This window comes from Stegostoma tigrinum, chromosome 6, assembly GCF_030684315.1.
Source record: "Stegostoma tigrinum isolate sSteTig4 chromosome 6, sSteTig4.hap1, whole genome shotgun sequence".
NCBI classification, from domain to species: domain Eukaryota; kingdom Metazoa; phylum Chordata; class Chondrichthyes; order Orectolobiformes; family Stegostomatidae; genus Stegostoma; species Stegostoma tigrinum.
This window is the reverse complement of record NC_081359.1, coordinates 87946527-88068422: the sequence shown is the minus strand read 5'-3', so window position 1 is coordinate 88068422 and position 121896 is coordinate 87946527. Positions and strand designations below refer to the sequence as shown.

The window sequence follows — 121896 nt, the reverse complement described above, 5'->3', positions numbered from 1 at the left end:
GCGGACTTTGATGAGCTCCGCCTCATCAACCTAACTTGAATTAGGAGGTGGGGGGCGGGGGGAGCCAGTGTTTGAGGCGGGGGAGAGGAAAGAAGGGGGCGGGAAGGTTCCAGGGTCTCCTGGAATTCCATTGGCCAGTGGCCCCCGGCTTGCGATGTCGATTGGATCACCCAGCCGCCCGTCAGGCTGTCTCCGCCCTCTCCCTTTGTCACGCAGAGCCATCAGGTTAGGCGGCTCGGCCCGGAGTACAATACAGCGCTTGTCTGTACAGAGAGAGGAAAGTAGGACAAATGGTACGACAGGGTCAGGAAGGTCTATGAGCGTTATTATTGTTATTAGTGTTTTGTCAACGTGTAGTAGCAAATAGATCGTTTTGTGCTTGTTTTCTGTGTGGCTTCTTTTCTGTTGTTGGAAATCGGTCTTTTTTAGAGTTTTTTTTGTCAGGAGGGACATTATATTTTTCTTGCTGCCCCAAGCGACGAAGTAACTTTTTTTTCAGAAGGAAAAGTTTTTTTTTACTCCTCGCGTGTTGTGTTTAAAGCTGAGAGAGAAAGGTGGGGTGGGGGGGGAATAGAGACAGACAGACATTTAGAGAGAGACAGAGGGAGGAAAACAAACTTCAAAACTTCAGTCATGGCCGAGGCACCGCCGCTGCAACAGGTCGTAGAGATCGACCCCGATTTCGAGCCGCAATCCCGGCCCCGTTCCTGCACCTGGCCCTTACCCCGGCCGGATTTCAGCTGCGCGTCGTCCCCGGCTTCGGTGAAGCAAGAAGGGCAGAGCGAGTTCAACCTGACCCCGGAAGGGGCCGGCCGGGCGAGCGCTTCGGTATCGCCGGCTCTGGTGCTGGAGGAGCAGGACGAGGACTATGAGCAGAAGCCCGCCGTTCTCGGACTGGATTGCTGCGGTGACTTCCAGTGTCAGCATCAACAACATCAGGATGGCTGTCACCATCAACATCAGCACCAGCACCACCACCAGCACCAGCAGCAGCAGCAGCAGCAGCAGCAAGTCCCCTCGGCCGGGGCCGCTTCGGCAGCCCAGAGAAAGAGCAGTTCATCTCGGAGAAACGCTTGGGGGAACCTATCATATGCCGACCTCATCACCAAAGCTATCGAGAGCTCCCCGGAGAAGAGGCTCACCTTATCCCAAATCTATGACTGGATGGTCAGGAGCGTCCCCTACTTCAAGGATAAAGGAGACAGTAACAGCTCTGCTGGGTGGAAGGTGGGTGCAAAATAGTATTTGGTTTAAAATCTTTTAAACTTTGTAACATACGTATATACACGTTAAATAAAACCAGTTCAGTTTTTGTTTAGGAACACAAGTTTTGGTTGAATCGATATTGTAAGGTTATTCTATTTCCCAAATCCACTTAGCGCCGGTTGTTGTCCAGCAGGAAGGAAGTCTGATGGGAATGATAGGAATGACTCTCAAAGATCTGAGACTGTTTAAATATTCCGCTTTCAGGACTGCAAAATACAGCTGTTTTTAAAAAAAGCTGAACCTTTTAAATGATTTACTGCTAATCATAGATTGTGCAGCCCGCAGAGATGAAGGTCGCCAATTTTATCATATTTTATCACCTGTTTTGGAGAGTGGGATAATATTGTGTTCAGTGGAAAATCGCACGTGTGATCAAAACAGTTCTAGTGGGTCTACTTAGTTACCAAGGAATTGCCGATTAGGTAAGCGGCTGCTCTCTCTCAAACACTGATCGCTTCACGGTGGATTTCCAACATGAAAGTTGAGAAAGAAAACGGATAGCATCTTCCACAACAAATCAGGGTTAGAAAGTCAGGAAATTCTGCCCTGATGAACACGCACTGTCTTTTATTTTTAATTTTTCATTATTGTCACAACATGTATAGCCTTGGCCGAGTGACGTGTAAATAAATCAATACTGTCTGACGTACGTTCCCAGTTTCCCAAACCAAATAGAACAGTTTTGTGCCATTATATAGGTTCATGGTAGATTTCTGTATGGCCAGCAATTAATTTCTCTTTCGAAGGGGTGGGGGCGGAAGATACTAACGACGGACTAGTGAGGAAGAGAATGTCAGAAATATTCGGAATAAATGTTAACTGTTGAGCAGCTCTCGGTTTTCCCATGAGCTGCATTATTAATTCAACCCAGACCATTATGGCGATTTAGTATATACAGGACTCGATGCAAGAGGTAGCATTGCTTGAACAATCATGAATCTGTCGTATTTGAAATTGCTAGTAAGACAGGGGATAGCCAGCATTTTTGAAGAGCAAGACAAGGTAATGGAAATCTGTAGCGTGATACCCTTTTTTAAAATGCGCTAAGGAAGTCCGAGATTAGTTGCGCACATGTTTAAACCAAAGACTTAAAAATGTTGCCAAAATACCGTACTGTATATATCCGGTTCAAAAAGTTTAATTGGTTGACTTGCATTTAAATGACCACCCCGGGCCCCATGTTCACATTGAAGTCTGTGGTGTGGTTTGGTTTGCACCTCTCGAATGCACTTTAACTTGTATGTCCATGGCCTCTGAATCTTGGGGCGGACATTAGTTTGGAGTGCATCGCAATATCCAAACGGCGCATCATTTCTTTTCTCGTTTTTTAAAGTTTTTAAGTGGAAACAGTCTTGCAGCCCTGATTTTTGTCTGACCTGATATGGAGCCTTTCTTTCTCCCTCGCTCTGTGTGTTAGTCATTTTGTCATGTCGGTACAATAGGAATCATAGTTGTTGGATGAATCACGCATGCAGTCGGCCGGTCGCATCTGCCAGTTTGTCCCTGAATGTTGTTGTTTCAATCAGGATCGCACGCGTCCGTCACTCACATCCGCATCCTAACCTGCTGCCCTTGCTTGGTCCCGCCCTTGCCCTGACGTGATTGGACTAACAGTGTCACCGCGTGGGGCTTGCAAGGGCATTTGCGGCTCCGGTTGGGTAGAGCCCTCTGCCGATCGTTCGGGGAAGGCAAGCTTGACGTTTCGCGGAGCGATGTATCAGTCCAGTGACAGGCGGCGGTGGCGGGGGGGAGGAGGAGAGAGACTGACTCATTGACAGAAACCAAAGTTACGCAAAGATCTCGACGAATTGTAATTCTAACCTCCTCCCGCTTTCCTCCACCATCCTCTCCTTCCCTTTTGTCGGGAAACTAGGCTCACGTTGGTTATGTATTTTTCCACATTTTTGGAGAAGGGGCAATCGTAGTTTTGGGGACAAAAAGGAAAACGGCTCAGATAAATAAGAAAAACTTCGAGTCAGATTGTGAGCTGTTCCTTTGTCGGCTTTCCGCTTTCTTTCGTGACTGGCACCAACTTGGAACAGTTTCATGTGTTTTTGTAGCTGTATTTTCTATGTTTTGTGGCGCAGACTTGTTTTTGATATCAGAATGGAAATGGATTTGACGTTTCTGTCAAATGAATTGTGCTATACTCTTTGTTGAGCGAAAAAAACAGCACCAGCTAGCGGAACGGTTCGTTATTTTTACATCTTCCGGCAAAACAGCCACAATAAGCAGTGATGCATTTCCTTATAGATTGGAAAATAACACATTTTTCAGAATTGACTCATTTGAACCCATTTGAACTGTTCAATGTTTACGTTACTACCAGCTTGGAATATAAATTAAGTCATTAGGTGGGAATTACCTGTCCTGTAAACTCTAATAATGACGGACCTTTTGAGGCATGGAACTTCTTTTATATAATAGAAAATACCCTTCTTAGTCATTTGTTTTGGAGCCTGGCAGGTGCAGACGTTGGGTGGCTCCAGCTCAAATTACAATTGCACCGGTGAATATCGCTTATTAAAATGTCTTAATATTTTAAATATGGTGGAATAAAATATTGATTCCATTCAGTAACCATTGCAGTGACTTTGAAGTCATCAGACCAAATGCATCAATGTCAAATGTATTAGTACTCAATGACATGTTCATAGAGGTGCTGAAGATGACAGATCTGTGGTTCACATTCTGGTACAATGAGATTTTTTTTTACTTCTGCCTTCTTTTTGGCACTGGAGCCATGTTCTAAGTCCTGACTCTGTTCTACGGGGGTGCATACCATACAAAAAAAAAACAAGCAAAGGGTCTAGGCCCGAAACGTCAGCTTTTGTGCTCCTGAGATGCTGCTGGGCCTGCTGTGTTCATCCAGCCTCACATTTTATTATCTTGGATTCTCCAGCATCTGCAGTTCCCATTATCACTGATAGAGTTTAGGAATATTGGGTTTAGGGGCAAGATTAGGCCTTTCGGCCCTGCCAGCCAGATCCACAATATTATGACTAAACTGGTTTTCAATCCCACTTTATTAACCTTACCTCCAACACCATAGCCCATGACTCATTTCTTGACAAACCTGACTGCTGATTGAGTGGCAAATGAGTGAGGGGAATTGACTTTCGAATAGTGACTAATTGTAAAATATACAGTTTACTTTTTTTCAAAAGTTACATATACTTTTGTACTTTCCCATTATTTTCAGGAGATTCATGAGAATGATATAGCTGTAAAACAGAGCAAATGGAAACTGCCAACTGAAAGCAGCTATGTTCCAGCACATTATTTAAGCATAAATAGAGTTTGAGTCAAAATACTCATAAATATAAGCTGCATTATAGCAGCAGTACTATACAAGTGGAACTGTCTGACTTCTGCCATAACATGAACAGCTGCCAACTTTTCCCCCTTCTTTTGTAAGTAGCACTTGACTAGTCAACTCTGCTTGGAAAAGGATTCATATGTTGATCACCCACTTATTATTTAAGCAAGTAGTTCAGATCTCCATGGCCTCTCTCCTTTTACTCAACTCTTTTTGTCTGCCTGTGATTTAAGTTATGAAATAGAGTGCTCCATTATTGGACATATTTCTAATTGTATAATTGTTGGATACTCTTTTGTGGAGAAGCATTTACACACAAATATAAATTGCCCTGTTACTCCTGATTTTTGAGTTGAGAAAACTTCCTAGACTTATTTTCAAAGTAGGAATTTATTTGAAGTTTCACTCGAAATATTTGAAGGTATACCTGTTCAGAAAACTGCAGCTTATCTTTTAATGGTTAATTGATGACAATTTGAATACTATCTTATTGGATAGTAATTATAGATAGGAAAAAGAACCTGCAGTAAGTAAGTGTTAGATTTTATGGTGAGTCTGAAATTCAAATCCTTTTGATACCTAAATGAAAAGTTGAAATTATTTTTAATTACTTGCAATCCGGTTTCAAGTTTCCAACGTTTTTAATATTTATAAAAAGCAAAGGAACTGCAGATACTGTAAATCAAGAACAAAAACAGAAGCTGCTGGAAAAACTCAGCATGTCTGGCAGCATCTGCAAAGAAAAAAGATCATTTCAGGTCCAGTGACCTTCCCTCAGTTCTGAGGTAACTGGACCCAAAATGTTAACTCTGATTTTTTTTTCTTCGCAGGTGCTGCCAGACCTGCTGAGCTTTTCCAGCAGCTTCTGTTTATGCTTAAATATTTATACTTCAGGTTTTTTATTACATTTTTTTCATGAAGTAATGCAATTAAATGGTGGAAACTTGGATTGAAGTGTTAGCATACCCATTAGCTAATATGTGTTAAATATGTGCTGACAAAGGATTTTAATGTTTAGGTATTAACAGTTGAGGGTAAATGTCTATTTTTTAACTGATGGAAGTATGTTGATCCAGTTTTGAATATCACCCTTGGAAACTGTATCTTTGCTTTTTGCAATCAAGTGTTGTGTGTTCAAATATGGTCTTATGACTGAATTTTACTCTATCTAAAATAGTTTGTTTGTGGCACCTGCATCTGTTTAAGTCTAGTAATAGTGTTACCTACTGATAAATCCAGGAAGAGTAAACTACTTAAAGAATTATTTGTGTGTTGGTAAGATAACGTAAGTCAGCACGCCTACTTTTGTTTGTATCTGGCAATGGTATCATAGAACTGAATGATGTCACTGGTAGCAATGTTGAGTCGATTGGCCATTAGAAGTTTTTTATTAAGGATTTATCTCACAGTACGTTAAAGTTGGTGATATTTCAGTTCTGCTAGAGTGTGCTTAGTGACATTAACAATTTAATCAGTTGTAATATACAGGATTAATAAAAGTGCAGTAAGGGAATACTGAATAAAAGGGCTAGATGATCCAACATTTCTTTCCTGCATGAAATTATTAGACTTTACAATTACTATGTATTAAAGTTCAGTAAACTCTGCCAAATATATAGAGATGGAGAGAAAAAAAATCCGAATTCATTATGTTGTGGCAATCGTGGTGGAAAGACTTTTTTTTTAATCTTAGCAATAGTCGTGAAGGCAGGAGGAAGAGTGTTAACTGCAATGACTCATTGTATCGACATATTTCAGTTTCAGTGGTTTAAATGAGCATGAAAGTATCTTGTCTCACCCAAATTGATTGAACAATAGTTCAGTTACTCAAGTAATCTTGGTTTTAGTCTTATTCTGATTTTTAACCGTTTAGTGTTATGAGATAGAACACTTTGCTTCTCAGCATGGCCTTCAGTGAATTTGCCTGAATCCTACAGTTGTATTATCTTCAGACAGGAATAGCTGGCCCGTCCAGGACCATAATGCTACATCTTTTGTTGATTTGAGGACTTGAATCATTTGTGGCAAAACTGGTTTTTCTCTTCTGCAAATTATTTTTCCTTTATTCTTTTTATTCCTCCCTTCATAACTTGGACAAATTCTTTCCTTCTCCTGGGGATATTAAAGTACAGTACCAATTAGGAAATTATAAATGTGGCTAAAGATAGCAAACATTTTTCAGGCTGTGGTTTAAGTGGAAAGTAATCACTTGCTACTTCTAATTGCTTTGACAACACAAAAACTGGTTAACAAATATAGTGATAGCAGTCTAGAGTCTGACAGCTCCTTGTGGTTCTGGATGAGCCAAAGTCCACACAGTTGACAGCTATAATTGGAATTAAGTGGCGATATACATGCTGCTAATTCAGTGACTGTTCAGGTTGTAGGCTTGGGTTGCAAAAGCATGTTGAATAAATTGCATTTTAATGATAGATTTTTAACATTGTGACCTAATATGTGTTATTATCACATTATTTGTAATCCAAATCTTTCAACTTGGACACTTATTCCAACTAGGTTTAACTCGAAAGTGATTAAGTTGGCTTTACTTGTTCAAAATTTGGAACTTTAGAATTAATGCTAGTTTCAAACCTGTTTTTTTTTGCCCTTAACCAGGTGAGGTTATCTGATTTGAGACAGTTCCACCCACTCAAACTCAGCAAAGTACTGTACTTACTCACCAGCAATTGGCTCATCTTTTTACAGCCATCACAGGCATGGGAGGTTAATTAATTCAAATCATACTTTCAGTTCTTGTGTTCACATGATAAAGATCTGAATACTTCCCACGTTCCAACTGTAGCTTTTATGAGCTTCTGTTTCAACTCTACAGTCCTCATTGCTCACTACCAGCCTTGATTTAGATTATTGTGATCAACATAATTAGGTTAATGTGGGATAACTGCCTTATAATCTGTGTGAAGGAAAATGCTTAGATTCCAAAAGACTATGAAAAGAGATACATATGAGCTTCATCACTTGTAGGTTACGTGGAACAATCCCTCTTCCGTACCTACACTGGCCCTAAACCCCACATCTTCCTCCATTACATTGACTGTATTCTCGCTGCCTCATGCTCCCACGAGGAGCTTGAACAGTTCATCCACTTCACCAACACCTTCCACCCCAACCTCAAGTTCACCTGGACCATCTCCAATACATCCCTTGCCTTCCTGGACCCCTCTGTCTCCATCTCAGACAACCACCTGGAAACCAATATCCATTTCAAGCCCACCGACTCCCACAGCTACCTAGAATACACCTCCCACCCACCTTCCCGCAAAAATTCTATCCCCTATCCCCAATTCCTTCGCCTCCACTGAATCTGCTCCCAGGATGAGGTGTTCCACTCCCGTACATCTCAGATGTCCTCGTTTTTCAAGGACTGCAACTCTTCACCACCACCCCCCCCATGCCAACCTGCCCCAGTGGTTGAGAACGCCCTCGCTCATGTCTCCTGCATTTCCTGCAACTCATACCTCACACCACGTCCCCACAATAACCACCAAAAGAGAATCCTCCTCATCCTCACATACCATCCCACCAACCTCCGGATCCAACGCATCATCCTCTGACACTTCCGCTATCTGCAATCCGACCCCAACACCAAAGACATTTTCCCCTCCCCACCCTTGTCTGCTTTCCGGAGGAAGTGCTACACCTGCTCCCACACTTCCTCCCTCACCTCCATCCCAGGCCCCAAGAAGAATTTCCATATCAAGAAGATGTTCACCTGCACATCTGCTAATGTGGTATACCGCATCTGCTGTACCCGTTGTGGCCTCCTCTACATTGGGAAAACCAAGCAGAGGCCTGGGGACTGCTTTGGAGAACACCTACGCTCAGTTCTCAATAAACCTCTGCACCTCCCAGTCGTGAACCATTTCAACTGTCCCTCCCATTCCTTAGACGACATGGCCATCCTGGGCCTCCTGAAGTGCCACAATGATTCCACCCAAAGGTTGCAGAAACAGCAACTCATATTCCGCTTTGGAACCCTGCAGCCCAATGATACCAATGTGGATTTCACAAGCTTCAAAATCTCCCCTCGCCTTACTGCATCCCAAAACCAGCCCAGCTTGCCCCCGCCTCCCTAACTTGCTCTTCTTCTCACTTATCCCCTTCTCCCACCTTAAGCCGCACCTCTATTTCCTTCCTACGAACCTCATCCCACCCCCTTGACCTGTCCAACCTCCCTGGACTGACCTATCCCCTCCCTACCTCCCCACCTACACTCACCTCTACTGGCTCCATCCCCACCTCTTTAACTTGTCTGTCTCCTCTCCACCTATCTTCTCCTCTATCCATCTTCGATCCACCTCCCCCTCTCTCCCTATTTATTTCAGAACCCTCTCCCCCTCCCCTTTTCTAATGTAGGGTCTAGGCCCGAAACGTCAGCTTTTGTGCTGCTAAGATGCTGCTGGGCCTGCTGTGTTCATCCAGCTTCACACTTTATTATCTTGGATTCTCCAGCATCTGCAGTTCCCATTATCTCTGATACACTTTTATTAACTTTGGCTCAGTGCTCAAACTAGTACAGAAATTTTCTTTATTCACTAATGGGATGTGAACTTTATTGTCTTTCTCTAATTGGCATTGAGAAGATAGTGGCAAGCTGCCTTTTTGAACTATTGTAGTTCGTGGTAAAGGTACACCTGCAGTGCTGTTAATGAGGGAGTTCCAAGTTTTTGACCTAGCGAAAGTTCCAAGTGCACATGGTATGTGGTTTAGAGGGAAACTTGCAGTTAGTGTCATTTCTGTGTATCTGCTACCATTCTTTCCTAGGTGATAGAGATCATGGGCTTGGCAGGTGCTGTCTAAAGAGCCTTATTGATGGTAAACACTGCTGTTACTCTCCGTTGCTGGTAGAAGGAGTGAATGGCATTCCATCAGAAAGCCTTCACCAATTAATCAGGATGCTTTGTCCTGGATGTGTCAAGCATGTTGTGTTGTTGAAGCTGCACTCATCTATTGAGTATTCCATCAGACACATAACATGCCTACTCAATGGTTGCCAGGTTTTAAGGAGTCAGGAGGTGAGTTACTCCCTATGGAATTCTCAGTGTCTGACCTGCTATTAAAGCTACAGCATTTATGTGGCTGCATCAGTTCAGCTTCTGGTCAGTGGTGACCCTCAGGGTGTTGATAGTGGAGGAATCAACACTGGTATAGAAAGGGAATGATTGGATTCTGTCTTGTTGGAAATGATCCATTGCCTTTCACTTGTGTGACATGAATGTCAAAGCCCAAGTCTAGAAGTTGTCCAGGGGTGCCTTTGGGCATAGACTGGTTTAGTATCTGAAAAGTTGTGAATGGTGCTGAATGTTGTGTAACCATCAGTGAACACAAGCATCTCTGACCTTCTGATGAAAGGCAGATCATTGATGCAAAATGTTCCCTCTGAGCTACGTGTTTGTCCTAAAATTCCAATCATGGTGGTCTGCAAGCTCCCACAGATTACAGCATTGCCTTCCAGTTCTGGAAGCCACTGTCACGCCTGGACCTCTGATCTCCCTGAAAAAGAAAGGGAATTAGAGGGAGTGCAGTTAATGAAGTAGCTGATGAAGATGGCCGAACCTAGGGTGGTACCCTGAGGCACTCCTGTAGTCATAGCCTCCTATAGCTGAGCTTATTTGCCTCCAACACTCAAACTATTTTCCTTTTGTGAGGTATGACTCCAGTCAGCAGAGAGTTTTCCTTTTGGTTTTGATTTGACCCCAGTTTTACCAGTGGATCTTGATGATAAACTGGTTTAGATGCTGCCTTCTTATAGGCTCAATATCCACTGATAAACTAGTTTGATATTTTGGGTGCGTTGCATTACCAGAGATTCTGTCAGTCAGATAAGTGGCCTTTTTACCCCCTTACAAGTATATGTAAAAGATTCTGTGACATTGTTTGTAGAAGAGAATAGATGTGTCCTGTTTTTCTGGCCAGCATTGATCCTTCAATTAGTATGTCTAAAACAATTATCTGGTTATTTATCTCCTTCTTCTTTGGACTTTGGGTAATTGACTTCCAGGCTTTTTTCTTACCACAGAAGTGACAATGATTCAAAATATTTAAATTGTTGGTAGGCATTTTTGGCACATCCTTTTAAGTTGTGAAAGATTTTATACAAATAGAAAGAAGATAAGGTTGGAGAGGAGAAGCAAGCTAAGGAAGCATGCGTGTGGAATCTTAAAGCTGAAGTTTGGCACAGAGCAGTTAGTTCAAGGGCATTTATGGATTTTTCTGTTAAGATTTGTCGAGTAGAAGTACTGATGATTTCTTTTTCTAAAAAAAAGAGGAGCTGAGATCACAACGTATCGTGAACCTGCATGCTGTGATGTACTGGAAGCATGCCAACGTTGTGCTGGCCACTGATTTTGAATGCTTGTTTTGTGTAGCCGGGACTATCTGTGAACTTTGTTGCTTACACAAATCATCAGGAGACGCAAATTCCAATCTTGCTAGCACCAGTTAAAGCTAACCAGCGCCACTAAAACAGGAGGTATATTGTAGCTGGAACAGGTGCTGGCAGTTGCACAGGAAGTTAATCCAACTATGAATGAAGAAGGGAATGACAAGGAAGGGAGCCATCTCCAAATCTTTTGGACACTGCTGTGTGGACCTTGGTGGAAGAGAGGTATTCTGCACCTGCAAGAGACCAAGAAGTACTCTGGAAATACACCCCAAATGACAGTGGGAACTGATGGCTTTGAAGGTCACTGTTAGAGGTTGAAACTCAACTATTTACATGCAGTACTAAAATGTTTGGTGATCTCACTGGATTGGCAAGTATGGTGAATGCATCTTCAAATATCAATCATTACGAACTTACACGAGGCACTGCTCAAATCATCTCGCACCCACCTCCTCAATCAGGACAATCGATCAAGGCAGCTAGCTATCCATGTGATAAAATTCATCCTCCTACTTTAATGTTGCTGCATTTCACAACCTAATCATACTGCTTACTGTTTAACCATGACGATCACATGCAAGAAGAGTTGTTCACTCAACAGAACAATTTCCCATCTGTTTGGGTTGGCAGCCACCATGAGCTTACTAGAAGCTTCCTTGTTTGCCCTTTATCCCACAGTAAGGCGACTAAAATTGATCACTAAAATTATCACTGGAACGTCTATTGCTGAGAATGTAGCAAGAGGTGGTTTTGACACCTTTGTGAAGATGAAAAGAACAGCCACCAGCAGATGTCTCCCAACAGTTCCCTCTTTCTTTCCTCCCCTTCTATCCTGCTGGTTGGTGGAGATCCCCTCCGGCTAATGCTATGTTTCTTGACGGCTATTCTGCGCCCATTGAGTCACTTCCTGAGAGACCATTGGCAAACCCAGCGAATCTTTCAAAGATACATGAAAGCTTTCAATCCCCATCTTAATCCCTGACTGACAACTGCAAATGGCTCAGAGACAATGGGTGTCAGTTGGCTTGTTAATGAGTGAAATTGACATCGCACTGCCAGCAACAGGTAATTCTGCGTTTGCTCCTTTCACCCACCCACTTAATTGGGAGATGCTTAGCTGCTGCCAGGTGACTAAATTGGACCTCTCCCTTTTATAGACTGTGTACAACTGTCATGTTTTGCTCCATGATGGGCTGAAATAAACCCAGCCCATTTTATTTCTCATCAACACCCTTTGAACTTTGCCCTTGCATCGTCGCTTGCTGTGAACCCTTGTTCTTCCCCTCCCTCATATCAGCTTGCCCTGTTCAATATTGCCTCTGCGCATGGTTTTCTTGAGCCCTATTTTAAGGGAATGCTTATTAACGCGAGGGAGTAATAGCTTGTGTAGAAGCCATAGAAACAGCAAAAGGCCCTTACCACCTGCCATTCAATTCTTTATTGTCTTTTACAATTTGCCACAACTTGTATACACTAAATATATGTAGAACCATTGCAATAGAAATCACCCTGCAATTTATCCTTAGATAGTTGATTCTTGACTGGTGTTAGATCTTGTCTCCTAGTGAATGCATTTGACTAAGTTGAGAGACAGAGTAAGCTGGAGTGATGACACAAGTGATGTAATTTTAAAGTTCAAAGTAGTATTTTGCACTGATTGACATCAGAATCCATCTGCTCTGTATACATTGGGCAAAGATTCAGTTTGCACACTAACCCCTTCCAAATATTGGAGACCCAGGTGATTTTCCCTATAGTTAAGTGTGCAGCCCATTGTGAATAGTGCCATGCAATTCAAAGCTGTCACCTTATAACTTGGAATCTTAATACCTGACTGCAAGTTTTCTGTTGCAAAAGTGAATAGCTGAGAGTTTTCCTTGACTTTTGCCAATTTTTTTAATAGCTAAACCTAATGAGCCCAATTAAACATTTTTACATATTCCATTATTGCAATCATTGCCTTTTTGTTTTGTGCCCGAGATGGTCTCTGAGAAGCAACAACATAAAATGTCAAGACAGAGTGCTCCATTGCTTTTTAGAATTTGACAGTAGAGCAAGCAAAGGTGGAGTGATTTGTCCTGTTATCCTGAGAGCAAACTCCTCTGTTTTATTCCTCTTCAGAAAGCACAAACAGTATGTATTGTTGCGTATTAAATGTCATCAATTGCACGATGTTTCTGTGGTCAGACTACTGCTAAGTATTGGTTGAATACACACTCTTTCAAGCCATGTAGACCATGTGTTTGGGAGGAACTCAAGTTCATTTGGCTGCCATTTTCAGTGATTTATCGTTGAGGGAATCCTACCATCTGAAAGTTTTGCACTCTGCCCAGCTGATGCCTCCTTGTCATAGGGGACAGTGTTGAAGTTGCAAACATTGTGTTTTTCATTTGGTAACATGTGCACTGTAAATTGCCAGATGATGCAGCTGTTGCCTGCAATAGCTTGAAAAGAATCCATACACGCTGCATGATACAGTTGCCTTGACTTGTACATGAAGTTTCACCCTTATTCTGAAGTGGAGACATTGAAGGCTATTCTTCAGACATGTTCAGATATAGAAAGGAAGTGCCTATAAAGGTGGGTTCCAGGTGCGGGTTGGATACATTTTTGCCTTTCCTTTTTTTTTGTGTTTCTTTTTCCCTAAATTTTCTTATCTAAATTGTATTTTGTGTTATAACGCAATGTCTTTGGCGCCCCTTTTTTTTCAGTCTCTAAAACAGTAAAAGTTTGGACATGGAATTCTACTGAAATGCAGCATAGTAAATGTCAATATCATTTCTCCATCCACCAATGCAGCTCACTTTTTGGAATAAGAGACACATGTAACTCTAGCATCATTGAAGTTAGGAAGAGGTAGGTCCACATACAAATGTGTCATAGAACCAAGTTGAACAGTTTCCAAACAGGACCAAATTTTCATTGTTATTTGAGGAGCACTGGTTGCATTCCTAAACTTTTCTTTGCTGATTTGATCGTCTTGTTCAATTTACTGTACTTCTTTTTGATGAATTTGGGAATAGCCCACTACCATGAAATATGGACTGATAACTTTTAAGTCATGATCTTTAAGAGTAGTTTTAGTAAATTTACTTTGGTATTAATTTTGTAATTGGGCCTTGCAATTCTGTTGTATCCCTTGGTGGTGTCCCATTGGATTTTCCCATTTATGACTACTTCCAAATTCCAAATAGATACCTGTGCATTTAGTATTATAAATGGACTGGGGAAAATTCACTCTGGTCTTTCTGTATGCACCATATTGAGTGGTCATGTATAGGAATTATAAATTCTCTTGTGATTTGACTAAACCATTCATGTTTTACATGCGTGATCCAAATGTACTTTTCAATTAAAATTAATTTTGGAAAATGATTAACTTTGCAATTATTATTTTATGGAAGCTATTTAAATGGGTTAAGTGAGTAACAGAATTCGCATTTGTATACCTCTTTTCATGACCATTGTCATATTGCTTTACAACTAGTGATGCATTTTTAAAGTGTAGTGACCGTTGCAATGTGGGTAGTGTGGTAAGTAGTTTGTGCGTAATAAATACAAGCAGCATTGTGCTAATGACCAGATAATCTTTTTCTGTGGTGATGATTGGGCAATAAATATAGGTCAAAGCAAAATAGTGCTGCAGCGTCTTTTGCTCCCTTTGAGAGAACTGAAAGGACATTGGTTTTATGTCTCCTCTGGAAGACAGCATCTATGGCAATGCAGCAACCTCTCAGTACTACATTGGAGTGTCAGCCTAGATTTTGTCTCAAATTCTGAAGTGAGACTTGACCCACCTCTTTCTGACTTAGAGGCAGGACATCTAACTTGGCCACAGCTGGCCACAAATGGCATATGCATTTATTACTTGATTAGAACAACAACACAGTGATCTCTTACAACTATTGGCATACCACAGGAATTTTCTAAGATGATTTTCATAAATATTAGTGCCATAAATATTCAATGGAGATTACCATGGCTATAATTACTCTTAGGCTTGGGGTAAACATTGTGGTTTAGCTGTATTAATCACTTATGGGCCATGTTGAATGCCCAAGTCCTTATATCAGAGCTTTTCCTATCTAACTGATAGTGTCAGTGGAATCCTCTGCTTCACCCCTCTAAAAGGAAAAATGAGCTTGCACTATAAATGAAATATCTTATTTATAATCTGGAACTAGTCTTTGGAGACAGCATGTTCCTACTGTGGTTCTGGTAGTTGATAAGATGTCACAAACAGCTTATGTTATGTAAGATGTTGTGTGGATAATTTCATAGTCAAGCGGGAGGCAGTCTACCACTGCAATCAACTGTTGTAAAGGAGCTGATGTTTCTCGAGTCCTGTGCCAAGGTTACTTCAAGTGGACACTGGTGAAAAGCAACCTTGATCTCCTCCTTTTTCTTGTGAGAATCTGAAAATGATGGTTGTGATACTCAGTATTATCTGTCACACAGCTTGGTCATTTTGCCAGAAGGTGGAATTTTAGCTAAATTAATTTTTTAAGGGCAAGTATTTCTCAGCCTTCTAAAATGTAAGGGTTAACAAACTGCATCGGAATGTAAAATTCCTCAAGTCTCTGGAAAGGCTCAAAAGTCTTTTGACCGAGAAGTATTGCTGAAGGCCTAGTTACAGAAATGTATTCTAAAATGGGATTTGTACTATTTTTAAATAACGGTATCCTGTGAACACTATCTTATTCAACTCCACTGGCAGTGCAATGGTAGTATTTCTACCTTTGGCCAGAAGGTCCAGGCTCAAGTCCCTCCTGTCTTGGAGGTATATCATGTCTGAATAGGTTAATTTTTAAAAAAACTAGAGCTTCACGGAGCAGCTGGCATTTTGGTCTTGAGATATGATTCTTGCTTTGGAATATTTAGACTTATATGTGAGAAATCCTAGGTTCACACATGGATGGTCCCTGATATTTTGTCACATCTTAGGACCTTGTAGAGTGTTAATTTTCCCCCAACCTTAGCATCGTGGCTCAGTGGTTAGCACTGTTGCTTCACAGCGCCAGGGACTCTGGTTCAATTCCACCATCGGATGATTGTGTGGAATTTGTACGTTCTCCCTGTGTCTGAGTGCTCCAGTTTCCTCCCACAGTCTAAAGATGTGCAGGTTAGGTGGATTGGCCATGCTAAATTTCCCATAGTGTTCAGAGATGTGCAGGCTAAGTGGGTTAGGCAAGGAAAATGCAGGGTTTCAGGGATAGTGTGAGCCTGGGCGGAATGCTGTTTGGATGATTGATGTGGCCTGAATGGCCTGCTTCCACATAGTAGGGATTTTATGATTTCCCCTGAGCCAGAAGGTCCAGGTTTGCACCTCATCTACTCCAGTGCGATATCGTAGCATGTCCAAAATAACTAAAATCAACTTTTTACTGTTGGTAAGTCTTGGAGGGTGGGTAGTTTTACTGTGTATAGTTGGGAAAATTAAATTTCAAGAAAACGATCAATCTCCTTTTTAGTGCACGGAATAGTTCATTTATTTGACTGTGTGCTTTTCTTTTTCAAAATTAGACTACAAAGGGAATTACACTTTTCCATTCTCAATTCTTCCCTCCTTCTTTAAGGTATTGACTTTTACTGGAATATATTCCATGCATATTGACAGGCTAACCAGTATCTTGTTCAATTATCTGCTCTTTATTTGGAGCCTGAATAGTAAATGATTTGGGAGTTGTATTTTGTTAGTAATAACAGCTAATTCTTTTCCATCCCTATTTGACACCTTAAAGAATGAGAGTTGTATATCTGCTCTACCATAGCCTTGAAAAGTTTGAAACCTAGTACAAGAGACTTCATTACTGAGCTGGAACCCATGCATGATGAACTGCGTTCAGCCTTTTGATTTCTTGGTGTATGTAATTCAGTATTGCATCATTTGTATAATATGGAACGCCTTTTGGGGGGAGGGACAAGTTTAAGTGGAGGAGAAGCAAGGTTATTTGAAATGAAATCTATATATTACAAAACGTAGATAATGAATCCTGCATGTAAACATAGAAATGAAGATAGGAGCAGGAAGAGTCCAATTCAGTAATCTAATCCTGCTTTCTCCATAATCTTTAATCCTATTTGCCCCAAGTGCTGTGTCTGGATGGAACTTGTGGATTTTTAGGTTAAAGAGAAATCATTTAAACTATAAATGAAATGCATATGTAAAGAGATTTATGCTGTGAACAAAAGAGGCCTGTTAAGAGGTATAGGGGCTTGTAAATATTTGTTGGATCTTTTACAGATAATATTTGAAACTGTTACGTCTAATGTTTCAGATTAATGATCTTGTACGCAAGTACCTTGCAGTATTGGTTATCTAGCCACATGGCTTCAGAATTTAGGCTCTGCCATTTTTGACCTTGTTGCCACTCTTTCAGGCATTTAAAGTTCTAAAGTAGCCAGTGAGGCAAAATGTGATTGCGGAGATGAAGGCGGGTGTAGGCTATCTAATGTTCAACTGAATTAGATAACTTGTTTAGATATTAGGGTTTGGTGATTTATGTCAACATGCCCATAGGGACTATTTTACACTGTTTTTGTTTCAGTTCTCCTTTTAATTTCGCCAATCACATTTTGCTTTCGTGTAGACCTTTTGCTTGCCCAATACTAAAAAGGAAGTATAAGAGTTACAAGATAAACACATATTCAGGAAAGTTTTTCGTAAAGTTGCACAAATTCTTTACACTCTGGTCATTTTAAGTTGTCTGCTTTGATTCAATGGTAGCACTTTTCTAATCTGTACGCTATTGCGCTACATCAATCTCACATCTACACCAGGGGCTGACAGTGTCCTGGCAAACACACTGCAAGTATTTCAATCAAATGACCATGTCTCAAAATCTAAAGGGAGTAATCCTGAATCTGGTGAAGGTCAGGACATTAAGTCAAGGCCATCACCTGATCACACTACAGGGTTGGACGTGGTCATTAGGGTGCTTGGGGCAGTCAGGGTCAGAGGGTCTGTATCACTGCAGTCTAGTCTATTGATTAGAGCAGCACAATGGTTAGCATGACAAAGCTAAAGGGTAAGGACTTAGAGTAATGTTACGAGATGAAGCCATAATTCATGTGGGAATGTTTAAAAGCTCAGTAGTGATTGGTTCAATGGGGAGCATGAAAAAGAAAGAAATACGGAAGTTTGGATCTTTGACCACCAGGCTGAGCCTGGGAATCTTTTCCACCAAGTGTGACCTGCATTGCTTTCTATTCTCATGCGAACCATAAATACACATTAGAAATGGTAAGTGGCTGCCACCGCACCTGAAAGTGGGCAGAGTTCTGTCTGAGCAGATGTGCTCTACTTCTCAAAGATGTAAGACTCTTCCAGGGGCAGTTGCCTTTTTGAGATACTTACATTGTAGAGCTTGAAGTTAATTGTAATCGTAATGCCCAGCATGTGAAATGTATCCAACAACGTGGAATACAAATCCTGGTTACCAAGCAATGTGATTCTTGCTGACATCTTGGGTGATATCGGGGATGGCAGGGGGAGGAAGTGGGAGACGTGTTATCAGTAAACACACTGTACTTAGTAGACTATAGTCCGATACTCCTATTATATTTGTTCGACCTATGATCTGTGCTTCAATCATCTGAATATGGTTCCAGTGTCAAAGGTCCATGTAGAGCGTATGATGGCTCTGCTTGTCAGACCTCTAGTCCTTCTTGTCCTACTCTGTGGGGAAGTATGCTAAACCGTCAAGGACCAGATGCCTGACAAGAATGGTGATGAAGAAAACCAAGGCTGGTGACTCTGTTACACAATCCCATGACTGAAGCTGAGGATATGCCAAATCTTTGACTGTGACTGTGGGTCTGTTGGAGATGAGGTTCCAAAACTTGAATCGGTCAGGGCTTGCACTTATAGTATGCTCCACTTCAAAGTATGCATGCTATGTTGTACACAACTGGAAGAGGAAAAGAGAAGAGGTGATGGGTACTTAAGAGCTGGGAACCAGAGCAGTCTATACTTTCAGCATGACAGAATGTTTCAGTGTCTGGCACAACAAGCCAGACTGGGCTTAGTTGACATCCAGTTCCGATAGATGTGAGCTGAGTGCAGTGATTATTCTCTTGACTGTTTTGTAGTTGCTTGAAACTCCAGTAGACCCTCTTTGCTCCAGAAAGAAATGCAGCTTTTCTCTTTTTGATTTTGTTGCTGAATTTGAAAATGTTTTCAACTATTTGAAGGCATTCCAGTATGTGATGGCCCTACGTTAGGTAATGAACAAATAGGAGATATTGGGCTACATGTAGCTTTTGGAAAGCGTGGCACTTCCTTAGACAGGGTTTTGAGGTGGGATGTCACTCAGTTAACCTATATACCTTGGTTCTTAAACAGCGATTTATATTTACAAATGTTCACTTGTATTTGCAATGGTGTGTTAATGCCCCCTGTGTGTGCCCTGAGAAGTGTTGCTTTTTGGTTACCCTGCCACTACATGCAGGGTGAAGGGAAACTCCTAGCAATGCTTGACCAGGCTTGAGGCTGGCCTCGAATAATGGTATTCATTGGGAATCCTGAGGCGTCCTGTCAGTGGTGAGTACTTCTGCTTCTGAAGAGAAAGAATATAGTGTTTACTGGGTGGCATAGAGGCACTGTGCATAACTAGTGAGGGTGGTTTGTAAAAGTAAAGAGAAAGCTTGCTAGGGCTCATGGGGCGAAACCTATTCCTGACAAAATTTTAGCCCATTGATTCACTTGCACCTGCAGAACCTTTTATTATTGGGTCTTACTGAAATTATTTAATTGAAATGGAATGGTCAGTGCTGCTTCATAAAATCTTTGATTATTTGGTTGAGTTTAGCAGGTGTGATCAACCTTGCTAAAGATGTTAGGCAGTAGCTCAGAACAATGGTTGTGAAGGTGAAGATGTGCTGTCAGCAGTCAAGAATTTCCCTGCCTGTGACAAACTCTGTATTTTGTGATATCTTTAAAAAGGGAGTCCAGTACAGAAATTTGTATAGGATTGTGGTGTCCGAAATATGCACTTTCTCTCTCTCTCTCTCATGTTGTTGGGAAGTGACCTCCTGTCAGTCAGTGTGATTTTTAGCTTGCTGCTTGGGCACAAAAGAAGTTCTAAATCAGATGTTGATCACAGCCTGATTGAAGTCAATAGAAGCAAAAATGAGGCTGTTTGTATAGTGGCTGGGTAAACTGCAATCTTTGCTTTGAGTCCCTACTATTCATCAGCTGTCCCAAGTTCTTACTGTCATCTTTTTCTGAATAGGATGTAAATAATTCAGAATTTTCTCAGTTGCAAGCACTGAGGTGCTGAATATAACAGTGTAACTTAACTGCATAATGTCTTCCATTCCTCAAAAAGAAACTCCTAATTCTGTCTGTTTAAAAGGATTTTTCTTTTTGTAGCATATAGTTGAACTTATTCTTTCCTATTTAAATATTGTTCTCGCTCCATGTTGAAACAGTTCTCCCTAACACTTATCAGGCCTTAGATTATACAAAGAACAAAGAAAATTACAGCACAGGAACAGGCCCTTCAGCCCTCCAAGCCTGTGCTGACCCAGGTCCTCTATCTAAACCTGTCACCTATTTTCCATGGTTCTGTATCCCTCTGCTCCCTGCTCATTCGTGTATCTGTCTAGCTACTTCTTAAATGACGCTATTGTGCCTGCCTCTACCACCTTCACTGGCAACGCGTTCCAGGCACCCACCGCCTTCTGTGTAAAGAACTTTCCATGCATATCTCCCCTAAACTTTTCCCCTCTCTCGTTGAAGTTGTGACCCCTTGTAACTGAGTCTCCCACTCTGGGGGGGAGAAAGCTTGTTGCTATCCACCCTGTTTATACCTCTTATGAATTTTGTAGACGTCAATCAGACCCCCCTTCAACCTCCATCTTTCTAAAGTAAACAATCCTAATCTATTCAACCTGTCTTCATAGCTAGCACTCTCCATACCAGGCAACATTCTGGTGAACCTCCTCTGCCCCTCTCCAAAGCATCCACATCGTTTTGGTAATGTGGCGACCAGAACTGTATGCAGTGTTCCAAATGTGGTCAAGCCAAAGTCCTATACAACTGTAACATGACTTACCAACTCTTGGACTCAATACCCCGTCAAATGAATGAGAGCCTGCCGTATGCTTCCTTGACCATTCTATCGACCTGCGTTGCCACCTTCAGAGTACAATGGACCTGAACACCCAGATCTCTCTGTGCATCAGTTTTCCCCAGGGCTTTTCCATTTACCGTATAGTTCGCTCTTGAATTGGATCTTCCAAAATGCATCACCTCTCATTTGCCCGGATTGAATTTTATCAGCCATTTCTCCGCCCAACTCTCTATCTATATTCTGCTGCATTCTGACAGTCCCCTTCCGATCTACTACTCCACTGATCTTAGTGTCATCTGCAAATGTGTTAATCAGACCATCTATACCTTCCTCCAGATCATTTCTGTGTATCACAAAACACAGTGGTCCCAACATGGATCCCTGTGCCAGAGTTCTCCATTTTGAGAAGATTTGTCATAATGCATTCCTTGCCTTTAATAATAATAAAGCCAAACATTCTAAATGCTCCTTTAATTTTTGAAATAGCATAATTTTCCCTGAAACCTTCAAAGATTTAGGTATGTGATCCCATTTCTCAACCGTGCCCCCCCATCCCACCCTACACCACGCTTCCTTGCTCCTACAGTCCCTTTTAAAATGTTTGTATTTAATCTTCACCTATAATTTACACATTCATTTTTCATTGGCTGAATGGCAGTTTGGCAGACCAAATACTTTCTCTTCATTTATTTCATATAGGAGAACACTCTTCCTTTCTTTCATTGTTGACTGTAACTGCTTGAAATGAGGTGAACGTCAATGTTTTTAGTGGTAATGAGAAATCTGTAGCAGCTGCTATTACTTGTTTAAAATGTCAAAGCTCAAATGAAGAGTCATTTGATTGAAAATACAAGTTGCAAAATAGAGGAAATTCCAATGTCCCATATCTCAGCTTCGAAAGCAAACCGTTCATACATGCGTATTAATACATATTTAATATTGCCTGCTGGCCTGCCTGTTTGAAATCTCTTATTCAACCTTTTGTCACAGAAAAGAGTTTCTTATTTAATTTGCATGTGAACTAGCTTAATTTGAGTCAGTCAGAGAGACCTTAGGCTAAGATAGAGTTTTTTTGGCTATTTGTACTTTATTAGCTACATAGTCCTGTGATCCAATCATTAAGGCATCTTCAAAGCTGCTGTTGATGAATACCATAAAGAGCTAGCTTAAAAGACTTTATTGTTTTAAGTTTTTACTTTTCTTTCTTTTCTTGTTCTGTTTTTCTCTCCGCACAAAAGAGTTCTCGCATTCCTTCTCCTCACATGCAGCATTCTTCTCTCACTTCATCAAATGCATGACAGCATGCACCCTCCTATTTATTTGAAATCTACTCTTTTGCTATCTTTTACTTTCTTCTCCTTCTTCATTTTAAAACAATTCCCTTTCCCACCTTCTTATGCATTTTTAATTTTTTCTCTCTTTCGTACTCTTTTCTTTGCATATCTCTCTTAGTCCATTTTTTTAATTGTCTCCCTTACAAGCCATAAAGTTGAAAAGTAGGTTTCTGTTGAAAAACTGGCCATTGTCTTTTTGGAAGGCACTGGCATTTATTGGATTACATTGTTCTATGTACAAATTATAGTATAGTTAAACGTTAAAGATCTTTTACCTAGATTGTGATTGAAGCAGATCTTTCAGTTTTCACTGGAAAGCATGATCACGATGAAACTGAATGAAATTGGCAATTTTATTTTGTTTTTAGCTGTCTGTGACTTTGTAACTGGATTGAATATTACAATTTTGAAAAATAATCTAACATAAGGAGCATGCCACCTGGTTATATTGGGCATTTGAAATGTAAGAGTATTCATTATTATTGTGTTTTATATTTGGTGTAGGGCTTTAATGCTTAAATTTAATGAAGGTTTCATGTTTGATCTCTGGTTTATGTTGAATTTGTTGATTTTTGTTTTGACTGTGGTTAAGGGGGTGAGGTGATAAGGTTGGACCCCCTGGTCCTTGACCACCATATGAAAGGAAAAAGAGTTACTGTCCCTCACGGTTCTCCATCAGCCATTATAGAAACACCCTTGTAAAGGATTTGGACAATCTTTTAAAAAAAGCACAATTTGGCTGTGAATCCTGGTCTTTTGAATAACTCCAGACACTGATTCCCTATTCTACCCTGTGGACCATGGCCAGTGGTTGATGCCCTAGAGAGCCAAGGCCAACAGAAGATGGAGAGAAGTATAATAGATTTTGCTCGATTAGAGGATTGGTTTATCATGGCATACAAAATGACTTGTGTAATTATTTTTATAATGAAAAGATCTTAAACTTGTTTATAGTATATGCTGGCTAATTTTACAAGATACGCGATGGGATTTCATGGCTTACGGAAAATGAAACCACCAGTGAGTTGATTCTGTATAATGCACTTAGCCAAAGTTAACCAGCGGCATTAGTATTTTTTCCATCAAGGATAGTCCCATTGTGATCCCTCTGTGTATCAGTTATAATTATTTTAACTGCCTTGGCATAGTGTAGACATGTGTATATACAAGCACTGTCCTAAATTCTTATATCCTATTTAGGAAAAGACGGTAGTAAATAAGTCGAATTTTCACAGTTTCAAGGACTGAAGTGCTGAATATAATACTGTAACTTGACTGCATAATGTCTTCCATTTCTCTCAAAGTAACTCCCATACTGTTAAGTGACTTTTTAAAATTTCATTGGGCATGTATTGCATTTACATTGGCTATGAACACTGGGTTCACCTTGTCAGAATTGTGCTCAAAACTGATGCATGGCTTTAACAACTGCTGACATCATTTGATTGGACTGTGCTAATACATAATCCATGGTAGAAATATTGCAAAAATGATTTGTATATTGAATCAAAACAGTGTAGAACTGAAGGAACACAGCAGGAAGGCCCTGACCTGAAACGTCAACTTTCCTGTTCCTCTAATGCTGCCTGATCTCCTGTGTTCCTCCAGGTCCACACTGTATTGATGCTGACTTCCAGCACCTGCAGTTCTTCTTTTCTCCTGGTTATATATTGAGCTGTATTTCAAAATGTTCTTAGTGTTGAAGGTAAGAAATGAAGATCGACTGTAATTCCATTGGATATTTTAGTTTCCGATCAAGAAATAGTTACTTTTGTCTTGAATAACCGTGGCCATCAAACTGTTCCCAATTTTGGGTTCTGGTGTGCTTGCAGATGCCTGACAACTGAACAATAACATTGCAGCCTTCCTTTCTCCGATATGGAGCTGAATTGAAGTTAACCTTTTTAATGGTACATTGCTCTTTGCAAAAGAAAAAATGTTTATTTTTGACAAATATGAATAGTAGAGGAGGTTTCTCAGTAAGTACTGTTACAATTTTGATTTCATTTCACTCAGTGCTGAAGTTGACGGTGTTAACGCCATTCACCGCTTCCTTTCGGGGACTTGTAGAGGGCTGTGTAAAATGTTTTATTAGCCTTCATTGCCTAAGGAATTGACAGTTATTGGTACAAACTCTAGAAAACTGTACAAATCAACACTTTGGAGGGACTTAATTGTATTTAATTGTTAAATTCCTTTTGTAATATACTTCTTGATTGCTCCACGAAAAGACAATTTATCAGATAAAATCCCTCAAAAGATGTCTTTGGATGACGTAGCACTGCAGGTTGTAACGTTGTGTTTTTGTTTGGTTAATTTCTGGACAGTTACAGTATTTTGCCTCACCACATATTTTGCTTTAAGTTGCTGTGGGTACTTTTCTTAAAAAAAAATTATGCCATGATGCTCATCATGCAAGTGTTCAAAGTGGTTGGTTGTGTTTTTTTTCATATACACCCACCGCAAAAGATTTTGTGTCAACTGCATGCTGTTTGGAGATTTCTGTTTTGTTTTTAGAAAAAACTATTTTTTTATTATCTTAAGTAGATTTTGGGTTGTGAATTGTGTAATTTAAAAAAAAAATTCTTTCCTTTACCTCCTTGGAACTTGTATCTTGCATCATTCTACTGGGAAGTCTATTCTGCGTGTTACCATTTTGAGAAGACATGACATTTTGTATCGTAACATCTATTGGGCATGATGGTTTGCCGGTGTGTATTGCCAGTTTAGTGCTAATATACATTCAAAGTCATGTTGTATTGGCACAACCTAAATGTAGCTAAATGCCCATGGGGTGATCTTCCGGCTACGACTTGTGCCTGGGGGATCAAAAGAAATGAGTGGGCACAGGATACTGAGTTGGCTGATCAGCCCTGATCATATTGAACAGTGGACCAGGCTCAAAGGACCAAGTGCTCCTATATTCTTTGTTTCTCTTGAAGACCCCAATGTTTCAGTTCTGAATTTAAACAGCAGAAAGGTATGTACTGAAATAGATAACTTTGACCAAGTGTGAAATCATCACCCACTGACAATAGTTGCATAAAAATGTTAATGTCTTAGTTATCAACATGTTCATTTTGTCTCTAAGTCTTAAACATTACATCAAAGTTTAAATTGTGACAAAATACTTTTGTTTACTGTGTTATGAACTTAAAATGTGTGCAAGTGATTGACAGAAGTAGCTTTAAATAGCGACTGACTTCATACAGCAGAGGCTGAACCGTCCCTTATTAACTTGCTGTAATCCAACGTTCCTTTTTAAAAATGTTTTTGTTCAAATGAAAGTTAGAAAACATTTCATGATCCCTGCCATACAGTTGCGTTGAATCAGAATATGTAAGTTCTTTTGAAATTGTTTGAAGAAACGTAAGACTAAACTAGGTGAGCGATAGTAGGAACTGCTGATGCTGGAGAATCTGAGATAACAAGGTGTGAAGCTGGATGAACGCAGCAGGCCAAGCAGCATCAAAGGAGCAGGAAAGTTGACATTTTGGGTTGAGACCCTTCTTCGGAAATAACTACTAAACTAGGGGAGTCTTATTGTGTTTAGGTGAAAGGAAATACAGATGGAGCCTTGATAGAACAGATGTATTTTTGTAATTAAAATAAGGTACACAGAAGCTTTCAAACTGAAATTGAAGTTCATAATTGAAAAGCATGGGGTGCTGTAGAGTGGAGCTATACAGGCCGAAAAAGTTAAAGCTGTGTTGCCATTTCTCCACTGTGCTAGGGTCTGGTCAGAGATGTGGAAAGTAATTAACAGAACTATGTATTAAGATAGCTAGAACTGCAGATGTCGGAGTCAGAGATAACAGCAAAGTGTGGAGCTAGAAGAACGCAGTAGGCCAGGCAGTATCAGAAGACAAGCCCTCCAGACAAGGCAGCATCCTGGTAAACCTCCTTTGCACCCTCTCCAAAACCTCCACATCTTTCCTATAATAGGGCGACCAGAACTGGACACAATATTCCAAGTGTGGTCTCACCAGGGTTTTGTAGAGCTGCAGCAAAACCTCGTGGCTCTTAAACTCGATCCCCCTGTTAATGAAAGCCAAAACACCATATGCTTTCTTAACAACGTTGACTGAGCTTGGACTTTTCTCTCTGGAGAGAAGGAGGAAGAGTGGTGACCTGATCGAGGTGTATAAGGTAATGAGAGGCACGGATAGAGTCCATAGCCAGAGACTTTTCCCCAGGGCAGGATTGACTGCCACGAGGGGTCATAGTTTTAAGGTGTTAGGAGGAAGGTATAGAGGAGACGTCAGAGGGAGGTTCTTCACCCAGAGAGTTGTGAGCACATGCAATAGTTTGCCAGTGGTAGTCGTGGAAGCAGTAGTGACATTTAAGCGACTGCTGGACATGCACATGGACAGCAGTGAATTGAGGGGAATGTAGGTTAGGTTATTTTATATTTGGATTAGGATTATTCCACAACACAACATTGTGGGCCGAAGGGCCTGCACTGTGCTGTACTTTTCTATGTTGTATGTTCTAAATGGGAGAGCTAATGTTTCCGGTCAGGGCCCTTCTTATTTGGGCCCGACCTGAAACGACAGCTTTCCTGTTTCTCCAATGTTACCTGGCCTGATGTGTTCCTCCAACTCCACACTTTTGTTAACAATGTACTATTAGCTGTTTTCAGTTTTAGATGAATTATACTCAACAGCTTTGGATTTTTTTGGGTTATCAAGAGCAAGGTCTATATCAGTTATGTAGACATTGTTGTGGAGCAGTGAATGACCATTATGCGATGATTATTTTTACACATTTATTGAAGAATAAGTTCTTATTTCCCGAGGATGGTCAGCAGCAGTGGTTTGTACAACACAACATCAGGGCTGCAGATATGATTGTAGTTCATATGTTTCAATTCATGTTTTTATTTAAACAAAGGTGGGTGGAGCCTAAATACAACTAGTTGCATGTGAAACACTGAAAAACATGTGTTCTGAAGAGGAATGTGTCATAAAAATTTATGGTCATATGTTCATCAAATATGGTGAAAACGCAATTACAGCTCATACTGTGGACAATTATTTGTGTATTTTATGTAATAAACAACACAACAATTTAGCCCCTCGGTGATCCCTGGCCTGTATTCAAATGTTCCCCATTCTGCGCTTCTGCATGCCCTTACCCTATGTGATTGCCAGTCTTCAACATACCTCTCCCTCCTACCTACAGACCTCTTGGAAAAATTTCTTGGAATTTGTTGTCAGCCAAACAATTAACAATTCCTGTGAGCGCACTCATACCTTTATGGCAGTCTGGCCCCTTGTATTTTACTGCTGCCCAGCCCATGTTCTATCTTCCTTGCTCTGCCATCTTGAGTCAAAAATACTGCATTGATTAGAGGACTTCTTTACGCTCCTGATGTCTCTTGCTAGCACCCCAGTTAGCAGGCAAACTTCTTAACACTTCATCAGAAATCCACCTGACAGGACTGAGCCCCATGAGTGCATTAAAAAGAATCAGTTTCAGTTTAAGATTCTGTCTGGGAGGTGGGCCTGATCAGCATTTTGAAAAGTAGATAAACATCGGGAAGTGTATGTGTGCATAGTGCTCAAGCAGCTCTTTATTGGCACAACAAGTTGGTACAATAATAGTGATCAAAGAAAGCATTGCATTAACCAAGGTTGAATATCACCTATACCAGTCACCCTTTGACTGCATTCTCTTTTTTTTTGTACCCATGTCTCATTGACAGCATCTAAAGTCAGAGAGAAAGTGGGATCTGCAGTCCCAGTTTCTCCACCTCTGTTGTATCTGTTCTGATGAAACCAGCTTCTACAAGGGATCCTCCAAAATATCCACCATCTTCGTCAACCGAGGATTCACCACTAGCTTGGTTGACAGGGCCCTCAGCCATGTCCGACCTATCTCTGCACTTCTGCACTCACCCCTTCTCTTCAGTTCCCCCTCACAGCACAGCAATAGGGTTTCTCTGGTCCTCACCACCCCACCTGCACCCCCTTCGAAAGGATCATTAGCCATCATTTCTGTCGCCTCCAGCGGGATGCTATCACCTGGCACACATTCCTCTCCCCTCACTGGTCAGCTGACTGAAGTTACAGTTCCTTCCAAGAAACTTCCTACATTCCCAACCCCTCCTCACGTTTCCACGGCACCTTCGCCTGCAATCCCAGGAGGTTGAGTACCTGCCTGTTTACCTCCTGTATCCGTATGATCCAAGGCCCAGACACACTTTCCAGGTGAAACAATGGTTTACTTGCACTTCACTCAATCTAGTCTGCTGTATTTGCTGCTCACAATGTGATCTCCCTCTGCACAGTCTGGATGCTGCTTTGCAAAACACCAACTGTCTGTCTGCAAAAATGACCCCAAGCTTCCAGTTGCCTACCACTTCAACGCACCACCATATTCCCTGGTGAATGTCTCTGTCCCAGGCCTTCAGCAGTGCTCCAGTGTAGCTCAGCTCAAGTTGGAAGAACAGCATCTCATTTTCTGCTTAGGGACTCAGTAGCCTTCAGGACTCCAATATTGAGTTCAATAATTTGAGAGCTTGAACACCTTGCCCCATGTCTTTACCCTAGCCCCGCACACACATCCTTATCATATGGGCTGCACCTACAGACAACCCGCTGTCAACCACTAATGGTCCCAATTAGCAGCTATTCATTCTCCTAGGCTGTCCTTTGCCTCTCTAGCTGTTGTTTAGTCTCTCTGGACTCCACCTCCACCTGCCACTTACATGCGCATGCACGGGCGCACACATGCTGTCCCCCACACATCCGCCTCCCGCCAACCCACCTTCAGCACATCCACCAAGCTTTCAAATCAGCTGTGGAGAAGGGTCACTGGACCCAAAATGTTAATTTTGCATTCTCTGCTGGGGATGCTGCCAGACCTGAGTTTTTGAAGCAATTTCTGTTTGATTTTTCGCCTTCAGTGAAATAGTGTAAATGATCAAAGGCTGAGCGGTCAGAGGGCAAAAGGGATGGAGAATTGGAGGTGACAAACAAGAGTTTGCCTTCACATGTGGGACCTTTCTATTTACTATTTTCATTGAATTCTGTATTGAACATTTCTTCCATGCTGCCTGTTTTATACTTAGGCACATGAGTAGAAAATCTGCACCCATATTTAAATTAGTATTGAAATGAAAATTAAAATATCTCCAAGTACAAATAAATTATAAATTAAAAGTAAGCTCATAAAAAATAAAAGAAGTTGAGGTGCCTCATTTTCATCTTTTTCTTAATGTACCAACAGTATTCTCTGCATGGTGGCCAACACTATGCCTCATTGCCTGTTACTACTCAGTATTTCCATTTCATTATTAGTGCTAAACTAGAATAATTTTGTTTCTGTTAGACACAGTGTAGTTTGAATGCCGAAAAAATGGGGAGAATTAAATCTACAAAATGTTTTTTTTCTTGGAACTTGTAGGAGCTTAATACTATATTAAGTAGGAGCAGCCTTAGAGATGGAGATGACCTTTTGGGTATATATGTGGATATAAGGAATGTGAAACACTGTGTAGTGCTGTCTAATCAGAATGTGGGTGGTGTCTGACTCAGTAAATGACTGACAAATACGGCATAGGCATGAAGCCAGCAAATACTGGAGTTGCAGGTAATTCCCAGTCGGATGAGTAATGTTATGTAACTTGGCATTTTGTTCATAAGTATCTCCAATTTCAAAGACACCAGTTGTAGGAGGAGAATGGAAAAGGGAAAGATTGTGTTAAAGGACTGTTTTTAGAGGGCTGAATTTCATGAGAGTTGGTTTTCCACACAACAAGAAAATGAATGCATTCCTTAATGGATGAACAATGCTGAAATTAGAAATGGAGCCTTCAATGCACACATCTGGAAAAAGCAAGGGCGATTCTTAATTCAAATATTTGATAACTGTTCCTGTGGTTGAGTAACTTTTCTGAGCCAATTGAATGCAGAGAAACAGGGCCTGAAGCAACCTCCCATTTGTGCCCAACATTTCAGTTTTATGGGAAAAATTCTTTTAAAAACTGCTTGGGTTTTTAGTGGCTTTTGTAGTTATATGGGAGGGTAGTTGTGGTTTATCCAAATGGAGTTTGCTGTTTATTTCCTCTTCAACTTTTAATTATTGTTGAGCCGACTGTAATTTAGACTGACTTTGATGTTTTATATATTGTAAACACTTGCATTTTGTTGCGTGCATTAACACTGAGGTTTGTCCATTTAGTTGTATTAACTCCTCTAAGGGAGGAACGCTTTGGTTTTTTAGTGATCAGTGAGAATCCATTCTAAAGTCACATTTTTCTGCCAGATAGAATTCCTGTATCTGTGCCTTTAAGGGCAGAATGCTGCTTCCAATTGTCCACCTGTTGGGTTGTTGAACTCATCTGTGCTATGGTAACGCAGCAGCAGTGGAGCTCAAAAATAACTGTGTGGAGAGTTCCCAGGATGGCTGTTAAGTGCTTCATGCTGGTTGTTAGAGAGGCATGATGTGCACTCACTCACTCACTCACACTATGCTGTCCTCTGATCTCTTTTTCTTCATCGTTGTTTCAGGAGGGCTGGTAACTGTACTGGTACTGTCTCCCAAGACAACTCAACATGTCAGCTAGTTAGCTAATAAGTTGAAATTGTCCTTAAATTCTTTATTTGATTTGTCAATGATTATTTTGTATTTGCACTCACCCACAAGTCCCCACTTGCCCCACAAAACCACTGTGCCACAAGAGCCTAAATAGTGCTGAGTTAAAACTTAGCTTCATTTGTAGATTATTTTTATATTGCTTGTTCAGACATGCTCTTGTGCAGGTAGGAATTGAATCCAGATACTATCACTATACCTCAAATGTCATAGTTCTTCAGGGTAGGTAGTTTTAATCAACCTGTTTGGAGGTGTTATAACACACCTTTTGGAGCAGGTGGTGCTTGAACCTGAGCCTTCTGGCTCGGAGGTAGGAACATTATCACTGCACCACAAGATCCATAGTTCCTCAGGGCATTGCCATAGGCCCTACCATCTTCAGATACTTTGTCAATGTGATTTCTTTCATTAAGGTCAAAAGTAGGGATGCTCACTGATTGCCTTGGTTGCGCAACATTCCCAGACAACATTTCAGTTTTGTGCAGGTAACTGGCAATAAAACAGTCACATCACACAATTTCCAAGCAATCATCATCTCCAAGTAGAGAGAATATCACCATCTTCCCTTGACATCATTAGTCATTTTTCACCTTTCCAACATCAAACATCTTTACAGTCCAGTTGTTCTTTGCACCTCTTTTGCATTATCATTACTGAAACTCCACTATCAACATCCTGCAGATTTGTATTGACCAGAAACTGAACTGTACCAGCAATATTAATACTATAGCTATGAAATCTGGTCAGAGGCTAGGAAGTTTGATGTGAGTAATTACTATCTGACTCCCTAAGGTCTGTTCTTCTAAAAGGCACATATGATGAATGTGAAGCCTGGAATCATTTCGCTCCACAGCTCAAGAAGCTTAACACCATTCAGAACAAAACAGTTGACTTGATCAGCACCCCATCCCTCCACATGAATTATTCACTGAGCCCATCAGTCACCTATGTGTTTACAAATGCTTGTTTGACAGCATCTTTCAAACTCCCAACCTGTACCATCGAGAAGGTGAAGGGCAGCAGATACGTTGGAACTCCAATGCCTGCAAGACGCCCTCCCATGCCACACCATTATCCTGAGTTGGAGCTCGATCACTCTTCCTTCATTGTTGCTAATTCGGAATCTTGGTACACCTATGCTAACAGCACTGTAGATGTAACTACACAAGCTAGCTTCAAGCTAGAAGCCCATCATCATCCTCTCAAGACAGTTAGAAGTGGGCAAAAAAATGCAGGCCTTGTCAGTGATGGCTACACCCCCCCAAAAAAACTAAGAAAAAACCGAACTGCATAAGAAATGCTCTTTTTTTTTAGATCATCGCTAAGACAAGATGGAAGCATGTGGTAAAATCAAAATAAAGAAAAAATGCAGTAAACTCCCCAACAAAAACAAGTGGAACCTTGAACACTAAATTATAATGTTAATATCAATATCTAGAATACATTTTCTGCCTTTTTGTTGTGCGACTGGTTGTCAAAAAGACATCAACATGTAGACATTGCATGCTCTATCTCCAGCGTAAACTGGGAAATTGAAGATGCTGAAGAGATATACAGACAGTGAGACTGACTGCACCACTATGGGCATTGCCCTTTCTAGACCTGACTAAATGCTTTTGGATTTGGGAAACCAATGAAATAACAAGTGGTGGGATATTAGAGGAGTGGGACTTGGGCTAGGATAGCATGTGCTCAGCAGTGTTCTGAATGAGCTGCTGTTTCGACGCGTAGAAATTGAGAAGCAGGTGATTTAAAGCCTGGAATAATTGAGCCCAAATGTCCTATAAGTGTGAATAAGGGTTGAATGTGGGACTGATACAATGTAGTGAACCAATTTTGCATCACTGCTAATTTTTTTTTCATTAGGTAATAGAACTGGTGCAACAAAAGAGCGCTGAATGGCCTTCTCTACACTGTAACAATTCGGTGACACCATGCAGCAAAAGCATTTTAATCTCCAGAAATGAGTGGGTTTGGGTTAGGTGGGAAATAATGTATAATACTTCAAACCTGAACCCAACGCCCTCGCTTGTGGTTTGACTGGAGGTGAGGTAATGGGGGAAAGGGGGTGGGTTATTGATTTACTCAGCAGCTGGAATGTTCATGCAAACATTTTTTAAAGCATGTGTATCCCTCAAATTTGATACATTTCATACTTTTTCCTGGCTGGCTATGTCACTGGACCTTGGGGAAAACCATGCAGCTAAACATTTTGGAAGGATTGAAGCATAGAAGAGTTGAATAGACCCTAACTATGGACAGGAGATTTTCCCATAATTCCTCCCCCCATGCTGTTCCGTTTTTGTAGATACCAAATTCCTATACTTTTTTACTGAATGAACCTTTGTCGCGCCTCCATTTCTAGTTTGCTCACCAACCTTCCCTGCCCTCTGACCACCATCCCTCCCTCTGACTCATCACAGCCCAATCCACCTTCTCTGATATATCCCAGCTCCTCAGACCCTTGCTGACAATCTCTGCCCGCCCAGCCACTGCTTCCACCATCCTTCAAACCACCTACCACAGTTGATCGGTGTTCCTGCCCACCTCTTGGAATTCTCATCCTAATAACCACTGGAGTCACCGAGTAAATTCTAGTTGTGTAGCTAGAGAGCGCCAAGCTGGAAAAGGGAGGTGGGTAAGGAGAAAAATAAGAAAAGCTATCAAACATATTTCAATGCTGTTTGATTCTTTACATTAGGCTATTTTTCTGCAAACTGTTTTTCTGTTTTATTGCAATTTTCACCACAGTAAAGTAAGATTTTAGAGTGCTTTTTGTTTAAATTGCCCATTTTACTATTTGACTGTTCTAACTGATTTGTACCCTTACACTTCTGCTGAAAGACCGTTGAATATATTTCAACGGTTTCTGATTTGCATAACCCATTCATCTATGAAGTTGATATCCTTTCACATCTCTGCCCTGTCTCTTGACCGCTAACTTAGCCATGTGACACATCTTTTAACTTGTTTTCTGCCATCACAGTAAAGGGTTAACTATTTGTTGCTTTGTCAAGTTTTAAACTATGGTGTGTAAATCAGATCAGTGATTATTAAAGTTGGACATGCTTTTTCCTCATTTAGGAAATTTCCAATAAGGTAATGAGATATCATTGAGGTTATTTTCACTTCAGTCCAATTCTAGGGAAATGAACTGTAATTTTTTTGGAGTAAATTTTGGGGTGCGGCGGGGTGGGAGATAGTAGGCTATCTTGCTTGTGCTTAGTCTTTCACATGGAGTCATAGTCATTCGGCATGGCAACAGACCATTTGGTCCAACCAATCCATGCTGACAATAGTTCCAAACTAAATTAGTCCCACCTTCCCTACATCCCTCCAAACCTTTCCTATTTTGAGCCTGGCCACTCTGAGATGTCATGAATTAGAGATTACGTATTGCTTGCAGAATATGAAGGTCAGTTGTCTGCTGATCTTTTATTAGTTTCAGTTGTTACCTGATATCGTGTAATAAATTCCCAGGCATGTAACAAGTTTATTTGTTGACTATTTTGTAACTCAAACACCATTGACCCGAGTCATCCACTTCCCATAATGCTGTGAGGATGCTGTGTGCCATTACTACAGAGAGCAGTAGAATTTAGAACATAGAACATTACAGCACAGTACAGGCCCTTCGGCCCTCGATGTTGTGCCGACCTGTCATACCGATTTGTTGGAGAGAGGAACTGCAGACTTATGCATTGCAACTGGTTCTGATTTTGTCAGTGGCTGCATTCATGTGTGTACCTGAAGCAGAAGTTTTTGAATGGGGATTCAAAACAGCAGTCCTGGCCTATTTTCTATACTCCAGCATTGATGACAAGGCCAGTTTGAGAACCAGAACTCTCACGTAGATCACTTGGGCAAAGACTTTGAACTTTGCTGATCTGTGCAGCATTGCTGTTCATGGTTAAACCTGCTCAGCCATCAGATGGTGCAGATCAGCATCTTCTGTATGTCTTAAATTCACCGTTGCAAACAAATTGTGATTGCACAGAGTTTTATTTCATCCCCATTTTCCTTGATTTTGACTTTGCAAAACAAAAAGTTAACTTGCCAAGTAACATTTGTGCTACACAAGTACCAGGCAATGACAACCTCCAGCAAGTAAGAATCTGTATTTTTCCCCCTTGACATTTAATGACAACAAAAATACTGATCCATAGAATCCCTACAGTGTTGAAACTGGCCCTTTGATCCAACAGATCCACATTGACTCTCAAACCATCTCACCCAGACCCATTCCCCAAACTAACCTAATCTACACATTCCTGAACACTATATGGGCAATTTAGTGTGGCAATCCACCTAGCCTGCACATCTTTGGACTGTGGGAAGAAACCAAAGCACCTGGAAGAAACCCACGCAGGCACAGGGAAAATGTGTCAATTCAACACAGACAGTTGCCCAAGGGGGAGTTGAACTTGGGCCCCTGGCACTATGAGGCAGCAGTGCTAATTACTGAGCCACAGGGCCTCCCACATCCCTCATTATTGACATCCATGGGGATGGGGTTATTACCATTGGCCAGAAACTGAACTGACTAGTCATAAATACAGTGACTACAAGAGCAGGCCAGGGGCTAGGAATCCTGAAACAGATAACTCCACACCTGACTCCATATTACCTGTTCATATCTACAAGCAAGTTGGGAGTAGGATGGAATACTTCCCGTTTGCCTGGATGAGCACAGTTTCAGCAGTGTTCCTGAAGCTCCAGGGCAAAGCAGCCACTAATTTGCACCACTTCTACAAGTATTCAATCACTCCACCACTGATGCTCAGTAGCAGCAGTGTGTACTATCTACAATATGCACTGCAGAAATTCATCAAGGCTGTTTAGTCAGCACCTTTCAAATCCACAACACTTCCACTTAGAAAGATAAGAGCACCAGATGCGTGAGAACACTAGCAATTGCCAGTTCCTCTCCAAATTGTTCACTGTCCTGACTTGGCATTGCTGGGTCAAAATCTTGAAATTCTTTCCCGAAAAACACCATTGGAGTGCTTGCATCACCATCACATTTTTAAAGGAAATTAGGTAATAAATGCTGGTTCAGCAAATGAGCCAACTTACCATGAATGACCAAGAAAGATAAACAAAACAAGTATTAGTTTTAGAGTTGCATGGACAAGGCTCTGAAAGCAGGTTTAAAAGCTTATTATGAAGGAAGGATTTGAACAAAGAATGCATATTAAATGGGGTATTTTGAAGCTGGGGGAAAAGCTGGATGACATGCTTTGAGATAATAGGAACTGCAGATGTTGGAGAATTTGAGGTAACAAGGTGGTGGAGCTGGATGAACGCAGCAGGCCAAGCAGCATCTTAGGAGCAGGAAAGCTGATGTTTTGTGCCTAGACTCTTGCATCTATTGCATTTCTGATGAAGGGTCTAGGCCCGAAACGTCAGCATTCCTGCTCCTAGGATGCTGCTTGGCCTGCTGCGTTTATCCAGTTCCACACCTTGTTATCTCTGACATGCTTTGAGACTTAGTCCTGTGGTCAGTGCTATTTGTGAATTATACTTGACTTTAGAAATTTAGTACTGTTTCAACTTTGCAAACTAAATCAACATCTGAATCTAATAATTCCTCTACAGAATTGATAATAGTAACCTCTCAAATACTAACAATTCAAGCTTCTTTAAGTAAATGTTAATAAAAAGTTAAATTAATTTAGTACTGAGTAGTACATCATTGAACATCCTCTTAATGCCTTGTGGAATGTATTGAATTCCTTTGTAACTCAAATCGTTTGAATTATTTTGCCCTGTTTCAATGTAAGTTATCCCATGTTTCTTTTTCTCTTCATTCATTTGTGGAATGTGGGTGTCAATGGCTGGCCAGCATTTCTTGCCCATCTCCAGTTGCTCTTCAGAAGGCGGTGGTGAGCTGCCTTCTTGAACTGCTGAAGCCCTCCTGCTGTAGGTTCACCCACAATGCTATTAGGGAGGGAATTCCCAGATTTTGAACCAGTGATTAGGCCACTAAGAATTGGTGGCATGAAAACTGTTTAACAATATATAATAAAAATTCTTAACATTTCAATCAAACGAGCTCATTGATAAAGCTTAAACCTTTCTTTGAAATGGTAATCAACTAGTACTTGTGCATAAATTTAACATATACTCGTTGGCTGGTTTTCAGTAATAGTAAAACTTCGGGGTTTCAGCACTTCTCATGTGAGTAGAGCAAACAATTAAGGTTTTAGCAAAGATCTGTAGCTCGGGTTGTGGGTGAGGTTGTTGACTTGCTCACCGAGCTGGCTTGTTTTCATTAAGAGGTTTGTCACCATGCTAGGTAACATCATCATTACGTCCGCTGATAGAGCAGTGTTGCTCTACTCTGCTTGAAATTTATACTGTCGGGTCTGTTATGGTGAATAGTGTCATTTCTGGTTTTGTTCTGTAGGGGTTTGTCTATCTGTCCAAGTTTAGATTGGATAGTATAAATTCCCGTATAACAACATCACTTCATCGGAGGCCTCACTGATGGTGTTACTTAGCATGGTGACAATACATCTGAATGAAAACAAGCCAGCTGAGCGAGCAAGTTGGCAATCTCCGAGAAAACAATTATACATTTTTGTTCTGTTTTTCTGTTGTGTAATCAAATTGTAAAACATCTTAATATAATACAATAAAAACTTCAATTTTTCAACAAATAACTGAATCAGTGGTAACAAACAAAATGCCTTGAATAGCATTGTGCCCACATTGGATTTATAAATCTGTTAGAAGCTCCAGGATGTTCAAGTTTGGCCTCCAAATATTTGAAACATATTGTCACCCAGAGACTAATTTTTTTAATCTTAGAGTAGTAACTTATGGTTCTTTGCAGTATCGCTATACTATCGGTCTCGGTCACAAATACTTGGCATTTCGTGGAATCAGCAGGACTTAGTTGGAATCTGCAGACTTGCTTGCCTAATTGTCTGTCTGCAGACCGCACAATGAAGTTTGGAGAACAACATACGACTCTTCATCACTCTCATCCTTATCAACTGTTCCATCTGCTTCTCCTTTACCTTTGCTAACTGCATGAAAACTATTGTCTTCCAGCTCCCCTTTGATTCTGATCAAGGGTCCTCTTGGCCTAGATGTTAGCTTTTTTGTTACTGTCTCCACAGACGCTGTCAGACCTGTTGAGTTTTGTTCCAGCACTTTACGCTGATATTCTATTACCACATTAATGTTTTGTGCCTGCCCACTAGGTTTTAGTGATTTCTACGTGTGCATACCTAAATTTTTCTGCTCCTCCACGGCTTTAGTCTATTTTTAAATTCAAATCTATTTTTCTTGGATTGAAAAAAGGTAATCTCACACTTTCCCACATTGAAAACAGACTGCCAGTTTTTCAATCTAACTATTAATGCCTCTTTGCAAATTTCTGCCCCTTTTTTAACAGCTTTATATCCGTCTACACAACTGTTAAACTTTCTGGCTTTCCTGTTTGCCTAGTATTATAAGAAAATCAGGAGATTTGCAATTTCTTTCACTTTTAAGCCAGTTTGTTGGACAGTTACATACAATGCTTGTTCTTCAATGCTGCCACTGATTTGTACATTGTACCTGGAGGATAACATTTGGCATTGATTAGTATCTCTTCAAAATCACATCATGCAAGAGGGAATTTGACATAAGGGTGTAACTTGAGAAATGCCATTTCCAAAGGGAGTGGATTGGAACATGTAATGCCTCGAACATGGCCTATCTATTAAATCTCTGCAGTTACGTAATGAAGTTTGACAGACTATATTGGTCTCATTGTCTTGAATACAGTTCATGTATTTCTAGTATTTGCAGTATTGTGTTACTGTCAGTTACACAGATCTGATACTCTACTGCAAGTAAATGGATGAGTGCCTGAAGGGAGATATGATGTCAGATGGTGTATCTGTAGCTTTTAGCAATGAGCATCACAGTTCATATAAGAACTGAAAGAACTGCGGATGCTGTGTATCAGGATCAGAAACAAAGTTGCTGGAAAAACTCAGCAGGTCTGGCGGCATCTCTGAAGGGAAAAAGAACAGTTAACGTTTTGGGTCCAGTAACTCTTCAGAACAGTTCGTATAAGCTTGCTTTGGGTCTATGTTATAAGCATGCTGTTGTATCATAATAAATGTGAAAAGATCATGGTACTGGGAGGCCCAATAATTTTCTTTACCGCTCACCAAAGATGAGTAGATTTGTATTGAGTTTGCTCAATGGACTGAGCTTCAGTGGAAATGGCAGGTGCTATAAAAATGACAGAATTCAAGCCAGGGACGTTATGACCAAACTTAAAAACTGGAAGAGGCCAGAATTGGCTTAATAAAGAAGTACATTCTGTACTATTTGGCAGTGAGCATCCTATACAAAATGGGGTGTTCCATTACCACATGGTTAGGAATAAACACAAGATAACATTTGATTCATGAATAATAGACAGAGATTTCCACATTCAGTACATACTATTAGATGTATTCTGCTATTTACCTCACGCCAAATACTCAATGCTGTAACACTCAGCCCCTTGTAACTTTGAAACTTTGGAGATTTTCAAATTTATAAAATGGGGATAACTTTGGCATGAACCATTGCAACCAGTAATTCCTGGCAAAAGTTGTTCTTTTATTATCCATTTTTTAAAGCAAATTTGGGTGGTAATTTGGCTTGAAAGGATTAATGAAATTGTGTTGAAATCAGCAAAGTTCAAATTTTCTACACAGAGTGCTTGCCTGCATTACGGTTGGCATTTTTTTTTGGGTGGAAGAAACAGAAAATAACTTGAAGGCCCTATTAACTTAAGTTGATATGTTTACTTTGTATGTCCTCAGCATGGGATTGATGATGCAATGCTGTTAGGTTGGCATAACTGGTCCAATTTGGAAACTTCCTAAAACCAAGTTTAATATATAGCCATTTGTTTAATTTGATGCTCCAGTAGAAAGTACAGAATTTATTTTAATTATGTTCTTTTTTTCAAATAAAAAACAAACCTGTTCTTAAGTCCTATTTAAATTCAAGCTATTTTAAATTTGCATGCAGCAGATTGCGGAAGAAATGAGGTTGAATGTTATGATATTGGGTTTCTAAAATGGTGTTGAAGACATCAAATTCTCACTGAACAGTCATTGTTGCAGATATTATTGTGAATTTAAAGGCTGGGATATTGTGAAAGTGAGTGGGTTCTAGGTTGCCAGCTGAAGAACACATGAGAGACCCATGTTGTCCCTCCTTTTTGTTCAGAAAAGTTCATTGCATCATCATCGGGGAGGGGTTTGGTAGCAGAGGCAGCAGTGATTCTGTGCTCCTTTATCGTCACCACCATCTCCATCACCCCGACTCCTCTAGTGGGAACCTGCAAGGAAACCCACCATGGTTTGCTTGTGGCGTTTCATGCCCATGGATAAAGCATTCCTTTTTTTTAAAGAAAAGTAATACTCCGAAATGAGCATGCTGGTTGCACTGGAGCTCCATTTCTCACTCATCAACTCCAGATGAATGGATCCTGCATGTGTCAGTCACATGTTTGACTTTTTTTTCCTTCTGGGTTGTGAGTTCACTTTACTGTTGCTGTGTTAACACCAGTGGCAGTGGCATTAGATGGTTAAGTGGGCATTAATTGGCCTTAAGGTCCACTTCAGGGCCTACTAGCGGCTGATCAAACAGGATGCCCTCAGGCTTTCCATTTCTAGATTTAATTGAATTGGAAGTGGAACAGCAGGAGGATCCACACCTCCATTTTCCTTCATGGACTCCTACCATAAACCCGGCATGTGGGGAAACACAAGATTCCACCTATTGACTTTCTTTGAATGAATTCAATTTAAAATAAATTAAATTAATCAATTAAAACAAAATATGAAGCTGCTAGTTAGGCTCTAGTACTGGGTAGCACTGCATTCTTCAGATATTTAGATTATTTTTGTTCTCAACCATATGTTCCAATAACTTAGATACAAAGGAATATTTTCTTAGTTCAAAATGTAGTCATGGAATAAATGATTACATATTCAAAATAATTTTATCCTTTCCTTCAGTGATTTCTTTTTTGTTTCTTGAGAACAGTCAAAAAGTTGGTAATTAAGCGCAAACTTTACTCATCTAGTGATCAATTGTAAAATCGGCAGTTGTCCAACTTTTACATGAGTAGAAGGATAAATCTGAATTCTATTTTTGCTCCACCAGTGTTATCATGACCCAAACACTGCCAAGAAGTTAATTTTATTGAGAAATGGAGTGATGAATGAGGAAAAAGCAGAACAGGAAATCTGTGGCGGGATGTGGTTGGCATATACAGCCTGTCATTTTAACTTTCTGTGCATAATGGCAAGGCAAATAGTACAGTGAACAATTTTTTTTATGAAAAAAAGTTTAATCTGTGATGTTAGGCTGGTGGCTCAAAATTTACAATTTTAATTGATGCATGCTTCAATTTTGAAGAATTTAATATTTCTCTGTGCCCTCATCCAAAAGTTATCTCATCTTTATTTACAATGTACTTGTTACTGGTAACAGTACTGACAGTGACAGATGCAGTAAAGCTTATTATATCTTTTCATTAGCAAATAAATCAAAAATCTTTTGTGGAATGAAGTAGCTAACTTTCGGAATTCTTTTTCTTCTAATCCATATTGAATATCATTTAGGAGTTTCCGTTTCTCTTTATGATGGAAGATCTGGTCAGATTTGACTGATTTTGCTGCAAGTGTTGGATGAAAGCACGAAAACTGTCAATTGTAGGTTGAGTCAGCAGTGAGATCTTTTGGCGGTGTTAGAGCTTCTTATCAGTTTCTTTGGAATGGCATATAACTGAGGGATCTGATTGTTTGCACATAGACTAAAAGAGCAAAGCGGCTGTAAAAGTAGCCTTGTTGCAGAACAAGCATTGTTTTGAAATCAGGCACTGAGTTATAGGCTGATTGAGATTTACTGCAATTTGTATTATTGTTCCAAATATTAATTAGCAATGAAAAAGAACCCATCTTAGAGAACGGTACATTATTAACACTGCACAAGGGTTCTTGTAGCATTAGTAATTTTTGTTACTTCTGGCAATGTCTTGTATTGAGGTTGATTATTCTTGCAGATGGCTGGGTGGATCTGTGATGTGAGTATTGGCTGTGGATTCACAGATCGTTTATTGATCCCTATTATAGCTTTATACAGGCCTTCTTATAATGAAGCTTCTAGTTGTCAGTGGAAGCCATTTTCTGCCTCTCTTTGTCATTCCTTTCCAGTGGCTGCTGTTGTTGGTTGAAAGATCTTGACATTATATTTTGACTGATTAATTGTTATTTTTGATAATGAAATGTGAGGCTGGATGAACACAGCAGGCCCAGCAGCATCTCGGGAGCACAAAAGCTGACGTTTCGGGCCTAGACCCTTCATCAGAGAGGGGGATGGGGTGAGGATTCTGGAATAAATAGGGAGAGAGGGGGAGGCGGACTGAAGATGGAGAAAAAAGAAGATAGGTGGAGAGGAGCAAGGCTGAAGACATTACAAGAGAGTTGCAATGGGAGAGAGATTCCCTGAGGTTAGTCCAGAGGGAGGAGGGTAACTTCTTCAGGTTAGGCATCCCTGGAAGAGGCTTCGCAGTGAGGTTAAAATTGTATCAGTGATAATGGGAACTGCAGATGCTGGAGAATCCAAGATAATGAAATGTGAGGCTGGATGAACACAGCAGGCCCAGCAGCATCTCAGGAGCGCAAAAGCTGACGTTTCGGGCCTAGACCCTTCAGGCCCGAAACGTCAGCTTTTGTTCTCCTGAGATGCTGCTGGGCCTGCTGTGCTCATCCAGCCTCACATTTCATTTATCTTGGATTCTCCAGCATCTGCAGTTCCCATTATCACTGATACAATTGTTATTTTTGGTCACGTTTGAGAATCTGTTGCCCATGTCGTAACGTTAATAGAGTGGATCGTCATTGAATTTTTGAAACTTTTCCTTTGGTCCTCAAGTGAACGCATTGCCTGGAACAGCACCTGTCGAGGCATTCTTGAGTCGCACGCATTGACATGTATTCCATCCACCTCAACTGGTGGAGTTATTGTGTCCTCTGTTGTTGGCATGTCTCTACCCGAGAGAATGCGCATGCTTGTTCTTTGTCCTATTCTTAAGACATTATTGTGGTGATATCTGGGTTGTTTAAGCTTTAGCACCATGCAAAAGTGTGGGGAAGATCTCTTGGATAAACTTTGAGCTTAAAGTCTGGTCCTATATCACAATTTGTAGACTTAGACATGAAATTTATCACAGCCTTACCACATTGGATGCTTCTTCATTTAATGCTTGCTTTTAGGATTAGGTGGCTTTCAAGATATTTGGAGTGAGGGACATTTTTCAGCACTTTATCCTGAATCTCATTGGAAGGAATTGAATTTGACACATGGTGTAGTTTGGTAGGTAAACTTGACCTTTTAGATGTTCAGGGCAAGTCCCATGATTTTGCAGGCTTCAATGAATTACATCCTTGTTTGACTGAGTGCTCACTCGTCTGTTAGTCGTGACAAGCTAGTACTAGTCACAATGAAAGTTTTAACAGGTCTTTACCACAGCTGAACTTTAGATTCTTAATCTGAAAATGTAGACTTTAGTTTTATCGGTTTATTTTCATGTGGGACACTGTAATCGCAGTAGGTAGAATGAAATTGGATTCCTTGTTGTTTCAAAATGAAGCTTGCTGCTTTCAAATGCTGCCAAGATGTGTTTGAAGCTGTAGCCTGGTTTTTGGCTGCTGTTTGATGATGCGGAAGTATATGGGGCAATAGTTAATGTATGGAGTTAGGTCACAAATTGTATATTGAATGGTGCAAGAGACTAAATCCCATTTCTAGGTTTCTATGATACTAATCTCTGTAGATGGTAAAATATTTATTAGACTAGACTTGGTTTTACTGGGTTACATAGTTATTCACCAATCTTGGTGCTGATTTGGACAGGTTTGGTGGAGTGGAACCTTGTGTGAAATGAAAATTAAATGGATGGGTTGCAGGGACAGGGACCTGAGAATCTCAAGAAATTGACAGGGAAAGAAAATGTTGTGTCTGCGAGTGAGTAATAGTGAAATCTAGCTCTCGTTTATGGATACTGAATTTCAGGATGTGTTACAAGAGATACTTTCAAGAAAGGATAACCCACTGAGCCATCAAGCACCATTTCCCATGAGTTTGCATTACAGCATGCCAGTAAGGTGGTAGAGGGCATTTTGACAATATTTGATCAGTGTGTTGTCAGTGGTTTTGTCAGTACATGTCAGCAACAGATATACTTACTAACCCCAGCCCTGGTTGTGATTTTCTTAAATATTGTATTCACAGCGAAAAAGATCAGTGACTTTTATTTTGGGTTCTGGCAATCAGGCAATGCAAACTGCTGATCATTCTGCTTTCTTCAGTAACACGTGACATCTAGCAGATCATTTTAAGCAGGCCTTCACATGCACATGTGCTATCTTGCATGTGATCACAACCTACTGCAAAATTAGAGCTTCTGTGTGCACTAATTGTCTATCAAAGCAAGATGTCATTACCTCTGACTACAGGCATCAGAAGATATGCATGGAACACCTCCTTAAGGCATCTTGTCTTTCAGTGGCGCTGGTTTCTTTTTGCAAGTAACTGATAGGCTTTCTAAGGGAAGTCATTCATTAACACCAATACTAATGTCAGGATCGAGGAAAGAAATTCAAAACAATTGGAGCAAAGACTAATGAGAAATCAAGTATGCACAGAAAAGGAAACTTTGAGCTGGTATGGAAGTCACGTAAACTGTTGAATGAAGCATCTTTTTAGACCTATCTTCTATGTACTGTTTAGCTTCCGTATTGCTAGGAACTAGATTTTGCTTTTAGTGTCATTTGAAGCAGCATGAGTTGATTGTAACTGTCAGCAAAGTACACATCTTGTAACAGTACCTCCAATCCACTGAAGTTCCCTAACCCTACAATACTGCCCACATACTTACTCAAAAGGGAATTCCTTGCATTTAGAGTCTATATCAATTTTTTTCTGATTCATAACAATGGGTGTTAAGGACAGGAAATTCAATTCCTTAACTAAAATTTACATCTGGACTCTGCAATTGCAAGCTAATTTGCCTAAAAGGCAGTACTATACGCTGGTGAAACTGTTTCTGTAGTTGGGTGTTGTAATGTTTTAGGCTTTGGGCTGGATTGGATTGGTTCACTCATTGTGTCCAGATGGATTTGGTAAATTCCTAGGAGAAAACATTTCCAGAAGGAACTCATTTCCCTTTCACTTCAATATAATCCTTTGTTTCTCCATCTATTGTAAACCACGAGTCTCCTACTACTTATAGATCAAAACTATCATGTTGTTTATTCCATGACCTCTTGAGGTTTGCTCTAAAATGTGCTTTCCAGTCTATGAAGGTTTCTTTGAATCTGGAACCACTCCAGAGTTGTTGCGAAAGCTTGACAGATCAAGTTTAAATCCAACTTGAAATATAACTGTTTTCTTCCTTCTCAAACTGCTTTTAGGGGAAAGATGCTTAAGTTACTGTGTGATCTGTCATTGACTTTGTTTGGTGTCACACAAGGATACATCTTAACCTTGAGGGTGAATCTTTCAACAGCTGATTTGTTGGAATGACAGGAAGGATGACTGCAATTTCTGCAATTGGGTTAGAATTAGAGTTTTCCTAGATTTATTGTTAAAAAATATTTGTGCAGAATTTTCCTCTGTTGAGTTCTTTTACAAGAGATAGTGTTGGCGATTGTGCTTAATAATCAATTCTATTTTGTATGCTTTGTGTTTTATGTCCGTTGTGGATTGCTACGTTGGTTTCAGCATGATTGGAATAATAGAAATGCAGCAAGATTGGAGTAAACCCGGAACCATTTCAATCTGAGAATTGTTTACGTAACGGTTGATCACTTCCCCTAATTATCACCACAAGCTGAAAGTTTGAATAACATGGGGAGCCACGTATCATGGCAAAGAAAACATGCTCATTGATGTCATGGGAGTAATGGGGACTAGCCCTGAACATTAATACCTACAGTTTTTTTGAAGAAGGGTCCCAGCCTGAAACGTCTACTCTCCTGCTCCTCTGATGCTGCTTGGCCTGCTGTGCTCCTCCAGCTCCACTCTGTGTTATCTCTGACTCCAGCATCCGCAGCTCCTGGTATCACTGAGTTTTTGAATACTATTTTAAATAGTGTTTTGGGAGGTGCTTGTAGAGTGCCGAGAAATTAACCTATACTGTTATACAGCGAGAGTTGTTATGAGGAATTTAAAGAAAGATGAGGCAAGAGCATAGCAGTCAGAATAATGCTTAAAAGAGCAATGTTTAGAGGTGGATTTGCGGACAAGATGTGGACATGAATCAAGAGGCCGAATCTTGTTGAGGCAGTGAGAGATCTGTGCTGTTTCTTTTTGGGAAGGTACATCTAATCAGGCACCTTCCCCTGGAATCAAGACCGTCATTGGGAGGTGGGAGGGAGGAGGGACCGTCACCTTCTGACTGCAGCAAACCTGGCAGATGCTGGATCCTCTGGTGCTCAGCTGTGCTCCTGGGGGAGTGGCTGGAACAACACACACCAGGGTCCCAAAACTAAAGAAGGACTTGGACTACAGGTCAGTCTTGGGGGGAGGGGCTTTGAGGATGTGACTGGTGGAAGAAGGTGGCTGTGTGGTATCAGCAGCAAGGGCAGAGGTTGGCTGTAAGTGTGCACCCCTTCTTGATGGCCAGTCCCTTACTGAGAAGTGAGAAGCTGGCAGCAGCACTGTTTTAGAGACAGTAGGAACTGCTGATGCTGGAGAATCTGAGATAACACTGTGTAGAGCTGGAAGAACACAGCAGGCCAAGCAGCATCGGAGGAGCAGGAAGGCTGATGTTTTGGGCCTAGACCCTTTTCTGAATAAGGGTCTAGGCCCGAAATGTCAGCCTTCTGGCTCCACTGATGGTGCTTGACCTGCTGTGTTCAACCAGCTCTGCACCTTGTTATAGTAGCACTGTTTTATTGGCCGTGCATGCCCCACAGTGACAGGTCTGCCTAAAGCTGGCTTTAGTACCAGTGGCGGCTGGGGTGAGTCCTTTGAATGCATTTACGTCACCCTGCAATCTGTTGCTGACAGAAGACTTGGTTATAAACTCTTGTTTGGGGCGTTGTCCGAACTCTCTTCACCCAAAAAAAACCACGCGTGCAAACCTTTGCTGATTGTAAATTAGTAGGTGGAGGATAACAGATTTGCGAAGTCTAGGGTGTGGTCCTGATGCGTTTAATGTTCTGTTGTGGTGATTTAGCGTGTAGATGAAATGTGCAGATCACAACCTCGGTACAGGGTGTGGCTGCAGTTCATGAATAAGAAGAAACTTGGTTTATTTTTATTATTAAAACTGTAACTAACCGTTCTATGTCTGCAGCTTCGGCATGAAGTGTGATGCTGAAGAAAATAAACATTTACACCAATGACTTGCACCTACAACCTCCTATCTCTGATGTATTGTTAAGAACTTACTGAATTATAAATGACTGTGTGGTTTTATAGCCAGACCAGAGATTACCAAGACCATGTGATCTAAATGTACTGTAATGCTCCTGTTATGAAGTAACTCACCAGATTGTCTTGGTAATCAGAGATTTGTGGGTATGGTTTGGCATATGTGGCATGATTGTTGGATGGGGGTTGAAGTCAATACCCCTGAATGCCCATATAGTTGGTTTTGTTTTGATAATTCAAAATTTTCTACTTACCAACTATGATAAACACTACATTGTCACCTATAATTGTCCATTTTTGGTAGCACAAACCAGTACATAAGTACCGTATTCACCAACACCTTTTTGTTTAACAGTGAAACAAGTAAAGACACGTAATGTCAAGCCACAAATGCTGGTTTAATATGATTAGTTTTTCTCTTACTGGTCTGGTAACCAGAGGCCTGGGCTAACAATCAGTGTAAGAATAGCAATTCAGTTTTTAACAACTGGCAACAGTAAAAGCAACCATGAAAATTCACCAAAAGTCCTTAGATAACACCTTTCAAACACAAGACCATAGAGAAGGTCAAGGGTAGCAGATATGTGGGATCACCACCATCTACAAGTTCCCTACCAAGCCACTCGCCATCCTGACTTCAAAATGTACAGACAATCCTTTAGTGTCAGTGAGCCAAAATCATGGAACTCCTAATCTAATGGTATTGTGCATCTACCTTTAGCACATGGATTGCAGTGGTTCAAGAATGCAACACATCATCATTTTTTCAAAAGCAATTAGATGTGGGCATTAAATGCTGGCCAGCCAGTGATGTCCAAGTCCCACAAGAGGGGAAAAAAAAACGCATTGTTACTAAAAAAGTCATCTGATTCCCAAATGCCTTTTCCTAGAAAGAAACCAGTTTGAGCTTATTTGTGATTCTAGCCCCATATCAAAGCAATTGATCCTTTACAGTGATCTGAATTGACTTAGCAATTGATTCAGTTATATTAAACCTAGTACTAGTCAATGGTCACTTACCTCCTTACCCTACCTCACCCCAATAAATGGATGTCACTGAGAATGCAGGGATCTGTTTTGACCCATTGCTGCTGGATATAGTCAAGTAACATTAAGCTATTGAAACTTTAGCACATGGTCAGCCATTTGAACGATAAGGATGGTTGGTGTATAGCAAACGAGAACATTTCTAGATACACGTAACAGCTAAATATCTGTATTGGTGAAGAGTGGCAACCTGCGATCTTGGAAACTTTTGCGGATTTAAAAATTGTCCTATTCCTCAGCAATAATGTTGCCATATTCATTAGTACATCACAGTCAGTTCAGTTATTTACTTGGAATAGCCTCAAATTTAACTTGTTTAAGTCCAAGAAATATAACTATGAGCATATGTGGTCCCTAACTACGTTAGCTATCCATCACCATATCTGGCTGAACCACATCAAGAGCTGGTGAATATTTTTCCTTTTCACACAGACTGGCCACTTCTCCAGAATAATTGTGGAGAGCACGTGTTCCACCTGTTTCCTTTTTCTTGCTGCTGGGCATTACTGTTTCCAGCCTTGCCTCTAACAAAAAGCTCTTGAAGCACGTGGATTTCTTTACCATGAAGGTTAAAATCATCATCTGCTGGGCAGCTACTAGTATTCTCACCAGCCTAACCGTTTATACTTTCCCACCATATTTGAGCAAACCTTGCGCTACCACTGGAAAGTTGTTTCATTCAAAGTTCTTGTTCATCTCCAAATTCCTTTTAAAATGTCAATTCACCTGGAAATTTGTAACAATCCCCTGCTCAAATACTTCTCTCCTTCTCTTTTTACAGACTATTGTTTACGGCCCCTCATCAAAAAAAATTGATTCTTCTGTCATTTAAAATGACACGTTAGAACTTAACACTGCATTGAATTCTTTTTGTCTGACACATTGCAGTGTAATGGTGATAAGCAAGATGATAAAATGTTTTCAGTACATCCAGAAAGAGGTTTACATTACCTACCATTTACATATTCTGCAGGAAAATTTCTGGTAATTAACTCACTCTTCATCAGGTTCCTCAGAAAAGATTAGTGACTCATTAACAACTTTTTAGTTGTGCTTTTTTAGGTTAACCTAGTTTTGTTTCAAAACGAATGTTATTTTGCCAATCAAACCCTGCAGGATGTGATAAACAGATTACAAAAATGCCTAAGTAAAAGGAAAATACAGTGGATGCTGGAGACACAAAATAAAAACAAAGTGCAGGAGAAACCCAGCAAGTCTGGCAGCATCTATGGAAAGAGAAACAGAGATAACATTTCAAGTCCTTCAACATCATCGCCCTTTGTTCCATTTGCTGCTCCTCCTCTCTGTCAACAGTGTAAACAACATCATTTTCCAACCCCGAAGAAGTCGTGCCCGATTCAAAACATTAACTCTGTTTCTTTCTGTGCAGATGCTGCTAGACTTGCTGAGGCTTTCCCTGCTCTTACTGTTTCTTTTAAAAAATGCTTTTTTTTTAATTCTAAGGATTGTTTTCCTTCATTTTGCAAATTAACAGAGAGTAAACTCTAGGCTTTAGGAAACTTGTCTTTGTCTTTGAGACACAATCATTTGCTGATATTTACTTCACCTGTTAACTTCACTTTTGCAGTTGTATACCAATTAAGACAAAGATTTCAAAGGAACCTTTTACATCCTCAGATGGCAGCTATTAACACTCTTTGGCGAGAATCTTTTACATCTGCCAAATCATGATGTAAGGAAGTGAAGTGCTGGCAGCCACATAGCTCTGACTGACTAACATTAGCCCCACCATGGAATTATGAAGAATTGGTGCTTTAGGGAAAAATGTGTTTGAGTTTATATGTATTAAATGCATATTTGGAATTTGGACAAAATAATTTCAGAAGATCTTAGTTTGCATGATGCTAGCTGGATTAAAGATTAATTGTTGATAATCTTTGTCACATCTATCAGTGTCTCTATGAGAAACAATAGTGGTACTTAATCAAAATCTTGAAGTCTATTTATCTCATATAGGGGCATTCATTCAGATGTAGAACATCTGTTGAGGTTGTTGAACATTAACCTTTTACATATTTCTTTTTAGTCCCAATTTGATGCCTTGTATCCTTAATACTTGTACTCCCAACCTATCTGTCATCCTTTTGAATATCCATTGAATTTGTATTTGAGGGTCTCTAGGGCGGTGTGTTTCACATTCTCAAATTGAATGAAATCCTTCCTGTGATTTGCTTTTCCTGAAATTAGTTGAGCTCACATTCTAAGAGTAACCCTAAAATCACAGAAAGCATTGCTTCCAGATTCTACTCTATTTGTGTGGCTATAGCTTTACACTGGTCTGATGTTAACCACTTTCAGCAATATCCAAATTTAACATAGACATTACCTAAACCTGCGAAAATAGTTGACATTGATGCAAATTCTTCCATCACTCTTGCTTTTCATTAATCATGAAAGATTGGTGCTTCAGGGCATAATGTGTTTGAGTGATATTTTGTAATATTTGCATTAGCTACATCTGAAATCCCAAGACATGCATGTTTAAATGTCAAGAATAAAATTTTTACACTGTTCTTAAAAATGTTTACCATATTTTATCAATAGATTTGACTTTAAGGTAAGTGGAAGATCTGCTTCAGAGAAGATGCTGATTTTGTTTACTATTTGCTGCTCATGTGTAGGGCTTGGTTAGTTGCTGGACAGCTGGTTTGTGATGAAGAGTGACGCCAGCAGCATAGGTTCAATTCCTGCCTTCTTAAGTTTGCCCCTTGCCTGAGGTATTGTGACCCTCTGTTAAACGTACCACCAGGTGTCTGTCTCGAATGAGAGAGCAGCCTGATGGTCCTCAGGGACGATGGTGTCTTTATGGGGTATGATTGGCACTGTTTAGTTTGCCTTCTGTCTTCCATCAAAATATCATGTAGTGCTACTGGCAGAATAACAAATGATGATAAAATTTGGGAATTTGTACTTTTAAAACAAACCTACTTGGAATATTTGCTCATTTTACAGTTGAGATGAGTTTGCATGGTTTAAAACCAACTTTGTCTCTAATTTTTTTTGAGCGGTGACTAAGTTACATTTCTGTGAGCATATGGTCTTTTTTCTGTTCACTCTGTGTTCGTTAGTCTTGAGGAATGCTGGAACTAGGTGAAGCTTGAAAGTTGCTTTCCACCTTGTAGCTAGTAACAGCACCAAGCTTGACAGAATAGCATGTTAAATGCAGTATAACTGTCCTCCTCAATAACATTAACATTGGATCTTGACTAAATATCTTCAGTTCACCCATTAAGAAACCATTACAACATTATATTCCCATGCCACCTGTTCTTGTGTTTATGAAACAATCCAGCCACTAATTAAGATGCTTTTTAAAATGTCCCGTATCTCTCATCTGTCATGTCCATTGACCAAGTTCTTCTACATGTCCTCTTTTTCTGACCAGTAATGACCATGCTTTAAGTTATTTAAACAATGGAAATTTGAATGCTTCAAAGAAAGTGTAGGTATTCTGTAAGATATAAGAAATGGAAACGTCTTGGAAATGGAAATATCAATCCCTTGTTGCTAAATGTAAAATCACAATTAGAAATGATACAGCACGTAAAATTGTTTGGCCTAACATGCTGAAGCATAGCTGCCACTCATGGAGGAATTACACTTAGGCTACTAAAGGGCTAACCCTCAAGATGTTGTCAGTGGTGGATTCAGCTATGTAAAGGTATTGAATGTCAAGGGGAGGTAATTTGATTCTGTCTTGTTGGATATAATCATTGTCTGGTGCTTGTGTGATGTGAATGCCTCCTGCCAATCAGTAGCTCAAAATTGAAAATTGTCCAGATTTCTGTGTAGGTTATATTGAGTTATTTATATAGATATGCTGGGATTTGAAAAAGGTGGGTGTAGTTAGTGTTCAAACAACTGTTACCCTGGTGTGTATATATAAAGTACATCTCTTGATATGACTGAAGATGTTCAAATAAAGAAACTTGTTAAAGACTAAATGGATGATACTACACTGAATTACAACAACTTCTTTCCCAGATAATATGATCACTGACTTTTATTTGTAAACAGAAAATATTTGTTTGAGTATTACAGAAATATATTGCCTTTAGGTTTATCTGAGCCTATTTTAATGAGATTGATTTGTTGTAACCATTATTGGCAGGATGGGAAACACTTTTAGATGTGTTGCAACACGCATCTGTTGTTACACCCTGTTTTTATTAATCTAGTTAAAATAGCCATCTTCCAACCAGTTTCTTTTTTATAAGACTTCATGTAGATTGTTACACTGATCAGTTTCTATATTTCTATATTTAAGGCAACACTGTCCATTAACTCAAAACCTTCCATGCCCAGCTTATCAGTAAAAGTTTTATATGTTCATAGTGTTTGTAATGTTCACATTTGTTATGGGTAGATAATCAATCCACTGAAGACACTGATGTCATTGTATGGTTTTGCACACTAGTAAATGGACTGTTCCAAAGAGGAGCTAAAAAGTAGTCCCATGCTTACAGTTGAACTCTGATCTGGATTTCTGATCAAAAAGAGGAGGTGGCAAACAAAAGCCAACAGGTTTGTAAGTATTTCTGTTTGTCACTTAATTATATTCCAACTTAAAGTTGTCAGTTTGCACATTTTGCATTGACTAGAAATTGAGCTGCACATATTATAATGAGAATTTCATTGCATGCAATTTAGAAATAGAAGGACCTGAAGAAATTAGCTGAGCTAGGCATGTTTGTTTTAGGAGAAGGATCCATTATTTTAAAAACATTTGCTTGGCTTATATATTAGTTTTTATATACATACATTCTAAAGTTCCTTAATGCATTTTATTCTGTAAAGGAATAACCATTTGGCTTGGAATTCCTTGGAGCAGATTAATGTTCTGTTTTGTAGCTAAGTATCTGGTTGAGTTGTTCGCAATGTTTACCTAAAAAGAAATATTCCTAATGTTGTGAAACAAGAAAGGCAGGTTATTTGGATTCACTTTCCCATTTCCCCCTTTTTTAAAGAAAATCTTAAATGTTTATTTCAGATTTATACTGCTTGTATCAAAATTGTGTTGCAGTTCATGCTTCAGTTGGGGATAAGATGCAAGTTTGTGATAAATATAGTGAAAGCCCTGAAAATAAGTTGATATTATTTCATTGGTCTTGGAAAATTTTTGAACCTTTTTCTAAGAAAGCCAAGTACTGAAAATGCTGGATATCTGAAATTTTAAAAAGACAGTGTTTTGAAAAGTCATTATGCAAAAAATTCTGACGCTGTTTCTGTCTATATAAATGCAGCCAAAACTGTTGTGTTTCTCCTGCATTTTCTGTTTTCCTTTATTCACTTCTAAAACTTTCTAAATTGTGATATTTGTTTTGGGTAAGAGTTTTAAATGTCCAGAAAGAAGTATCAGGGGCTTTGCTGGAGTGGTTTAAAAATCTTAATCCAAAAGTTGTTAGTATTGCAGATTTTATGTATACTTCAGTGTTCCCCTATAATGTATCAAGCAACCTATAATGGGCAATCAAAATCAATGCATGGATGACCAATTTATTCAGTTAACTTATTTCTATGTGACTTCAGGTTAATGATGATAAAGGGTGGTATTTTGAAAGCAGAAATGCTTATAGTTTGTTATTTCACTACCAGTCTGTAGAAATAGGTTAGTTTTATTTCTGGAATGCTTGTCTACCTTCATAAGTGCATGGTGAAATGTATTAGATATCAGGCTAACGTCTGTTGTTTCCCTTTCACCTGCTGCCTAGAGCTGCATGTGCGCACTCAGAATGCTGTTGTTAATGTGCTGTGATGACTGTCAATTGACAATATAACCAGGGTCTGCTGACTTTCCACAGATTGGAAATTCCACTATGATTTACATCTCACCACAACTATAAAATTAACATTGTTTTAGAATAATTTGTAAGTTAATAGTCTGTGAATGTTGACTCCATTTATAATCATCTAAATTTGCATTTATAAAACTATGTTTTATTCCTATTAGATACTTTAATCATTTGTAGCCAGTGAAGTAGTTTTGAAGTATAGTTGCTGTCTTAAAAGTGGTGGCTGATGTGATATCCCATAAGTAGCAATGAGTTAATGACCTGATAATCTGTCTTTGTGATATTGATTGATTGAGGAGCAATATTGGCCAGGATATCAGCAATATCTTCTCTTTGAAATGGTACCATGAGACATTAACATTTTACATTTGCTCTAGCAGGCAAATGGGGCTTTGGTTTAAAATTGGACAAGAACGTCATCACTCCCATTGCAGTGTCGTGTTGTCCTTAATATTTTTGCTCAAATCCTGAAGTGACACTTGAATCTTGTGCCTTGTGATTTTGAAGTGAGAGTGCTACCAACTGAGCCATGGCTGACACAATGCCATAAACACCTCTTGAAGCAAAGTTCTACCCTAAATCTCACTTTTTTGCATGGCATCTAAAGAATATTTTGTTCATCTTTAATAAAGATTGGATATAATTAATATCAATAAACAAGCTGTTCAGCACAACAATTTGTGTTGTTTCCTTCATGCAGATTCAGTTGATTGTCGAAATCTTCCCCTGTGATCAATAGTTATGTTCTTTATGAGCATAATCTTTTTGCCTTTTAGGCTCATGTTATTACACAGAAAATGGGGTTCTTATTGCATTTATCTTTAAACAATTTTATTGGAAGTACAGATTGCTGAAGCTATCAATGAAATATCAACTGTGCTTACAGGGTTGACCTGATCAGAATCCAGCATTCAGCGCTTCAACTTCAGAACTCTAAGTTTGAAATACACAAAAATATGGTGTTTGCAGCAATGTAAAAATTACAACTTTACTAAAGTTATTATTATGCATCTAAAATAAAGTGCAGAATAATAACAATGCACCCTTATACTTTGTTGGTTTAAGTTCTGCAGTACTGTGCTGATTGTGAGGCAGCAGTGCTTCTGTGATCTGAGAAGTCTCCTCACCCTTAAAGATTATTCCTGTAGTCATGTCATCCACTGTTGACTGTAGAGACTTCTGTCTGATTCCATGCCATTGGTGTTGAATGATATACATTTACTGATGCAGTGGTGGGAAAATATGTTCATAGTCGCAAAGCTTGAATAAGCGATGACTTCTCAGTTCTTTCACTTTACTGATATATCTGCTGCAGATTGAGTAACTCTTTAAGAGAGTCTGGATTTAATCTGGTCACCAGATTTAATGCCTGTTCAGTTTGTGTAGGAAGGGAATGCTTATTTTTCGTTCCCTCCTTGTGCATCAAGTCACAGTTCTTGAACATTTTTCAGAAGTATCCTTTGGGAGACCAAATTGTTTTGCACTTGCATTTGTACATCTTTGCATTTGGCCTGGTAGCAAAAGTCATCTGTATGTATTTTTAAAACACGGTCACTTGAGCAAAAGATGGGGAATTTACTTTAACATTTTACCCTTTGCCAAGTGCTTAACAAAATAGATGAGAGGTTGTGGTGCTTTGCGACAGTGTTCACTCAGTTTGAAGAATTTAGAGGTTGATAAATGGGAGATTTTGGACATGATTGTTATCTCCGACCTGTCCAACCTGATTACACTACGTGGATTGCCATTTAGTGCTCTCAATTTCTCTTGTAGCCCAACTGTAGTGCATATGAAAACTATCAGTTCATCTTTCAATTGTAAAATTGTCCATTTAATACTTTTCTTTTCATTAAATAAGTTAACAACAATTAATCTGGCTCTGTCTTCCTTTTAATCCTGTAGAAAAATACAATATGCTTATGGACGAGTTGGTTAAGACTACTGATTTTGCTGTGGTGATCAGAAAAAAGGCATTCAGTCCTCACTTTGAGTTGAATTATGTGCTTGGTCCCCACTGTGCTGGGGACAATTAATTTGAACAAACTTTGAAATTTGGAAACAAAAACAAAAGTTGTGGAAGAGTTGCTGAGTAGGTCTGGTAGCATCTATGAAGAGAAATCAGAGTTAACTTTTCAGGTGTGGGAACCCTTCCTCAGAACGGACTTGCCAGTCACTGCTCAAGCCCGAGGAGGCATCCCCAGACCCGAAATGTTAACTGTGATTTCTCTTCATTGATGCTGCTGGACCTGCAGAGCTTTTCCAGCAATTTCTGTTTCTGATTTACAGCATGGTTTATATTTTGAAACCTGGAACTTGTGATCTTTGTCTTCTGATAGTTTCATGTTAATAGAAAACAAATTAACTATTCCAGAGTAAAGTGGCATGTATTTGAGCAGGAATAAAAGATTCCATCTTGAACCTGAATCCTTAATTGCAGCATCTGCCTGTCATTCTTGACATAGAAACGGAACTTCTCAAGTAAGCATGGATCATTCTGACCACAGAAATAAGAATTAGCTGTGAAATGGCCACAGCTCAGGAGAATAAGCAAGTGAATTACTTCATTTGGTGGTTAGTTTTTCCTTTAGAAGCATGAAGATGCAGGAAGTTGTCAATCTTTGTGAGGCCAAATCATCTAGTGTAATGTTATATAGAGTTTTGAGTTTTGTGTAATGTAGCATGTGGATTTTATATAGCATCTTTATATTAATTAGGCTGATACAACCAATATGTTCATATAGGCTGATGCCACTAGCTAAACCACTCTTCACCACCACCTTCAGTGCTGTTTTTTCTGACTTGCCAATTTTTAGGCTGTTCCAGCAAAGTAGAAGTCTTTCACGACCATGTTAATAATATATAACTTATCTTCTTGGTCTCCTTCCAGCAACTACATGTGTCTGATCTTTATTCCAGGAAACTCAATGGTCAGCACCTCAAAATTAACCCCCAGAAAAGTGGAGTTTTGGTATTATGTTTGATCCTGAGTTGTGCTGCTGACCAGCCTTTTATAAGTTGCCAGGAGATCTTGTTGTTTGAGCATTACTTCTGTATAACTTGTGTGTTCCTCACCATTACTGAAAAATTTGTCATTACCCTCATCACTTTGAGTTTTGTTCTTTCTCCATCGTTTTCCTGGCTGACCTCTTTTGTGCCATCCATAAACAGTGATATTTGTTGAACACAGACACCCCTTCAAGGACTGTCTGCTTCTGAGATGGAAGTGCAAGTGTTCGAGCCCCACAGCAGGGATGTGACCATATAATAGATTAAATGCCGCTTTCAAATAACAGAAAATACCAATGATGCTTGAAGTTCGAAATAAAAATAGAATGCTGGAGAAACCCAGCAGACCTGGCAGCATTTGTGGAGAGAGAAGAATGGTTTTGAGTCTGACATGACTCCTTAGAACTGTTCAGACTGGAAGAGATGGCCCAAATTGCCCTTTCAGGTACTTATAAATAGCCTCCTGGCAAAATTAAGAAGAGCAAGAGGACATGTGATTGTCTGGGAATGCCGATGAACATTAGCTTCTCAACTAACTCCTTTTAAAAATAAATTCTATCTATTCTATCATTTGGCTCATTGCTACTCTTGGACCTTGTACTCTAATTGACTGGCAAAATGGCTTACATTTTATTGACGATTAAATTGCAAAAGTTGTCCATTGCTGATAGAAACTTTTTGATGTCTTGAAAGGTACTATGTTCTTTTTTTTTGTTTAACTGTGTTAACTTGGGTTAAATTTATTGAATCACTTTAGTCAGTTCTGTTCCTGATCTGTGACTTCTTGTTGATGCCTGAAACACGCAATAATCATCCTGGTTCTACTCTCCCTCATTTTCTCCAACCTACTCCCACCTAAACCTTCCATTAATTGTTCAACTTTGTTGTAGATCCCTACATTTTATTGGTAACTTAACTGGCTCGTCCTACAGTAAAAGAAAACCGGGTCAGTTAGTCACAATCTTATGACATATATGTTCAGTGTAATTTTCTTACAAGGTCACGTAAGTTTTCTTTCAAAAATGTCATCCTTTGTTGCATGTTTGCAGAATTTTGATTAGAATTGTAATTCGTTTAACTGCCCTGTGCCTTTTATACAGCTAAAGCCACAGTGTACTGTATGGCTATAGCAAAAAGTTGACATGTTAAAATGCTAAATAATACAATTACGTAGAAAGGAAATAATTTGTTTAAAAAATTGATGTCACATTGCTTGTGCAGAGAAATTATATAGAGGAGCTGACCTACATACTTAACCAATTGTATGTTATTAATATGAAATCACTAGTTATAAAATACATCTATGAACAGATATGGGAGAAGAGGCCAGGTTAATAAGATTTGTACGGATGATTTTGAGAAGCTAGTACAAATGTAATAATTCAAGTGACTGTCTTTTGTGTTCTAATTTTTGTTTTATAATGAAAGCTGTGGAAAGGACCAATCCTAACGTACGCCAGGGTAAAATGAGGGTTCCTGTTTAAACCATAGTCACATCATGTCAATGGATTTTGTATTGACGCACACGTAATGCAAGTGGCATTAATTTGCATAAATTCAATGTGAAATTACTGAAAACTGAGTTGCAATGCAAAGGCCCTTGCTATAGGCATGTGAGTGCTGAACTTCACCCTGTTTCATTTGACAACATTCTGAGAAATGTTTAAAGTTGGATTCATGACAGACTCTGCTTAATAGAGGAATAACAGAAGCTCTCAGAGGGGAAAAGAAAACCTTGGAAAGTTTTTAAAGCAATATAACCATTTTGAAACTCCACAAAGTAAGACAAAATCAGCATACCAGACTCTACCATTGGGGACTTTTGTTTTTGCAGTTTTGTAGGAATAGTGGGTTTTGCCTTTCCTTTTCACAGGAGGACAGCTTCCTCCCGTGTACGGGTTTCCTGTGGGATGTAGTTAAGCCCTACTGTAAAGGAAATGTGTGGCTTTTTAGTTGCATATTGTGCAGAGAAAGGTCTTTGTAGGACAGAATTCTTCAGTTTCATCTCCAAGCTGTGTTCTGATTGTTTTGTTTTTCTTTTTCCAACTTGATGGCTTAGTTGTTTTTTAAACATCTTTCAAATATATACAGTTGGCTAACCAACTGATTTAAGCTGAAAGCTGTTCAGGCCACATTGTATGAATGAGCAAAATATCTTGTTTTATAGAAACTGATACCACTCAATGTAAGTTACTAAATATACAATGCACTGCTATCAAATCACATGTCTGTACAGGTTCTATATAGGTTTTCAGCCTGCATTGTCATTTACACCATTTAAAACTGATATTTCAACTGATAAATAGATGAAGGCAGAATCTCTGCCAGTGATCTCCTGCTCATTTGCTGTAACTTTGGCACATGACACAAGGAAGTCCCAGAGAAATGATGTAAAGTAATGGTGAGCATGTCTAAGTTTAAAATCTCAGCAAATCAAAATTGTGCCCCAGTGGCATTCAGTTATGAAACTCTTTAGAGAAGTGTAGTGTAAAATTGCAACGTAAAGAAAAAAATGTGCTCCTGATATGGAGCTAGTAAGTCAGAAAATCCACATGGTCACAGCTCTAGCTTGTTTGTAAGAGTATGGGAATTCTGATTTTACCTTGTTTTTATTTTTTACTATTCTGATGTCAAATTGAAAAGAAAAGTTAGATTTTGTACAGATTGATTTAAAGGTAAATAGCATAGGCTGTCTGAGGATGAAAGCACTTAAAGAATGTAACAGCATACAAAATACATGAGAAAGCAACTGGTATTTTGGACATTTTTCATTGGTTTGTTTTTGAGTTCCATAGGATTATTGGGCTATTACACTATTGGAGTTCTGTACAGATTTGGTAGCAGGATTGCAGTGTACAATTGGGGGAGCTCTCACTGAAATTCAACTCTGTTGTCCTTTTATGAATCTCTCTGTAATTTTATATAGCACAGTGTTGTGTAATGATACTTCTGAACCTGAAATAGGATTGGAAGGGAGATTAGGTGATTTGAATGAAAAAAAACCTGCGTTGGTGATTTAGCATTAGTGTACAGATCTTGGAAGTTTTAACTTGCATTCAACAAAATATTTTGGGACTGGTAAGGTAAGCAAATGTACACATCACCTTCGGAGAATGGGATTAATTAAGGTTATCCACATGGTTTTAGTACTGGCAGATTGTACATAACTAATTTGTTAGCTTTCTCTAAAGAGATCAAAAGATCTAATAATTGTCAAGGACCAAGCCATACATTTCAGGACACTGATAATGTTGGACCTGAAAAGTTACTGCACAACTTTTGAGACTGAATGTATGGGAGTATATTAAAATGATTTAGCTAATGATGCACCACAAGTTACCAGGATGACAGCCATTGTAAGTGATATGCCAGTGAAGTTTATTCTGACCACTTATTGTTGAAGATTTTCATCACAGATTTGGAGAATAGTGCAATTTAGGATCAGAGATGATTTGTATAATGGATTCTGAAAATGTCACGCATGGCAGAAAATCTTCAATAACATAAGCTCTTAAGATCTTTTGGCTTGTGAGGAGTTGCAGTCTGGAATCATGGATGTGGAACCTGAAAGTGTGAATTTCCTGAAGGTCCTGCAATTTTTAGTTGCAGATGCCTTTTTATTCATTCTTTTCTGAGTGTTTTCCCAGCTTGACCTGAAAAGACCTGAATTGGTGAGGAAACCTGAGGCACTGGGCCCTGGATGACCTGAGAAGAGGCAAGTCTTCCAAGTGAAACTCAGCATATCCAGCAGCATCTGAGGAGAGAAAGTTAACATTTAAGTCCATCAGACTCTTTTTAGAGTCAGAGATATACAGCATGGAAGTGGGACCCCTAAGTCTAACTAGTTCACACTGACCATGTTCCCACCTTGTCACACCTGCCTGTACTTGGTCCGTAGCCCTCCAAATCTTCTGTATTCATGTACTTACCCGAATGTCTTTTAAACATTGTGACAGTACCTGCACCAACCTCTTCCTCTGGCCGTTCAATTGACAAACTAACCACACTGTTTCTAGAAAACAAGTTGCTCCTCATGTTCTTTTGAAATCTTTCGCCTCTCACCTTAAAAATATGCCCCCTAGTTTTGAACTCTACCTCTACTACACCACCTCCCCCAACATTAGGGAAAAGACTTTTGCTATTCACCTTATGTCTGCCCCTCGTGATTTTATAAACTTGTATAAGGTCACCTCTCAACCTCCTACCCTCCAGTGAAAAAAGTCCAGGTATTTTATAAACCCTCCATTCCTGGCAATATCCTGGTAAATCTTTTCTGGAACCCTCTCCAATTTAATAACATCATTTATATAACTGGGTGACCATAACTGCACACAGTAGTCCTCAAGAGGCCTCGCCAACATCCTGTACCATCTCAACATGACATCCTAACTCCTGTACTCAAAGTCTGAGCAATGAAGGCAAGTAAGCTAGACACCTTCTTAAGCACCCTGCCTACATGTGATACAAATTTCAAAGAATTATGTACCTGAACCTCTAGATCTCTCTGTTCTGCAACCCTGCCATTAATGGTGTGTGTCCTGTCTTTTTGTTTTGTTTTACCAAAATGCAACACCTCACCTTTATCCAAATTGAACTCCATCTGCCACTCCTCAGCCCATTGGCACAATTGATCAAGTTCTGTTTGTAATCTTAGATAACCTTCTTCACTGTCCACTATATCATCAATTCTTTAGAAGTTTTCTGGCTTGGTCGGAGAAGATGATTGTAAGAATGTGGTCTGCTATTGGCAGGAGGCAGGGTCATCCGTGCTAGTTAGGGAGAGTAGAGAGGTTGTAGGGCTGACTACAGATGTAGCTTCTAGTGGAAAGGTTCCTGTAGCCCCTGATCCATAAGCAGCACAATAATCCATAAGCAGTACAATAAAGCTGAAAGATTCAGCCTTTCGGGATTCTTCATACTTGCCAAAGTCATTCATAGTCATTGTGTAGTCACTGAAAATTGTGGCATCGAGACCAATCCTACCTGATTTATTCACAACTTAAAGTAGTCAGATCAAGTATTCAACCTGACAGAATCTCTGTCACTTATTTGTTTTCTATTTATTCATGTGTTGTGGGCAATTTATTCCAGAATTTATTGTTCATCTCTATCCTTTCAAATTCTCATTTATGCAGACTATTTTCAAGACTAACCAGCTTTCACTTTCACAACCGAGAATCCAGTTTTTATAAACTAACCAGAAAAATCTTTGAAGTGGGATAAATTGTATTCTTGGTTACAAAGGTTCAGCTTGCAAATAACAGTGTAAAACAAGCACTATGTAAGACAGCTGTAGAGATATGGATAAATTTACTATTTGTTTTGATAGTTGTATCCTGTGTAGTCTCTCCCATTAATTTCAGGGGAAAAGAAAAGAAATTCTTGGTCTACTAGTTCTTGTCTTCGCTATTGTAGCAGCCGTTTTGATTACAATTCTAATAATGCCAGGATATGTTGTTCAGCATATTTAGCACGTGCAAACATGAAGGAATGATTTGAAATGGTGAGTATTTTTGGCAGCTAGTGCCACCATTGTATAGTGTTTGTAATGTTAGTGCCATCTTCTGAGCCAATGATAGCCTGAAGGGATGCATTGGCAATTTTCTTACAAGAATGTTGTTATGAGATGTTGAGTTTTAACTCCTGCTATACTTGTGGAGAGGGGCCCAAGGGAAACGCTCAACGAAACTCAGATCATTTTCAATAACTGCCGTACACTAAGTTTAATTCAGAGCTAGCAGTAATGGTGACAGGTTGAGAGTGGGAAACTTGATGGAAGAACCACACCAATGGAGTAGTAGCTGGCATGAGGCTAGTCCAGGAATGTGAGATTTGCAAAGAGGTGCTTGTATATGTAGTAATTGTGGTCAAATTTAGATTGTAAAATTAGAAAAACTTACAGAAACACAATGAGGTCTGAAACTTCTTGCTGTGATTATAGAATTCAGGGAATCTCCTTGGATGGAAATGGTTTAGAATAATTTCCTCCCCTATGACCAATGATGCTATAAACCAGTGATCAATTTGAGAAGTTTTCTTATGCCAGTAATGCTTTGTGCCTTTATTTCTTCAGAAATAACAAGATAGTTCAGTGAGTCACTCATAACCACTCTCTCACCTTGTATTTTGTGAATAGTAATTTCTACCTTTTGGAGGCCTGGAACTGCATTGTCTGTCCCTAAAATAAAACTAATTTTAATTCAGTTGGGTAAAACGTTGGTACAAATACTCATTTATGTTGTTCAAAAACATAGCCAGCAAGCTAACAAAAGGAAAAATTTTGTCATGACAGTATGCAATTACTAGTGACCTAAGTTTGAGAAAAACAACCACACCTCCTCCACCCACACTCAACTGTTGGGTGTGGCCATTCAATGATGAGAGGGAATTTGGAACGACAGATAGGAAAGGCATTCAGATTAAATGAATGTAGGTTTGCTAATCCTCAAGGATTAGTTTGGAGCCTTCAAGAATTGGAGATAAGTCTCCAGGGCACTGTTATGAGCAGCACAGAGAGAAAGCATGGGGATAATAAACAAAAGCACAAATATTCCGATGGCCAGAGAATTGTAGGAGCAGCATAGACTGGAGCCATGTGTTGCGACTGTATGGATTCCCAGACACCAACTCTGTTGAAATTACCTAGGAAATTGAAGTTTCCAATTACCTATTCCCTTATGCCTGGAACCCTCCAAATGAATCCATTAAACTTGTAGAATTTCAACTTAGTTAAGCAAGTGGTTAACCGGTAAAAAATTAGAGGATTAAAAACCAACTGTAACTCTTGAGAAATGATTAAACTGAATGCCTGACCACTTTCCAATGAATATGCACCAAACCTACTCAACCTCTTCTCAAAACAGTCCATCTGCACCTGGTATTAGCCAAGTGACCCTTCTCTGGACTGCCTCCAATGCCAATACATTTATCTTTGGATAAGGGCCCAAAATTGCCAACAACATTCCAACTCTGATCGTGATGTGGAAGTGCTGATGTTGGACTGGGGTAGGCAAGGTCAAAAATCATGACACCAGATTATAGTCCAACAGGTTTATTTGAAAACACAGGTTTTCAAAGCCTCACTCCTCCTCCAAGTGTTAGTCAGACATGGTATCAGACACAGAATTTATAAGCAAAAGATCAAAGGATCATAGAACAGTTCAGCTCTGAAATCCCTCTGTTCTGCAGGTTTCTGCAATCTTTCTCCATTTTAATAATGTTCAGCTCCTTTATTCTTCCTGCCAATGTGCATAGCGTCACATTTCCCTACATTATATTCTATCTGCCAAGTTTTTGCCCCTTCATTTAACTTGTTTATATCCCTTTGCAGACTCTGTCATTTTCATTTCTCACTATACCTCTATTTTTGTGTCATCTGAGAATTTGGTGAGAGTAGATTCACTTTTCTTACCCATGACATTCAGGTACATTGCAAATAATTGTGACCCCAGTGGTGATTCCAGTGGCAATCCACTAGTTATAGGTTGCTGTCATCAAACTACCTCCCTTATCCCAATTCTCTGTCTTCTAGAAATCATTTTTCTGCCCATGTTAATATGCTACCTCCAATATCATGGCCTGTTATCTTATTAAGTCGCCTAAAATCTGATACCTTATTGTATGCCTTCTTAAACTCCAAATATTCACAAACATTCACGAGCGGTTGAGTTTATTTTGTTCATAGATGTGAGCAATGCCGGCATTTATTCCCTATTCCTAATTGTTCTAGTGGCAGTGGTGCTAAGCCACCACCATCATTGTGGTGTACAAACACAAGCACAGAGTGCCGCAAGGGATTCCCAGGTTATTGACTGGGTGATTGTGGAGTGATTTGGAGAGGAACTTGCAGATGGTGCTTTACTGCAATGACTGCCCTTGTACTTCTAGGTGGCAGAAGTTTCAGATTTATGAAGTACTGTTGAAGGAGCATTGTTGAGTTGCTGTAATACATTTTGTCAGTGTATGTTTAAACCATTAGATCTGGTGCCAATCCAGGCTGCTGCCTGTCATTGAATGTTATTGAAGCTGCATCCTTCCAGACAAGTAGAGAGTATTCCATCACACTCTTGACTTGCACCTTGTGACTTGTGAGTGGACTTTGAGGAGTCAGGAAGTGAGATACTGTTGGAAAATTCCCAATTCCTAACCAGTATTAAAGCAGCCAAGAACACACGCGACAGGAATTGGTGACCCTAATTGCGTATCTTATAGTCTTGGCAAACTAAATGTCAAAGTGGTACTCAACAGTACTGTCTTCCTTGTACATGACAGTAAAATTTAAATTCACTGGATGGAAGAACTGAAGGTTATAAATGAATACTGCTAACTGAAAAACATATGTCTTCCAGATCTTAAATAAGCCGTGCCATGAAAAGGACTTAGAAACAAGAACTGTCTTTGACATTGAATTTCATTTGAGAAAAATAGGATTGTGCCATTCGCAAAAAGTACTGAATTGTCATTTTAAAAAAAACTGTAATTTATTCAAGTGCAATTTGTAGTTTATTCCCGATGCCAATGTGTTATACTTTCTATTTCAATAAGCTCACTATTCTTATACCTAACTGTCAAGGACTTTAGATTAAATTAAAATTCAATTTTACAAGTTCTTCTAAATAGAAGTAGAAATGTATATGGATTTTCAGTGCAGCCAGTCTACACAATGGAATAAATACTATCTAGGAATATCTGTAAGATTAATTTGTACGTTGATACAAAATCTCGTGTGACCCTTAATGCATTTGAATGGATAATAATATTTTGATGACACATGCGCCTTGACATTGTCTTGTTAACTGAAAGAATTACTCTCGAATTCTTAAATTGATCCATCCTTCACATACATAAAATAATATAAACAGAAACACGAAAAACATCTTTCACCTATGTGGGGTATGAAATTGTCAGAAAGCATCATTTCCGAGATGGATCAAGATTGACTTTGAATGACCACGGACCAGGATTCTTTCTTGTCATCTTCAACCTTATTTTCCATCAATGTGGTTATCTATGCAATCTTCCTAAAATGTTTTTTCTCAGTTGTCCAACTTGGTTGGTTGCTTGGTCTATTTCCATTCTTATTCCAAAGATTTTCAGACTGGTTATCTCCAGTAAAAGCCTCACTTCCTTCCCCTATATAACAAGTCCAAGTCCAAGTCCTCTCCTCTCTTCCTCCTTTATAATATGCCCCTCAGTAACACTACCAGTAGACGTAGGGTTAACCTCAAGATATGTGCTGATGTCCTGTTTGTATACCGTTTAGATACCCCAAATCCCTGTGTACTGCCCTGTGGTCTGTCTGACATCCAGTCTTTCACAAGCTGCAGTTTCTTGCAGCTAAGTAAGGGATGACAACTACAACAACAACCTGCCCCAGCTCCGTCTGTATGCCATTGAAATTCTCAGTCATGTTTTGTCTTTTCCAGACTTAACTACTTACAGGCTTGAACTGATAATTTTTGTTTTCTTTCTTTTCACAGATTCTGCCTGACCTATTGTGTATTTGCAAAATTTTCCGTTCTAATTTCAGGTTCCTAGTATCTGGATTAGTTTGATCCACTATTCTGATGCTTCCTGCCTGACTATCCATATACTCCAATGTCCATAAATTTCAGCTATTCATATTCAGTCCTGCAACAAATCCTGCCCCCACTCCAGTTTAAAGCAGAAATGATCATGCTTACATAACCTTGCCCCATTTGATTTCTAACCTCTTGCAGTTATCACTCCTCTGCATTCCACACCCTATGAGCTTTTCATTTCTGGCAGTTTTGCGTTGGAACGGCTCATGACAAGATGGTGATGTTATTAATTTTAGTAAACATAATGGCACAGCAGTACACTTGCCAACCATTTGCACTGAATTGGAACGCATCACGTGTTTCTTCTTCACCACAAATTCTCTTTTTACTGTATTTGTCAAATGGCAAGTGTGGAGTTACCATTATTTTTCCAGCAATTTCTGGCCAACATGTTAGGGTGGGTCACACATTCCTCCAAATTACTGGTATATCATTATTTTGTTATCTTAAGGAAAACATTGCACATTAAACTAGGAATAGAATCCTGCAGATCCCAGGCATCTGAAATAAAAGCAGAAAATGCTATAAATACTTAGGTCTGACAACATCAGTGTTATCTTTCAGGTCGTGATCTTTTCATCAGAATATTAAACCCATCTGTCCCTCCTTGGGTTGTCAATGTGTGGATGGGATAGATTCATTTCGTAGCATTGGCAATATATTCCTTTGTTATTGGCATCTCAAAGAATACAATGAGTTGCTAAATACAGTCTCTGAATGAGTTAATACATTAACTGTGGTGAATTAACATTTCTGTAATCCTGATGAATGAGTACTCTTTCATTGTCCTCATATTTTAGATGATTGTATTACCTTGGTACACGATTGGCTATTGGAGTAAGATTAAATAATGTCAATGCTTTTAGCTTCATGTAGCTTTTTTTATGTTTTAGACTTCCAGAACAAAAATTCCTTTCAAAATGCATCCACTTAAATTTCTGTCTAAACTTGTATCTACATCTGTCATCAAGCCAAGTGTATTCACAGTAAAGCCCAATTAATTAGCCAATAACTAGCTGTAATTACTACTTATATTTTTGCTTCAGAGTGTATATTGGTGCTAAATTTTGTAATGATTTTGAGCAGATGATCTGGCAATCATATACTTGATGTGAAAACAACTCCACAAACTAAAATAAATTTTGAGACAAATGATATCTCCTAATCAACGTTCTCTTGCCAACCAATTGACACAGTTTTTACAGTGTCCGTTTATTTTATTCATTCACGGAATGAGAGCATCGTTGGATGGCATTTATTGCCCATCCCAAAGGGCAGTTAAAAGTGAACCACACTTGTTTATGTTTAGAGTTGCATATAGGCTAGACCAGATAAGGGTGGCAGTTTCCGTCCACAAAGAACATTAGTGAACCAGATGGGTATTTCCAGATAGTTGACAATGGTTTCATGGCCATCGTTAAATTCCTAATTCCAGATTTTAATCAAATTCAAATCAGCATTTTCCATGGTAGAATTTGAACCCTAGCAATCTTGCAATAATACCACTTTGGCCATTGCCTTCTCAAACTGTTGTTTCTTTACTATGGTACTTCTTGCAAATAATCCTGATGCAAGTTGAAATGTTTCCACAAAATGTCTTTATCAGCAATACTCAAGTCCTTTACAACCAGAATATTAAATAACATTTATTAAGTGATTGCTGACCCTTTAAAAATACTGTTGCTATAAGATCGTAAGATATTGAGTAGAATTAGACCATTCAGCCCATCAAGCCTACCCTTTTGAGCATGACTGATTTATTTCTCAAGCTGAATCTCCAGCCTTCTCCCGGTAAACCTGTAATCAAGAATCTACCTCTGTCTGCAGTACACTCAATGGCTTGGCCTCCATAGCCATCTGCAGTAATGAGTACCACAGATTAGCTGAAGAAAGTCCTCCTCATCTCAGTTCTAAAGGGTCGCCTTTCTTTTTTTTTGAGACTGCGCCCATAGATTCTAGTCTCTCGTATTAAAGGAAGCATCTTCTCCATGTCCATTGAATCGAGACCCCTCCGTATTCTTAAGTAAATTTAAGTCTGATTTCTCTTCTCCTGCCTGCCCCACAATCCTCCTAAAGTCCATTAAGCACAGATTCAGTCCTCAACTGCTCCTCATATGACAAGCCCTTGATCCCTGAGACCATTGTTGTAAAACTCCTCTGGACACCCTCCAACACCAGCACATCCATTCTTTTATATATGGAGCCCAAAACTACTCACAGTATTCTGACAAGGGCCTTGTACGACTTCAGCGGTATACGTGTTCTTGTATTCTAGCCCTCTTGAAATGAATGCTAACATTGCATTTGCCTTCCTAAATGCCAACTGAATTTGCATGTTAAGCTTAAGAGAATCCTGAACTAGGATTTCCAAGTTCCTTTGTGCTTCAGATTTCTGAAGCCGCTCCCTATTTAGAAAATAGTCTATGCCACACTTCTTTCCAGTAAAGTGCATAACCTCACACTTGCCCACGTTGCATTCCATCTGCCACTTCCTTCCCCAATGTCCTATCCTGTCCAAATCTTTCTGCAGCCTCTCTGCTTCCTTAGCTGTACTTGTCCCTCTCCCTGTCTTTGTTATCTATAAACTTAGCAACAATGAACTCAGTTCTTGTGTCCAGATCATTAATGCATGATGTGAATAGTTGTGGTCCCAGTACTCCATTGCAGAATTCTACCAGCTGGTGGATGCCATCCTGAAAAAGGCTCCCTTGACTCTTCTCTTTGCCTTCTGCCAGTCAGCCGATGTCTATCCATGACACTACCATGCTCCAACAGCTGCATGGGCTCTGTCTTAATTGGTCGTCTCCTGTGTGGCACCTCATCAGAGACTCTCTGGAAATCCAAATAGATCACATCCATAGGTGCTCCTTCGCCTAATTTTCTCATTATCTCCTCAAAAAATTCTTTATCATATTTGTCAGACATGACCTGGCCATAACAAAGCTGTGTTAACTCAACCCTAATTCACCGTGGTCTTCTAAGTACTTGCAACCTCATTCTTAATAATGGACTCTAAAATCTTACCAATAATCGAGGTCAGGCTAATCAACCTACAAATTCCTCTCTTCACCGCAAATATAATAAAGACTTGTGGGCTTTTAGTTGGGTTGCCATACTTTTGTCCCTCCTGAGATTGCTAAAACAGGCTGTCAAGTTTTAATTTTGGATGTCAGTACCACCTTTTTCATCTTGTGCCTCATTGCTGCCAATTGAAGAGAGAGATCAGGTTAGAAGTTCATCTGTTAGTGGCACAAAAGAATAATATTGGATCAGTTGCCTGTTACACATTGAGCCTGTAATTCAGATTCATTGCAGTCAATGGATCAGAAATTCAGACACTGCATTATAAGGTGTCGAATCATAAAATGTCTGCCTAGTACCGTCATCTAAAGTTACTTTCTACCGCCTAATGTAGGAGACTGGGTTAATGTTTCAGGAAAAATGAATATCAGGCCCATTCACATAATCTTTGGGTACAAAATGGAATTATGAAATAAAAGAAGAATGCTGGAAATACAACAGCACATCAGACATCATCTGTGGAGAGCGAAACAATATTGATGTTTCACGTTGAAGATCTTATCATTGTTATGCAATAATAGGTGTTTTTTGATTCCCTACTTTGAGTTTCACTGCCACACATTTAATTTGTTAAAATAGTGAGTTTTACATGTATTATCAATTTCAGAAAAACTGAGCAGTCTGCTGTATAGTGACTTGGGCACTAGAATTTCGTATTTTGTGATGATTAGCCTGAAATCTTGTTTACTTGCCAGAATAATTGGGATTTATGTGGTTCATTAACAACATTACCAAAAGAACATATTTAACAATGCTCTGATATTTTGGCAATGCATTAAGATTTGCATAGATAACTTAGTACAATGTAAATTGGAAGAAAAATGAACATTGCGATTTCTTGAAAGAAAATTCAATGGCAATTTGATTCAGTAACAAATATTGTCTTGCTATGTTGAGTAGCACCTAAGTTATTGAAGTTCATTCATGAAGGATTTTAACTGAGCACCCCAAATTTTGCATGCCATCCTTAAACATCCAACACAGACATGAATTTTGTCTGTGGGTGGTATGCATTATCTCAATGACAGAATGCAGTGAAAATATACAAAGAATTTTGGCCCTGAAACAAAGTAGTCAGCATCAATATATTTTATTCACTGTTGCTCAGCCCCGCTTTTATCATTACCATGATCATGAACGATGTTGCTTTTGTATGAGTAAGAAGTAAACTGTGGCTGCATCTCACCTATTTTTGCTGCCATTTGCTGTACTTTTATCTTTGCCCAGGTAAGGTTCTAATTCATATTTTAACATTCCTCATTAAATTAGTTGATTCTACATTGTCAAAGCATTAGGAGGCACATATTATCCCATACTTGTTGTGTATAAGCTAGGCAAGTGGAAACATCTAAAATTAGATTTTTTTTCAAGTCCCATGTGGAAGTTCATGGCAGATTATGTTTGAGGTGGAATGTGGCATGGAAAGTGATAAAAATGTGGAAAACCTTTCAGTCAGATTCTCTCTTGCCAAGATCCCTTGGAGAAGCTAGACATTCATGAATTTGTATTTGTGTCTGGAATTGTCAGCAGACACAACATCATTAACAACAGGACATATTTTCATAAGATTACCTCTAATCATTTTCTCCCCAGTTTGGCAAATTATAGCTTCGCTTACGGTCTGTGCTTGGAAAACAGGAATTTATGTAGCAACCCTGCAGAACTTTTCCTGGTAGGAAAAATAATACATTATTGTTTGGCAACACCAGAAGACAGCTCTGTTAGCTGGAAGAATGACCTATAGCTCCCCCATTGACCTAAACATTGCAGATTGGGCCAGAATCACTCTGAAGGTATCACAATTTGTTTTTACTAAAAACAATAAGGAGGCTTATATTCACCGTCGACAACTAACTGCCGTGTAGATAAGAATATTATTGTGACCACAGTGAATCTCATTCCTTAAAAGATATCTTCAGTGCTATTTGTTCTGCTGCTAATATTTTTGCATATATCAGATCAGACAGAAATCATAGAACTCGGCTGTATAAAATGTTCCTAGAAATGTCATTTATATAGTAATTTGGATGAGAATATAGAAGGCATAGTAAGTAAGTTTGCAGATGACACCAAAATTGGTGACATTGTAGACAGCAAAGAAGAATTTCTAAAATTACAAAGGGATCTTGATCAAATAGGTCAAAGGGCTGGAAAATGGCAGATGAAGTTCAATCTGAATAAATGAGAGATATTGCGTTTGGGTACAATGAACAAGGGTAGGGCTTATACAATTAGTGGTGGGGTCTTGGCTAGAGTTGTGGAACAGAGAAACCTAGGGGTGCAGGTACGTAATGCTTTAAAGTTTGTGTCACATATAGACAGGTTGGTTTAAAAGGCATTTGGCATGCATGCCTTCATTGCTCAGTCCTTTCACTAAAGGAGTTAGGATGTTATGTTGAGGTTGTACAAGACATTGGTGAGGCCTCTTCTGGAATACTGTTCCCAGTTCTGCTCACCCAGTTTTAGGAAGAATATTATCAAGTTGGAGAGTGTTCAGAAGAGATTTACCAGGTTGTTGCCAGATATGGAATATTTGAGGTATAAGAAAATGCTGTATATGCTGGGGACCTTTTTTCACTGGAACATAGGAGGTTGAGAGGTGACCTGATAGAAGGTGATAAATAATGAGACGTGTAAATAGAGTTGTTGGTAATTGTCTTTTCCTTAAGATGGGGATTTTCAAGACTAGGGAACCATTTTTAAGGTGAGAGGAAAGTGGTTTTAAAGACATTATGCAAATTTTTGCACAGAGTGGTTCATGTGAATGAACTTCGTATGAAGTGGTAGATGTGGATACAGTTACAGTGTTTAAAAGACATTTGGATGGATGTTTAATATGAATGATTTGGAAAGATATGGGCTTGGAGCAGGCAGGTGTGACTAGTTTAGTTTGCGATTTTGTTCGGCATTGACTGATTGGACCAATTAGTCTGTTTCCGTGCTGTAAAATTCTCTGACTTTATGTAAAACCAATCTTTCATCTTATGTATCCTCAACAGTTTTCAGCTATCTATTAGTGTACATTTGCTGTGTTCAAGAATACTTAACAGATGCCAACATCTTTTGTTCATTGTTAAACTTGTGACACCGTGTTTCTGATTACACTAACCAAATGAGGTAAGATGGAGATTTAGACATTTTTGCAAACAAGCCAGAAGGTGGTTGTGAAAAGCACAAAAAAAGCAAGTTTTTCTTTGTTATTTTTCAATGGAAAATGGATGAAATTCTGCATTGGACAACAGTTAAAATGTCTGTTTATTCTTCACAAAATCTACTTGTTTGCTTTTTGTTTGTGTTTAGATTTAAGGTGTTTAACCAGATTTGAATTCAGATTTTTAACAAAAAAAGACAAATTTTGCATTGTTTGTGCATTTTGGGAGATGATATTCACACTTTAAAGCCTTTAGTTTATCATGTCATCTGTATATTGCTATTCCGGTGGATGACAAATAAAAATAATGACGGGACATGAGCTCCTTATTTTGCTGTCTATTTAAAATCATACATTATTTTTCATTTGGCATGTAATAGTATAATACTAGCTTCAGTATTGTTGGCATACCATTAAACTGAATACATTTGATAAAATTACACCTTGTCTGAAACTACCAAGGTAATAAAATGTGAATTTGTACAGTGTCTTTAACAGTATGACTGCCTGAAAGCACTTTGCAGTTGATATTAAATGAAATTTCACCCTGAGCTATTTAGGTAATTGGGCAAAAACTGACATCAGAAAAGTTTTTTAAGGAGTGTCCTAAAAAAATGAAGGAAACACATGTTTGGGTCAATTTGAATTTGGATTGAATAAAGGCCAAGAATTAGAGGAGCACAGATATATTAGAAGGCTATAGATCTGGAGCAGCTTAGAGATGGAAAATGGCGATGCTATGGAGGAATTTGAAAAGAAGGATGAGAATGTTAAAGGTGTTGCCTAACAAGTAGGTTATTTGTTAAGGATGATGGATGAATGTAATTTGGTGCAACTGAAGAACACAGTTGATTTTAACCTCACTGCGAAGCCTCTTCCAGGGATGCCCAACTTGAAGTTACCCTCCTCCCTCCAGACCAACCTCAGTGAATCTGTCTCCCACTGCAACTCTCTTGTCCCTACCTATACACTCCTGTCCACCCATCTTCTCCTCGATCCATCTTCGGTCCGCCTCCCCCTCTCTCCCTATTTTATTTCAGAACCCTCTCCCCACCCCCCTCTCTGATGAAGGGTCTAGGCCCGAAACATCAGCTTTTGTGCTCCTGAGATGCTGCTTGGCCTGCTATGTTCATCCAGCACCACACTTTGTTATCTTGGATTCTCCAGCATCTGCAGTTCCCATTATCTCTGAGTTTTGGACATCACCAGTTTGGGAAAGATTGAAGGAAGATATCAGCTGAGAGTATGTTGGAATTGCCATCCCAGGCACTTGTAATAGATTGCTCGAAACCTACATTTCTAATGGAGTTGGGGCAGTAAACATGTTAACAACATCTAATTACTCATCAGCTTAATTTTTTTGGAGGAATGTGTTTCAGTCATAATGAATGCTGATTCTATCCTCATTGTAGCCCATTATAATAATTGTTAAAATCATTGATATAAGGAAATTGATTTTGCACTTTTAATTGATATAGAGCGAGATGATATTGAATTGTTCTATTGACTTAACAAAATGCATGGGGCACTGCATTGTAGGAAAGTGCATTTTTTCTTTTTAGTTTTCACATATTAATGCTGCATTGCCCCACAGATTTTAGTTTCAAAATTCCTCATGAAAAATAATTTTTGTTGTTGAATCATGATCCATATCATGACTGTTACTGTGTTCTCCAGCAATGTAGTGCTTTTTGGCATACGAACTAGACGTTGTGCTTCTAGTCATACATGCCTAGTTGTCAAACTGAATGAGTGCAAAACTCCACATTGCTGTACCCCAATGCATTAATGATTAATTTGGAATATTCTCTGACTTATCTCCAACCCTTCTCAAATATCGTCACCAAAATATCTCTAACCCTTCTCCAAATATCACCACCAAAATAGGGCTACTAAGAAAGGAATTCATAGGCAAAGAAAATTGTGGGACCATGTAACAAACTAATAAGAGAATGCACTGAGGAAGTGGTTCTGACTTCATGCTTTCTATTTTTGTTTTATAGAATTCAATCCGTCACAATTTGTCACTGCACAGCAAGTTTGTAAGAGTTCAGAATGAAGGAACTGGCAAGAGTTCTTGGTGGATGCTGAATCCCGAAGGCGGGAAGAGTGGAAAATCTCCAAGAAGAAGAGCAGTGTCCATGGATAACAACAGCAAGTTTGCTAAAAGCAGAGGGAGAGCTGCTAAGAAAAAGGCAGCTCTTCAGACGGGCCATGATGGCAGTGCTGATAGTCCCGGAACACAGTTCTCAAAATGGCCTGGAAGTCCTAACTCACACAGTAATGATGATTTTGATGCCTGGACCACTTTCAGAAAGAGAACTGGATCAAATGCTAGTACATTAAGTGGAAGGCTTTCACCTATAATGCCAGAACAGGAGGATATTGTGGATGGGGACGTTCATCAAATGTCTCCCTTAGTCTATACTGCTACCTCCAGTAAAATGGCATCGCCGCTACCAAGTCTGAGTGAGATGACTAGTTCTATGAACAATTCCATGACTGAAAATGTGATGGAGGATCTTTTGGACAACCTAAATCTTTTGTCCCCAAATTCAGCAATGACAGCATCTACCCAGCCTTCATCAGTGTCACTAATGCAACAAAGCTCAGGCTATTCTTTTCCATCTCAGAACATGCCCATTGGTTCGCAGACGCCAGATTACCGAAAATGCTATGTTCAAAGCAGTATGAACTCCCTACAGCAATCTCCTTTGTCGAATTTTCAAGAAAAAAAACCAAGCTTTGGGGCGATTACTCAATATAACTGCCCAACAGGACTTCTTAAAGAGTTACTTACTTCTGACTCACCACCTCATAGTGACATGCTCCCACAAGTAGATACTGTGGTATCACAAGCTAGTAGTCGGCTGGCCAGTCAAAATATGATGATCTCCACAACATATGCTAATCAGGCAGTTCATACCAAGATGATGAACCCCAGTGTCCAGCACCACCCAGCGCATAGTCAGCATTCAGTTTCAATGAATGGTCGTGCCTTACCTCATACAGTGAGCATCATGGCTCATCCTTCAAATATCCGACATTTGTCCACACCAAAAAGTCAGCTACAAGTGCCTATGCCTTTGCAGCTAAATTCAATGGATCCCTGCTCTATTAACAGTAATGGTGGCTATGGAAGAATGAATATTGCTTCTATGAGTCAGGAGATGTTGCCTAGTGATTTGAATGATATGTTCATTGAAAGGCTGGACTGTGATGTTGAGTCCATTATTCGTAATGATCTTATGGATGGCGATACTCTAGATTTTAACTTTGACTGCTATTCCAACAGCGCAAAGGCATCCAAACATAGCTGGGTATCTGGCTAAATTTTACACAGGTGGGTATTACATCTCACACCGAAACAACTGAGTTTTCTATTTTGTGATTACTAATGATAACGAGGTTAAATTTCTAAAATGTTACTGTCAGATCAATGATGCTGTTGAATGATTTAAAAAAAAATGGAACTTGCAGTGGCATACTGCATACTATATCTCTTTAATATGCTAACGTGGGACTGCAGAAAGGACATAATATTGTGCAGAAGCAGAATTTGGTGAGAACAAATTCCATTTTGGAGAAAGAGGAAATTTTAAAGGGTAGGAACCTGCTGACATCAGTGGAATTTTGCCCTTCCAGTGGCAGTTTGAAGGAAGCAAATGGTGGTCTGTGGAAATCAGGAGTCCAGATCTAAGGAAAGGGGAAACTGAAACCTTACGTGTGAGACTGTGTAGCATTGTAAAACTCCTTGGCTTTTCAAAGGAAAATTTAAAACAAAATCTTAACTCTGAACTGCTTCTTATGTTTCAACTCCTATTTTGAATTGAGTTCACTCGATGAGAAAGCCTCGCTGTTTTCCCTACACTCATTAAAGTTAAAATAGCACTTGGGACTTTGGTATGCATGTCCACCTATCCCCTACAGTAGATAAAGTGGTGAAGAAGGCATTTAGGCTACATGCCTTTATTACCCAAGGATTGAGTTTAAGAGCTGAGAGTTTTATGCTGGAACGGTATAAAAAGTCAGCTAGGGCACAGGTAGAGCATTATCTGCAGTTCTGAAATCCACATTGTAGGATGCGTTTGCACTGGAGAGGGTGCAGAGGAGATTTACCAAGATGTTGCCTGGGCTGGGGAGTTTTAATCATGAAGAAACATTTGAGAGACTGGGCCTGTTTTCCTTGGAACAGAGGAGATTGCTTGGGGGGCTGGCAGGTGACATGATTGAGATGCATGAAACTATGAACAGCATGTATAGTGCAGACAGGAAGAAACATTTCCCCTTGCTGGGGGGAATCAATGACCAGGAACATAGATTTAATGTATAGAATAGAAGGTTTAGATAGGATGTAAGGAAAAATGTTTTCACTCAGAAGGTGGTGGGAAACTGGACCCCATTCCCTGTAAAGGTGGTGGAGGTGCAAACCCACGAAACATTGAAGAAGTACTTAGATGTACACTAATGATGCCAAGGCACAAAAGACCACTGATCAAGAAAATTGGGTTTAGAATAATTGGATTGTTGTTTTTGATCAGCACGCATTTGATGGGTCAAAGGGCCTTTTTCTGTCCTGCAGGCCTCTATGACTGTACATGTGATCAGTTTCCAATCTGCATATATAAGGAAAATCTCTATTGGCTTGAAGAACCAGGTTGTGATCAGAGATACCAGAGTTTAGTTAGTACATTGGCAGGCAAGTCACCTAGTCAATTCAACTGTCTATCTGCCTGGTTTCCATCTTGTTAAGTTGGACATTCTAATTTTGTAAAGAACTGATTATCGCAGTTTCTGAATTTGTAATTCTGTCCTGTTTTAAAGGTGGCTTTTTAATGCATGTAGTAGTACAAGCTGTCTCATATCAGTAGTGCAAACTGAGAATCTTTGCTTATTGAGTGGGTGTTGTTTCAACCTCAAGGTATCAGTTAATGCCTTGCTCCATGCAAGAGTGAAGCAAAAGAATTTCAGAGATAGAAAATAAAATATACTTGCAAAAACCCCCTAAGACAAGGTTTTAAATCTATTGCATACTTGGGGGGGAAAAAAATCTCTGAACATGCTATTCTTATCCAGGCTGGAATTCAGTTAACTTCCTTCACCTTCAGCTCTACCTCCGAATCCCCACAACACCCCGCACCCCCAATCCACTGAATGAAAAATACTACTTTATCTCTTGTATTTTTTTTGTCAGATGTATTGTTCTGAAGCTTTTAATAGACTTTGTAAACTTTGCCATGGTTTGTGTTGATGTTACCTTGCCTCAGAAAATGTTATGCTGCATACTTGGACAAGAAGTTTACCTTTAAGACCAGTACTGAGTCTGCATTGTCAGAAATGCTGTGTCTCAGTTGAGACTTAAAAGCAAGATCCAATTGCCTTTTCAACTGGATATGAAAGATTCAATGCAGTTAGGAGAGTAAAGACTCTTTACTTGAACAACCAGAAGTGTTTTAGTTGGTGATTTATTTTTGTGGGACATTTTTGTGTGTAAATTGGCTGCATTGATCAACTACAACAGAGCCTCATCAAAAGTAATTCACTGGGCTATGAAGTATGTTGGAACATTTTGAGCAGGAGAACATCAGTATAAGTGCAAGTCTGATCTTTTTTTCTTTCCTTATGTGTAATATCACCACCATCAGTCCCCCAGCCATTTGTCAGGAAGAAAACTGTTCATTTCCTCTTTTTTAGACAGTGCAATCACAGATGATTGGAACATGAGTTCATATCCAACTCCTGTGAAGTCTGCTCTGTACTTTTGGTATATTGAAGATTTCCCTTTGTTCTATGTTTATCAACAATTTTCAAACCATGGAACATGGTATTACCTTATTTCTACTAATTTAAGTCATTCATATATGTCACAAACCAAAAACTTATTGAGTAGCTATTTGGAGTTACATTTCAACGACATTAAGTATTGAAGTGTTCCAAATGCATGTCACACATAATATGGAATATTGTAAATACAAACAAATTATTCCAAATAAATTATGGAATGTATATGTCAAATTTACTGCAAGAATGGTTTGATAAATATTTTATTTTCTGAATGCTGGAGCACATTGAACATTGAAGAATAAGTATAAATATTGCTAGAGGCATTAATGGAATGTGTTTGGCTGTAGTTTTATTTGAGATGTACACAACAGCCAATACCAGAGGATCTAATTTACAAGGTTGTAACATAATTGAGAACTTCAGATGTCCTAGAACTGCCAGAATGTAATTTACAACCATTGATTAAATCCTTGATTAAATTTGTCTTGGGCTCAACCTTTGATTATAGCAGTTCACTGCAATGAGGCTATCGTGACCATAAATGAGAAGTTCTATTACTTTACATTAAAATGATTTTGTCATATAATGAGGATGTGCATTTATGTGGTACCTTTTAGGATGGTAAACATCCCAAGGTGCTTCACAGGAATGTTATTGAACAAAATTTTGACTCCATCATATAAAGAAATTTGGTGTAATTGATCAAAACTTTGACAAAGGGGCAGGTTTTGAGGAGTTTCTTAAATGAAATAGAGTGAAAGACCTTTAGGAAGGGAATTCCAGAGTTTAGGCCTTAATAGCTGAAACCACTGATGGTGCAAGATTAAAACAGGGCAATTAAACTCAGAAACAAGAACAGAAGTTGCTGGAAAAGCTCAGCAGTTCAGGTAGCATCCGTGAAGAAAAAGTCATAGTTAACGTTTTGGATCTGGTGACCTTCCTCGGAATCTCAGCTAGTTGATTCAGGCCAAATATGGGTTCTGTACAGGAGCAGTTCTGAATTTCTTTTAAGCAAGGGATTTAATTTAATTATTTCCTCCTAGCAAATGAATTCATCTCAGTTCTGATTTTATTTTTAAACAGCACCCTGACTTTGTGGTTGAAAAATTAAAAACAATACCTTATTTCAGAATTATTAGAAGTATTAGTTTCACTTAGTTTAGTTTGCAACAGTTCAGTAGGTTTCTGCCTATTTATGTTTTGACACTTTTTCTATTTCTCATTAAACTAGATTTCTCTGAAGGCAGCCAGACTGGATTGACATCAGGAATTGGGAAAAGCAGTCCAAAGATGCCCTTCACCCTTACTGAATTCTCTTGATAAATGCTCCCTTTTCCCTTTCATCATACTTGGCAGCATGGAACATTTTCCTGCACAGGATGTTTGCCCAATGTTTGCAGGTTTTGTGCTGCTCTAGATAAGGCCTATGGAATTTGGAACTGTTTGGTGACAAAGTGCCAAACACACTACAGAATGTCATTTCAAACATACGTGCATTGTGTGCTTAATTAACAATTTTCTTTTTAATTATGAGCATTACATGGGCCTGATCTGGTTGTTGACTATGACTGTAACAAACTCTGCTTCTGTGTCAAATACTGTATTGTGAGAATTTCAATGCAAATAATGCACTTGCTGGCTTATTTTAAAACACCACCAATATATGATGGGAATAGGTCCATCACCTCTCAAAAGAAGAATTGACCTGCGGTTAGTGTTGGATTCAGCAACAATACTTGCCAGGTTGTACTAATGTTACTGCGATAAACCTTAGGATAGACTACTTACATATCTAATATGTTGGTACTGCAGACTTTCTGTTTTAATACCAACTGGCCTTGTAATGCTAGTAGCTTAATTTTCTGAGCATATACCTGGGATGTCTGATAGGTGATAGGGTTATGTTAAAATATCCTGAACAATAAAACCGTGATTCAACATGCAACAGTTATACGCACATAGCTTTTTCCTTACACATTTAATGGAAATATTAAAGGAAATCAACCCTTAAAAGATCCAATGCCATTCATTTTGTCAGTTCTAAGTTTGAATTTGGAGGGCAAAGGGATATTTTAATTAAACTCACTCAGCGGAAAGTTGAATTGCATTTAAGGCAATTTCACACCCTGAATGAACTCAACAGAATGTAATATAAGGCAGGGTCTAAGATAAGTGGCTGATCCAAATTCTAATAGATTCCAATTGTGTAGGTTTGGTGAAAGTGACCTTCTGAAGAATGTGATATTCAAATACAATAATTATTCTCTTCTAATGTAAGTAAGCTTCAATATGAAATGTTTATTTTTGTGTTTTTGCGGTGAGTTTTTAATATTCCAGTATGTTGCCATATAGTTTGTAGATAGCTGTGCCATCTTTTTGGTTTGGCATTCACCATGTCCACATAAACTCTGAAAACAACAGATTGTCACAGGTCCACTTGTCCCAACCCTTCTACATACATTACATTTCAGAGGAGTCTAATGCTCCCTCCTTTTCCACGATTCTTGGTGCATGTGACTTTACAAAGCTGAAGACTTGTTGTGATTTGATTTTCTTTTAACATTCAATTTTAAAAGAACAGAAAAATGTTACATGCTCTTTTGTATCTGAAGACTGAATTTTAATTTATTTAAATTAATTTTTATCTCTTGGCATTTGTAGCTCTCACTGTAGTTTCAAATCTCCATAAGTTGATCAGCATACCTGGAGGAATGTATTCATTATAAGGTAACCAGTGAGGAGAGGATTTGCCATTTCATTAATGTCCTCTGTCAAGTGTAAGGTGAAGGCAAAATTCTGACAGTATGTAGATTCCACTTTATTACCCTTTTGTCAAGGAAATGCCTTCTATCCTGTTCTCTGCTAAAACTAATCAAAAAATCCTGAAATTGCAATATGGTTATTTGACACTGATGTACTAGATCACAACATAATTCTAAAGTTTTCATTTTGATTGTAAACATTAGCGTTGCAATACCGCAATCTGCCTTGATGTTGAGAAATACCTTGTGATTGAGGAAGTTAATCTTGATGACCTATACAACCAAATTTTCAACCAAGTGCAGATGTTTTTATTGACTATAGGAGAAAATCCTGTTAGGGTGTTTCTGGCTGTGTCTCCAGCACTTGACCTATATAAATTGATTTATAGGTAGATTAATTTAAACACTTCTTTTTAACCCAACAACTTGATTTTGTGCCAGTATAGTGATTTGATTGCTGGCTGAAGAAGGTCCAGACTCTCTTTCACTTGGTAAATTCTTTTATGATGGTTTGACACCCTGCTTTTGTGTCACAAGGTTGATGACCAGTGTGAGGTTTTCTTGACATATAACCAACTTCAAGCCTCTTCTTAGTACTCAGCTTCATTGTTTTACGGCATGTAAATTATCCTAATCAAACATAATGTTCTAGTCTGCTCCTCTACAAAATAATTTGCAACTCAAGCTTTGAAGATGGATAGTAGCACTATTTTTAGACACTAGCTGTTCCTCTGTAGAAGACCATTTAACCAAAGAAAAGGGCTCATTGTGTGCTCAGTTCACCACCAAATGTTTGTATGACATCTGGGAAATAGCCATACTTGGTTCTTGTATGCCTGTCCCCCAAATACATCAGACATTGTGGGCTTCCATTCAGAAACAAGCAACTTAACCCATTTAGCATTATCAAGGCAAAATTACACCGTAAGACCTGCAAAATTCCAGTTGCAGTTGTATAGGGAGAAATGGCATCTGTATATATGGTTTTGAGTAAAAGGATCACGTAGATAATGTATGAATTTTTCTTTGAGGCTCTGCCTTTAAGGAATGCTGTCCAAGTTGCAGTGCTGGTTTAATGGGCTGATCATTCAGTTGAGGACAGAGCTGATTTTTCTCTTTGACACTAACCTTGTGGCCATTTAGAATCCAGGGTATCAGCTTAGGTCAGGTAACCCTCTCACTTGTAAAACAAAAGGTAGTGAGTTCACCCCAAATGATAGACATGAGTACATACTTTAGGCTGTTATTTCAATTAGCAGTGAGAAATGTTGCATTGCTGAAGGTGCCATATTTTAAGTGACATGTTGAAGTCCCATCTGCAAGCTCAGGTGGCTGTTACTGATCCCAAAGGATTATGCAAAGAAAAACAAGTTCTCCTGGCCAACATTCCTCTCTTTCGTATCACCTCCAAAACAAGTTTAATCATTTGGTAGCATAGAACTTGGGCTATTGCTGAAAGTAGACATATATTGTCAAAACTTATATCTTGCATTCATCAGGACAATTTGCAAACAATCTTAAGTTAAAAGGAAAGCAATATTTCATACTGTATGAGAAGGGAATGCTAAATAGCTGGCAAATTAACTCTTGTAGAGGCACCTCTCCCAATCAAAGTCTACTTGTGAACCAATCTACATTCTGTTCTCATACCATAGGAAATGTTAGTTCTTATGAACTGTCCTGATGAGTGCAAGATGAAAAGCTTTAGTAAAACGTATTTTGTTAGCAATAAAACAAGGTTCTATGACTATCCTTTCAGTTGCTGTTTGTGAGATATTGTTATGCAGAAATTGGGTGCTTGTTAGTCTGTATCACAATTACATTTTAAATGTAATCCATTTGATCTAAAGTTCAAAGATCTGCTCTATGCATTCTTTCTTTCCTTTTTCTTGTCTACCTTCTTCACATGCACTCTCCCTCCTGTTTGCATACCTGGTGTCATCTACAGTACTGATGCATAATGTATCACAGGGACATCAAGGCCCTCTTACATTACCTTCTCCCTCCAAAATATTTAGTCGAGCTGCTACTGAGATATCTTGAGCAGAGACAAATTGATTGTTGATGGAGAGGGAGAGTCATTGTAGTCATTAGTACACACTTTAGTGCTTTATTTTCATAATGGTGGAGGCCCATTAGTGGTCAGACTTGTGATGCACAGTCCTGAGGTCACTCAAAATGACAAAAAGCTTTCAAAATGGAATACACTGTATTAAGAATATCAAATACTTTGTATTAAGAATATCAAAACATGAGAGTTGCACATTCTTTGGCGATGCAGATGACAGAAAGATGCAAATGCTTTGTTCTACTTATTACATTTGTTACAGCGCACAATTGACAGCTAGATCAGATGACATTCAGTGTTACAGTAGAGTTTTCTTTGGTCATAAACTGACATGTTTATAAATAAATAGTTTAATGAAAAATCATGAGATCTACATTGTATTTACATTGTTAATGTGATTTCTTTTTGCATTATGTTTAAGGAAAGCGAATACTGCAGGTCATGAGATTTTTTTTCCCACGGTGAGTTTACAGAATCACAGAAAAGAAAGGGGCATCATGCACCTTCACATTTTTTATATTAACTGGATTAAAATAAGGTTTTTGTATGTACACAGTTAGATTTTTACATCCTAGGGGGTGCTATTACGTGATGGTGTTTGCTGTTTTTGTAAATATACAATGAAACTCAAAGCGTAAGAGTTTTCTAAGCATAATCAGTTTTGCCTGATGTGGATTTTTGCGCAGGGACTAATGTAAAGTTGTAAGTTTTTTTTGTTACTTTTTTTGATCAATTATTTAACAATCAGATTTCTTATACAAGTTTTCATTCTGCTTAAAGTTATGCTAAATTTAAAATACCACAAAGTGTTATGCTAGATGCTCAGACAGTTTCACAACTGTATTTCATTGGTCATCTTGATATAGAAGCTCAGAAAGCTTTGAGTAGAACTACCTTAATTGTAAATGATTGCTCCGTGAAATGTGCAAATCTTACCTATGCATACAAAGTCTTAACTTTGAATTTTTTCTAGATTTGTACTGTTAAAAGTATATTATAAAATAGAGTTATCCAGATATTTTAAATTTAACAAAAAGATGTATTGTTTCAGATATAGCTATATGTAACCATACATGGTATATAAATTTTATTTAGAAGTTAGCCATGAAAACCATACTGCTTTTGATAAACCAGTGCTGTTTTCTTCAGTACAACTAATGGATGTGATGTACTGCTTGATGTAAATGACTGATAAGAGTCAGCAGAGCATCCCTATGAAGAGGGAAGAAACTATCTTGGACCAATTGCTTTTCCACATAGAAAATTAATTGCACTCAAGCTTTTTTAAAAAAAAAGTTTCAGTAAACATTACTTATTGAATCATTAATGAAAATTTAAATACTTACATTTATTAACTTATCAAGCTAAATGTGACTTATCTATTACATTCTGTTTATAAATAAAAGTTGCAACAGGAGTAGTTTTTTTAAAATGAAAATTACTAATTTGCACAAAACTGACCCTTCTTTTGACGGATGTTCCGCAGACCAACAACAACATGAAACTGGCATGTAAATAATGTTTGCTCCAGTTAAACAGACTGTAGCAGTACTTGAAAGTTTCACCACTTTATATCCTTTCAATAATGTAGATTGTAACTAAGTATATTGTTTCATAGACAAGTGCCTGATAGTGGACATTAAAGAACACAAGAACAATCTTTGCTGTATTGTATGGAGCCATAATAAATGTATATAAATTCTGTTACAGAATCTGAATTGTGTTACTGCCATGTTTCTTGATTGTGATTTTTATCTGAATTGCATTCTTCCCTTGAAGTGAGTGTTAGGGTAAATTGCTGCACCTGTATTGTTTCAGATATAGCTATATGTACATGGTATGTGAAATTTTATTTTGAAATTAGTGATGAATATTTTAGGTTTATCATTGACCGTTCACTGAAAAATCAGTTAAAGAAGTAATGAGCCAGACCTCAATTTCCACCATCTATGACCACAAGGGGATCTTATTCTGAGGAGGCCCTGTGATACAGATGTTAGCGTTCCTTTCTCTGAGCCAGTGTTCTGGGTCAGGTTCCACTCCATGGTCACTGAAGGTGCATTTGAAATGGGGCTAAACAGGTTGAGTAACCAGTCTGTAAATACTTCCAATATGCCTTTCAGCAGACAATAATAACGAGTTCTGTGGCTTACTATGCCATTGTTCATTGCTTCAGATATATGAGGAGGATTAGTAGCAGAATCAAAACAATGATTGTGACCAAGGCAATCAACTAGCATTGTGGCACCCCTACATTGGATGGCTGTGATTAGCACTGCTGCCTCATAGCACCAGGGACCCAGGTTCAATTCTACCCGCAGGTGACTGTCTGTCTGTGTGGAGTTTGTGCATTCTTCCTGTGTCTGTGTGGGTTTCCCCTAGCTGCTCCGTTTTCCTCCCACAGTTTGAAAGATGTGCAGAATAGCTGGATTGGCCATGTTAAATTGCCCATAGTGTTTTAGGGACGTGTAGATTAGGTGGATTATAGAGGGATAGCTGGGATACTGAGAGTCAGTATGGACTTGGGCCGAAGGGCCTGTTTCCACCTTTAGGGATTCTAAGAATAACATGGAGAATAGTTGAGAGACAAAATCTAGAATATTCTATACCATTTTGGACATTCTACCTTTCAAACAACAAAAGATAGGGGAACAAATCTGCAGGAAAATCACAAATGTGCAAAAACTGTAAAGTGGTCATTCTAGGGGATTTTAATTACCCAAGTATTGATTAAGATAATGTTGAGAGTAAACAGTGAAGAGATGGAAGAATTTCTAAAGTATTCATGAGAGGTTTCTTGATCAGTATGTTCTCAGCCCAGTTGTAAAGCATGCATTGCTTGATCTTGTTCTAGGAAATGAAGTGGGCCGAGCAGACTAAACATCTGTGTGGGAAACACCTGGGTAAAAGCCAACGTTGTATCATAACTTGTAGATTAGCGATAGAGAAGAAGCATGTACAATCAAATATGGAACTTCTAAACTCTGAGGGTGAATTTCATTGTGTTGTAAAGGGATCTATAGAGTGACAGGATAGTGACAGGAAGAACTCTTAAAAAAAGATGATCTGTAAGGATGAGATATTTCAAGTATAGGCTGTGTACGTTTCAAGAAGGATAAATAGTCAGGGAATTAAAAACAAGGCTCCACAGATGATCTGATTATGGCCTCAATTCCATTTTCCTGTTTGTTCCCCTCAATGGTAGGCAAGACTTTGGAATCTATAGTCAGTTTAAAAAAAATTAACAGGCATTTGGAGAGATTTTGAGTTCATTAAGGAAAGCTAGCACAGATTTGGCAAAGGTTGATAATGTTTGATTAGATTAAGTTTTTGATGATAAAGTAACAAGAATAATGAAGGGACTGAAGTGGATGTTATCAATATGAATATTAAGAAAGCAATTGGAAAATTACTATATGGAAGGCTGCTTAGAAAAAGAACTGTCAACCTGGGCTGACCAGTGACAAGTAGCATTGACACCTGCAAATTACAAGCAATGATGAACTCAAATGACAGAATCTAACCATTTCCACTTGTCATTTAATTGGCATTGCCATCACTAAATTCTGTCAACTTCAATGTCATTAGGATAACCATTGACCAAGAACTGAACTGGAGCTGTGTTATAAACACTCATACTAGAGAGACTGGGAATTCTCTGGTGAGTAACCAATCTCCTCATACCCAAAGCCTTTCCAGGATCGAAAAGGCACAAGTCAGGAGTGTGATGGAATACTCTGCTTGCCTGGATGAGTGCAGTGCAACAAAAGCAGACAAGAAACTTGATACCATCCAAGACAAAGCAGCCTGCTTGATTGGCACCGAATTCACTACCTTCAATACTCACTTTCTTCACCAAACTGGCAGCTGTATGTGTGACCTACAAGTTGTACTGCAGCAACTCTCCTTTTGACAAACCTGTGGCCTCGACCACCTAGAAATACAACAGCAGCTGATGTAGGAGAACATTACCACCTGAAAGCTTCCCTCCAAGCTTCGCACCATCTGAAGTTGCAACTATTCCTTCACAGTTGCTGAGTCAAAATCCTAGAAATCCCTTAACAGCACTGTGTGTACACCTAAATTCTAAAGATTTCAGCTGTTTCAGAAGGCACCTCATCATCACCACCTTCTCAAGGGTTGTTAATAATGAACAATAAATGCAGGCTTAGCCAGCAATGCCCACATTCTGTAAACGAATGGAAAAAAATACACATGATTAGAAAGCAGTGAATCTTTGTGGGTGGTTGTTTTTGCAGACTGGAAGATGATAGCAGTGCTCCTTAAAGATTAAGTGCTTGAGCCATTGTTTTTTTTGCTAGTGATAAGTGATACAAATCTGCAGAGTAAAATTTTAAAATTTGCTGATGATGGCAAACTTGAAGGACTGGCAAATAGTGGGGGTGGTGAGAATTGCCTGGAACAAGCGATAAATAGGTTAGCAGAATGGGCAGACAAGTGTAGAACTTAATGCAGATAAATGTGAGCTGGTGCATTTTGCCTGAAAGAATAGGGAGATAAAATATAAATGTAATGCCACAATTCTAAAGAGCGTGCAGAAGAGAGGGACCTGGGCTGGGTGTATTTTGATATTTGAGGGCAGAAGGCTATATTATGTTAGTGATTAGCAAAGCATATGAAAAGTGGGGGCTCAAAATTACAGGCAGAGAAGTTATGAGGTGGTTCAGAGGTTATCATTGCTGCCCCGCAGTGCCAGGGACCTGGGTTCGATTCTGGCATCGGGTGTCTGACTCAGTGGAGTTTTCACACTCTCCCTGTATCAGCGTGGGATCTCCCCCCCACACAGTCCAAAGATGTGCAGGTTAGGTAGATTGGCCCTAGTAAATTGCCTATTGTGTCCGTGGATGTATAGGTTAGGTGGGTTAACAATGGGGAATGCAGGGTTACAGGGATAGAGTGAATGGGTCAGGGTGGGATGCTCTCCGGAGGGTTGATGTTGATGCAATAGACCAAATGGCCTGCTTCCACATTGCAGAGATTCTGTGAAATTATACTAAACTTCTATAAAGCTCTTGTTAGGCAGCAAGTGGAGCACTGTTTCCAGCTTTACTCGCTGCATATTAGAAAAGATATGAAGATCCATGAGGTGGTGCAGAGGAGATTTGTTAGAATGGTAAAATAAAACAAAAAACTTCAAATGCTAGAAGTCTGAAACAAAACAGGAATTGCTGGAGAAACTCAGCAGGTCTGGCAGCATCTGTGCAGAGAAAGCAGTGTCAAAATTTCTGGTCCAGTGATCCATCTTCAGAACTATTCATAACTCGGAGGTGTATATATAACATTATGTGCAAATATATTAATGGTAGCTACTAATTGTTTTGAAAAGGGTCAAATTATTTGAAACATTAACTCTGCTTTCTTTCCACAGATAGTGTTTCTCCAGCAATTTCTGTTTTTGTTAGAATGGCTCAAGGCATAGACATATTTCAATTAAAAGGTTAAGTCAGAAGCTGGAACAAAGGAAACTGAGTGATTTGCTCTGCAAAATTATAAGAGGTTTCAATTTAGTAGACAAGCAAAACAATTTCCCGTTAGCTGATTGTACAAGTACTAGGAGACACAGGTTTAAAATTTTGGGTCAGAGGTGAAAGGGGATGTGTAGAACGCTTTTGTCATGCAGCAAGTAGTGATGCCCTGGAACTTGCCCCATCAAAACCTTTGGATGGTTTGCAGAACTCACTTTGTACCAGGGTGCTGGAAGCAGAAGATCAATGATTTCAAAAGAAAATTGTTTGGGCATTTAAGGGAAATAAATTTGTTGGATCACACAGAGCAATAGGTCTGACTGGAGTGCTCTGAGGGGGAGCTGCTTGGACTTGATGGCACCCTATGTCACAAATGACAGCAAGAAGCTAATCTGGACAGGTAGAAACCCTGAGACCTAAGGTATGATGAAAAAACCTCTTGAGTAAATGTTGCTCTTGTTGGGAAAAGTGGGGAAGAATGATATAGGTTCAAGCATGTTGAAAGTGATAGGGACAAAAATGTAAGAAAATGATTTGACTTTGATTGTATAGCTAGAGGTTGCAGGTTGAACATAAACTAGTTTCGTATGAAAAAAAAATGCTCCACCACATGGAATACTGAAACTGTTAACTGCTTTATTTGAAAATTATGTGGCAATATTTTGGGAAATAATTGGTAAATGAAGGTTAAGGATAACATGAATGACCCAGCGAACACAATGCCTCAGTGCGGTTAGCTTCTGGACGGGAATGAACATGTGAAGATATAATATTTTGGAGTTTCTCTTTGGTCCAAAGGGCTTTGCAGCTTCTCTGTACCTGTCAGGAATTTTGAGGCTGAGACAGTGAAATTAAAGCTCAAAACTTTAGCAGGATGTCTGTAATTAATCTGCCTTCTGCAGCTTTGTGACTAGTTACTGAGATATTGCACATGACAGCACGTCTCATTACTTTGAGACACCTTTCTGAGACACCCAGCTTAGGCCGCAAAGGTTATCAGTAAGAATGTGATCTTTACATTTTTTAAACATTGCTGCAGAATCAGACCAAGCAATTGACTCATGCTTGCAAATTCAAATGAAAATACCTCCTGCAGACTTTTTTTAAAGCAAAAACAATTTAACACTCAGGCTTTTTGGTGCATGGCCTTTCTGACCAAGGGAAATCATATTAACCAAATTTCTGAGACTAGATGCTAACTCAGGAAAACTGGCCTTGGTTGGAAAATTTACCTACTGTATGTCAAGCAAGGCTGTTTAAAACTTAGAAATTGATCAAATTGCAGAACTGGAAGTCTTAATTATCCTCACATCAATTAGGCTGTTCCCTGAATACAATTAAAGAGAGTAGGATGTCTCCATTATTATTCAGTTTAAATCTGTAATTTTTACCTTCACATGCATAATAAATTGTAACTGACAAAACAGTAGTCAAGTTGTCATAGTCTTATGAGACCTTGGGACTGCTGCCTCATTACAGAGAGAGAACTGGTGGTGGAGACAACCTAAGGGCCACCACGCCTCAGGCAAGGGGCGAAGTCAAGAGGGAGAGTTGGTCGTGGGAACCGTACAGGGATTGAACCCAGACTGTTGGTATCACACTGCTTCACAAACCAAATGTCCTGCCAACTGAGCTAAACAGTATTATGTGTAAACTGGTTGACAACAAGGTAATATTCAATGCAACAAGAGCTGTACTTGCTGTAAATTAGAATTCTTCATTTGCTGACCTTCACTTTCAGTCTTCGACATGGTGGGCTAGGGAGAGCTAAAAACAATGAAGATATTCCATTCAGATTTTTCATGCAAAGTTAGTTGCCCAGTAGATGCAGAGATAATGGGAACTGCAGATGCTGGAGAACCCAAGATAACAAAGTGTGAAGCTGGATGAACACAGCAGGCCCAGCAGCATCTCAGGAGCACAAAAGTTTGTTTAGCTATTGAATAACTCCTGTTCAATTCCCATCTGTGTTGTGTTAACAGATTTTCACTGTAGTAGCTGTATGGATGTAATGATTCTCCAGAGTAAGGATGGTAGATATTGACAATGAATCCCTTTGCTTTTGAATGCTATTGAGTGACTCTAAGTTTTCTTAAATTTTGGGTGAGACCGGGAGCACATAGACTGACCTGATTGTGATCATGATTCCTACAACTGGATAGTCAAATTGTCGCATTTCAAACAAATAGTGTCAACAGACATAACAAACCAAATAGAAATCAGTACCATAGGAAACTAAGACAGCAAGGTTTTAGAAACTAACCTATGCTCTAAATGCGGTTGACACCGGCACAGGTATTCTAACCATGGTGGACAGACTGCTGCTTTCAGAACATCACATCCGTTTAGTTCACCCATAGTTCAGTGCAATACACCAAGGAGCATCTCAGACTTATACTGAAAAGACTTCAATTTAAAGTTTAGGTTATTAGCTGATGTTAACTGGAATGGCAGTGGCCATAAGTTAAAACCGTTTACATGAAACAAGTGACTGAAGAGTCAGTTGTCTTGAAGCAGTGACTCAATGATGTAGGAAAGAGTAGGAGGTCTTGCAGCGTATGTTTCAAGAGTTAACTTTCAGATTGAAGTATGAAAATATGAGGGTGGTAATCTGGGTTTTATATGTTGGTGAGAGAGAGTAAGAACTGCCGATGCTGGAGCCAGAAATAACACAGTGTGGAGTTGGAGGAACACAACAGGCCACGCAGCATCAGAGGAGCAGGACAGCTGACATTTCGGGCTGGGACCCTTCTTAATGGTGATGACTCAATGCTGGAAAAGGATAAATGAGGCACTTTAGACTATGGTTTGAAAGCCACAGTAAGAAAGGATTTCAATTTCCTATAGTAAGTGGGATAAATTGTGGGACTGGAGGAAATTATACAGATAGCACAAATTTGATCTGATTCAGATCCATCATCATGTATGAAACAAAAACAGAAATCGCCATAAAAACTCAGCAAGTCTGGCAGCATCTGTGGAGAGAAAGCAGAGTTAACATTTCCAGTGATCCTTCTTCAGAACTTCATTATGTAATTTGTCTAAGACAGAACCTTGGCACTTATGGTTGGATTTACAGTCCTCCCTGTTGATCAGTTTGAAGATGGTGGCTCTTCAAATACAGACAGCAGACTCCCTATCATGTGGCTGCTCACCTGTCCCCAGTGCAACTATGCAATGCGGTGATCCATCCACCAGTTGGCCAATTGAGAGCCTTGTGGGCAATCAGTGCCCATTGTAGGGCACTCCAAGATGTAACTCTCCCTATTTCCCTCCCCAAAGGTGCCTTCTCTCTCATTTCTGCTCAAATCTTCACCACCTACCTCCTCACTGACTTATAATTACAAGGTTACAATCTATTGGAACTCCTCCAGCTGCAATCGAGCAATAGCCACCAATTTCAGTTATGGTACATGGCGACTGGTGTTATTGTGACACTGGAAGAGGCCCAAGATAGACGTCACTAAGGGAGTGGGAGAGGGAGTTAAAGTGATTGGCGATCAGAAAATGGAGGAGTAACACCTCATATTCCACCTTTGGAGCCTACATCTCAATGTCCTAAACATAGAATTCACCAGTTTTAAAATCTCTCCACCCCCGGCCTCATCCCATGACCAACCCCCTCTCTCATCCCTGCATCCTTGACCTGTCACAACCCGTCCATCTTCTCTCCCACCTATTCGATCTTCCCATTCCACTGACCAATCCCCACCACTCCCTACCTGCACTCACCTAATACTAACCCACCTACCTTCCCCAGCCCCTCCCCTTCTTTCTCTATTTATTTCCCAGCTCCTCTCCCACTCTCCATTTCTGAAGAAGGGTCCTGATCTGAAACATCAACTTTCCTGCTCTTCTGATGCTGCCTGGCCTGCTGCGTTCCTTCAGCTCCACACTGTGTTGTCTCGGACTTCCAGCATTCTTGCGATAGTTCTTGCGATCTCAGACAAGTGAGTCAGTAAAGCCTGAAGCTACAACTGCACTAACAAAGAAATGTTGAGCCTTAATTTGCTGCAACAGTGCATCAGATGTAAAGTTAGGATTGTTCTTGCATGTTTAGGTTATTAAATACTTTGCGTGACAAGTGGTTGAAAGTGTGAATTAATAATGTCACAGCAAGGAAAGCCAAACACCTGGGGCCCATGTGAACAGGGTCAGCAACTGTATATCTCCTAACTAATTAGATGTGAATGTGAAATTACCTTTCTAGTACTTTATTTATTAATGATAGAGTGGGCAAATTCAATGCCAAGTGAGATAAACAGAAGGAACAAATGACTTAAGTATGTGTGAGAGAAAAAGACAAAAGTAAATTATTTTAAAAATGTACATGTTTGTAAGTTAAATGACTTGAATTAATATTTGAATGAGAATGTGACACTTTCATCGTCAGTGAGGTTGGTCACTTGTGTTTTAGTACTTACTGCATCATTAAAAGGTGCTAGACTGGAAGTGACCCAATGACTTCCTGTGGGAAGCTCGATTTGCATCAACTGTGCAAATACAACAACTTTGCACTGTTCAATGCAATTCCATGGTGAGCTAACATTTCAATCTTGTACTAATGTTCAAACTGAGAGCAAGAATAAGCCATTCAGCCCCTTGATCCTACTCCGCCATTCTAGAAAATCATGATGGACATGCTTGTAATCTCAGATTGACATTCCTGCATATCGCCAATAACGTTTTACTCTTTTGCTGACCAAGAATCTATCCACTTCTATCATAAAAATATTCAAAGACTTCCATACCTTTTAAGGAGGAGAATTCCAAGGGATATCACCTGTCTGTGAGAGAAGTAATTCACTTAATCTGTTTTAAATGGGTGACCCCCTCTTTTATTTTCCTCTGTAACCACTAGTTCGGAAAACTCTCAAAACATGAAATCTTCTCTACATTTAGCTTGTCAAGACTTCTCCAGAACTTGTGTTTCAATCAAGTTACTTCTTACTGTTATAGCTCTAGTGTATAACTAGCCTACTATGTCCAATTTTGAAAAAAAAACAGTAATATGAAGAAGGTTTCACTATCTGGAGCAGCATTTATTGCCTATTCCTATTTGGCCTCGTAGAGATAATTGTGGAGTGCCGCCTTGAGCCATTGCAATTCATTTGGAACAGATAGACTCATCCTTCTCTGTTATTTCATCAAGATCAGTCAAGCACAATCTTCAGTTACAAAACCTGGACTGGGTATACTTAATTAACTCAAATCTCTGAAAATGTTAGTTGATTCCCCTCCACCCTGACCCTGATTGTCATTTCTAAAACCTTACCAACCATTGAAATTAAATTGCTGGCCTGTACTTACAGGGAATTTCCTTACATACTTTCTTGAATAAGTGTGTGATATCAAATACTCCCTGATTGCTCGCACCTTTCTGGGACAATTGAAAGGTTAAGATAAGTCCTTCAGTGCTCACTATCTCCATATCCTTTAGCAACCCAGGATACGGGCCATTTTACCAAAGAACTTTATCCACTTGAAGCACAACGGCACTTCATCGGGGGCTGCAGTGATGATGTTACCCAGCATGGTAATGAAATGTCTGTAGAAACAATGAACCAGCTCGGCAAGCCAACCAACCACAACATCCACAACCCGAGCTACAAATCTACTCCAAAACCTTAGAAGCATAACTGGTCTCTCCCATATATCATATCTCTCAATTTATACTCTATCCATTACCTCAATCATCTCCATTTCTTCTTGTATTTGTCAGTATCCTCCTTCTTGGCAAATGTAAATACAGAGTGCTCATTAAACAGCCTACTCTTGTCGCCATCTGTGAGTGAATCTAACCTTTGTTCCTATAATGAATTGAGAAAAAGCATGCATGATGTGAAAGCCAAATCAGATACATTAAGTTGTGAGAGGAATTGAATGGAAAATCAGATTAGCAAAGATGGAACAGAATGGCAGTTGACATAAAGTTTGACGCAAAAATCTACTAGTTTATAAATAGTAAGCTAGTGGTAAGAGGTGAGATCAGTCACATTTCCCTCTCAGCTTACTGCATTTAACTGGTTATCAACTGAAGAATTCACCTGCCATGCATCACACGGTCATCAAGGATGTGTTTGATTTCCCCAATCTTTAGCCTGTGTTAGAATGGACCTTTACCTGGAGCAGGCAAACACATGGATATCTAGCATCGGGCACATGGGTTATGAGGAGAATTGAAAAGCATCAGTTCTTATTTTAAAGAAGGATAGGCTTAGGGGGTGATGTTAGTCACATTTTTAAAATTTTTAAAAGATTGGGTAAATTGAATTCTGTTAACATGTTTGAGATTGGTGCAGACATATTTAACAAGTACACAGACTCCGGTTCAGAAGATAGAAGGCAGTTTACACCAAACTATTTTATACAGAAACTGTAAACAACAACTTGCCACAGTTCCTTTAATAGACTGACATGTCTAAAGATGCTTCATAATTAATTAACAAAATGTGACACTGAATCACGTAAGCAGTAGTTGGCAGTTGTGACATTCACAAGGAGAGGCCCTCTACTCAACACTCACACCCGTGATCTCGTATTTTCCTCTTAAATTGCTTGTGATAACATCCTATTGTCAACTTTAACTGGCATAATATCATCATTCTCTTTCTCCCTCTTGGTCTATGTCTCTCTAACCTTCCTTCAGTCACATCTTCCAGCAGATTTTCATGCTCCAGAAAATGGCTAATCCAACCTTGTTGTCTTTTCTTGATACAGTATTCATTAATCACTTCCTGTTGAGAATTTCTGTGTTGTTCTTGCACTGCTTCCAATTGACCCACCGAATCCTTCTCCAGAGCCATATTTCACAACTTTCTAGTTTTTGGACATCTACTTAATGTCTGCGTTTCAGCCCCTTACAACAAGGCACTTCAACTCACAGTCATAATAATAGTTTTCTTGAGATTTCTATTCATTTCTGTGCTGAGCAATAACTTATGTTTGGAGAATGCTATTCTGGCCTTGATTTACTTGTGACAATAACCATCTTCTGACAAGAAACTTCTCAGACACCTTGTGATACCTGTTCCAGTTGTTAACCCCGATCTTAATCTCTTTTTTTCTACCATTTTTTCTTCAATCTTCTGAATGCCTTTTTTTTACATTAATTTGCATTCCTTTAGCTTTCACCACTTTATTGAGTCTATCCATTAGTATCTATACATCTTTGATTGTGCTAACCACAAGAGCCTGGTCATCTTCAAATCTCACTTCCTTCACAATTGACCTACATCATTCAATGTTTCTTTTATCTTGGTCTGAAGAGAAATAATGATGGTAGACAGTCTTGTCCCACTCCATGCTGTGTTGCACCATGTTCAATTTCTCCAAATACTGTCCTGATTGTGGCAGTCTGACACCAGGAAGAGTGTCAAAATCATTCTTTTATCTCTCTAATCAATTTGGATTGCCTGTAGAGCTAACAACAGCTTTGCCAGTTGAAAGCCCTTTCATAACCCACAAAGCAGGTGTGTGCTTGCTGCCATCTTAAGCTTCTTTCACTTACCACTGTCCTCATTAACACAACCTCTTTAGTTCCACAGCCCTTTCCAAAATGGATGTGATCACAGATTATGTAGTGGTTTACTGTGACTTCCAATCTGTTTGCTAGAATCCTTAACATCACCTTGGGTGCTCGAGAAAGGAAAGTTATGGTGCGATGCTCTTCACAGTTGGTAGCATTTGTTTTCTTCTCCAAATGGAACGTTATGCTCCTTTAAAAAGCCTTCTCACCATTCTCTCTGTACTCAAGTTTACCACTTCTTTTGTTCCCTTCTCTCCATGTCCTTTTGTATTGGGATAGGTGACCCAAAGCTTGCTCAAAGAGACAGGTTTTAAGGAGCAAATTGAAAGAGTAAAGGCAGGCAGCGAGGTCAGGGAAACAAATTCCAAAGCTTGGGTCCGAAGCAATTAAATGAATGGCTGCCAATTGTGGAACAATGAAAATGTAAGAATTGGGAGATCGCTGAAGCTCAGAACCACCCAGAGAACTGCTAGGTAGCATGGAAAACATTAACAGTGAATCAGGAATATGGTTGCCCCTCTTTCGAGTAGAGTTTTAAGCAAAATCTTCATTGTCTCTATGTTTCTCCTGATTCTAGAGCATAGAACATAGAACAGTACAGCACAGAACAGGCCCTTCAGCCCACAATGTTGTGCCGACCATTGATCCTCATGTATGCACCCTCAAATTTCTGTGACCATATACATGTCCAGCAGTCCCTTAAATGACCCCAATGACCTTGCTTCCACAACTGCTGCTGGCAACGCATTCCATGCTCTCACAACTCTCTGCGTAAATAACCTGCCTCTGACATCCCCTCTATACTTTCCACCAACCAGCTTGAAACTATGACCCCTCGTGCTAGCCATTTCTGCCCTGGGAAATAGTCTCTGGCTATCAACTCTATCTATGCCTCTCATTATCTTGTATACCTCAATTAGGTCCCCTCTCCTCCTCCTTTTCTCCAATGAAAAGAGACCGAGCTCAGTCAACCTCTCTTCATAAGATAAGCCCTCCAGTCCAGGCAGCATCCTGGTAAACCTCCTCTGAACCCTCTCCAAAGCATCCACATCTTTCCTATAATAGGGCGCCCAGAACTGGACGCAGTATTCCAAGTGCGGTCTAACCAAAGTTTTATAGAGCTGCAACAAGATCTCACGACTCTTAAACTAAATCCCCCTGTTAATGAAAGCCAAAACACCATATGCTTTCTTAACAACCCTGTCCACTTGGGTGGCCATTTTAAGGGATCTATGTATCTGTATCTGATTCTAGCTAACATCAAGTAACTATTTCTGATTGGGAAGCTATGATCAAGCAGTGCTGTTCACAAATTATGGAGAACATAGAACAAAGAACAATACAGTGCAGAACAGGCCCTTCGGCCTTTGGTGTTGCGCTGACCTGTGAACTAATCTTAGCCCCTCCCCCTACACTATCCCATCATTATCCATATGCTTATCCAAGGACTGTTTAAATGCCCCTAATGTGGCTGAGTTAACTACATTGGCAGGCAGGGTGTTCCACACCCTTACCACTCTCTGAGTAAAGAAATCTCTTCAGCGAGAAGAGATTTCTCCCAAAATTCCTGAAGGACTATCTTGGTTTTGGTTTATGTAGGAAGGCATGGTTCAATGTATCACAAAGCAAACTTTGTCACTGGTTGCAGGTTACAGGTCCAGGTGTCAGCAGTGATGCTTACATTGATGGAAGCTAGCAGGTTATCATTAACAACTAGGATCATAGGTCTAATGGTAACTTACTTGTTCAGTTTAATTCCATTCCATTTATAGAACTCCCTTGTGCAATGTTGTGTTTGCTTTTTCACCAGGGTCTGAACTGAGTTGTGCACCGTGGAGCTGTATCAGCTTATGCAGTGCTTCACATATATTAATCTGGAACAAAACTGCACTGCCAGTATCCAAGGGCATTTCTATGAAGATGATGGTGAAAGGTCAGCATTAGTGATTTCTGCAGATGTGTTTTGAAGTGCTTAGGAACATTAGAGAGGGTTTCTCTAATGTATCAAAGCAATATTTACGAGGCTTGCGAAAAGGTGAACTGCTGATTGAGCACTTTTTATTTTTCAAAGCACTTTTGATATTCGATACATTGATGCCATTTAAAACCTAGATGTACTGCATGAAGCATTTTTATGGATTGGCAGAAATGATGGAAAAGTAGTTTTTTTAATATAAAGAATAGCTACTTTCAGGATTGTGAAAAGATCCCATTTAAAACTGCATGAAAAAATGATTAAGGCAAATTTAAAAATAAATCCTGTACCATGTCTATGACCATGAAAAACACAGCAGTTATGAAATGCTTTTTCTGACCTCAGGACATTACACAGTACTGCACAGTGAGTTTAGTCATCTTTGAAGTATAAGAGCTGATGTGATGGAGAGAAAAGTGGCCGGCAATTTCCTTAGACCATGGTCCTAAAAACAGCAATGAGCTAAATGACCAGGTAACAGCCACAAAATTCAGATACACAACCCTCAATGTGTTGCTGTGGCTTACCTTAAAACTCTAAAATGATGTAGTAAATATGCACACGCTTGGTGCAAGTCCCAGTAAATGATATTTTGGTGAGTCTGCCAGGAGGTAGGTAGTGAATGTACACTGGAAGTATGACTGGAGGATCATGATGTCAGTTAGTGTGGAATACTGATTCGATGCCAACATAATGCTTTAGCTAACATCCTGTTTTAATCTCAAATTGCTGAACATGTGTTCAGCAGCAGGAATGCTGTCTCCATGCCAAACTGTTCTTCTTTTCTGATTTTTATTGGCTATTGCTACAATTATGCAAAATTTGATGTTTTCTAGTCATTTCAAGTTGTTAAAATAGACAGGGAGTTGTGTGGAAGGTACTGAAGAATGTCAAATTCAGTATACAAGCCAGTTGCTCCCGGTCATAGGTGCAGTCCCCTGGAATAGGCATTCCCATGGAATATGGCATGGCTTGTAAAATGAGGAGGGGTGACATAAATTTGGACATGTTCCTGGAGGAGGGAGAAGAGAAAGAGGAAGACGACTCTCAACAGGAGGTTGTAATCTCACACAGTGTTCAGGCAGCAATGCTTCTACTTGAACCTCAACATGGAATTGTGCCAGTTATCTGCATTTCAATAAGGGGAGGAACACAGCAGGTCTGGCAACATCTGAAGACAGAGAAACAGATTTAATGTCTCAAGCTCAATATGACTCTACTTCCGAACTGGATCTGAATTGGTCATGTCTTCCGATTTGTGATTGGAGCTGTTTTGTTCATGGGTATAGTATCTTCCCCGGTGTGAAAACACTTAGGTTCAGCACCTCTTTAGAAAGTGATACTATATTTGGTTTTAAGATTTCATAGACCACTAAATAGTGTTGGAAAATCATTTATCAAATCACTTCTGGATTCTTGCTGACTAATATCGTTCACTTCCCTAATATGATTGAGAGATTTATAAGATAGATGTCCTGATTATTGTATGGCATCAATATCTACTTTTTCTTGCAAAGAAATGTTGCTTGTAGCTTTCCCTTGACTCTGAAATCAATCCCTACAGGATTTTTATTGGTGGCAGGTAATATATCAGGAACCATGGTTCATTGTCTGTTAAAACTGTTACGTTCAATCCAATGTCTAGGTTGAAGTTGGTGATATCTTTGTTGACATAAATTTCTGCATTCTAGAATGCATGGTTGGGGTCGTTGATCTCACCGAGAAAATTTTTTTGATCCTGTTCCGGCAAGTTCGTTAATAGCCTCATATATGAAGGTAGAAGTTTAATTGGCACATCATTTCAAAAGAGGCAGTTTTTCTTCAGAGAAGGCATTTTACAAAACACTGCTTGAGCCTGTGGGTCTTTTTGGTGAAATGCCAATAGTTTGGTTTTATAGCACCTTCTTTTCTGATGCTTATTTTACATTCCCGTGCTGAAGAAATGAGGTTTCCTGAGTCAAGTTTTTACTTCACCTCTCAATATTACTCTGTTCTGTTTATGGTCCTTCATTTGTGTTACCAGATATCTTGACTCCCCTGAGACGAGGTTTTAGTTCTCAGTAAGTCTGACAGGGATTCATAAGCTACAACTTTGAGCTCATGCTAATTCTGGTTTTTGGTTTCTGTACTCCAACATTCTACAACCAGTCTGAATATTATTAATAAAAGCAGCTATAGCAAGTAATTGGGAAAGCTAATAGAATGTTCATAGAATTCCTACAATGTGGAAACAGGCCCTTTAGCCCAACAAGTCCACACCACCCCTTGGAGGCCCATCCCCTTATAACCCACAATTCTACATCTCCCTGAACACTATGGGCAATTTAGCATGGCCAATCCACCTAGCCTGCAGCACTTTAGACTGTGAGAAGAAACCTACACAGACACGGGGGATATTTGGATGGCATGACGGCTCAGTGCTTCCACACAGCACCAGGGACCCAGATTCGATTCCAGCCTCGGGTGACTGTCTTTGTGGAGTTTGCACATTCTCCCTGTGTCTCTGTGGGTTTCCTTGGGGTGCTCTGGTTTCCTCCCACAGTCCGAACATCTGGGTTGGATGCTGTAAGGTTCGGTGTGGACCTGTTGGGCTGAAGGGTCTATTCCTGCTCTGTAGGGATTCTATGAAAAAACTGTGCAAACTCCACACAGACAGTCGCCCAAGGGTGAGATTGAACCCGGGCCTCTGGCACTGTGAGGCAGCAATGCTAACCACTGAGCTACTGTGCTGCCCCTATTGCTTGATGTGTGGGGAATAGAAAGCACAAGCAGAGGCGTTATGTTTCAGTTATACAGGGCATGGTGGGAGACATTTGAAGTGCTGCATACAGTATTGGTCTCCTTATTTAAAGAAGGGGTGAATGCATTTTGTTTGTTGTGAGGAAAGGTTGGACAGGCAAAACTCTTCTGTTGGAATTTAGAAGAGTAAGAGTGAATTTTTTTCTTACTTTATTCATGGGACAAGGGCACAACTTGATTGAAATACCCAATGCTGAAGGATAGTGACAGGATGCATTTGAAAAGGATATTCTTCTTGCGTGAGAATCTAGAACTAGGAGTCACCCATTTTAAAATTCTTTTTCACAGTGGATTGTGAATCTTTGGATTTCTAGTCCTCAGAAACTGGTGGAGCAGTGCCATTAACAGTTTAAAGCAGAGGTACATTGATTCTTGATAAGCAAAGGGTAAAAGATTATTGGGGGGGCTAGGAATGTGGAGTAAACACATCAACCATAACTTTAGTGAATAGTGGAGCAGGCTGAAGGGCCAAGTGCTGTGGTTTATCACTTGTATATTCGTATATTCTTGATTTCTGGATCATTATTTGGCTCTTTCCAGAATCTTATTGCTGTCCATGTCAAATTAGTTGCTGAAGGCTTTAAAGACTAGTTCAAATTTATCAGAGGTCTCATTAATGCTGTGTCTTCTGCAACACTTCCCACGGAGTAATGTGTTGACTTGTTCAGCTTGAGACTTGCTGTTCATTCCTAGACCATAGAACGTGGAACATTACAGCACAGTACAGGCCCTTTGGCCCTCGATGTTGTGCCGACCTGTCATACCGATCTCAAGCCCATCTAACCTACACTATTCGTTGTACGTCCGTATGCTTATCCAATGGCGACTTAAATGTACCTAAAGTTGGCGAATCTACTACCGTTGCAGGCAAAGCATTCCATTCCCTTACTACTCTCTGAGTAAAGAAACTACCTCTGACATCTGTCCGAAATCTTTCACCCCTCAATTTAAAGCTATGCCCCCTCGTGCTCACCGTCACCATCCTAGGTAAAAGGCTCTCCCTATCCACCCTACCCATCCCTCTGATTATTTTATATGTTTCAATTAAGTCACCTCTCAACCTTCTTCTCTCTAATGAAAACAGCCTCAAGTCCCTCAGCCTTTCCTCGTAAGACCTTCCCTCCATACCAGGCAACATCCTAGTAAATCTCCTCTGCACCCTTTCCAAAGCTTCCACATCCTTCTTATAATGCGGTGACCAGAACTGTACACAATACCCCAAAAGTGCGGCCTCACGAGAGTTTTGTACAGCTGCAGCAAAACCTCTTTGTTCCGGAACTCGATCCCTCTATTAATAAAAGCTAAAACACTGTATGCCTTCTTAACAGCCCTGTCAACCTGGGTGGCAACTTTCAATGATCTGTGTACATGGACACTGAGATCTCTCTGCTCATCTACACTACTAAGAATCTTACCATTAGCCCAGTACTTTGCCTTCCGGTTACTCCTACCAAAGTGCATCACCTCACACATGTCTGCATTAAACTCCGTTTGCCACGTCTCAGCTCTCAGCCACCAATTCAGTGCCTCAAAAATGTTTTTCTCCAAAGTGTGCAGTTTTGAGTTTGATTTGGTCTTTCTTTGTATCCAAACATCTCGGGTCAGTTTAGGCTTCCTGGTTTGTCAGATCTTTTATGTGGGTTATCAAACGTAATAAATTTTCCTCAAATTCCTGCATAATTCACACTCTAATTGATTCTCGCTGCAGTCACTGTCTCTTCCTGAGGAATCCCTCAGTTAGTCTTGGTACTTATTTCGTGAATGGTGCAAAGCTGTTGAAAACTTCTTTTCCTTCAGTAATTTCAACAGTCTCTTCACTCCCTTCCTCTGGCATATTGACTATTTTCAACTGCTTTTTTGTGGGCTTCTCTATTCTTTACTACCTCATGGTTGCCATTTTTGTAATGGTGTTCCTTTTATGATCTGGACTTCAGGGTTTTTTTTAGATTAAGCCAGCCTTTCAAGGAATCTGGTTTTTCCAGCTTTGCCTGCCCAGTGTGTCATTGAAACCATTTTTCTACCCTTTTTAAGAGTTGCTCCCAGATTGACAATCTTTGCTTCCCTGACTGAAAGTTGTCACAATTCAAGATGAGGTGCTTTCTTGAAGCTGACATTTACCATCATAGAACTTAGAACAGTACAGCACAGGAACGGGCCCTTCAGCCCACATCTTGCCAAGCATGGCACCAAATGAAACTAATCCCTTCTGCCTGCCCTTACTACATATCCCTCCATTCTTTGCATATTCATATGCTTATCTAAAAGTTCCTTAAACACCACTTTCAGGAAACTATGGACTTGAACCCCAAGATCCTTCTGTGCATCACTGCTATTCAGGGTCCTGCCATTAGCTGTATATTTTTCCTTAACATTTGACCTTGCAAAGTGCAGCACCTCACACTTACTCAGATTAAATTCCATCTGCTATTTCTCCACCCATATCTGCAACTGATCTATATCCCACTGTATCCGTTGATAACCAAGATGAACAAACAACCTCTGAAGTTGCAAATTCAATAAGTTTTCGATGGAAGTTGCTCTATGGAGGGTGCTCCTTTTACATATATGTGCCACCTGCTTTTGTCTGACTTCCAGGTCAGGTGGCTCCCAATGAAGTACAGAGTTTTCCTTACTGTATCTTATCTAAATACCATGTGCTACCTAACACTCCAGTCATTGTCTAGACCATCTCTCTTTAATCAGACTAAAAACATGTCAAAGGTTTTCTGCCATTACCTGAATGAACACTTGTATAGATACTATAATAAATTTTGCAAACAAATTGAACATATTATTATTTTTTTCTTTCATTGAGTAAATGATTTTCTTCAATTACAAATGTTAGGTAAATTTAGCGCATCACCGTCCAAAATAGTTACAACCGTTTATTGAGTATTTCTCTTTCTTTCTTGCAACACATTTTCTTTTATGGACAGTGTTCAGTGTACACCCTTTATTCTTTGACCATAATCACAATAAAATCTTGATATCACACTGGTGGTCTCTTCTCACACTATGGACTGCCTGTTGTGTCAGAAAATCTGATCACCACATTAGATTAGTAGGTCTCATTTTCCTGAGATTTTGAACAAATGTCATTCCTTCAGATAGAAGAAGAATATGCACTGCAGCTAGAGGGGAGAAATGCAAATTTGTTACAATGTTTTAATGCTACAAAACGGTCTGCAATTCATTCTGTTCAGGATTTCGTTCACTTTGATACTGATAATGAGTTCATGGTTCTATAGCAACAACTAAAATCATCTGTTTCTAATGAGAGCTAAATATTTTCACTTTGTAATTTTTAGTAGCTATATGTAATTTCCTACTCTTACTTTAACAGTAACAACTACAATCTGGCTTCAGTTATTGTCCTCATGCCTCCGTAGCTGGTACTTAGCATTGAACCAAAACAAAAAGACAGGAAAAGCTGCAGTTTTCAGAGGCTTCCATGTGCAATGCTGGCCACTAGCCGCGGGCCCTTCTGGTTGATTTGAAATGGGTGGAAACATCTGCTGGGATTGTTTTGGGCTTGGCTGGAATGTGCTGGCATTCAATGTGAATGCAATGATTTTAAATCTAGATCTCTCTTTTACTACCATTAGCACTCCCTTTGTCTTTCACTGTAAGCACCTTCCACCATCTGCTCCACTTGCTACTCCATAACAGCAGAAAAATAAATCATTTTCCAGGCAGAGAGTTCCAAAGAAGAGTAATGTATTGGACTTCCATTCACTTTGTTTTTCTTTCCCGATGTTACCAGATTGGCTGAGTTTCGTAAGGACTTTCTGTTTTCATTTTAGATCTCCTTTGGTCTATAAAATACCAGATTGAAGATCACCTAGGACATCAGATATTGTGAACTAGGAGGAGTTCATCTTGTAGGGTCCTACCGCCACAGCAAATTGCTAAATGATTGATGTAATTTAGGGAGGCTCAGTGTTAGCATTGCTGCCTTAGAGCAGCAGGAACACAGGTTTGATTCCAGCCTTAGGCAACTGTCTGTGTGGAGTTTGCATATTGTCCTTGTGTCTGCATGGGTTTCCTCCCAAAGTCCAAAGGTGTCTAGGCTAGGTGAATTGGCCATGCTTAAAAAAAGTTGCCTCATGACTTCCAGGGATGTGTGTGTTAGCCATGGTTAAAAAAAAACCCTTAGGGTGTTGGGTCTGAGTGGGATGCTCTTCAGAGGGTTGGTGCAGACTCACTGGGCTGAATGTATTGGGTGAATGACCTCTTTCTTTATTATAGGATTTCTATGAAAGATCAGCACCTCATTTTCTAATTAGACACTTTACAGTCTCAGGACTCAACATCAGGCTCAACAACTTGAACACTGCTCCATTTTGATTACAGACCAATGCTACACTCACCACTCCCCCCACCAGTGTTTTGTTTGCATGGACTCGTTCTCAGCAATACCAACCAACTTTTGATTATTCTCTCCTACCATAAGCATTTATTTTCTTCTTTTATTTCAGATCCCTAACATCTGCACAATTTTGCTTTAACCAGTCAAGACCTCGAGTTTTACAAGAGATATTAAGAACTGTTGATGCCGGAGTCAGAGTTAATACAGTGTGGAGCTGAAGGAACACAGCAGACCGGGCAGCATCAGAGGAGCAGGAAAGATGGTGAACATTTTTGAAGAAGGGTCCTGACCCCAAATGTCAGCTTTCCTGATCCTCTGATGCTGCCGGGCCTGCTGTGTTCCTCCAGCCCCATGCTGTGTTATCTCATGTTTTCCAAGGGTGCTTAAACAGCTCAGCAAACTGAAATCCATTATGAGAACAAATCCATTCTCCAGGGAAATAGAAAATTTCCATGGTAACCCACTGCAGGGTCTGTCAATTCTTTCTAAAAATGCAAGTGGGCAAGGCTACGTAGAAATGAAAAGCAATGGGAACAGCACCCAAGAGCCAGCAGAGCATATTGTTCATGGTATGGTGGGGAACAATCCCCTCAGTGGGAAAACTGCCCAACCATCATATATATAGTTACAAATATATTGACGTTTTGATATATCAAATATTCCATTTGCTATATGACTTATATCAAGTTATAACGTTGATAAAAATTTTGAAAAATTTAATCTTCCCACAGCCTTCTCCTCTCCAAGGAGAAAATCCTAACTTTTTCCATCAGTTTTCAGAATGACGTTTCTCATTTCTGAAACCACTTTTGTAAGCCTCTTCTGCAGCCTGTCCATTGCATTCACAACTTTTCTGAAGTGTAATGCCCAGAGTTAGTGATGTGTAGCAGCCCTCATACCATCTACTAACAATCCAGTCTTGTTTGCATCCAGACGAAAGAAAAATCGAAAGAACTGCGCATACTGGAAATCTCAAACAAAACAGAAATTGCTCGAAAATCTCACTCGGTCTGGCAGCAGCTGTGGAGAGAAATCAAAGTTAATGTTTCGGGAGTAGTGACCCTTCCTCAGAACTGTTTCGGTTTCCAGAATAGAATTTTGGTTTCTTTTTGCACCTGCTTCAGAGGCCACATGCCTAACAGTCTCACTATTACCTAGGAAGGAGAAAAATTTATTCAGAACCCATTCTAGAGCATTCCTAACATGAAGAGTTATTTCATCATTACCTATCACAACTGGTGGATCCACTGTAAGAACCCCATGGACTGATCTATCAGAGAGTCACTCCCTTTTCTTGCCAGCACCTCTTCTTGTTCTCAAAGATGGAATTCAATGCCTCATTGCTAGTCATTTATACAAGAGTGGGGAAGTATCTTCCTGGGGCACAAACCAGAGAACAAAGATGGACTCAAACTTTCAACACCTCCCTTTCTCCTTTCTGTCCTTACTTCCTCCAGGCACTGATGATTTTTCCACTCAGGTCCACTCTTTGGTGACCCATCTTCAATGCCTTTATCTTTACATCATTGTGACCTGAATACCCCAGGTACCAGCTTATGTACCTTACCTGCTGTAAATTTTGTGTTCCTATCAGGAGAAAGCAAATTACTGATGCCCCATTTTTCCTCAGGAGGTGCAGAAAGAAGAGGGTCAAAAAGAGAGTGGGAGTGAGAAGTTGGAGTGAGTGATGTTGATAGATAAATATTAGGAGAAATGTTAATGGGTAAATGATAATAGAACGTACAAATAGAATAAAAGACATGGCAGAAAGTGTAGCTTTATGTGGAAAATCCCATCATGCTAATTAATGTATTTGCTTTTAGTGATGCTTGCTGATGTCAAGACATACTTGGAGCTAGTGCTGAGCTAGTCAGACTCTAAGGATCCTGTCTGCTGCCCCCTTATATATCTACATAATGGAAATAGTTAATAGAAGATTGTTGTTCATCAGCTTGAGGACAGACATACCTCTATCTATAACCTTAATATGAAATTACAATGGGATTTTGGGACAACTGTTACATGTGACTGAAAAGGATAATAATTGGTAAAACTGCCAGGAGCCTGTTTGAGGGATGACAATGTGAATAATGCACTCTACAAAGTGAAGATTAATCCTTTTTGGCATTTCAGGCAATGAGGTAGGACAATAGGAGCTGGCAGTGAAGTTGAACATTGTCTAATCAGAGACAAATACAAGAGAAGCTGCGAAACTGGAACAAATTGGGAACAATAAACTAATGTCTGTCAAGTTGTTCCATGATTACTGCTCACCCTTGGCCAGCAGCCTTAAATAGTTTGTAGGATGTTAATCATGCTGTCTCACATATCTATATTTCAGTAGGATGACTGTACAATTGAAACTCTTGGCACACTCAAGTTGGCATAGACACAGCGGGTGATCATCTCTGCTTTGGGAATTGCATCAATGTTTAAATATGAGATAATTAAGCTGTGGTATTCTTTGGAAGGTAAAATAAAAATGCTAGCCACTTGGACCAACAGTCACCCTTTTAATGCATATTCAAGGAGCACATGCCATTGTAATGTTAGTAATGATTTGCAACAAAGCATTTGAAGTAAGTGGTGATCTTTCCAACTACTTATCGGTGATGTCCCATTGTTGCAGTTTGCATGCAAGCAATATCACTGCAGATGATCAAACTTCATGAAGTTTATCAACATTAAAACTTTGTTTCACTGAGCCATGGTGTCACATTTGAAAGATTAATCCAAGGCCCCATCTGCATATTAGGCAGACACGAAAAACCCCACGGCACCATTTCAAGGCAGGTTCTCCTGGTATCATGCCCAGAGTTATCCCTTAACTGATATTACTGAAATAAATTGGTGAGTTATTTAATTCTGCTGTTTGTGACAACCTGCTGTTCACAAATTGGGTTTCCTGCAATTAATAGGAAATGGTGGGATAATGGTGATGTCACTGGATTGGTCGTCTAGAATTCCAAGCCAATTCAAATCCCACTGTGGCATTTGATGAAATTTTGAATCAATAAAAAGCCAGTCTAATGTAACAAGATATCAATTGTTGTGAGAGCCCATCTGGTTCATGATTCTCCTTTAGAGAAGGAAATCTGCCATCCTTACCTTCTCTAGTCTACATGTGGTTCCTGACCCCCAACAATTTGGTTGACCTTTAACTACCCTCTGGGCAAATAGAAATGTGCAATAAATGCTGGCTGCTAGACACCAATACACTCAACTCATGAATGAATTTAAAATATCACACCAGTGATCACATATCAAATATATTTCATTGATTGTAAAGCACTGATGTTCTGAGATCAAGAAGGATGCTACATAAATGCAAGTTATTTCTCTTACAGCTGTGCTGGATTCCTAAATCAGCGTGGTTTGGAACCTACTTTTCAACCTAGTGTAATTCCTTTCATATTGTGGAGCTTAAATGATTTAAGATTGTATTTACCTTTTTTTTCAAAGCTTGCCTTAAAACAAAATTCTCAAATTAAAAAAAAATTTTAAAAATTCAAGAATCTGTGAAACTGACTGCACTAAAATGGTAAGGCAAAGATTATGAAGTATCTCTGGAAGACCTCCTGTGTCCACACAGTATCCTTTGTTCCTATTCCAAATTGGCACACAAAGGAACACAGAGAGCATAAATATCTTCCAATTGTGTTTCTGTTCATTTAAATATATTTGCATTAAATACAAGTCCTTCATGGGAATCATTTCAGGAAATGGACTCAAGAACTTAAATTCGCCAAGCACAGAAATATTGGAACTTGCAGACCAGAAGGAACTTTGTATTGATCCCACTTCCCAATTAAAGGATTATATTATGCCTACTCTCCCTAACGCATGGAGCTTGGAATCTTGCCCTGTAATGTACATCGTATCAGATATACACAGAAAGAAAATTTCGTTATTGAAATAGAAACATTGAGTTCTGGAGAAACTCAGCAGATCTCACAACCTTCAGAGAGAAGTCGAGTTAATGTTTCAAGACCAATATGACTCTTCATTGGACCTCTGAAGAATCAGTTCTGAAGAAAACATAGAAATAGTTGCAGGTATAGGCCATTTGGCCCTTCAAGCCTACTCCACCATTCAATATGACCATGGCTGATCATCCAGCTCAGGACCCTTTCCCTGTTTCCTCCTGATACCCTTTGATGCTTTCAGCCTTCAAAGCCCAAGTCCTTTTTGAAAACACTCAGTGTTTCAGCCTCAAATACTGTCTGCAGCAGGGCCACTATCTCCGTATGAAGAAATTTCTCCTCATCCGAGCTCTAAGTGACCTACCCCATATTTTCAGATCCTTAGGCTGTGACCCCCTGTTCTGTATTCTCTAGCATTTGGGAACATCCTTCCTGCATTTATCACGTTTAGACCTGTTGGAATTTTATGGCTTTATAAAAGTCATATTGGACTCCAAAGGACATCTCTGGCTGTCTTTCCACAGAAGCTACCAGACCTGTTGCAGTTTTCCAGCATTTTCAGTTTTATTTCAGATTCCCAGCAGTGCTTTGTTTTACCTTCTTTCAGGAACATACTCCAAAAACGATGGGTCTCTCGTCACACTAAGTCAAAAGTTACAAGGCTTAAGTTATAAAACAAAAGTTACTAGACTTTGTAAAGGCAGTATTGGGTCAAAATACATGGCCTAGCTTTCAGACTTTTTGAGACATGAGTCTCTCCAAATCATGTGTGGTTTCCTTCTGCTATCATCAGCACAAATGCTGAGAGGGATTTTTACATGTCTTGTTGTCACCATAAAATGAAACTTTCATTTTCAGCCACTGTATAAGCTTTTTGCCAGTCTGGAAGTTATTGCTCTGTGCAAATTCGACTCTTGTTGCAAAGTGGAAATTAAACTTTTGAATCTACACCATTTGTTTTCTGCAATTCGAATTGACATGCAAGACGTCCAAAATGGGTGGATTGGCCGTGCTAAATGACTGTCTATATCCAGGGACGTGCAGGCTAGGCGTGTTAACCATTTTAAATGCAGGGTTATATGGATAGGGTGAGGGGGGTGGACTTGGGTAGGACGCTGTTTGGAGGGCTAATGCACATTCAATGGGCCAAAAGGCCTTGTTCTGCACTGTAGGGATTCTATGATTCTATAACATGATAACCAGGCAAGTGCTGAAGGAAGCTAGGACCAATAAAATTTCATTCGTATATGCGACATATCTTCCTGGAAGAAGACACCTACGGAGAATATTTAAGTTGTATAGATCTCATTAGGGCCAAGATTGATGTATGCCAGATAGCTGGTTGGGAAATTGGAAATTAGAGCAGGACACAGTTTTGATGAGCTGGGCGGGGAGTGATCTACCTTTCTGGTGCATATCAAAGATAGTTCAAACACTGTTCCTGGAATCCTGCCTCATATCTTTTTAAGGCCCCTGAAACTCATGCATGTGTACAACAACCATTTAGAGTTCCCATAGCAGCCAGAAAAATCAAAATGGGGCAGTTGGTCAAGGTTTCCTGAAGCGCCCTCCTGCTGTCCTTCATTTAGTGCATCCAACATGTTCTTTAAAGGGATGCTTTAAACAAAATCAGTTATGCCATAAGAAAACATATAATAAAATTCATTCATATTCCAGTTCTGAGCAAATGCTGCTCATTGCCTTCTTACGTATTCATGGCAACTAAATTGGAAACAGCAGGACTACCTGAAGAAAAGGCGAATAGTACTAGAGCCAACAGAGTTCGAAGAAAATTGCCTGAATCTTCCTGATAAAAGCAGAACCATATAGAACTGGGAGCAGATCTGGCCAAAGTGGCTGATGGTCTGTTTGTACCTTGCCCAGAAGCACCAGGATTAGCATCTCACCGCTTCCAGAGCTCACGCTAGACCTGGGCCCAAGCACTAGGCCGGACTGACCAGCTTCCAGCCATTCATTACCATCACCAGCCCTGCATAGCTAATAGCTGTGTATCCAATGGAGATGTGAATGAAGGGGAATATCCCGGAGGAAGTGACCTGGCTGAGCAAAATGGAGGATACAGACCAGCAAAGGCCATGTGCCTTTTAATCTGCTGCTGGAGAGCAGGCATATCATCAGCCAGGGCTGGAACCAGACAGCAGTTCACCGTCAGGATTGGAGGATTTGCTGAATGTGGAGAGGCGGGCTAGGCTGGGGCTATTTTCCCTGGAAGCATCAGAGGCCGAGGTGTGTCATTGCAGAAGTTTATAAAATCAGGAGGGGTATGGATTGGGTGAATATTCAAAGTCTTTTTCCCAGGGTATGATAGTCCAAAATTAGAGGCCATAGGTTTAAGGTGACAGGGGAAAGATTAAGAGACTGGGGGGGCTACATTTTCATGTGGAGGGTGGTGCATGAATGGAACAGTCTGCCAGAGGAAGTGTACAGATGTGGGTGCAATTACAGCATTTAAGAGGCATCTGGATTGGTATATGAATCAGAAGTTTTAAGGGTATGGGCCAAATGCTGGCACATGGGACTAGATTAATGTAGAATATCTGTTCAGCATGGATGAGTTGGACTGAAGAGTTTGTTTCTGTGCTGCACATCTCTATAAGTCTATTTTACAAAACCTGAAATTCAAACACAATAATGACATGTGAGACAATAACCTATCAACTGCTTTAAATCGAAATTTGAGGTCATGGTCGGCAGTGCTATCCAGGGAAGTGCGACATTTAAAGTTTAACCATTTTTAAAATAAAAATACATGATAGAGTGTGCTCTAAACAGAGGAAAAATTGTACTGCAACTGGGTATTTACATTCTGTGAGACAATCGACTCCTTGAAACTGCTGAAACTGTTTGACTGCTTCAGCAGCCACTTCCCCACTACCCTCTCACCCATGGGGCCAGTATATGGTGTCCCTGACAAAACTTCAGCCTCCTGCTGCCAACAAACAATTAACTTAGGAAGAGTGAATATTCTACATTAGTACATATATGCTGCATTCGTAATTTATTTTATATGAAAAAGAAGAATAGTTCGCATAGATCTATATTGGATATATATTGGAACTATTGTAATGTTAATGTGGCTCATGCGATGTGTGTCAACAACAATGACTGAATGATTTCATTCACAAATTACACAGTTAATAATCATTACAATAAAATAAATTAGATTGAAATATGTTTGTTAGTATTATTTGCTGGTTCACAATTTTGGAATAGTTATATAGGTGTGCATATTTGGCTGGCAGACTGTCATACATGATGTGCTGCAGAGGTTGGAGCCGGAGAATCAGCGCTTTACAATTTATACAAATGATTTGGAAGTATGGGAGGTAAATTTGCTAATGACACAAAGGTAGGAAAGTGAGTTGTGAAGAGAAAATAAGAAGGCTACAAAGATTGACGCATAGGTTAAGTGAGTGGACAAAGGTCTGGCAAATGGAGTATAATTTCGGAAACTGAAATTGTCTATGTTGGCAGAAAGAATAAAAATGATGCTTATTATTTATATTCTAAGAACTCTGAGATGCAGGGAGAACTGGGTATCCTAGTGCATGAATCATAGTATGCAGGTACAGCGAGTTAGCAGGAAAGCCAATAGCTGTTATGTTTTATTGTGAGGGGAATGAATGCAGGAGTCGAGAAGTAATCCATCAATTATGCAGGTCATGGAGGACTGCACATTGGTGGTATTAGTCACTGTACTTACAGAATGATGTTAATGCATTAGAACCAGTTCAGACAAAGTTTATTCCAATAATAGTTGGAATGAGCAAATGGCTTCAGATGAAAAAGTAGACAGGTTAGGCTTTATCCTCTAACATTTAGAGGAGTCAGAGACAAACAGTCCTGAACAAGGGTAATCCCCAAAACATTGACGTTACCTTTCCTCCAGATGCTGCCTGGCTTGCTGTGTTCTTCCAGCCTCCTGTTTATCTGTCAGAGATAACTTAATTCAAACATGTAAGATCCAGAGGGGACTTGACTCCAGAGGGATGTAAAAGTAAACTTGTGGAAGAATCTAGAACTAAGAATCACAATTTAAAAACACAGGGCTGGCCATTTAAGACAGGGACACAGCAGGTTGTGCGTCTTTGGAATTTCCTTCTTCAAAAGGCAGTGCATGCAGAATATTTAAATGTTTTTAAGGCAGAGGTAGATAATTTCTCCTTGGTAATGAAAAATCTGTCAAGGGTATTCAGCAACATACAGTTGAGGTTAAAATGAAATTAGCCATGATTTTACTAAATTGCCAAATTACTAAACGAAATTACGAAATTACAAAGTGCTGAATGGTCTAGTCTCGTTCCTTGTTCATAAGTTTGTATAAATTTGTAAAACAGTCACTTAAACAAATGGAATATATTATATGTAATTTTGTGAAACCTGCAAAACAAGTACAAAAGACCGTTGTTTTCTTTATTCTTTTCGAGGAATGTGTGCATTACTCACAATTGTCAGCCATCTCTAAGTGCTCTTGAACTCAGTGACTTGTTAGACCATTTTGGAGAGTAGCTAAGAACCAACTACATTGGTGTGAGTCTGGAGTCACATGTAGGACAGCAGACTCCCTTCCATAAGGGGCATTGGTTAAAAAGTTATTTTTAAAAATTAATTAATGATAGCTTTCAACTCCAGGTATTTGTAATTGAGTTTAAATTCCAACTACTGTAATGGTGGCATTTAGTCTGGACATTTATTTTAAGAGCGCAGTGACATTATCATTATGCCACTGTCTCCCCAGTTTTATATATGTGCGGTGGATTTAGACCACCTATGCAAAATGGACTACTGAGTTTCAAGAAGGCAGCTCACCACTTACTACTTTTTGGACGCAGAGATAAGTATCCTATCGGACGAGCAGAGATTCTGTTTACTTTACTAAAGGCCAATAAATGCTAGTCTAGCCATCAACGTCCACATTGCATGAATGAATTAAGCCATCTTTCCTTCTCACTGTTAAAGTCCATTTGTTTCCTTATGTTTTTCATTCTTTTTTTGCCACCCCACAGATTTTGCCACTCTAGGCAACTGACCTATTTGTGTTCTGATGACATAAGCCCTGCTCAGAAGTAGAAATTCTGAATTTACATTTGTGCACCTGACGCAGGAAGAGATTTTATAACCTTCTGGATTTTTACTATGCTGCAATATTACATTCTGGCTTCAGTTTACACATGACATGATATGGATTTACTTTCAAAGGCTTTTTTCTTAGTTCCAAAAGTAATTGAAATCCTGATGACTTGCATCCTTATGTTCTAGTTAAACTGGGCTCAGAATTTTACTGAACTCGAGACTGCTGTACCTGTTGAGTCTGAGAATTAACATATACTTTAATCTGTGGATGGAAAACAGGTGCCTTGTCTAAATTTGTATGAATGTGATACTACAATTGAGTGTGATCATATCCACATGTACATACTTTCGATAGGGTCTTCAAATGTTGAGTGGAATCCTGCCCAATAATGGAATTTTACTGTCAACCCAGCTGAGATCACTTAATTCAGTTCCAATCAGACATTGTCCTTATGGCCTGACTTTAGCTTATTACTCCACCATTAAATTTAGATTTTAATGTCATCTCACATGCTATATTCCTTTTTCTTAAAAAAAGTTTGATTATGCTTAAGTGTAAAAGCAATTTTCCAAAAGTGCATTTATTTTAAACTTCTTCTTATTCATATTTTCTTCCCCCACTTACAAAGCCCTTGTAAAAATTTACCTTCTAAACTGCATCAGTGTCAATTCTCTAGCCCTTCAAAATTTATGTGGCACTTAAATTTAAATTCTTGTCACTGTTATAATTCACATTATTTAATTTCTGACAGTTAGAATGAATAACACTTAAATTAAAATCTAGCACATCAATTAAATAAGCTAAACAAAAACTAGGAATGCACCATAGAAGATACACTTTAGATGCAGGGTTAAGTATCCTATTGGATGAGCCGAGATTCTGTTTACTATAGTAATGAGCCATAAATATCTCCATACGGCTCCTCTCAAATTCTTCATCTCCACGGGGAATTCTTCAGCTGTGAGCGTGCAAAGTAGGAGAAATGTAGTCTTGCAGTTTAAAGCTTCTTAAAATGGATGGGTGTTTCCCATAAGCATCATTACAACTTCTCACAAAATCTGATGGGCAGCTGATTAAATAAAGCTTTCTAATTATCCATAATATAGAGATCTCTGCTTGTGAATTGTTGTTATTTGGTTCAGTAAATGTATCCATAGGACACCACAAAAACAGAAAATGCTGAAAACACACAACAGACCTGGCAATGGTCGATATTTTCTAAACAATCTGCTTAGCAATTTTATTACACACTTCTGGAACATCTTTTAAAAATTTGCTCAGGGACATAGGTGGCACTCGCTGGTCAGCATTTATTGCCTGTCCTTAGTTGCCATTAAGAAGATGGTGGTGAGCTGCTTTTTTAATTAAGGTAATTCATGTTGTGTAGGTAGACCCACAATGCCCTTAGAGAAGAAATTCCAGGATTTGACACTGAAGAAATGATGATATATTTCCAAGTAAGGCTGGTGAGTGGCTGGGAGGGGAATTTGCAGGTGGTGGCGTTCCCAAATATCGAGTGCCATTGTCCTTCTGGACGAAAATGGTCATGGGTTTGGAAGATGATGACCAAAGTCCTTTGGCGAATTTCTCCCATGCCTCTTGTAGAATACACACACTGCTGCTACTGAGCATCAAAAGTGGAGGGAGCGGATGTGGGACTTGAACTCAGGCCTCCTAGCTTAAATGTAGGGATTCTACCACTGCACCACAACTGCCCCTCAGATCTGACTCTGAAAAGAGTGGAGAAATTGTGCAAAACCTCCGTATTCAAAGAACTACAAATCAAACTACCTGACGTTGAAATTGCTATGCTAATTTCAGTAGAGCATTAGTTAAGGACATTCAGTGTCTGCTATTTTAGCGGAGGTGTTAACTACTAAAAATAAATGAATTGGTATTACTGTTGATAAATGGGTGCTTTTCTGCTGGACAACAGTGGCTAGTGATCAAGGATCAGTGTTGGGACCACAATTGTTCACAATTTACATAGATGATTTAGAGTTGGGGACCAAGTGTAGTGTGTCAAAGTTCACAAATGATATTAAGATGAGTGGAAGAGCAAGGTGTGCAGAGGACACTGAACGTCTGCTGAGGGATGTAGATAGGTTAAGCGAATTGGCAAGGGTCTTGCAGATAGAATACAATGTTGGCAAATGTGAAGTCATTCATTTTGGTAGGAATTACAGCGAAATGGACTATCATTTAAATGGTGAAAAATTGCAGCATGCTGCTATGCAGAAGGACCAGGGTGTTCTTGCACATGAACCACAAAAAGTTGGTTTGCAGATACAACAGGTAATTAAGGCGACAAATAGAATATTGTCCTTCATTACTAGAGAGATGGAGTTTCAAAAAAGGGATGATGTATTGCAGCTGTATAGGGTGCTATTGAGATCATCCCTGGAGTACTGGGCACATTTTTGGTCTCCTAACTTGAGAAAGGATGTACTGGCATTGCAGGGGGGTGTAGAGGAGGTTCGCTAGGTTGATTCCAGAGTTGAGCCGGTTGACTTATGAGGAGAGTTTGGATTGTACTCACTGGAATTTAGAAGAAGGAGGGGACATCTTCTGGAAACATATAAAATTATGAAGGGAATAGGTAAGATAGAAATGGGGAACCTATTTCCACTAGTGAGTGAGACTAGAACTAGGGGGCATAGCATCAAAATAAGGGGAAGCAGAATTAGGATTGAGTTGAAGAGAACTCTTTTCCCAAAAAGATGTGAAACTGTGAAATTCCATGCCCAGTGAAGCGGCTGAGCCTACGTCATTGAATGTTTTTAAGGCAAGGTTAAATAGATTTTGAACAATAAAGAAATTAAAGGTTATGGTGAGCGGGTGGGTAACTGGAACTGAGTGCGTGAAAAGATCAGTCATGATTTTGTTGAATGGCAGAGCAGACTCAGCAGGCCAGATGGTCTACTCCTGCTCCTATTTCTTATATTCTCATGTTCAGTATTGTTGACAATGACAGCTTATAATTCCTCTCCAATTAATGACTAATGTAGGTTCTTATGTCACTGTAAATGAGATGCCCTTTTTTTACATTGCTCTTAATGCAATGCTTAAATCCACTGACTTGATCTCTTGACTTTGTTTTGCTGTTGAACTGGTTAAAACATTAAACATCTACCTATTAACACAGCAGCGTTAGTTTCTAGATCATCAGCAAAAGCTACACATTTTGGAAAATAGAAATGTCAGAATATCTTCAGCAAAACAATCCCTTAGAAATGGGATTTTAATTGATGATCTCACTCTCCATGAGGTGTTGAATTGACCTGCTGTAGATTCCAACATTTTCTGCCAAACGTTTGAACTTGAAAGTGGCATATTCTAAAAAAGGAATGTGATAACACTAGTGAAAATTTAAGTCAACGTTACTTTCTCTCTGAAGACTTTGTGAAAGATCCTGTAAAAGCATTATTTCTAAGACAGGTTGTCTCATTTGGCAGAGCTCTCCTCTATTCACAGAATACAGCATTGTCAGTTCTACCTTTAAATGTCAGTTTTATGCAGACACATTTGAAATGCCAAATATACCTTCACTGACCTTTTTCATGTTAGACAGTCTCACTAATTTTGGTTTTTGGACCATTGAGTGAGTTTTCTCAGTAACCTACAGGTCTTCAGCCATTGGCTTGTGGTGATGGTTAATACTGCTGACATTTTGCAAAAAAAGCTTTGAACAAAACAGCTACTATGCTGTATGTGCTTTTATCTGTTATGATGACAGCTGCATTTCTAAAAGTCGTTTACCTGGTCAATGCAGCCACGTAGAGATTAGTAGACAGATTCATTCCTCGTATTCTATATTCATTACTCTTTAAAATTAGTTAATGGGACTTAGACATTGCTGACTAGGTCAGCATTTATTGCCCGTTGCTAAAACAAAAGTGAAATACTACAGACGGCAGAGATCTGAAATAAAAACAGAATGTGCTTGAGAAATTCAACAGGTCTGGCAGCATCTGTGGAAAGAGAAATGGAGGCAATGTTTCACATCTAATATGACTTTTCTTGAGTTTGAAACATTAATTCTGTTTTTCTCTTCACAGATGCTGCCAGACTGGCTGAGTTTCTCCAGCACATTCTACTTTTATTGTTCATCCTTTATTGCCCTGAAGAACTGGTGGTCACCTGCTTTGTTGAATTGCTTTAATCCGTCTGGTGTAGGGCCCCTCCCAAAGTTGTTAGGAAAGGAGTCCCAGGATTTTGACTCAAACAGTGAAGTTCAGTTGCCTGAATTTTTGATGAATCTCTTCTAAAAAATAACTTAAGCCAAAACAATTTCATCATATTTAACCTTGATTGTACCATTCCATTATTTTCAAAGCATTGAAACATCATGTTTAAAAGGCTTATAACAGATGAAAAAAGGTTAATATGCAGGCGCATAATGGTTTCAATATATCGTGTAGGTCATAAAAAGATTCAATTTCCTCAAAGGTGCTCTGCCCAGTCAATTAGACCACAGTTTATTGAGTTTATTGTTTGAGCTGTGGATTAATTAGTCGCGTTCACTCCTTTAAAGTAGAAAGACTTGAACAAAGTCAATTCAGTTCACACAGCATTACAGTTCTGAGGAAATGTAATGCTGTCAAATTGCTATCTTTTAGATGAGTCATGAACTATACGACTAATCTTCATATGGATATAAAGTTACCATTTTGAAGAACTTGGGAGTTGTCCCCGATGTCATGAGTAACATTTATCCATTCGTCTATGTCACAAATAAAACTGATTGCTTGGTTGTTTCCTCGTTTCTGTTCTGTTTGTGCAAGTTTGCTGTGTTTCTTGCATCACAACATTCAAAAGTACTTTATTGGTCATAAAGCAGACATCCAGTGGTTATTAAAGAACTAAATGAATGCAAACTAAATTAAAATCACTGCAACCACAGTCATTAAGCTTAAGTATGCAGTCGATGGCTGGGTGCGCACTCACTCCAAAGCTAAGCTCCAGGTGACTGTTATATCCTTCTCCAAAGCATATGAGAAAATTGTCCTTTGTATAAACACACAGAATATTACGATGTTGTTGTCGTCATCTCCCAGAAGAGAAGAACCCTCCCAACCGTGCACCCACCCCTTAACCACCACCACCACCACAACCACCATAACCACGGTGACACAACAATTGAATAAGATCAATGATGAGACTGGAGAAAGTGTAGGCTATTGTATCCTGGAAGCGTCCACTCAACCAAGGCAGACATAGATTACAAAATCCATCATTGTCTCCAACAAGCCAGCCCAGCCTTCAGCCAATTGAAGTAAATGAATTATTTGTGGATTATCTCAAACCCACCATTAAGGTCATGGTTTAATCAGGAAGCTGAGAACCCTAATCTTCCAACTTCTTTGGAGACTTGGGCAACTGCAACAAACATCTCAAAATGCTGAAAAAGTGTTATATGTGCTGTCTTTGCAAGATTCACAAATCCAGTTTTGAAGAAATGAAAACAAACAATAGCATCTTCTCTCAAGCCAACAAGCTGAGTAATGAGCACTAATGATTTAAAATCAGATTCACTGGGAAGAACATGCACTTCATTGACCTGACTCCAGAGAGTTGAAGCAACTACTCCACTTGGAATTTGTTCCTTGCAGGAATCTCCCAGGAAAACACTGGACTTGCTTTAGGAATGCTCTCAAAGAATCCCTAAAGAGGTCAAACATTCTCACAAGCTTATGGGAGTCCCTAGCTTGTGACTGGCCAAAGTAGAGAAGGCCCACTCAAGCAGGCACTGAACACATCAAAATACTTTGCTGCAGACATGCAGAGGTGAAGTTGAGGCATTGGGAAGTGTGCACAGACCTCCAAATATCTCATCTATCCAGCCTTTCAACCTACCACCCTTGCGGCAGAGTCTATAGATTGTGTGTTGGGTCATCTCCCATCTCTGAAAGCATCGAATAGGCGTGGTAACAAATGATCCTCAACCCCAAGTGGCAACTTGACAAGTGCAAGCATTTGCGAACCAGACCTCATTTTTGCTTTTTTGCCATTACTCCAAAATTTTTGATATACTTCTATACAGAAGCCTATTTATTTCATTCCTGAAACTTCCAATTGTCCTATTATTTGCAGCTATTTGAAGAAAAAGTGCTAAATTCCTACTTGTCTGAAAATGTGCTTCGTGATTTGTTCCTGAATAGATTATTTCTGCCTTTCATGCATGTCCCCTTGTTCTTGATTCCTTGATGAGAGGAAATAGTTATTTGGTCTGCACCCCATCAAACACAGCAGGAGAATACTTGAATTTAAATCATGTTAAATATGTAAGCATTGGGAAACGGACTGATTACATGTTGTTTTTCATTCAATCAAAATTCCATGTTTTATTTACCAATAAGCTGACATAAATTTGTCTCAGCAGAATCTGTCATTGATTGCTGCCAGACATTTCACAAGCCTAATGTATTGGCTGTTAAAACATGCCCTTATTATGCTCTTCCACTGACAACAAGATAGCACACTAATCAATTAATCACTGTAATGTCTGACCAGTTGATAAATCTCACTTCACTGTCTACCTACCTTTCTGCTAAGCTTCTTTCTATTGCACAACAACCTGTTGTAAATGTGCAGATGCTGCAGAAGCCGAGACTGACGTCGAATAGTTTCGTGAACAGCCTTATTTATTTTAATGCAATGTATGTTCATTGTTATGTACAAATGCTCTATTAATGTGTATAGATCAAAAGACATGAAAAATGCTTTCTTTTCAATTGTAATTTTTGTTTTAGTATAGACTACATTAAAGTGAAAAACCCATTCAACAGTGAAAAGATCCAACCCCGATCTTTTATAAAGAGCCCACATTGTCAGCTGAAATCATCTGATGTGCAATTTGTATAATCTATCTTAATCTAGCAATTGGGTACATTTAGAGATTTCCACAGCTATTTATAACTGAATTTTGACAGCTCATAGAAAGCCCACTGCTGTGTCCATTTAAAGCACAGTGGAAA

General features: G+C 39.3%; 1 protein-coding gene across 1 annotated transcript; it reads left to right on the top strand.

The window, feature by feature from the left end:
- The first annotated feature begins 230 nt into the window (after positions 1-230).
- foxo1a (forkhead box O1 a) lies at positions 231-85420 on the top strand. The gene is made up of 3 exons (XM_048532853.2): positions 231-1227; positions 75134-76473; positions 80146-85420. The coding sequence occupies exons 1-2, from the start codon at positions 634-636 to the stop codon at positions 76460-76462; spliced, it is 1923 nt and encodes a 640-aa protein (XP_048388810.2). The 5' UTR covers positions 231-633; the 3' UTR covers positions 76463-76473; positions 80146-85420.
- The last annotated feature ends 36476 nt before the right edge of the window (positions 85421-121896 follow it).

What these genes read in the sequence shown, in the direction of transcription:
- foxo1a (XM_048532853.2), top strand. Translation starts at nt 634, where the DNA reads ATGGCCGAGGCACCGCCGCTGCAACAGGTCGTAGAGATCGACCCCGAT. An exon ending in ACAGCTCTGCTGGGTGGAAG is followed by an intron (nt 1,228 to 75,133) that starts GTGGGTGCAAAA and finishes TTTGTTTTATAG; the next exon opens with AATTCAATCCGTCACAATTT.